Raw genomic sequence first — 138,734 nt, 5'->3', positions numbered from 1 at the left:
CATCATTTTATATATAGCTCAGTAAGTAAATTAATCATTACTGCTTACATTCTAATTCTAATTTATAAAAACTGATTAACATGAATCGAGTTTAAGACTTGTGTAAACTCTTAATATAGTACAAGTGTTCTTATGTCGCGTCCTTCTGTACTTGGTCTTTCTTCTCTTAACCCACCCATATCTGGGACTCTACTTTCAGCACATTTGTATGTTCTCTTGACCTGTAGGTTCTGTATTCTTCTGATTTTGCTTTGCTTTATTTACTCTCTTAACCCATTAAGATTGTCACGCGGTACTATATTGACCGTAGCATTGCTTTTGTGCGGGTGTAGGATTTAGAGCAGCTTTTGAATTACATTGGCGTTAAGAGCTTAGGGCCGCGCCATGTCCTTGCCAATTTGAAGGAGCTTGTAAGGACTATTCAATCTGTAGATTATATAGATACGTGAGATCTCAAGTAACAGTTTTGGCTGTAAGTTTTTTTCTTTACTGTGTAAATGAAGTACTTGTATTCTTACCCTGGTGCAAGTTTTTAGTGGAGCACCCTTTATTTATACCAATCCAGATTTTAATATGGATAGGAACTACAAATTTCTGACCAAAAATGCAGATCACGAGGACTTGTGTACCAAATTTCTCCCAATTTCGGTAGATTGGTGACACCGCGTCGTGATCTGGTATTAGTAAACGTACATGTCATAATTTGAGGGGATTTGGGTGGTGTTACATTCATAACTATAATGTAAACAAACATAGAGATGTAAAGGGCAATCAATATGTAACGTTTGGTCTTTCCAGACGCGTTTTCAATGTTTTCATCTCGTGATGTTTTACCATTATAACTATGCTTTTGAATTTGTTTCTTAATCGTGTATAACCAGCTTAATCGTACATGAGTCCGCACAAGTTCAAAAGCAAAGGTTTTGAACGAGTCCAATACCTAAACTACTCACCCACACATTTTTTCTCACGAGTAAAAGGTTGAGATTTAACTTAATTATTCTTGATGGGTGTTAAGGGGAGGGGACATTCAAACACTTGGCACCAGCTACGAGGATAAATGCTTTTAATCACTTAAGCGACAAACTCAAATTTAACATTCTACGTCAAACACATTAAAAACGAATCTAAATTAGTTCCTGCCATATACATTAATACAAAGACGAATGGAAAACTAGATTAAGCTAACAAGTTTCTGCAAGGTGAACGAAACTAGCTATTGACAAAACTGTTCAAAAGTCAGCTTTCACTCCTAAGCGACCAATTCATCTGCTCCTTCTCACAGTGCTCCAGGAAAGCATCAAACTCGTTCATAAGATCTTGATCCGCTCGAAGTACATCATCGACCAGATTCAGAAACTCGGTCAGATCTATACCTCCGCTGCTATACAAGTGCAGTTGCTTTAGGAACGCGATGAACTTGTCTGAACTACCAAGTTTTTCCCGAACTTTTCTGCAGAGGAAAAACCCTCTGTTGTATATGCTCTTCTGTAACTTCTCTTGAGCATCCTTGAAATGCTGCACTCCTTGTAACTGTTTGAGTACGTACACCAAGGCTTTCTCTCTTGGATTGTTTTCCATCTTGATTTTCTTTCGCGTTTCCTGGAAAATTTTCCGAGAAACGAACTCAATCGGTTGTGAGAAAGCTTTTCCTTCCGGTCAAGCAACCTACGAGAGAAACTCAGTGTCTTGCTTCCTCACTAATGCCTTGTTTCATCAATAGACTAATGCCAATTGCCAACTGCAATGCAAAGTAGTAATGACTTTTAGGGTAAGGAAAAAAAAATAACAAAAACATATAGTTAACTCCATATGTGTAAGTTTATCTGACATGGCTGGTCTCAAGTTTGGATAAAAGAGAAGAGGGAGGGTGTCAGGTAGTTGGCAGTCGGCACTCCATTTTTTCATGTTGAATCCCTATGACAGTTAAGTAACACATTTTTTGTCTTTTTTGTAAGGTACTATTGTTGACATTCCAAAATGGTCATCTTGCACTCATTCAAGTGCAAATTCATCCTTGTAAAAGTAAAAAGGGAGAAGTGCAAGATGACTTTTTTGGAGTGTCAATAACTCACATTTCAAAATGGGATTATTTTCACCTAACTTATGATATTGAATTGTAAATATGAACGGGCACATTCTAGCAAAAAATCTGCATGATCGATAATTCAGAATCACAATCTAAGAATATTAACATCTTATCCCGTTATTTTACTGCCCGCCCTCACTACTTGAGCTAGCCTCAAGGGATTAACATCAGCATCTTAAAGCATCTCCAAGTGAGTAGGCATACGAGGCGGCCAAAATTTTACTATAGCAACTATGTGACATGTTGCCTACCACTTCCAACTCATGAAAAAAGTTGGTCACTTCAAGGAACTAGACAAATCAAATAGACATTAATATATAATTTGGGGCCCAATGCACCCATGGTTTTGAAGTACGCAATATTGCCTACTTGGATAGAGAGGAGGAAATTGGCTAAGTGGCTAGGCAAACCTTGCTTGCATACCTTCATAGAGATAAGTTTTCTTGTAACCAAAGACACTGAAGGAGAACACTTATGGGACGGGTGGTGCATTTAAACACATGACAAAAATTTATTGAAGAAGTAATGCCGTTGAAATTATGTCTTTGGTTGTAAGAGAGAATCTTTCCGAGACGTACATTGCGACACAATCTAAGTAAGAAAATGTTGTCCCTCTATTTACACAAATACGTGGGGCATGATGTCCCTATATTGTAAAAAGGCTTAAAATTGAAGAAACCTCCACCACCGTCCGATGAGATTTTGAAGCCCAAGACCCCACTGCGGTGATTGAAGGCCCCACTCAGCCTCCCACTCATCCTAAACCCTTGAAACTGAAAAGACCCGCATCCCAACAGCCCCTAGTATTTTTCAAATTAAAAATTTAGCAGCAGCACCCAAAACTCCATTAAAAATATTTAAAAAATAAAATAAAATACCCTAAAACAGGCAAATTTGTGAAAAACATCAGTAGGCCGCAAATATCAAGAAAATCAAATAATCTCATTCCGTATAAATAAATTAATTATATAAAATTAAGAGGTAGAGAAAGTTCACCTGCTAAGAGAGAAAGTTTGAGAGAGAGAAGGAGCTCTGTAGAGAGAGAGAGAGAGAGACAGCCAAGAGAGAAGGGTTTTTCCAGTTCAGTTCTGATCAACTATTTAAGAGACTTGGAGAGAGGGAGAAGAGACGAACGGGGGGCAGGCAGGGCAGGGGGCAGTGGGGAAGTGGGAGCGTGGGAATTAAGTGGGTACTTTTATAGCCGTTAACTCCTTACTTTGGGAGTAGTGGGCTTTTTCACTTTCTTTGTGTTTTTGGCCCAAATTAATAGTATTGGGCAACGCTTAGAAATGAAAGGAGACTTCTGAATACGAATCATCGCCGGATCTTCTTTGTGAAAATTACAAAAATATATGAATCATGTCTGTTTATCGTATATCGTGCGGTTAAAAATCATTTTAAATATTTTTATGCAAAATTAAACACAAACAGTACCTAACAAAAACTGACTATAAAATGTACAATTAATGTATACGATTCATGAATTCTCAAGATCCTTACCAAAAGGATTCAAAGAGGATTCTGTTGGCTCTTTTTATAGGAGAACAAGATAGGGATATCATTGAGAATTTGTGAGGGGGTTTGTTAGAGAATAGGGTCATATAACAAAACTAAGAACTCGAAAAGTATTTATAGGAAAACAAGATGGGAGGCTAACGAAGAATAGGAATTAAGTTGATACACTACTCTAGGGGTTGTTGGAAATAGGAAAGTACTGACCATTGCATCTTCATTCTTAATACGTGAATCTTTAGAACAGTTCCTAAAGAGGACACTTCTGGTGGTGGCGGGCATGGCGGCTCATTGGAAGTTCTTGTGTTGCATCTCCTTTTTTGGTTCCTCAACAAAGGAAAAAAGGAAATATGGGCGCAACATTGCATGCTTGAAATTTCGACAATGATCCTACATCACTCTCCTTTAGTTTTTGAAGAAAGAGTTGCAGTGCTCAAGCCTTCTGTTTTTTGTACCTCCACAACTTACCTGTCCGCTTGTGTTCTCCCAGTACTTCAAATTGTATCGTTTTCTTTACGTCACGGATGTTCAAGAGCATGGGATCGATGGATTGGAGAATGAAAAAGTGCAAGAACAACTAAGTGTAATCGTATTAAATGAAAAATAAAATTTTAAGTGAAGAAAGGAAAACTACGTACATGTTGGACATACCATTATAGTGTGACATGTTCTAAAATGCGCCTCACAAAATGTTTATATTTTGTTTATGTTATGTGAAGATACATTTGTGAGGGTACGTGTTAGAAAATAGGATCTCACGTCAAACATATAACAAAATTAAGAACTCGAAAAGAAAGTATTTATATTACCTATCATGAAGGATGAGACTAAAATCGAATGTGAGTGGAATTTCGTGTGTACGGTTCAGATATAAATATCTATTACTTATTATGAAGGATCGGGCTCAAATTGAGTGAGTGGAATTTCATGTGTACGCATCAAATCTGAATAACTATTACCCTCTCAAGGGATCCACGCGTATTAATTTCAGGAACAGATTAGTTAGATAACCTCCTATGGAAATCTTCATATGTGTAGGTTGGAAAAGTTTGGAGGAGTTGTCCCAAGGAAATACAGGAACAGATCCACATTATTCACTACAAAAGGGTGTTTTAAGTCGGCTTGAGAATCACGGGACATGTTAATTAGATAACCGCTAGACCCCAAAAGCTGTCGAAGAATGAGCAACATCAGTATATATCAAGCTAAAAGGTGCAATAAGGGTATAAAAAAATCGCGCCAAGTTGGATATCATAGTGCTAATCTATCGAGCTTTAACTTGGCTTGACTTGTTTCTTTTACGAGCTCAAACGAGATGTGGATCCTGAAAATTTATGTAAGCCACAAAGTAAGTAAATTATTTTCAATTAAATGGAACTAAAACTCTGGCCTCTAGGTATTGCTTCTCTAAGAAAAGATCAACATCACCAACACAATCGCACAGACAACATAAACCAAACACATATCTTCACATACGAGCCGAATAAGTTGACTGCTAACAACCACAGATGTTTTCTGATGAGATACGTCAACTCTAATTCAGTTCATCATGACAAGCTTGAATGTCACTGAACCTCCATCAGTGAGAAGAAAGACATCAATTTCATCACCATCTTCCATATGATGCTGCACGAAGTCAAGTAACTCCATCACTCAGAAGGGACACACACACACACACACATACATATGTATATTATATAGATAAATATCAACTGACTTTATTAAATTCCAGGGGAAGCATGATTTAAAGATATTAATTCCTGCTTAATTCGCTTTAGTGCTATCATAATTATAGACTCTTTTTAATCTCCACACTTTTAAACTCACAGGTGCAAGTTCTAATCCTTTCTTTGGTTCTCCCCCATTGATTTTAAATTTTTTAAAGACTAGCTTAAGTGAATTTTTACCTCCGCAGCAGTCTTCTTGCCATTAATGTGATCACCATCGAAGATGAACACTAAGGAATTGCGATCCAGGGAACGTTTTGTGCACAATGCATCAATGACTTTGTTTAGCTTTGTAGTTGGTTTAATCCTGAAAAACACTTCACTTCCATCCTGCAAGGGGATGTCATTGTATCACAAAGCAAGAATAGTCAAAATCGTAGGCGTACAATAATAGTTGAACTGATTACAATCCAAAATATTTATATGCCCTCCTCCCTAGTGTAAATATAAAGAAGAGAAATGCTAAAGAGATTTTCAAAGTGAAACTCGACTCTCCGCAACCTTATGTTTTGAGCACAATTCTTGTGCTAACAATATAAAATACTGTGCCAAAATCATAAAGTGACGGAGAGCATGTAGAATCTCACTTTGAGAGAATCTCGTTGGGAGGAATGCGAAGCAACTTTTTGAAGTGCTAATAGAAATTCATTTTGGAGATAATCAAAACTCAATCATCCAAGCTAAAAACAGCAATTTCCTTGACAAATAAATTAGGTAAAGCAAAATAGAGTACACAAATAAGAACCATGCTTCGGTACTCAGATACCACTAGGGTTTGGAGTTACGGAGTTGAAGGGTGTTTGAATCCATATATATCCAATCCAAACTTCCGTTAACTATTGAAATTTTTCGTTACAAATGATTGCAAACGATTCCTATCATACGAACTAATTTACAAAAAAAGCTAACGTTTTCAGTAAGTTAATGCACCTGAGAGAGAGAGAGAGAGAGAGAGAGAGAGAGAGATCAAACCTTGTTAATCTTAACCTTCAGATTAATGGTGGGTTTTTGCTCTTTGGTTTCATCAGGAGTAATCCCAGAGGGGTCAGACATCTTCAGAGCTAGCTAGGGTTTCTTTTTATCTCGCTCTTTCTTTCTTCTGTTCTGTCGTTTGGACTTGATGGATGACGCAGATAATGAAAAGAAAGGACACTAACTTTATTAAGTCGCCTGAAAACCCTCGAGACTTTTGGATTTTGAAAAAAAAAAAAAAAAAAATCCCGCTTCTTTTGCACTACTACTTGCTAGTCTACTACAAACACGTCAATGACATCATGCCTCAACTCTCAATGTGGACTTTGGAGAGCACGCTCGACTATATATTTGATTCAATTCTGTAGCACTTCTAATTTAACTTTTTGGTGAGGTTACAATCTGGTATGGACAGGGCCACAGAAAAACCTTGTAGAGAAAGAATCGTGGTCCAAAGGAAAATCACGGACAACTACCGTGGTTGAGAATCAACTTTAGGTTCGTATTTTTTATATATTTTAAATTTAATTTTTGACGTTAATAAATTACACGATGATAAAAAAAGAAATTGAAATACCTTTTTATAAATCTTTCCGATTTTTAAAATGATGGAACGCCGTGAAGAAGCCACGATCCTTTGATTCCTATCTAAAAAATGGAAAGTCACGGGTGAAGAAAGCTCACCAGTATACCGCATCAGCGATAATTGATTTCATTTTCTACAAAGTAGGTGAATCCCTTTAAAGGTACTTGTACCTTTCAACCAATCAAAACTCAGCCTCTGCACTACTACAGTACTATTGCTGGTATTACTCTCTTTACCAGTTTCAGTTTGCGCGTGATCGATCAAAGACACAGAGAGCTCTCAAACAACAAAAACAACGAGAAACGCAAGAACAAAAGCTGGAAAAAAAAAAAGAAAAAAAAATCCAAGTTTGATTAAGATGTCCAAAGCTTCTGATCAAGAAAACAGAATCAATATCAAGTGCCAGTACAACGAGGTAAGGTCAAGATTTACAGAAGCAAATGTGTTTCAATCTTTGCTTTGATCACTTCATTTATTGGGTTATATATCACCAAATTCTTGTGTAGGATGGTCAAAGAACTTTCTTTAGGATGCGGCGTAATGCAAAGCTGCAAAAACTCATCGATGTATTTTGCACCAAGCGTGACATCGATCCCAAAGCAGTAGATTTCATCTTCGATGGCCAGAGAGTGAACAAAAAGAAAACTCTTCAGCAGGTAAAGCTTCATAAAAGTTGCCCTATGTATGTTGTTTGTTTAGGTTAATTTTAATTTTTGTGAAATTATAGTTGCTTTGGTATCTATGCGATTTTGAATGACAATAACGCAGGTGAAGATTAAAAAGGTGGTGGCAAGCATGAATCTCTTTAGATCAAGCTTTCAATGGAATTTTAAAAGAAAACTAATGAAAATGATTTGAAAATTTTGAATTTTAACGATAAGTACCAAATAAAGGATAAAGTAAATAGTACTTGAATTGACTTTTTAGTGTAAAAATGTGATTTTTCGTTAAAGTAAACAGTAACGTGAGCTTTTTGTTAAAGTTCCAAATTTTAAAATCTATTACCTTATACATTTATGATCTGAATGCATGTCTCCGTTCTTAGTCGTTGCTTCACTTAATTTGTGCAGCATGGAATCGAAGATAACGATGAGATTGAAGTCTTTTTGCGCGTCGGTGGAGGTGCAGCGATGTTGGAAAGTTAGAAGTCGAGTCTACTTCTGTAGGAAGGAGTGTCGCGGTTTAAGTACGGAAAACTTTATGCTAAATATATGTGACTGACTACTAACAACTTAATGACTCTTTGTAGACTAAACTTTAACTTTGTGGCGCATCAAGATTAAATTTAGAGTTGACTTGTTTCATCACAAAGCATTTTGTGTGGTTTTATCTGGTTTTAAGTGATTGATTGAAAACATGACCTCAGATTTTGAGGCAATGTAAGTTAGGGAATTGGATCCTTTCTGAGGCAATACTTCGAGATCTTACTGACCGGACAACATAAACCGTTGGATTTTGATCTAACGGCTACAATTATTATAACTTTAGAGAGATTCCCCTATTTGTAGCCGGCCCATGTTGTTCGGTCAGTAGGATCCCGAAGCATTGCCTCGGAGAGGATCCAATTCCGTAAGTTAGAAGGATGGATTACAACTACCTTTCATTAGGCAGTAAATAAGCTCACTTTCAGTGCCTCAATATCTGAGATGACGATTACAAAAGTTATAACAAACCATGATGAAAGTAACGATGTCATAAGTTAACCATATTAACGATGCCAAAAGTACCACATTCACATTCCGCTACAACTTCAGTAGGATGTTGAGAGGATGAATCCTACATCGGGGTATTAAACCCATGCAAGAGAGTTCAAAATGATTGTATACCCTCAACTCTTTGTCTGCTCACATTCTGCTACAAATGCATTAATATACACAAGTTCTCCATGCTCGAAATGCAAACTACACCCTTCATTAAGTGAGGGCGAAAAACATTAGAAGGACGAACAGAAACTGAGGGCGAACAAAATTGCCTTTGATTAAGTGAACAAAACATCAATTCGGTTGTTTTTCTTTAAGACCTACCACAAATCTCAGTTTTGGCACAATAACAGAAAAGAAAGGAGCCATTTGATAGTAAATTCTAGGGTTTTAACCTCTCCATCCAACACGTCTACTATAGTTGGGTGCTCTACACCACAGTGACTTCAATCTCAACTTCTTGAGTCATCATGCTCACCGGCATTTTCTCTACCGCTACAACAATAAAAGTGCGGTAGCTTGACACGACCACAACCCCTGTAACCAAATATTGTTATATGTCAAAATTAAGATTTTATTGCTATATGCTAGATTTCATTGCAAATATAGGCTAAAATCACAAACAATTAAACTAGATACTGAGTTCATATCAGGAAACCGGGTTCCGGGTTTACTCAACAACAAGAGAAACATAAGAACACACAACTGCTCATATTTTTCTGACATACAATGATATTATATCTTCTTTTAATAATTAAAAGAATAGCTGAAGCATTATGATACATCTCCAATAAAAACATAAACATCTAATTTTGTTCGTTTCATGCTTTTTCCGAATTCACCAAATCATTTTCCATGTTGTTTGCAGGTAATACAATGGACACTATCTTGATAACCAAAAATTATTTCATCGACTCAACACATGGATTCTAAATAAACCATAAACTTCAATTGTCAAAGTCACAGAAAGAATACCATAAACTTCCACTGTCAAAGTAGTCGACACAGTTGTTTCTCTCCGATAATCCGCAACCAAATTATCAATAACAATTCAAACCTCCAGCTAACTATTCAACTATATTTCATTATAGAACAGAAGAAATATTTGCAGAAGTACTTTACTTCCACATTGAAGGAAAAGCTTACAACAGTCACAAAGCACTTACCTGCATCGAACTATCACCGGAACAGGTTTCAGAGCCTTCGGGCCATTTCTTATGCCTCTCTTGTGGGGAGAAGTCTGCACGATATACATCCTTATATATCAAATCTCCATATCTTCTAAACGTGTATTACAATAACACAATGACAACAAAAAAGCAAATGAAACATCAAAGTTATAGTATGTATGACATGCTGCCTTCGATTGTAAAACTTCAACAAGTGATGAAAAGCATACGTGAAAGATTACCACAATGAATCAGACAGCGGACATTGCGTTCAAGAATGATAATCACAGTGGGTAATAATAATAATAATAATAAAAAATTTAAAAAAAAGACAAACCTCCATACCATGAATCCAAAAGTTGAACTCGAATTTCTACTGGTGTATGCGCTAAATATTAATTACACAAACAGAAACAAAAACAAAAACAAATGCAGAAAAAGCAAGTTCAAATACACAGAACAGGGCAATTCTACCATACACAGAACCAAACAAAATCATCAGAGCAAATAATAACATGGAATTGAAAACCCATTAACCAATTCAAATGAAATTCCATATGAAAACAAAAAGAATTCATTTTTAATCCAAAAATATGATCCAGTAAATAAATTCCAGAACCAAGAACCCTAAAACCCCAATCCCCAGATACATAGAAATACATAATTATACCTTCCTCTTGGGGACAGCCATGAGATCCATGGATCCACCGAACAAGAAGCTCGGGAACCCGAATCCGATGTTGCTGTTCTTCTCTGGGTCCCGATCGGACTCTGGCAGAACCAACAGTGGCGGTGAAATGTTAGGTTGAGGCATGGCCCCACCCAACGGCGGAGGCATGGCAGCGATGTGGGCCCACCTCCTGGTGCTGAAGATGGAAGCGTTCCCTCTGCTGCTTCTTAGCATTGTCATCAAGGACGCCATTTCGGTATGTGTTCAGCTCAGACGGAGCACCAGAGAGTAAAGTGGAGGAGGCGGCTTTGGTTTGTGAAGATACGAAAAGCTTTTACAGCTTTAAACGTTGTCGTTGCAATGGTTATTAAAAGAAATTAGGCTTTTCTTTTTGCTCTTTTTGTTTGGGAGTTTTCAATTTTTTTTCTTCTTTGCTCTCAATTTTGCTTTTTTCTTTTGATTTAATCACAAATTTTCGTACTTTCGGCTTTGAGGTTTTAACTGTCTCAAATGGGGTTTTGCTTCTATGCTCGTAATATTAGTTGCTATGAAGTTTTTTTAATTTAAGAATAATAGATACCCTAAATTCGTGCATCAAATAACATGAAATATTTTATACCATATCAATTTTCATTACAGTTGTATTTACAAAAAGCGATCGAGAGGTTACTTGCTTACCTACCATGTATTTTATAAAGCAATATGTCCTTCGAACCCGATAGTAGCAAAGATGCTTGACCCGCAAGAATGTCCCTTCTCGTTTTATGCTGATAAAGCGTATCTCGTGGAATCAACCAAGGGGGAGCTACTACATGTCCAGAGATTTTAAAAAAATGTTAATGCAAGTTCTTGCGGCGAGGAGTTGGGACTCATATATTAATACTAAGAATAGAGTAAAATATAGAGTAAAATATGGACTCATCAGGAGTGTTGGACTGAGGTATTCGTGGTTTACAAGTTGGTGTTCGATGAGAGGGATGGATCTGTCGTGCAACATGTTGAGCTAAAAAATGTCCGAGATGAGGCTTTGTTCCTGGTTGACAGTTATTCTATTTCTGTTTTGGCTTCGAACTTCCCTTGGTGCTATCCGAAATTCCAATTTCACATATTACATGGATGACGAGACAGAATTTGGACGAGGGCGATTGCCTGATGGTATCAGGCCATGTGATTATAAGTGTTTTCAATTTAGAGGATGAAACCATCACACTACATTACTCTCCTAACGTTCCACCCTCACTTCGATTGTGCTGCGGTTTAATGGACTCTGCTAGCTTCTTCTAGATTTCTTTGAAAGGCTGCCAAGACAACTCTTTGTTTTGCCTTCTTGTACTGCGCAACTTGTAACTAATTTGAGATTGAGTTTGGTGAAGCTTGAAGAGGGACAGAGATGATTATAGTCTGAAGAAGATCGAAGATGCCGAAAAGGGATTGGAATTTGTATGTGCAAACGAGATTGTTGTGCTCCCTAAATACAAGTAAATTATGTATGAGGCCTGAATTTGAATTTTACTATTTCAATTAACTTATATTATATGATCGAACTATTTACTCAGCTTCTGCATCGCAAGAAATTCGTGTCTGATCATGAATATATTACATGATTTGCTTTCCTTGTTATGTTGGCTCTATGTTTTCAACATTAGTAAGTTCATTGTGATTGATGATGGTGATGTATGCACTATCGTATGTCATTTAACTGAGAGGCCGGCGATGCATTGCTCAAGGTAATATGACTATGACTTTGCAGTTTTTCATTATTTGTAGGCCTTCATGTGTTATGTTGTAGGTCATGTATAAGTTTGAGCTTGGTATGCCTGAGTAGCTCGGGTTGGGAAGAAATTATGTGCTCTTATGTAATTAATCAGCACGATCTGATCTAAATTCCGGAAAATCCTCTGCGATGCAGGTCACGTAGCTTCCATTTTGGCGGACAAACGGTAAAACCGGAATTATCATCTGGTTTTCTCTCAGGTCTGAGCACTTTATCAAGTCAGCCTAGAGCATGTGAAGCTTTGTTGTTTTGTTGGTGTGATCAGTTAACAAGCATGCTACTAAGGGCTCGTTTGGGGTTGCTTAAATTTTTTTAAAAGCAGCTTCTTAAAAAAGTTGGAGCATAAACTGATGCAAAAGGTAACAGACTCGAAGCATTCTGGATCGGACAGGTTTCTTGTATGTTCGTGTTTCGTCTGTACAGATGTGCTACTAGATTCTGTTGTAAATTTCATTATACTGTACACAACGTATGTCATTAACCATTCCTGTTGTCTATGAACTTGAGCTGCAAGGAAAATTAGAAAAATGAAATTATATAGGTTACGTAATTCGTTATGATCAATTCTTCTGCTGAGGAGGTAACGACAATCTTAATTCCTACGAAGAAATATAAAACTTAAGCTTGCAGTAGTATTTTTGATTGAATTCACAATGACAAATATCACTGGAAACATAAATTCTCTCTTATAACACCTTATATAGTTATATAGCACACTTGACTTGGATAGCAAGTGTCTTCTTGATATCAGGGCAACCATCGGTTTTGCTGGCGAAAAGATTGCGATCAATCGGGACTGAGCAGATAGTTTTTCCCAAGCAATGTCGTTCAACAACCTCCTTAGATACAGGGGAGTTGCATTTTCCCAAGACAAAGTTGCCACAAGTGCCAGCTGGATCTCCGAAGCTTGCAAACTCAACAGCAACAACCTTCTTGTTCTTTGGACACTTGATGTCTGCAGATGATTTGACAACATCGAACACAGGTTGGAAAACGCTGTCCTTCCTTTCCCATGAATTCACATTCGGAGGATGATATTCAGTAATGAAGCTACAGACAGTATCTCTGTTGACGGTTAGGATCTCGATGGGTTTGGGCTTGGCTGGCTGCTCCTCCAACACAACAAGGAGATTTTGTTTAGGTTTAATGAAGGACCTTGGGATGTGGTACTCGGCTTGAGTTGGTTCTCCGAGAGGAGAGAGGAAGGACGTCCAGTGGCGGCCGATGCTTTTACCATTCACCCAAATCATTCCCTTTCCCATTCCAGCCATTCGTATAGCAATAGGGTCATGGCCTTCTGGAGCATCAAAATAAGTCTTGTACCATGTGAGACCCTCTGGTGCTCCCTTTGTTTTATGCCATTGAACTTGTTTCGATCCCTCCTCAGTGAACACTTGAAGCTTTTCTCCACTCAGACCAAGCTGATGCCCCCATCCGTTTCGCGTAAGATCCAATGTTCCGGTGTTCAGTCCTAGTACTGCTACGAGATTAGGCCCTGCATACCTATGCTCCATGTAGGCTCCGCTATCTGGAAGTCCTATTGTCATCGCAAGCAGAGAAATCTGGTTGATTCCAGCCTTCAAGGGAACTGGTTTCTCGAAAACAAAGCTCTTCTCATCGTGGCTCCCGTGTGCAAAACCAATGTATTCCCCATCGACGAATGCGTGCAATGCGTGACCAAGACTTGCGATTCGAAGAACTGGTCGAATACTTTCCTTCATGGGCAAGTCTTGTGGACTCAGTGCCAACTTAGTGGTGTACCATGCGTAGTCTGTGGTATCTTTTAACAAGCTGTACAACTCCAGCGGGGTCGGGTTATTGACTGGAACTTGAAGGGTGCTAGGAACTGGTTCTACATACTTGGTCCATTTGAGATTATTGGCAACTTTTGATCGAACGAAGTTCCTAGAGTTCAGTTGCGAGACAACTCTCTGAGTGTTGAAGACCACGGTCTTGCAGTCAGGGAGGATGCTAATGGAACGGGGTGGCAGGTGATAATCCATGCCCCTCCAATTAACAGTTGCTTCAGTTTGGAAGTTGTTGTTTGTCAGGAAGGCAGCACAGATGTTGGTTGCGGCTGTCTCATAGAAATGAACCTCTATGTCTTTGCTTATCTTTTGAACTCCCGGAACTCCCCAGAGCAAAGCCTTCCTGGATAACTTCAAAGCCTTGTGCAAGTCCTTGAGGTGGCTCCACTTTGGGTCCCTTGGCAAACCATATTCATCAAGAGGAGCTTCATCATAGTAACGGGTGGTTGTGAAAATAGAACTTGTTCTTCCAAAATTTGTGCCACCATGGTACATATAGTAGTTGGTTAGAGTTCCGTTCTTTGAGAAAAAGCGAGCAACGGAAAATGCAATATCCTCTGCTGATCTTTGTGAAGGAGGGTCACCAAATACTCTGTATTGAGCAGTCCAATTCTCAGTCCATAGAGATGGCTTGTTGGGTTTATTAGGGCCTGTGAATGTATCTCCGCAATGCCTTCCATTGCAAGTATTAATAACTGGATCAGGAGCATCCTTCTGCTTGCACATGATCCATGGCACTCCGATGTTCTGATTCACCGCAATCTCTGCTGCCCACTTCACGTAATTGTTTCCCAACTCTCTATATGCAAGCTGGACCATATTGTACTCATTTTCAATCTGCGCCAAGACAATCGGACCTCCCTGTGGAGCAAACAGCTTCGCATCTCTCAACTTGTTCACAATCATATCCACATAATTCTTCATGTGGTGCTTGTATGCTGTGTTATCAGAACGGAATATGATTCCGGGGACCTCCCTCAGCCAATAAGGAAGTCCTCCGTGGTTCCATTCGGCTTGGATGAATGGACCAAGCCTAATGGTAGCATACATTCCATGCTCCTGAACCAGCTTGATGAACTTCACCAAATCATAGTTTCCTTCAAAGTTGTACTGCGCTTGCACAGGCTCATGAATGTTCCAAAACACATAAGTTTGAATTACATTCAAGCCTCCGCGCTTGGCCTTCTCGAGAATATCAGGCCACATTTCTGGCGTGCTTCGCGTGTAGTGGATTGAACCCGAAAACAGAAGCTCGCGTTTCCCATTGATAATCAGTGACCTGCCATCATATGTCACGGGGCCAACCTGCAATGATTGATTATGATGACGATGATGATGTCCGTGGCCTTTGGCATGGACTAGCGCGGCTGTGATCACTGCGAAAACAAGAGAAATCAAGAGCACTCGACTCATTGGTACCGCCATTGTGTATACGAGCAAGAAACTTCTTTATTTTTGATTCGAGCAAGAAACTTCTTCGTCCTCCTTAGAAGGAGGAGGTGGTCAGATGATTGCTGAGAAACTCCATGAAACCCAATGGTATATAAGGGAAGATTGAGGGATGGTAGTTGTATCAGTTTGGACTTTCTGTTACGACCTTCGACGTGTTCTTACAAGTGCTTGAGCTGTTTGCTTTGATGTTTGTCTGAGCAAAACACACTCATTTGCCGGAATTAAAAATAAGTTATAACTAATTAACAAGAACCTCTTCCCCTTTTTTTAGAAAATAAGCACCAATTGTTAATTGGTGCTCAATTTTTATTTCCATGCAATTGGGGTCACATCATTTTTTTTTTACCTACATATAGAGACAAAAATCCCAACCAGAGTTTATTTTTTTATTTTTTTTTTTTGGAGGAAAAGGAGAGAAATGATCGGAAAAAAAAAAAAAAAAAAAAAAAAAGCGTGCAATAAATTTGTAACTAAGTTGGTTAAGAGTGTTTATTGTTTATACTCGAGGTTCTAAGTTTGATTTAGCCCTCTAAAATATTGCTTGAGTAAAAAATAGAAGAATATACAAACTAACGTTTCAATTCGTGTAAAATAAAAACCTTGTTGGCCCTAAATCAGTAGAGGCCTAATTACCTTTGTTGTAATGTTTTTGTAAGAAATGGCCCAGTTTTGTCGTAATGTCTGTTTCAATTCGTGTATAATATTAATATGCCTATCATATATGTATTTATGTAGTTTTTAAAATAATGTTATTTGCCATACACGTTTTAGTGATTCGTTAAATCAATAAATTATATGTTTTTTAAATCTCCAACATACAATACATGCTTTGAACACGTACGTACATACTATTCACATTAATACACGTTATTTTCACATATTTTTCAGTAATACATATAAAATTCACGTATTCTGCACATATTTTTAATATATTTTTGAAAAATAAAATAAGTAATTGATTTAAATAAATAAATAAATATTAAAATTAAAAAAATTGGCCAAACTTTTCGAAGTAAACTTCTTGCAAAGCTTTGTTTGGAAAAAAAAACTTCTAGCAAAGTTGCCGAATAATACACGTACTATGTTCGGTTTTGTATTTTACTAACTACTTTCAACAATGAATTGATTGATCATAAAAACATAAAAAAGAATCAACACTGAGCCAGAATACAAACTCAACTAATTAAGCATGTTCAATACAAACTTAACACCACAGAATTCAAGGAAGGAATGCTTTCTCGATTTAGGGACCAAACAGGTCATACATACAACAGAGAACTTCGAAGATAAAGCATCAACGAAGCTCTTTGGTCCTTTCCCATCAACATTCTTAAAAATATAGACACCAGTTCTAACAAGTTAACTCAACTGAAGCTCCTTTTTGCAGCACTCCGTCGTGTTGATATATCGTCCTGAAAACAAAATTCACACGGAAATAAGTTACTTCATCGAAGAAAAAGAACGGGGGAGCGCAATCCATGAACATAAAGAACTCATGACGAATTTGAAGATAGGAACGTAAAGAACTGGTCGCCTGTGTTCTGCTGGAAGAAACAGCTAGAGAAGTTCAATCGTGAAAATGATCGAGGGTAATTCACACCATTTTCAAAAACAAACGAGGACAATACAGGCATATTGAAAATTTTATTGAACCTATCCGCTGTTAACTTTGTGTAAAAATTGGATTCCAAAATCCGAAAAAATGAACGAAGATTGTGATGATGAAGGCAAGATGAATGTTCTGTAAACTTGCAGAGAGAGTTCGTCACTCTCAGTGCAGTGTGATGTGTTGGATCATACTCATCTTCACACGAGAAGCATGAAGGCATATAAACAAAAGGAATGTAGCCGTTAGATCTCACACGCTTCACACGAGTCTAGAGCTAACAAATCCCATCTGAGCGGCACATGTTTTCACTTAAACTTCTAATAGAAAAGACAGATCGCACAATACAAGCTATTAAGATGTTTTAATCTCAGTCACACATTGTGACTGAGTGTTCTAGATATAACTAAGAACAACACTTCAACTTTTACAGAAAACTTGAAATCCAAGTAAACTTCAATCCTGCAACAAGCTTAATCTCCAACATCTGCCTCTTCCCAATTCAGTCTGCGAAAAAGCAGAAAAACTGAAATAAAAGCATCAGTTTAGCTGCTTTTGAATTTTAGTATGAATTCAACTTTTTCTCACCAATTCAGTTTGAGGCTTTTAGCAAAAGCAGAAAAGCTGAAATAAAAAAGCATTTTAAAGTGTGAATTCAACTTTTTCTCACCAATGCAATTTGCGCAAAAGCTGAAATGAAAGCAGCATTGTAATTGCTTTTGAATTTTAGTGTTAATTTAACTTTTTTCCCACCAATTCAGTTCGAGCAAAGCAGAAAAGTAAAGTAAAAGCAGCATTGCTGCTTTAGAATTTTACTGTGAATTCAACTTTTCCCCACCATAGTCTTATCAAACACCTCAAGCATTGAAAACATAAAATAAAAAAAAAGGCAGAAGTCGCCCAAATAATCTTTCTTTCACAGAACGACTTTCTCAGATTTCCTACAACGCGACATCACAGCGAGCTTACTCTTTCTCTCTGGGAACGACCTCCTCTGCGCTACTTTCGAAATTGAAGGCTAAGGTAATTAAGATGGGTTGATTTAGTGTTTGAATTTAAATTGTGGGAATTAACGAGCATTCATTTGTTTTCTTATATAATATGTCTTCAAACTAGCACACTTTCTCTCATATAATCCCTCGAGTTGAAAGGTGATTCTTTTCTCAATTTACACCGTTTATTAATTTTCTTAAACTTTTTAAATAAATAAATAAAAATTAGTCGATTGATAACTCTTGATATATGTTTACATTATATCTGGATTTCTATTAATGTAGATGGAAGATGAACGAAGATGGGAGGACTTAAAGATGGACTGCTTGGTGAAAGTAATTGAAAAAGTTGGAGTGGAGTCGCTGCTGTTGGATGTCCCTTTTGTGTGCAAGTCGTGGCACAAAGCAACCCTAAATCCTTCATGCTGGAAAAATCTTGTTTTTCCTGAATTTGAACCCGAACCTTTTGAGTTCGATCCATATCCCTTTTACGATAGATTTCTTACTGAATATCGGGTCGGTGAGGATCGCTTCTCTGTCAATGATTTTATAAAGCTTGTAGTCAATCGTAGCCGCGGAAGTGCTGTTTCTGTCAAGCTACCTGGTTGCTGCACAGCTGAAGCGTTTGAGCATGTTGCTAATGTGTAAGTCGTTTCTTCTTGTCTTTTTTTTTATGTCTTCTGGTATACCTTGAACTATTGTTATTTTCTATCTGGGACCTGCAACATCCATTGCGTCTAATTACAAAAATGACACACCCTCTAGAAAAATAGTATAGTTCTACATATAATGGTAGGGCTCGCCTCTCTGTTAGAGAATGTTTCACTCTTCAATTTCTTCGACATGGATTGCTTATATACTATTACATTTTTGCAGGTGTCCTGACCTTGTGATTCTGGGTTTACCCAGATTTCTGCTGTATGGTAGCATAAATGTAGAATTAATTGGAAAGTTCAAATGCTTGGCGATACTGTCTTTGGGCTGCTGCCACGAATTGGAGAAAATACTTGCCGTGGTTAGCGTCCACTGCAAGTTTCTTCTTCATTTAATCTTGTCGAATGCCAACGTTGGAAAAGATGAGGCAACGGCGATTGTCAACTTGATGCCTAATATCAAGCGGCTTACCCTGCATCGGGCAAACATTGATAGGGACAGTCTCGTCGTTTTACTGCAGGGCTGCAAAGATCTTGATTATTTGGATGCCAGAGATTGTATTGGGTTTAAAGAGGACGACGAGGAGATATCTCGGCTAGCTTCCAACATTAAGATGTTTATGTGCGAAGGATCGAAGGAGCGACTTTCTTTTTCTGTGGAAGATATGCTTTCGGCAATGGAGAACATTGATTTCTCTAAATTCGCTGGAATGTTTGCTGAGGTTGATGGTGATGAAGAAGAGGTTGACGAGGAGGTTAATGAGTGAAGGAAGTTCAACACCAAACATCTGATGATGTTCAAAAATATCGCACGGTAAATTATATAATTTGTTTTAAAAGTGCATGCTTAGCATGTGTAGTTTGTAAAATTATTATCGTCCAAAATCCCTATTTCGTTTAGGGGACTGTAACTTGTGTTCGTACTTACGAAGATATCGCATGTTTGACCTATATTTCCAATTCATTCCATTTAGACACACAATTAATAAAACTAAGAGCATTCCAATCCTGCTGAACAAACGTTTAGCTAAAAAGATAAAGGTTAGTCGAATGATAGACGTTCCCTCCCTGACTCTCACAAAGTTGGGAGCTGTGTTGACTTGGGTCCCACGGCTCTCTAGAAAAGCTCTACTTCATTGGGGCTCTCTTTCTTTCCTTTAGATTTAGGAGTTCCTAAATGACTTTTCACCTTAGGAGGTGTATAGAGAGCGTGATTGGTGTTCATTTTTCACTAGCGGACAAATCCGCAATTGACGAATACATATGAGTTTCATGCACTATTATTATGACCATATTATTAAGAGAATGTGTTAGCAAGTATGTCATTTTTTTTGTGTCTGAATAATATCATTTTTACAATATATAACATGTATGTATGGAATTTTTTGACTTATTATCTCTTTTTTTTTTTTATTACTCTAACAGTAAAAATTACAATGCACAAAATATAAACTGAAAAAAAGAATTGAAGAGACGAACACACCTTCACTGCTCAGGTATTCGATTGTTAGTCTGATTGTGATTTCCATAAAAGATTAGGAAAACAAAATTGAAAGTAGTAAGTTACCCAACTCGCAAGGAACTTAACGGCTAGTATTTCCAATTCCAACTCCAACTCCAATTCCCAGCCGGATTTGGAAATAGCCATTTAAACCTATATATCTACACACCAAACCATCACAATCCTTCTCTCTGAACAATTTTCATCACAACCCTAATTTGCTCAAATCGATCGCGTGCCCCTCTCTCTCTCACACAATACAGAATGAAGAAAATCGGGTCGAAACGCAAGCTACAAGACGAGGGACTTTCACAGAGTGGAAAGCGCAGACTTATGGTCCCAAAAAGTTCCAATACTCCTGAGGAGATGGAGGGGGAGTTGAAAGAAAAGAGACAAAATATGCGACTGGAAAACAAAGAGATTGACGATAAGTCACGTTTTCTGTGCGCAAAAGTTGAAGAAATATTTAATGGTGATGTAGACAAGTACGTCGAATTCCTGGAGCAACTGCACCAATATTCCCAGAAAGTTGTAGACCTGACCGAGTTTCTAAACATTGTCGATGACTCGGTTCGTGCCGACGAACCTCTCATGAACGAGCTCGAAAGTCTCTTGGAGCGCTGCCAGGAGGCCCAGAAGGAGTGGCCGAGCTGTTCCAGGCCGAGCAAACGTCTGAAAATTTGAGGATCATTGAATTTATTTATTTATTTTTTTTGGTAGTTACTTCCACAAACCGAGCACAATAGCGTTTTCGGATACATATAACCGACCCCACTTACCACAAACAATACTTGGATTCTTACATGTAAGAAATCATGCCTTATTAAACGATGACATGCTATCATTACTGCTTATACAGAACCATTCATTCTTTAATCATCATCATCTCTAAATTTCACTCATTTAGGAGACTGCTTAATGATTCACGTGAATTAAACCAATTAATTATTTATTGGACCAAATTCAAACATTGTCTTTCTTGTATTTCAAATACACCTAACTTTTGAGAAAATGGCTATATGTTGAACACAACATGTCATGTGACAACATTTCACGTACGTTACTTGTGAGAAATGATTTTCACCTCCGTCTTTATCCCCTTAATACTCCCCTTGTTTTCAGCCAGAGATTGAACAAATCCACGGTGAATCAAAGGAAAGAAACAAGCAATGGAGTGCTAGAGGAGAAAAAGGGAGCGTGAAAGTCGTTTCTCTTAAAACTTTATACACACGGATTGCCATAAAGTAAACAAGATGTAGGCATGATTAAAAAATTAGGAAAACTAATGAAAAAAACTTGAAAACTTGAAGTTTTAACGATAAGGACAAAATAAAAGATAAAATGAATAGTATCAGTATTGACTTTTTAGTGTAAAAATATGATTTTTCGTTAAAGTGAACAATATCAGTAACTTTTCGTTAAAGTTCCCTAAAAAATTTTGCAGTATGACATTTTCATCTTAAAATACTATCCATACAAACTGTTTGGTGGAGAGTGTAAGTGATGTGCTACAAACTGAGTAATATAGTTTTACAAGTCCAATCCCCGCTTAATGACAACGTTGAATATTTGTCGTGGATCAACAAATACTACCACAGATTCAAAGGGGAAAAAAAAAATTAAAGGAAATGTGAAGCTTCTACAAAATACCACTGATTCAAGTATCCTCTTGCAAACTTTGACAGGCAGTAGACATGTAAGACCCTTTCAAGCTGGTAGCTCGAGCTTTACGCTGTTCTTCCAGCTGCAGAATAATAAAAGGAACTCAGCGTTTTGTACAATTATACCATATGCTACTGATATTAAAAAACTGGCTAAGCTTATACCTCTGGAAGTAATAGTAGAAGAAATCAGCATAGAGCAAAGTCTGGATAATCCCTGCAATCCAAGCTGCAGGAACAGAAAAACGGCATCATTGAGAAGTGCACATTTAGCACAGACAAAAGAAGATACAACAAGAGAGAGAGAGAGATCGTACTTATCCAGTGGACATAGTGTTCCTCAGTAAAGTAGCGATAAATCCAGTTCAATATGTATAATGCTCGATATGCTCTGTAATAAGAGATTCAAATTACGGTCACATACAGCATAAATATGATGCTGGAAAACATGATGAGCATGAGAACACAACAAAGCGTTGTGATATAAGAAAAACGGATAATGTATCAAATACAATCTAATATATAGGGGAACCACAGTTTATTTTTCTGAAGTACCACATGCAAGTCAAAAGTAGTTACTACCCAAGAAGGAAAACATATTGCCCTGTTAAGTTGTCAATGTTTCTTGTCCTTTGCAACAGCACCAGTTGAGGAAGTATGGCAACTGCTTCCAAATATATGGAAAATGTCCACATCACCTGCTCAATCAATTTAGTAAAAGCACACAAGAATGTGAGCAATGTGAAAAGAACGGTATTTGCTCTGTCATAATCTCAATTGATACTTCTACTGTAAACCTGAATGTGGTCAAACAGTTCGACTAGAACATGAACATCGAAGCCACAAAACATAGAAGATAAAAGGATATCATCAAATTATCCAATAAGAATAAAATGGAATTAAATAGTTACCTCTTTAAAAGTGAACTTCTCATTTATAACCAGGGCCAAAACAAGACAAGGGAGCAGAAGGAATAAATGGCGGAATGTGTCTTGGTCCTTATCATATGATCTCCGAACAACCCTGTGGCGCCTTATGTACCAAACAATTGAGAAAGAGCTACCCAAAAATATCAACTTCATCACAGTATTATAAAACGAGACGTAGGTAATAAAAATATCCAAATAGCGGGTTGCAAAGACAAGAGCATAGAGTTCTTGAGTCTTCAAGGAAACACCTGCGTAGAACAAGCGAAGTAGAACTTAAGAGACAATACAAGTTTTAAGCAGGCATTACATACTAGATTAGGAGTGAAAAGAATAGGACATTACAATTAATTATTATCTACTCGACAATCAATTTAGCATATCATGTACTGGATGCAGTCAAATGTTTCAACCTATTCTAAAGAAATTATTTTCCAATTTGGTGGACTTTTAGGATCACGTGATAATTTGCATATACTACTTTAATTCATGCGCCTCCGTATACATCCAAGAACCCCACATATAGGTATACCATTGTCCTTGGTCCTTTCTCCTTAATGAATCGGCCAAGCACCCCTCATACACATATCTCTACGCCATCATCCCAGTCTGATTGTTCAAACTCCTTGTATGAATTTAATAAAATCTTTCACTTACAAACTCATACAGAACCCTAATTGTGAAGAAGCTCTTTATAATCTTGCAACTTGTGTGTCCTTTCAGACTAAATAATATTGTCCACATGACTACAAACATCAACCACAAGACCTCTTCCTTGATATGCCTAGTCAGTTGCACTGCAGAATTTCTAAATCTTTTATTTTTGCATCAAAAGTTCACTTCGAAGCACCAAGGGGAAGCTACCCATGTGTGAAAAAAGTAAACAAGAAAAGCAAAGAAAATGAAAGTAAGACCATAAGACACTTAAGATACAAGGGCATAAGAATCTATAAACCATCTCTAGCGGCATTGTTTGATAGCTCTGGGGACACATTTTTCCCTATCTCAGTTCTATTTGGTGCTTCCAAGACCAACTGTGCCTTACTTGAGGATGACATGGCATATTTTTGAAAAGAAGAAGCCAACGGGTTTAGAGGATCAGTACCGGCTTGCATGAACAAAAGGGAAATAGAAGTATTTTGAAGGGGTAGGACATTCTTTGATGGAGATGAAAGCTTAATCTTTGATGTGCCTGTTTGAAAGCTCCCCTTTACTTGGGTAACTCCAATGATTCTGTCAGCAAACTCTTAACTCTTTAACCTACCCAAATGAAAAAAGAGAGTCCTGAATCCGTTTATTACCATGGGATGAGTGTCTTCAAAGAACAACGTTTTAACTAGTAGTTATGACTCTATAAACCTACCCCTTTACCCATATTGGGATCGTATTACCAATAACACATAGAAGACCATCTACCGGTGCATTAGTATCCTTTCCCTCCTCGGAAACATACAGCAACCAATCAAACTAGCATCAATAGAGGTAAAGGGGAAATTGACAAACACATCTGCCTCATCAATACATCTCACCATCACCTCCATTAAATTCAGAGGTGACATTTAACTACCCCGGAAACACCACAACCCAGCTATCTTTTACCAAAAAGGAGGCCACGACATTTCCAAATAATCCTTACAACCGAAGTACATAAGCAACAAGTAATGTAATCTTAGATCTTACACACAACAAATAATCCTATATGAAACTGTCATACCGCAATCATTTCTACACTCGTATCTTCAACCTAAACCTTCAAAACCTCCAATTCCAAAACACTATTTAATTACTAAGAGAGAGAGTAAATCCAATTTTGCGAAAACATTAAACCCTAGTGTTTAGCTTAAACTAATAGACTCTATAATGGATTTTTTAATGAATTTTTTAAAGTGATAGATTTCAAAGGATTTTAATAGACTCTATAATCCTATATGGATTTTGGCGGATTTATATGGATTTCTATCATAGATTTCTATGTATTTATATGGATTTCTTTCATGGATTTCTATGCACTTCTTTCATAGATTTCTCATTTGAATTGAGATATAGTTTTGTGTTCATGTGGGTTCATTTCAACCGAGTGAGGGCTTAACTTGAATGATACAGCCTTGGTCCATTAATATTTAGTTCATCAGTGAGGAGAGGAGCTTGTTTTGTGAGATTAACCATACCCATATGAAGCATTTTGGTTTGGGTGCAGTTAGGACAATTAGGATCAGAAAAGAACAGACCATAAGAATATGTCAGAGAAAAAATGGCTGATGAAAACATTGGAGAAAATGATAATAGAGAAAAAATTTATTGGCTCAAAATTACTTCAAAATATACGTTTCATGACAACAAATTTTCTTTGCACGATTTAAAATTTTTCATTAGTTGGGCAGGATTGACAGGAAACCTATGACACTGCATAATCTTCCATTAGTTGGTCCACGAGCACAAGGACTATTGCAGCTTCATCCATCGACATAACTGCACCATTCCACCAAGTAAAACGTATGTTATCTGGGAAGAAAGGTGAGAGTATGAACACGAAGATGGGGATTTTGATTAATACAAAATTTTCTATTAAAGACAATAGACAACCAAATCACATTCCACAAGGATCTGTCTCTTCTTTTAGATGAAATATATCTAATAGCAAAAAAGCAAGGAAAACAAGTTCAAATTCACTATGATTTGGTCAGTTATAATTTGCAAATGCAAGGACCGGGAAGTTGAGATTGCTCCAGTGGAAACACCAGCAAGCTGCTGGTGTAAATCACAGAAAGCTAACAATTGACTGACTATTTTCTAAGTTTTTATTTTGTGTATTCAATATAATTTCAATTGCTTAGTCACCTCCCCGAATTTCTCAATCTTCACATGTATATGTCACTGTCTAGATTTATCCTTGATGTCACATTTATAAAATTCAAAATTGTATTCTCTAGATTATTTACAGCTTAGTAAGAGATGTTTGAACGGTAAAAATGCTTATTAAGATAACTCTTAGTTTGCTGGTGTCAGATAACAATAGCATTTGCCTAGTAAAACCATTACAATTAGTCTTCCTCTTGGTTATATAGTCCTTTATGCTCCTGTTTTATCTTGCACAAAGATCATTTCCTGAATTTACATTCTTGGAAGTAATTTATTTGATCAAAACTTTGTTTGTGAATAAAAGACACCTTAATTTTTGTGAAAAAAAAACCTCTGATGTGAAAGAATATGGAGGGCACGGCGAATGGCAGCCATGGCTGCTATGCATAGCATAGAAAGGAAAGGAAAAAGTAGGGCGTGGTGAAAGAGAGAAGTCAAGTTGTGAGAAAGCTTGAATAGAAATCCTAGGGGTGGAGATGAGATTCTTTATAGCCTTTGTTATGCATAAAATTCACTCTCAAATCCTACAAAATCTCTCGCTTATAGGAATCCTTCAAAATCTATGACATTTTGAATACCAACAGATTTGTATGCACACTTTTAAAATGTTAATTGAATACACCTAGATTTGGATGTATTCTTTTAAATCCTGTCAAATCCTACCTCGACTACACCATGATTTCAAAGTCTTTTAAAATCCTTCTTTAAAATCTTAATTGACTACACTCTGATTTCAAATTCGTTTAAAATCCTTCAAAATCTTAGTTTGACTGCACCCCTAAATCTCATAATGGTTAGCTTAAACTAAGTAAATTCATCCTCCAGAAATCTAGAAAACTCAGCCATGTAACCCAAAACAGCGAAAACAAAACGAAAATGCTTCAAATTTTTCCTTTTATTCCGCCATTTCTCAGCAACCAAACAAAACCCAGAAAATGAAATCACAAAAGACGACTAATTGGGAGCTAAATTCACAGAAATTGAAAAGAGGAAGAGGAAGCTAACCAGAACAGGATTTGATAGTGTGGATCTTGAGAAGCAAAACCAGAACGCTGGCCAAATGGGTCATATCCCCTGCTAATCTGAATATATTCATCTTCTCTCTTCGATGGAGGAAACTTGAAAGTGTGGGGGTGTTTGGATCAACTGGATAATATTTTTATCCGATGCGTTTCCAGATCTCTCCTCCTATTTGATCCACCTCCCACAAAGAATGGGTTGCTTCTTCGACTATATTATTGATTTCGATGCTTTCCTAATTTGCGCTTTCCTGGATTTTAGGACAGCAAGAAGCTAGATAGATGAGCAAATAGTAACTGTTAGGAAATTACCAAAAGTAAAAAGGAAAAAAAAAGAAGGACAACCTATGGATTTGTCCAGTATCTCTCATACTATTGGAAGGGAAACGATAAGGCCAACTCTAATTGAGAGGGCTAAAGCTTAACGGGTGCGTATGTTGCACCGAATTATTTTGAATTATACTAGTTTTATAGACTAAGCTGGATTGATTTAGACTAAATTAAACTGGATTGACTTAATGAAGTATTTGGTGCAAAATCGGACTAAGAAGCATAATAAGGACAAAAAGGAAAAAATGGTTTTTGTTAACAAAACTTTCTCCTCAATTTTCTAATGCAAAAAAATTGAACCCAACATCAAAAATTTCTGCAGAATCCAACTATACCTAGCAACCAAATTTTATATTCTCTCATAATCGGGATTTGAACCCTCAAATTTTACATTCTCTATACCCAAAAACAAAACTTTCCGATAAATCAATGAAACCCAAAAGCCCAGCCGAAAAACCTTGGAATTTTTCAATTGGGAACTCAACTTTCTGTTGAATTACCACTCATATAAATTAGAAGAACCCAGATAAAAGTCACATTGATTTTTTGAACTTTCAAACTCATCTTTCCATTGATGTTCAATCTTTCCTGATTTTCCAAAGGGAACTTTAACGAAAAGTTCCCGGTACTGTTCATTTTAACGAAAAACCACATTTTTACACTAAAAAATCAATCATGGTACTATTCATTTTACCCTTTATTTTGTCATTATTGTTAAAACTTAAAGTTTTCAAACCCTTTTCATTTTTCCAAATTACCCCTTCATTCCTCTCTTTCCCCCTCCCCCCATCAAATTGTCAAATATTCCCCAAAAACTCAACCCTTTTTTCGTTTTCCCCAATTTTACTTTTAATAAGGAAAACTAATGAAAATGCTTGAAAACTTTGAGTTTTAACGATAATAACAAAATAAAGGGTAAAGTGAATAGTACTAGAATTGACTTTTTAGTTTAAAAATGTGATTTTTCGTTAAAGTGAACAGTACCGGGAGCTTTTCGTTAAAGTTCTCATTTTAATATCCAACCCAACTTGCAAATTTCTTAGGCAGCAGGAAGCCAAACATCCGTTTTCTAGAAAAGAGAGAAAAAGCATTGAAATTTCCACAGAGCTCAAAGACTTGTCGCTTATTTGAGTTCTTCAAATTCAATGCGATTTTTCAACTGGGGACTTGAAATTCAACCTAGAAGTGGGCGTCCGCCATGGCCAACCTCTTTATCCGCTTCTCGGCTCGCAATGTCGACAGGTTCTTCACCGACACGCCGATTTTGGCCGTAATGTCCACCTTCGGTAGTGAGCTGCAATTCCCGACTTAGGCCACAAAAGAGCAAGCACCACGACGCCCTGGTGACGGCGCTGCAGAAGAAGCGAGGACTAGATGTCAGTGAGCAAAACTTGGGGATTAGATGTCGGCCTTCCTTTCTAGTCCCCCTTAATACCAAGCGAAAGCTTGGGATTAGATGTCTTGCTTTAGCGAACCCGAAGGGCCTCGTAGTCAAGGCGAGTCCCACTTATTTTAGTCCGAGGACATACCAAACACAATATTATAGTCATACTTAAGTCAGTCCAAGCCAATCCCTCCTAAGGAGTTAAAACAAACGCACCCAACGTGTTCTGATTTAGACAAAACCCAACTCTAATCGAAGGCTCAATTGAAAATTGGTGAAGCTCACCAAGCCAAAATATGACCAATGGGGCATTGGGCTAGCCAAGCTTAGGCCATCTCCAACCGAATGTGTTATGTTTAGCCCCTATGTAGATTATATACGATCTCTAATTGAAAGGGGCCATTTTTTAGCCCCATCAATAATTTATTATTTTAAATTTGTTCTTTAATTTTATCGGTTAATTGAATTAAACTACCATATTAAAATAAGGTTTCTGGACATATTTTAAGGGCCACTTGTCACTAAATGTTGTTTTAAGTTTCATGTTTCTAAGCTTCATGTTATTAATTATTTTAATTTTACTTGCATGTTAACAACTTAGACATTAAAATAAGGTAAGATATAGTATGAAATGGTGTAGAAATGTCTTAGGTATTTTATAGGAAAAAATTAGAATTTTTTTTTTAATTTTGTCTTAAAAAATAAAAAATAAAAAAAGGCTACAATGACATCAGCTAGCAGCATAGCTGGGCCCAACTTTCAAGCCTAGCTGGTTGGCTATGTTTGCCTAGCCTTCTGGCCATTTAGCTATATTTTGGCTCAGTGGGTCCCAAATTTTTTTGGCTCAGCTTGTCATTGGAGATGGGTTTTGTGTTAAAACGGACTATGTTTTGGCCTATAACCCTTTGGCCGGCTCGGTTGGAGATGACCTTAGCCTGATAGCTAACTTATTTGTTGGGACCCAGCAACAGATGCGTCAATTTGCCATTTGATCGAACGACCATATTTATCCCAAGGCTCCAACGGCTTTCTCACATCTTCTTCACCTTTTTTATACTATTTTCAATCCAAATTTTTGCATTCTATTCACCTCAGACACTCTTTTATTCAAGGAGTTATGTTTAGCCCCTTTGCTTGGAGATGGTCTATGAATGTGGCCTAACATTGTTCATTAAAAAAAAAAATTTCTTGCACGACTATAATTCTGAACCAGACTATGTTCATTCGGTTGGAAATGTCCTAAACAATTACAGACATCCTAAACACTTACTAACACAACTATACGTGTATTGTACATGTATTCTTTTACACATTTTCAATAAGACAAGCAAAATTCACGTATTGCATACATATTTCTCATTGCAATCCCTATTTTGAATTGTGACAGATTGAATCATAGAGCTAGCGTTTGAAGTTGGCGTAAGACGAGATGCTACAAATGAATACAAGTTGCGTCGGGCGATGAAGGATTCAAAATGGAAGCAATTACAGATTGGCAGAGAAAAATTGAGAAGAAAATCGCACAAGAACAGTGTTTGGTGAGCGAGAAAATGAGAAAAAATGAGAGAAAAAGATCACAGTAAGTCGTTAAACTCCGGCGATTAATATCATGTGAAGACGTGTAAAATAATCTTTGTATTTCATAAAATCAAAACTGAATATGTTCAATTGGTATTTATGCATAAACTTAAAGTTTTAGTATCAATTCGTACATTAAAAACTCAAATATTTCAACTTCTAGTTCACCATTATTAGAATTAGAAAAAAAAAAAAAAAAAAAAAACTAATAGGAGAGAGAGTGAGTGAAGAAAGTGCGGGACGAAGAGGTCCAGTCATATATGAGTTAAGGGAGAGATACTCTCTTGAAACCAATACATGTTATCTTAATAACACTACCGATGATATAGATGTTGTCATGAATCTAAATAAAACAGCATATGTTCGTTAGATAATTGTCACGTGATGTCACTGGTTACAACAAAGAATCTCTCAAGTTATATTTCATCTTTTTAGTTTTAAATTATTTAATGGCAAAACAAGATTTCCAAAGTTTGTTGGGTGAGGACAGCGAAAAAAGTGATGGGTGCTACTAGGAGCTCTCAATCCCATACCTAAAGACTAAAGCAAGAAACCCACTGTAACAAACTATAACAAACTGATACCAGAAAGAGAAACATAGCACCTCAGCACTCACATTCAAGTTTGGTAGGGAAAGAATCGACGCGCGTTTTGTGTTTGATAATTCTCAAAGAGCTTGAACTAGCAACATGAAAAGCTGAGTATTTTGTGTATGGTTTGCCAAAGAGGTTATCTAATTTCAAGGGCTCGAACTTGCTTCTTTTCTGAATGTTCTCTTTGCTTGAATGCGAGTCTTATATTGACAAGAAGGAATTGAGCTAATTGAACACATCTTGAGGAGCTTGAATAATTTGTGATGATTTTACATTAGTGATGTTGGGCTTTTGAGATTTTTTTTGGTTGAATTTGGATTTTCTTCCGTTTTGGGCTTTTGGCATTCATGATTCATGAGTAAATCTTGGGGTCATTTTGTCAGTTTCACCGCACCTATTAAAGGTTAAAAAGTAAATAAAATTAAACATAAATATTTTGAAATGTCATATGAACTTTTACACTTTTTTTTAATTAGTCATATGTACTAAAAATTTTACCGACTTGTCATATCAAAATTTTCAAAATCGTTGATTTGTTATCTCACGCTAACTCAGCTAAATTTTCCATCCAAAATAATCACGTGCATTGCACATAACTTGTGCTCATGATTATTTAGGACTTTTGACCATTTTTACATTTTTTTTTAATTTTTATACAATAATATATTTACACTATGAGGTGGATGAATAATTTGGCATCAGACATTTGACATCCTTTTTACAAGTTCTCTACTTCTCTTTGGTACAAACCTAAAATTTGGCTAAAGAAAAAAAAACATCATGTTCGTTTCAAAAACTTTATACCTAACTACTAAAAAAGTACATTAGCTTACTAACATAGAGTTTAACTAATTGCAAGCTTTGAGAATTCAATGCGGTCCATCGCGTTTTTTAATAACAGAGTTGAAATGTCCAAAATAATCTCGAAGGGGCATGGTGCGAGTTAACAGGTTTGAAATAACCTTGAAACCAAGTCATGTGCATTTGCACATTACTTATTTTTGATGAAATACTTAATAGACTTTTTTTAAGTGACATATTTCAAAGGATTTTACAATTCTATATGGATTTTGACATATTTATATGGATTTCTATGGATTTCTTTCATGGATTTCTTAGGATTTGTTAGTTGAATCTGATAACATAAAATGGATCCTTAGGATTTATTATGTGTTTCCCTTTCTCATTTGAATTGTAAATTTTTAAAAGAAAATTAACTAACCAAAACAAAGATAGATGATTTCAATTACATATCTTATAGTCAAAGCTAATACAAGTACATAAAACACATATAAATCAAAATTTAAGAAGATAATAGATGGTTTCAAAATAAACAAGATAATAATGTTGCTTTTAACATGCATTTTGCTCCCTGGCCTTCATATGGTGCTCCTAAAAATCAAAACACTAGCATTATTAACGACTCATTATCCTCCATTCACATTGTTATCATTCTGGATATCTCTCCACATGTCCAAATCTATGTTATATCTCCATTCATTAGCAATATTTCGTTGTTGTTCTTGTGTTTGAAAATCTTGGTCAAGATCCCCTTTTGAAACTGACAATGGTTGAGACTAAGAAGATTCATCATCTGGTTCAACAAGAAATTCGTCCGATCTACACTCCTCTTCCACCATTTGCTCCACTTCCATTTCTTCCTCCTCTTCATCCATTTCCATTTCTTCCTCATCTTCTTCCGATTCCATGCTTGATTGAGACATTATATATAAACTAACCAACCAAATAAACAAAATCATAAAGAAGTTTGTACTTCGTGCAGAAGAACAAGAACAGGAAATAATATAGAGTGAAAACGAAATGAAGCCAAAATCAAGTGAAAGAAGAGCAAGTACAGAGAAAGCTTGAATCTTAATAAAATTCAAATAGCAGAAAGTTTACTTCGCGGTCTAAGGTTCACACATTCAGTTAATGAATTAGAGGAATATAATTCACCAGTGAAGCTAGTGACAATGGAGAACTAAATACAGATTAAGAACTAAACACAATGAGGGAAGTAAGGGAGCAATCGGTGGAGCTCGGGAATTGCTCCACGTCCGATTCAATTCATCTTTATTCCAAAAAATATTGTAATAAATAAAATAATAACAAAAAAAAAAAAAAAAGCAAAAAAACAAAATAGCAACAAAGAAATAGAGAGCAGACCTTATGGGTTGGTGGGGGAAGTTTGGAGATTGGAATCACATCCAGTCGGCCTGATAAAACAAAATTATAACAACAAAACTAAACACATGAAAGGGAAAGATGGGGGTTTTTTTTGAGATTACTGGCAAGACTGAGTACAAATACGTACCGTGCCTATATGTTAAGACCAACTATATATAAACATCATGAAAATAATAAAGAGTCCTTATACAAATTCGGAAGAGAAAAAAAATACCTTGAGGAATGGAGGAAGACTGTTCTTCATCTGTCTGAGAGAGGAAGAATGTTCCTCTTCTATAACGTGAAAAGAAATCAGAGGGGTTAGAGTTGGATTCTTGATGGCATATAATATTTATACCACCCATCCTCAAATCCATCCAAATCTATCATTCATTAAAATCCTAATAAATCTTTGGTATTCTCACTACACCTAGAATTTGATGCATTTTTTTAAAACGTAATTGACTACTCATGGATTTAGATGTATTCTTTAAAATCCTTTAAAATCCTAATTTGACTACCCTATGATTTCAAACTCCTTTAAAAATCCTCTTTTAAAATACTGATCGACAACATTTGGATTTTAAAATCTATTAAAATCATATCAAATCCTAATTTAACTACACCCCTTAGTATGAAATGACAAATTAATAATTTTAAAAATTTGATGTGACAAATATCTTAAAATTTTAGTTTATATGATAATAAAAGTGTATAAGTTCATATGAAATTTAAAAAAAATTAAAAACATAAATGTAAATGGAAAGTATTCTCAATCCAATGCATACATAACAATTCGGATTTGATATCCCGTGACTAATTAGTTACCATAAATCAAGCAAGCATTAACAACTATATAGCACATGTGTTCATAGAGAAACAAAAGAAGCCTCGGCTTGAAACTGACAAAATTGTTAAATATAAATTAACTGCTTGCGACAAAATTATTAGTTTCTTGAAAAGAAACTCCAAACCCGTCATCATCTTCATTTCATTGAATCTGATCGCAAATGTTTGATTGTTCTGTTGAATAAAACGTTTATTTTCATCCGTAGTAACTAAGAATTTGAAGGCTCTCTCTCCCTCCTTAGAGTTTAGAATTAGATACATCGTTTGATTTCAAAAAACAAATCAAAACCGGCCATATTTTCTTTGTCCTTGTCTGTTTGACTTTTAGCTTCAACAGAGGATTTTACAACGAGCCTTCAATAATTTTGTTGGGTTTCTTTTTTTGTTTTTTTTGGAAGGCGTGTTGGATTTCTATTTCTATTTAAGATAGAACTTCGTTGCTTAACAGATCAGCAGCTTCTGCTTACGACCAATCACGATTGAACACATGTTAAAGTTTTGATCAGCCTAACTCCAGTTCTTCTATTTATATTTGAGTTTCGTTTCTGTTTAATTCAAACAATAATAATAGTAAAAATAGATGGGTTTGTTTTTGTTTCCACCGCCCAAAGTTGCAACCTTTAATCTGCTGCTTGTGCTGACTGTGAGTCCCGTGAGCTTCACGTTTGTCAATGGAGGAATACCGACAACCCTCGAAGGACCCTTTAAGCCTGTCACTGTTCCTCTCGACGACAGCTTTAGAGGCAATGCCGTTGACTTGCCGGACACTGATCCTCGAGTTCGAAGAATCGTCAAGGGTTTCGAGCCTGAACAAATCTCTGTCTCTCTCTCTACAACCCATGACTCTGTCTGGATATCTTGGATTACAGGTCTCTCTCTCTCTCTCTCTCTCTCTCTCTCAAGTTTATGTTCTTTTGCTTTCTTTGCTTGTACTTTCGGTTGGATATGTTGTTTCCAAGTTCTTATGCAGATTGAGAGTTTTTAATCTAACAAATGAGTTTTATATTTGGTTTTCACATTTTAGTGAGATTGTTACGAGGATATGTTAATTTCGTGTCGTTGTCATGTTGGTCAGAGTGAATGTACTTCCACCCATGCATGCGAGTTTGAACACCTCTTTTCGTAGTTTATGTTAGATTATAAGAAGAATATCGTCCTTTCAAGAAAAATAAAATCTTTTAACTGTCTCCTATTTGGGGCATTGATAAATGTTTGGTTGCACAGAAATCATAATTACTGTTAGAATTCAATTGACTGATGCCAGTTTATGCATGGAAATGTTACTTCTTTTGGTCTTTGGATGGGCATGTTTTGGGGTGGACTTGAGCATTTTATTGTTGTAAACCAAAACTATTGAGTTATGTAGTAACGGAAGACTTGGCGGAAAACTAAGTGCATGATGAATTGAAGACTCTCAGTCTATCTCATGATCGAATTTGCAGGGGAATTTCAAATTGGAGACAATATAAAACCGTTGGATCCGAATAATGTTTCAAGTATTGTTACATATGGAAGGTACGGATTCCCTATGGATAACCAATCAACGGGGTATTCCCTTATTTACAATCAGCTGTATCCGTTTGAAGGTCTCCAAAACTACACTTCCGGAATTATACACCATGTTCGTCTCACAGGTACGTATCAGTCTTGAATCCCTTTATGAATAATTTGTATCCTAAAATATGAAATTGTTTCATGATCTGCTCCTTAACATATAGTTGTATCCATTGTTTATCGTTTAACTTTATTCCGTATGAATTAAGATTCATGATTTCGAAATCAAATTAACAAAATCATCAAATGATACGCGTGCATTTATGTTCACGAACGCTCGTCTGAATTTGCTTTTGTTTGGACTTACGGATGTATGATTTTGTATGCAATTCTCTAAATTTTAACGGGTTTGTGCAGGATTGAGACCCAACACTTTGTATCAGTATCAATGTGGAGATCCTAGCATTGCAGATATGAGCAAAGTATCTTATTTCAAGACTATGCCAGTATCCGGTCCCAAGAGTTACCCCAGAAGAATAGCTGTGGTTGGGGACCTTGGCCTTACACACAATACTACATCAACGGTCGATCACTTGTTGGCTAACGGACCTGATCTTATGTTATTGGTTGGGGACGTTAGTTATGCTAACTTGTACCTTACAAATGGAACTGTGTCTGATTGCTACTCTTGCTCATTCTCGCAAACTTTTATTCAAGAAACTTATCAGCCTCGTTGGGATTACTGGGGAAGGTGAGTTTTTCTGTGCTTTATTTTGATGAGGAAGCACCTGGTCATTTTTCGCACAACGTACCTAATTACAAAATTATGGTATGTTTGTTATCAGGTTTATGCAGTCGCTAGTGTCTAAAGTTCCAATGATGGTGGTAGAAGGGAACCATGAGATCGAAGAACAGGCTGGGAATCAAACATTTGCTTCTTATAGTTCGCGATTTGCATTCCCCTCCAACGAGAGTGGATCATCATCTACATTGTTTTATTCATTCAACGCAGGCGGGATACACTTTATAATGCTCGGTGCTTACACAGCCTATCACAAATCAGGTTATTGCATCTGCTTTCCTCAAAAGAAAATTTTCACTTCTTTCGCATGGTTACGAGTTAGGGACATACTAAGATGACTAGGTTTTCTCTTGCAGACGATCAATACAAGTGGTTGGAGAAAGACTTGGCTAAAGTTGACAGAAATGTGACTCCTTGGTTAGTAGCAGCATGGCACCCGCCATGGTACAGCACCTACAAGGCACATTACAGAGAAGAAGAATGTATGAAAGTTGAGATGGAAGACATACTGTATAAGTATGGTGTTGACATCGTCTTCAACGGCCATGTAAGTGTTTAGTTTGAGCAAAGGAACTTGTTTTTGAAGTCCCCAAATACGTTCTGGAATTCTTATTGGTATTAACAGTTTCCATTTTATGTGTTCAATACTTTATCAAGCTGTTGAAAAAATATGAGAGCTACTTCTGACTGTTTGGAAACAATTAATAAACAGGTTCACGCCTACGAGAGGTCAAATCGAGTGTATAACTACACATTGGATCCCTGCGGCCCTGTTTACATCACAGTTGGTGATGGTGGTAACCGGGAGAAGATGGCAATTGCGCATGCTGATGAACCCGGAAACTGCCCAGAACCATCTACAACTGCGGATAAGTTTATGGGCGGCTTCTGCGCATTTAATTTCACGAAAGGCCCAGCAGCAGGAAAGTTCTGTTGGGACAAGCAGCCTGAATACAGTGCGTATCGAGAGAGTAGCTTTGGCCATGGGATTCTAGAGGTGCTTCCCTTTTCTCTTTGCTATGAAATCACAAACTCTTGACAGTATTACGGATAAATTATTTTCATATTTAAGTCTTTCTTCAACAAATTGCATTCAGTTTTTAGTACTATGAACGTTCACTTTCACATGCATGGAAACTAATATTCCGAATCCACGTTGAGCTGCAAAACTAGAACTTCATAAAACTGTGAAATCGTAATTCTGTGACCGCATCAACTGCCAAGGTCTCGACTCCTAATGAGTGCTGTTTAGAAAAACTCTACTCGAAGCCGACTTGAAAAATGTCTGCATTTGTGTAGAAAAATAGATCCAACCAACGCAATTTGTATAAAATTACGCGGTTACAAGATTAAGAAGTATTTCTGTGCGACTTGCAGGTGAAAAACGAGACTTATGCTTTATGGACTTGGCACCGGAATCAGGACATGTACAGCACCTCTGCAGACGTAATTTACATTGTAAGGCAGCCCGATAGGTGTCCGGTTACAGACAACGGTGCATAAACAATGGCGAGCGGGAAACCGAAGGACGTTATTGAATAATATCATAATTAACAACAGATCGGTTCATCCCTACATTTTTGTAATACTTCTGCCGATTTCTAGTTGTGAGCCCTCTGTCTTCAACTTGTGGACGACAGGGTTAAATTATCTTCCACATAATCTAATACAATTTCTTCCAATAAAATTTCTTATCTTCTGTAATCTTCCAGCGGTTCACGTGCATAGCAAACCACAATTAATAGGTGCGTAGCAAACCACCATTGCAGCTTAGATTAAAAACTGATAGGTGCGTAGCAACTTAGATTAAAAACCGAACTGGCTTGTACTGACCGATTTTTTCATTGAACAATGCTTGGCCACTCAAGAATGAGTAAGAACTCCTACTCAAAACTCTTCGTGTTATTATAGAGCTTTATGCATAAACTTAAAGTTTCAGTATCAATTCGTACATTAAAAACTCAAATATTTCAACTTCTAGTTCACAATTATTAGAATTAGAAAAGAAAAAAAAAACTAATAGGAGAGAGAGTGAGTAAAGAAAGTGCGGGACGAAGAGGTCCAGTCATATACGAGTTAAGGGAGAGATACTCTCTTGAAACCAATACATGTTATCTTATTAACACTACCGATGATATAGATGTTGTCATGAATCTAAATAAAACAGCATATGTTCGTTAGATAATTGTCACGTGATGTCACTGGTTACAACAAAGAATCTCTCAAGTTAGATTTCATCTTTTTAGTTTTAAATTATTTAATGGCAAACAAGATTTCCAAAGTTTGTTGGGTGAGGACAGCGAAAAAAGTGATGGGTGCTACTAGGAGCTCTCAATCCCATACCTAAAGACTAAAGCAAGAAACCCACTGTAACAAACTATAACAAACTGATACCAGAAAGAGAAACATAGCACCTCAGAACTCACATTCAAGTTTGGTAGGGAAAGAATCGACGCGCGTTTTGTGTTTGATAATTCTCAACGAGCTTGAACTAGCAACATGAAAATCTGAGTATTTTGTGTATGGTTTGCCAAAGAGGTTATCTAATTTCAAGGGCTCGAACTTGCTTCTTTTCTGAATGTTCTCTTTGCTTGAATGCGAGTCTTATATTTACAAGAAGGAATTGAGCTAATTGAACACATCTTGAGGAGCTTGAATAATTTGTGATGGTTTTACATTAGTGATGTTGGCCTTTTGAAATTTTTTTTGGTTGAATTTGGATTTTCTTCCGTTTTGGGCTTTTGGCATTCATGATTCATGAGTAAATCTTGGGGTCATTTAGTCAGTTTTACCGCACCTATTAAAGGTTAAAAAGTAAATTTTGTTGACCAGGTTAAAAAGTAAATAAAATTAAACATAAATATTTGAAATGTCATATGAACTTTTACACTTTTTTTTAATTAGTCATATGTACTAAAAATTTTACCGACTTGTCATATCAAAATTTTCAAAATCGTTGATTTGTTATCTCACGCTAACTCAGCTAAGTTTTCCATCCAAAATAATCACGTGCATTGCACATAACTTGTGCTCATGATTATTTCTGACTTTTGACCCTTTTTACATTTTTTTTAAATTTTTATACAATAATATATTTACACTATGAGGTGGATGAATAATTTGGCATCAGACATTTGACATCCTTTTCACAAGTTGTCTACTTCTCTTTGGTACAAACCCAAAATTTGGCTAAAGAAAAAAAACATCATGTTCGTTTCAAAAACTTTATACCTAACTACTAAAAAAGTACATTAGCTTACTAACATAGAGTTTAACTAATTGCAAGCTTTGAGAATTCAATGCGGTCCATCGCGTTTTTTAAAAATAGAGTTGAAATGTCTAAAATAATCTCGAAGGGGCATGGTGCAAGTTAACAGGTTCGAAATAACCTTGAAACCAAGTCATGTGCATTTGCACATTACTTATTTTGGATGAAAAACTTATTAGACTTTTTTTAAGTGACATATTTCAAAGGATTTTAATGGATTTTACAATTTTATATGGATTTTGACATATTTATATGGATTTCTATGGATTTCTTTCGTGGATTTGTTAGTTGAATCTGATAACATAAAATGGATCCTTCGGATTTATTATGTGTTTCCCTTTCTCATTTGAATTGTAAATTTTTAAAAGAAAATTAACTAACCAAAACAAAGATAGATGATTTCAATTACATATCTTATAGTCAAAGCTAATACAAGTACATAAAACACATATAAATCAAAATTTAAGAAGATAATAGATGGTTTCAAGATAAACAAGATAATAATGTTGCTTTTAACATGCATTTTGCTCCCTGGCCTTCATATGGTGCTCCTAAAAATCAAAACACTAGCATTATTAACGACTCATTATCCTCCATTCACATTGTTATCATTCTGGACATCTCTCCACATGTCCAAATCTATGTTATATCTCCATTCATTAGCAATATTTCGTTGTTGTTCTTGTGTTTGAAAATCTTGGTCAAGATCCCCTTCTGAAACTGACAATGGTTGAGACTAAGAAGATTCATCATCTGGTTCAACAAGAAATTCGTCCGATCTACACTCCTCTTCCACCATTTGCTCCACTTCCATTTCTTCCTCCTCTTCATCCATTTCCATTTCTTCCTCCACTGATTGAGACATTATATATAAACTAACCAACCAAATAAACAAAATCATAAAGAAGTTTGTACTTCGTGCAAAAGAACAAGAACAGGAAATAATATAGAGTGAAAACGAAATGAAGCCAAAATCAAGTGAAAGAAGAGCAAGTACAGAGAAAGCTTGAATCTTAATAAAATTCAAATAGCAGAAAGTTTACTTCGCGGTCTAAGGTTCACACATTCAGTTAATGAATTAGAGGAATATAATTCACCAGTGAAGCTAGTGACAATAGAGAACTAAATACAGATTAAGAACTAAATGTTGAGAGAACTTGCCCCACTAACCTGGACAGAAGGAATACTACACGTGGGTACAATATTCCTTGTCAGCACACTACCACATGGTTTCAGCTCATGTGCTTTGATGTGTTGCAGCATGGGCAGCAAGCACGCCACCTTTACAACATTTGTTTATTGCATGCGTGTGTGTAAGATGTATATAAAACAACCAACTGCCATTGCAGCATAAGAAGAATAATACAACCAAAATATTAAACTTATTATGGTATCAGAGCACAGGCAATCCTTTGCTCTGCTCTGCCTTCACTCTTCCGCTGCTATACTGTGAACAGCGACATCTGTTACTGCAGCAACCAGTGCACTGCAAGCTGCACACTCGCTGCCTTGCCGTCGCAAAGCTGCTACACAGCCATCGTCGCTGCTCTACCTGTCACAGCCATTAAGCACAGCCGCAGAGCACAGCCAAGCACAGCCACTGCACACTGCCTGCCGACATGGCAACTGACTCTTCCAGCAAACACACCAAATACGAAGATCCCAACGATCCTCTTTATCTTCATCACTCTGATCAGCCTGGAGCGATCCTCGTCACACACCTTTTGAATGACGAAAATTACTCCACTTGGAGCCGAGCCATGGCCATGGCCCTCAATGCCAAGAACAAGGAAGGATTCATCAATGGATCCATTAAAAGGCCCGAGTCTGCATCCACAAGTGAATTCCAACAGTGGACTCGTTGCAACAACCTTGTGAAATCCTGGCTGCTCAACTCTGTCTCAAAAGATATCGGAGCAAGTGTCATCTACAACAATGTTGCAGCTGATATTTGGAATGAGTTGAAGGAACGTTTCTTTCACACAAACAGTGTACATCTCTTCCATATTAAACAAGAGATACATGGAAGTGTTCAAGGAAATTTGAACATTGGTGCATATTATACCAAACTGAAAAGTTTTTGGGATGAACGTGATGCCATGTGCACTCTCCCAACCTGTACATGTGGAGCTGCAAAAGAATTAATGCAGTTTCAGCAAAGTCAGAAAACCATGAAGTTTCTCATGGGCCTCAATGAATCATACGCTGCGGTTCGTGGGCAACTTTTACTTATGGATCCCCTCCCTGTTGTCAACAAAGCTTTCTCACTTATTATTCAAGATGAGAAGCAAAGAACAGTTTCAATGCATGCTCCTGAAAGGTCCTCAGTCACCGATACCGCAGCTTTCGCCGTGCAGGATAACATGCGAAACTCTGGTAGGAATTTTTCTCCAAGAAATTCCCATCTAAAATGTGGTCGTTGTGATGCAACTGGACACACTTCAGATACCTGTCGTGCACACCTCAAGTGCGACTACTGTAATTGGAGAGGTCACACCATTGATCAATGCCGCAAACTGAAAAAAGGGAAAGACAACAGCAATAGGGGAGATTATCAGGATCGCAGGGGTTCCAATTACAAGGCTAATCATGTTGATACCCAGCCAACGCCTTACAAGGCTAATCATGTTGATACCCATCCAACGCCTCCAGCAACATCTCCTTCGTCCTACAGCCTCACTTCCGAGCAATATCACAATCTGCTTGCACTCCTTGATAAGAGTCAATCCAACTCCACATCTAATCATGTCGGTACCACCTCTACTATGAATAACTTGTCAGGTAGAGTTTTTTGTGCTTCTGCTCTCAATAAGGGAAGAGACTGGATTTTCGATATAGGCGCCACAGACCACATGGTCTGCTCACCAAGCTTAATGACCACAAGTGTTCCGGTATACAATCGACAAGTGCACTTACCCAATCATGCACTTGCCGATGTCACACATATTGGCACAGTTCATCTCTCGAATGATCTCACCCTTCACAACGTGCTTTGTGTTCCATCATTTAAACTGAATTTAATTTCTGTCAGCAAACTCACTAATACCTCATCTTGCTTTGTCATCTTCACTGATAAAATGTGTCTACTTCAGGGCCAACGATCGGGGAAGATGATTGGGACGGGAACTGAATGAGAAAGACTCTACTACCTTGATAATGTGATGAAAACCAGGTGCAATTCAGCGTCAATTGTTGCCTCTTCTTCTTCTCAGCTTTGGCATCAACGCCTTGGCCATCTTTCCAACAAGACCTTACGGCATCTCTCTACTTGCGTTAAAAATTTGAATTTTTGTAGCATTGATGATTGTTTGATCTGTCCATTAGCCAAACAAACACGTGCTCCTTTTCCTTTGAGTTCTATCACCACAAAGGCTCATTTTGAGTTAATTCATGTTGACATTTGGGGAGGTTACCATGTTTCCACTATCACAGGGGCACAATATTTCTTAACTATTGTAGATGATTTCTCAAGATGCACATGGGTTTATTTAATGAATCACAAATCAGATGCACGATCTTATCTCATCACTTTCATCCACCTTGTTGAAACACAATTTTCCAGACGAGTCAAGGTTCTTCGTAGTGATAACGGTCCAGAATTTTCTATGACCCAATTTTTTTCAGATAAGGGGATTCTCCATCAAACAAGTTGTGTCTCTACTCCCCAACAAAACGGGGTAGCAGAGCGCAAACACCGCCACTTACTCAATGTTGCTAGAGCCTTACTTTTTCAATCTCATCTTCCTAAGAAATTTTGGGGTGATGCAATCCTCACTGCCACTTATCTCATAAATCGGACTCCCACTCCTCTTCTTCAAGGCAAATCACCCTATGAAATACTTCACCACAAACAGCCAGCGTATGCACATTTGCGAGTGTTTGGTTGCTTATGTTTTTCTTCCACCCACCACCATCGTCCCACAAAATTTGATGCAAGAGCCACACGGTGTCTTTTTCTTGGGTATCCATATAGCACAAAGGGATATTGAGTTTACGACCTTCACACGGGTAAAATCTTTATCTCCCGTGATGTTATTTTCCATGAACATGTGTTCCCTTTTTCATCTTCTGCTGCAGTTTCACCACTTGTGTTTCCACATACTCAAGATACTGCCTATGATGATCCCATCATTCATCCGTCCATTCTACTGGAGCAGGATTCCGTCGATCCATCCTCTTCTTCGCCGGTGAATCCTGTTTCGGTTTCATCTCCTTTTCTTTCCACCTCACCACCTCGTCTTAAACGACCCACTCATGCACCTGGTTATCTTCAACAATATCACATCGACATCAACCTCCCTTCTCGGTTCGTCCCTTCATCTCACTCGGCGTTGACCAAAGTACCAGGTACCCCTTACCCTTTGTCTGATGTCCTCACATACGATCGTTTATCTGCTCGACATCGTGCTTTCACCACTTCCATTTCAGCTGCCATAGAACCCAGCTCATTCTCACAGGCTATACGCGACCCTCACTGGCGTTTCGCTATGGAAGAAGAACTGGCAGCCCTTGTTGCGAATAGGACATGGTCTCTACAACCATTGCCCCCTGGCAAGAAGCCGGTTGGATGTAAATGGGTTTACAAAATCAAATTTCGATCCGATGGATCCATTGAGAGATATAAAGCACGCTTGGTTGCCAAAGGTTATAGCCAAATTGAAGGCTTAGACTATCGAGAAACCTTTGCTCCGGTTGCAAAATTGACTACAGTTCGTCTACTCCTTGCTGTTGCCTCGGTCCAACAATGGCACCTCCACCAGCTTGATGTTAATAACGCTTTCCTCCATGGTGATCTTGAAGAAGATGTCTACATGTCCTTGCCTCCTGGTTTCGGACGAAAGGGGGAGACACGAGTTTGTAAACTTCATAAATCTTTGTATGGGCTTAAGCAAGCCTCTCGTCAATGGTTTATCAAACTCTCTTGTGCTCTTAGAAAGGCCGGTTATCAACAATCCAAGGCAGATTATTCATTGTTCGTCCAAAACCATGATGGTAAATTCACTGCCCTCCTTGTCTATGTTGATGATATTATCTTGGCAGGAAATAACATACAAGCAATTGAAGATACCAAGTCTTTTCTTATGAAGCAATTCAAGTTGAAAGACCTTGGCCAATTAAGATATTTCTTGGGCATTGAAATTGCTCGCTCTAGCAAGGGGATCACCCTCTCACAGCGAAAATATGCCCTTGAAATACTTGAGGATGCAGGTCATCTTGGCGCAAAACCAGCCACCTCTCCTATGGAGCAAAACTTATCACTCAGAAAGGACGAAGGACAATGGGTTACTGATCCTTCCTCTTATCGACGACTTGTTGGGAGACTAATCTACCTGACAATCATGCGCCCTGATTTGGTGTATGCTGTCCATATTCTTAGTCAATTTATGGAGAAGCCTCGAACTCCACACTTGGAGGCAGCCCAGCGAGTCTTACGATACGTTAAGCACACACCAAGGCAAGGTATTTGTCTTTCTGCAAGAAGTCCAATTCAATTGAATGCTTTTTGTGATGCGGATTGGGCCAGATGTCGAGACACACGATGTTCTACCACCGGATACTGTGTATTTCTTGGAGAATCCTTGATCTCCTGGAAAAGCAAGAAACAAAATATTGTGTCACGTTCTAGTGCAGAGGCGGAGTATCGTTCAATGGCAGCAACTTGTTGTGAAGTCACTTGGTTGAAATCTGTTCTACAAGACTTGGGTATCAAACATAAACGTCCAGTCAAGTTATATTGTGATAATCAAGCGGCACTTCACATCGCTTCGAATCCGGTCTTTCACGAAAGAACCAAACACATATAAATTGACTGCCATCTTGTACGATAAAGGGTTCAAAGTGGAATGATCGAGACATCTCACATCTCAACCATGAAACAACCAGCCGACATCTTCACAAAGCCACTGAGCTTATACCAGTTTACGACTTTGCTTTGCAAGTTAGGAATAATCAACATTCATTCCAAACTTGAGGGGGAGTGTTGAGAGAACTTGCCCCACTAACCTGGACAGAAGGAATACTGCACGTGGGTACAATATTCCTTGTCAGCGGACTACCACATGGTTTCAGCTCATGTGCTCTGATGTGTTGCAGCATGGGCAGCAAGCACGTCACCTTTACAACATTTGTTTATTGCTTGCGTGTGTGTAAGATGTATATAAAACAACCAACTGCCATTGCAGCATAAGAAGAATAATACAACCAAAATATTAAACTTATTACTAAACACAATGAGGGAAGTAAGGGAGCAATCGGTGGAGCTCGGGAATTGCTCCACGTCCGATTCAATTCATCTTTATTCCAAAAAATATTGTAATAAATAAAATAATAACCAAAAAAAAAAAAAAAAAAGCAAAAAAAACAAAATAGCAACAAAGAAATAGAGAGCAGACCTTATGGGTTGGTGGGGGAAGTTTGGAGATTGGAATCACATCCAGTCGGCCTGATAAAACAAAATTATAACAACAAAACTAGACACATGAAAGGGAAAGATTGGGTTTTTTTTTGAGATTACTGGCAAGACTGAGTACAAATACGTACTGTGCCTATATGTTAATAACAACTATATATAAACATCATGAAAATAATAAAGAGTCCTTATACAAATTCGGAAGAGAAAAAAAATACCTTGAGGAATGGAGGAAGACTGTTCTTCTTCTGTCTGAGAGAGGAAGAATGTTCCTCTTCTATAACGTGAAAAGAAATCAGAGGGGTTAGAGTTGGATTCTTGATGGCGTATAATATTTATACCACCCATCCTCAAATCCATCCAAATCTATCATTCATTAAAATCCTAATAAATTTTTGGTATTCTCACTACATCTAGAATTTGGTGCATTTTTTTTAAAACGTAATTGATTACCCATGGATTTGGATGTATTCTTTAAAATCCTTTAAAATCCTAATTTGACTACTCTATGATTTCAAACTCCTTTAAAAATCCTCTTTTAAAATACTGATTGACTACATTCGGATTTTAAAGTCTATTAAAATCATATCAAATCCTAATTTAACTACACCCCTTAGTATGAAATGACAAATTAATAATTTTAAAAATTTGATGTGACAGATCCCTTAAAATTTTAGTTTATATGATAATAAAAGTGTATAAGTCCATATGAAATTTAAAAAAAATTAAAAACCTAAATGTTAATGGAAAGTATTCTCAATCCAATGCATACATAACAATTCGGATTTGATATCCCGTGACTAATTAGTTACCATAAATCAAGCAAGCATTAACAACTATATAGCACATGTGTTCATAGAGAAACAAAAGAAGCCTCGGCTTGAAACTGACAAAATTGTTAAATATAAATTAACTGCTTGCGACAAAATTATTAGTTTCTTGAAAAGAAACTCCAAACCCGTCATCATCTTCATTTCATTGAATCTGATCGCAAATGTTTGATTGTTCTGTTGAATAAAACGTTTATTTTCATCCGTAGTATCTAAGAATTTGAAGGCTCTCTCTCCCTCCTTAGAGTTTAGAATTAGATACATCGTTTGTATTCAAAAAACAAATCAAAACCGGCCATATTTTCTTTGTCCTTGTCTGTTTGACTTTTAGCTTCAACAGAGGATTTTACAACGAGCCTTCAATAATTTTGTTGGGTTTCTTTTTTTGTTTTTTTTGGAAGGCGTGTTGGGTTTCTATTTCTATTTAAGATAGAACTTCGTTGCTTAACAGATCAGCAGCAGCTACTGAATACGATTGGATATGTGTTCAAGTTTTGAAACTACTGATTACAACTGAACACGTGTTCAAATTTTGAACGAAGTCGAGTTCTTCTATTTATATTTGAGTTTCGTTTTTGTTTAATTCAAACAATAATAATAGTAAAAATAGATGGGTTTGTTTTTGTTTCCACCGCCCAAAGTTGCAACCTTTAATCTGCTGCTTGTGCTGACTGTGAGTCCCGTGAGCTTCACGTTTGTCAATGGAGGAATACCGACAACCCTCGAAGGACCCTTTAAGCCTGTCACTGTTCCTCTCGACGACAGCTTTCGAGGCAATGCCGTTGACTTGCCGGCCACTGATCCTCGAGTTCGAAGAATCGTCAAGGGTTTCGAGCCTGAACAAATCTCTGTCTCTCTCTCTACAACCCATGACTCTGTCTGGATATCTTGGATTACAGGTCTCTCTCTCTCTCTCTCTCTCTCTCTCTCTCTCAAGTTTTTGTTCTTTTGTTCCTTTGCTTTCTTTGCTTGTACTTTCGGTTGGATATGTTGTTTCCAACTTCTTATGCAGATTGAGAGTTTTTAATCTAACAAATGAGTTTTATATTTGGTTTTCACATTTTAGTGAGATTGTTACGAGGATATGTTAATTTCTTGTTGTAGTCACGTTGGCCAGAGTGAATGTACTTCCATCCATGCATGCATGCGAGTTTGAACACCTCTTTTCGTAGTTTATGTTAGATTATAAGAAGAATATCTTCCTTTTGAGAAAAATAAAATCTTTTAACTGTTTCCTATTTGGGGCATTGATAAATGTTTGGTTGCACAGAAATCATAATTACTGTTAGAATTCAATTGACTGATGCCAGTGTATGGATGGAAATGTTACTTCTTTTGGTCTTTGGATGGGCACGTTTTGGGGTGGACTTGAGCATTTTAATGTTGTAAACCAAAACTATTGAGTTATGTAGTAACGGAAGACTTGGCGGAAAATCGAGCGCACTGGTATTCTAAGATTCATATAACCAACCCTACATAGTGAGATAAGACTTGGTTGTTGTTGTAAACAAAAACTCTTGAGTTATGTAGTTGCATGATGAATTGAAGACTCTCAGTCTATCTCATGATCGAATTTGCAGGGGACTTTCAAATTGGAGACAATATAAAACCGTTGGATCCGAATAATGTTTCAAGTATTGTTACATATGGAAGGTACAGATTCCCTATGGATAGCCAATCAACGGGGCATTCCCTTATTTACAATCAGCTGTATCCTTTTGAAGGCCTCCAAAACTACACTTCCGGAATTATACACCATGTTCGCCTCACAGGTACGTATCAGTCTTGAATCCCTTTATGAATAATTTGTATCCAAAAATATGAAATTGTTTTATGATCTGCTCCTTAACATATAGTTGTATCCATTGTTTAATCATTTATGTTCGTCTCACAAACGCTCGTCTGAATTTGCTTTTGTTTGGACATACGGATGTATGATTTTGTGTGCAATTCTCTAAATTTTAATGGGTTTGTGCAGGATTGAGACCCAACAGTTTGTATCAGTATCAATGTGGAGATCCTAGCATTGCAGATATGAGCAAAGTATCTTATTTCAAGACTATGCCAGTATCCGGTCCCAAGAGTTACCCCAGAAGAATAGCTGTGGTTGGGGACCTTGGCCTTACATACAATACTACATCAACGGTCGATCACTTGTTGGCTAACGGACCTGATCTTATGTTATTGGTTGGGGACGTTAGTTATGCTAACTTGTACCTCACAAATGGCACTGGGTCTGATTGCTACTCTTGCTCATTCTCGCAAACTCCTATTCACGAAACTTATCAGCCTCGTTGGGATTACTGGGGAAGGTGAGTTTTTCTGTGCTTTATTTTGATGAGGAGGCACCTGGTCATTTTTCGCACAACGTACCTAATTGCAAAATTATGGTATGTTTTTTATCAGGTTTATGCAGCCGCTAGTGTCTAAAGTTCCAATGATGGTGGTAGAAGGGAACCATGAGATAGAAGAACAGGCTGGGAATCGAACATTTGCTTCTTATAGTTCGCGATTTGCATTCCCCTCCAACGAGAGTGGATCATCATCTGCATTGTTTTATTCATTCAACGCAGGCGGGATACACTTTATAATGCTCGGTGCTTACACAGCCTATCACAAATCAGGTTATTGCATCTGCTTTCCTAAAAAGAAAATTTTCACTTCTTTCGCATGGTTATGAGTTAGGGACATACTAAGATGACTAGGTTTTCTCTCGCAGACGATCAATACAAGTGGTTGGAGAAAGACTTGGCCAAAGTTGACAGAAATGTGAATCCTTGGTTGGTAGCAGCATGGCACCCGCCATGGTACAGCACCTACAAGGCACATTACAGAGAAGCGGAATGTATGAAAGTTGAGATGGAAGACATACTTTATAAGTATGGTGTTGACATCGTCTTCAACGGCCATGTAAGTGTAGTATGTACGGTAACACATATCCTATGATCAAATACGACGCTCAATCTGATGCCCTCTGTGCAAGCAGGCCTTCTAGGATACTTGTTTTTGAAGTCCCAAATACGATCCAGAATTCTTAGTAGCATTAACAATTTCCATTATATGTGTTCAATTCTTTGTCAAGCTGTTGAAAAAATAAGACGACCTGCTTCTGACTGTTTGGAAACAATTAATAAACAGGTTCATGCCTACGAGAGGTCAAATCGAGTGTATAACTACACATTGGATCCCTGCGGCCCTGTTTACATCACAGTTGGTGATGGTGGTAACCGGGAGAAGATGGCAATTGCGCATGCTGATGAACCCGGAAACTGCCCAGAACCATCTACAACTCCAGATAAGTTTATGGGCGGCTTCTGCGCATTTAATTTCATAGAAGGGCCAGCAGCAGGAAAGTTCTGTTGGGACAAGCAGCCTGAATACAGTGCGTATCGAGAGAGTAGCTTTGGCCATGGGATTCTAGAGGTACTTCCCTTTTCTCTTTGCTATGAAATCACAAACTCTTGACAGTATTACGGATAAATTATTTTCATATTTAAGTCTTTCTTCAACAAATTGCATTCAGTTTTTATTACTATGAACGTTCACTTTCACATGCATGGAAACTAATATTCCGAATCCACGTTGAGCTGCAAAACTAGAACTTCATTAAACTGTGAAATCATAATTCTGTGACCGCATCAACTGCCAAGGTCTCGACTCCTGATCAGTGCTGTTTAGAAAAACACTACTCGAAGCCGACTTGAAAAATGTCTGCATTTGTGTAGAAAAATAGATCCAACCAACGCAATTTGTATAAAATTACGCGGTTACAAGATTAAGAAGTATTTCTGTGCTACTTGCAGGTGAAAAACGAGACTTATGCTTTATGGACTTGGCACCGGAATCAGGACATGTACAGCACCTCTGCAGACGTAATTTACATTGTAAGGCAGCCCGATAGGTGTCCGGTTACAGACAACGGTGTATAAACAATAGCGAGCGGGAAACCGAAGGACGTTATTGAATAATATCATAATTAACAACAGATCGGTTCATCCCTACATTTTTGTAATACTTCTCCCGATTTCTAGTTGTGAGCCCTCTGTCTTCAACTTGTGGACGACAGGGTTAAATTATCTTCCACATAATCTAATACAATTTCTTCCAATAAAGTTTCATATCTCCTGTAATCTTCCAGCGGTTCACGTGCATAGCAAACCACAATTAATAGGTGCGTAGCAAACCACCATTGCAGCTTAGATTAAAAACTGATAGGAACTGATAGGTGCGTAGCAAACCACAATTGTAGCTTAGATTAAAAACTGAACTGGCTTGTACTGACCGATTTTTCCATTAAACAATGCTTGGGCACTCAAGAATGAGTAAGAACTCCTACTCAAAACTCTTCGTGTTATCATAGAGCTTTGTGCTTAAAATTTTTAACTACATTGAAATGTTTGGGAATTGAAGAGAAAATCAAGAAGAAAAGATAAACATAAGGATGAACACAGAGATCTTAGAGAGAGAGTGAGAGAAATATGATTTGTATTAACTGAAAGAATGAAGATTACACACTTTATTTTTATACTAGTAAGCCTAGCAACTCTAACTAACCAAATATTAACAAACTTGCTAACTCTATTTCTAACTGTATTGCTGACTTGTACCCTTAATAAAGATTAAAACCGTTCATATTATGAAACACATTGTAAAGATCATTTGTGCAAAAAATGAAATAAAATTAAGATTGTTTAATCAATCTATAATAGCGAATACATAAACGGTTTTTAATGCTTTTACCAATTTTGTTTGTTCATCTGTTTTTATACAGTTCGATAACTCAACCAATCCTAGTTTTAATTGATTTTTTACGAAAACAATTATTATATAGTGGTTTATAATATAACGTTTTTAAACATAAATACGAAGTTCTCTAAGTTAGTAAGAAACAATTTTGAAGAGAACAAATTTGATTTCGGTTCAGATTTTGGTCTTACCGAACCTGCGGGACTAAGTTTCGGTTTGGCCCACCGAACCGATTCCAGCCTACGAATAAGAGGTAAAAAGAGCTTTCTGGAAACACGGGGAGTGTGCAGTGATCTATACGTATTCATTCATATATAAAATTTCCATTTCCTGAAGAAAACGCAATCGACGGCGACGCGGTCGAAATCCCTAAAACCTTCTCAACCAACAGAGATGCTGATAAAGGAAGAAGAAGAAGGGAACGGATGCCGTAGCGATATGAATTCCCCAAAGCCCTCCTCCTCCTCTTCCACCGCCACCAACAGAGATGCCTCCGACGGCTTCGAAACCGCCAGCGACGGCGAACTCAACGACGACGAAATCCCTCAACAAATCCATCTCCAAGACGAGCCACAACAAACTCCCTCCCAGAACGACGACGTTGAATCGAATCAGGTATCTCCCAATCGAAGCGACTCTTCATTTCTTCTTCTGGTTAATTTCATTGGTTATATATGGGGTTTTACGAATCAATTACTTACTTGATGCTTGAGGAGTTCAATTTTGTTCTGAAATCTGAAAACTCAATGTGTTCATATCTGATCGGAGAACTGATTTTGTGTTGAAATATATTTTTTTCGATTTGTTCGTATTTCATGGGAAGCAGAAAGCGTTTGAAGAAGCAAGTGATGTGAAAATTGAAGGCAATAGACTGTTTGGCAGTGGGCAGTACCAAGAGGCATTATCCCAGTATGAGCTTGCTTTACATCTTGCACCTGACATGCCATCGTCTGTCGAATTACGTTCCATTTGTCATTTAAACAGTGCAGTATGCTTCTCGAAATTGGTACGTTATGCGGTTCACATGTTTGGAAACTCTTGTGGACTCTGATTCCCCCTTGATTCTCACATATTAGACAATCTGTGATTCCGAATTTCTTAATATGTAACAGGAAAAGTATGAGGACGCAATCAAGGAATGCACGAAAGCGCTTGAACTAAATCCTTCGTATATGAAAGCTCTGCTTCGAAGAGCAGAAGCTCATGAAAAGCTCGAGCATTTTGAAGAGGCTATTGTTGGTAAGTTCGAATTTAATACCACAATTTAACCACCAGAAGCAACTTGTCTTCTCATTTGTATGGGTTGTAGATTAATGCTATATGTAATGCTCAATTCTTGTTTATATTCTGCAGATATGAAAAGTGTCTTGGAACTTGATCCTTCAAATGACCAAGCCAAAAAGGCCATTCGCCGGTTGGGGCCGCTAGCTGAAGAAAAGAGAGAAAAGATGAAAGAGGAGATGATAGGTGAGTTTCTCTCTTTTTTTGGTATATAAGTGATTGGTGGTTTGATTTAATTATTTCCTCGACCGCTTCATGTTTCGTGGTTTTATATTCTCTTTCTTGTGCCCACTCAATCAAATTATTCCCAAATGCTATCTGTACCATGATTATATAATTTTCCAGTAAAGTACAGAAAAGAATCCCAATCCATCTCATAGGTGGACCATTCTGCAAGCCTTCACATTAACACGACTTATCTCTTTATCTTGAGAAACGAAGACCAAAGGATAGGCGAATTGGACTTGGACTGTATTACAGGACAATAAGCAATGTGGTTTTGTGAAGTCGAATAATTACTTGCTGAAAGACCAAAGTAACTATTTTGCCTTATTTTGTGAAAGTGTGGAAAAACTAATAGTGGAAATAAGAAAGTACTAAGATGCAGCCTACTAATCAATTTCTTTAATGACATGATCTTTGCTTATCACTCGCTAGCTTTTCATTGAAACTTGTTCGTGATTTCCATAGGAGTTGCTAGGGAGCGGTAGGGCAATATTTTATCCTTCTTGACGCTGTCAACTAAATGAATGTTTAACACATTGGTTCTCTTTTAGAAAGTAATTATGTTATTAAGGATAAGTGATTATGTTAATAAAGATGTTTGTTTCAATTCTTCTACCTCATGACTGGTGGTTATTTGCATATTCAGTACTTTCTGGTGACATCAGACGTCATGTCCAAAATTGCTATGCCTATGAGTGATATGTTTTGCATGTATGTGGCATAAGTCTTAGCCTAGGCTGTTAGTGGGACGCATTGATCTCTGCAATCTACGTTTCTGTACTTTTCACTTGCTAACATTAAATTTTCTCATAAGAAGGATAAAAGTAAAAGAAATCTTTGAAGTACTAAGGGTTTGAAATTGTTTTGTGTGTGAGCAGGGAAGCTGAAAGAAATGGGCAATTCTCTCTTGGGCCGTTTTGGAATGAGCGTCGACAACTTTAAAGCTGTCAAAGATCCAAACACCGGCTCATATTCTCTTTCATTCCAACGTTAGCACGACTGTGGTCAAATCCTATAACAACGTGGGAGGAATCGGTGTGGTAAATGTGTTTCGGTAGGCAGGATCTTAAGACCTTATAGTTTCTATATATGAATTGAATTGTCACCATTGCAGTTTGTTCAGACTCTTGCTCCTTTTCATTCTCTTTTTCGTTGTTGGTTTCTCCATTGCAGTTTGTTTATGATTTCTTTACATTATTGCCATGCAAATGAGAAAAATAATTCCTTACTTGGAAAGAGTCAATCCTATTTTTCTTTTCATGAGTTTTCATTAAGTTATTTTTACGTACGTGTCAAATGCAATTTGTTCTTGCGCCCGATGTTGAGCTCAAGCCCAGGGTCAGCCAATTTGTTCCGCAGGTTCTTGCTGGTAGCAGTTGTGTCACTGCTTGTACATATTAATATTGATGCCATTCTTGCATATATAGGAAGTGATATCGAACATTGTTGCCATCGAAATTGACGCTGGAACTAGTAATACTCAAAGCCTCAAAGAGGCGGTTCAATGTGTTTTTTTTTTAAGGTACATTTTGTTTTACTTAGTACGTGTAACCTGGCTGTAAAAAATTGAAATCGACGAAATATTTGGCAATGAATTAATTGAACTACTGGTTCGAAATTATGAGATTGAGACCCAAATTAGTTTGGAAAAATACTAATGGGGAGGCTTAGCAAGATAGAAGCAGACAAAGAAGGTTCCAACTTCTAACAAAAAAATGTATATAGCCTCTTTTCCGCATTCGGGCAATGTTAAAAAAAATAAACGACCTACATTGGGGGTTTAATTTTGGGCGAATAAAAGAATGAGCACAAGGGAGATGGGCATCAAGATTGTTGGGGACATGGAATCGAGGGACGCTTTTGAGTTATCGTCGGGGATCATCGGGGTCGATCCGGGAGTGAATCCGCTGGTGAAGGGTGGTGCGAACGTCGATGGTGGCGTTTGTGGATTCAGAACTGTTGGTGGCGTGGAAGGTGAAGTTGTCCCTCCGGCCGCGCTGCAAATTTGCAATAGCCATAGCGCAATGTGATTAAAAATAAATTGAAGTGGCAAACAAAATACCTTAAATTAGTACATAATGTTACGTAATTGTGTACTGGTGTCATGTAAATTAAACTCAAGGTGTTCTCAAACTAGAGAGAGAGCAACTCTCTTCTCACACAATCAAAACCACCATAAATTATAAGGCACAATAATAAATAAACAGAAAAAATTAAAAAGAAAACAGAAGATGACCAGTCAAAATACTTAATACAGAATAAGAACATTCACATGTGACATATAGATACTGTCCCAAACTGGACAATGGCCCACATGCCCAAGCCTCCTTTTCCATCTTTGAATTTTTGACAGTTAATTAATCTTGGGCCCACATTCAAAATTAGGAGGGTAAATGAGAAGACTAATCCTCTATAATCTACCATTATGTACTACTTAAGCAAGGGATCAAGAAAATGTAATTACATTAAATGTTTTAATAAGAAGATAAATAGAATTCATAACATACCCAAAAAAAAAAAACCTAACGGAAAATTTAAACAAAATCAAACCTAATGACGTTTTAAAATTCGGACAGCCGAGCTGACTCTACTTAATAGAATAAAGTTGGGTTTTTGTTGTACCCAAAAAAAGAAAATCTTAGTTCAATCAAATAAAATAAAATAAATTTAATATGCTTTAGTGTATCTTGTACATTTAAATTTTTGACCGTAAAATCCTTTATTAATTAAAATCTAAAGGTTAAAAATCTTGATACTCTAAAAAATATTAAAAATCAAAAGAAGTCCAAAATGGTCAAAGTATGGTGAAGAAAGCAGATGGATTGCAGAATGATCAGAAGAGTGCATAATTACATGACACCAGAATAGGTGCCATATCATATGCCAGTCACTGACTCTGCCCACTAAAAAAGCAACCAAGTGAACCATCAGATGTGATCTTGACCATTGGTTTGGTTGCAACTAAGGACTAATCCGACGGTAAGAAATTAAGGTCAAGTCTGATTTCAGAACCAAAAACCGAGTACAATTTCCAAGCCAAGCATACACCCAGAAAAATAATTATAAAAAAAAAAAAATCAAATAAATAGTCTTTTTTTTTCTTTCCAAAAAATAAATAGAGTTAAAATACACAAGTACAAAAACAGTGAGCAACCCAAGATTTAGAAGAGAGAGACAGCAATAACTTAGAAACGGACGGTTTGATTTAAGTGTCAGTAACAGCATCTCATGCAGAAAGACACGTGTCAAACATCCATAAGAAGTTTCACTCGAGAGACACAATCCTCTCTCTACAAACCAAAGTGTTTTGTTCTTCTGTTGGGCACAGAGAATTACAGCAACCAAAGAGAATGGTTTTCTACAAAGTGTTCTTCTTTTCAATATCCATCATATAAAAATAAACTCTTTATTTCTAATCTCTTAAAAAGTTCGAAAGAAGAAAAAGAGAAAGATCTAATTGCGTGAACAGGAGGAAACTTAATTTCAATCACCAAGAAATGTACAAACTATATGTGATTCAATCGCTTTATATACTGCTAAAATGTAACGTTGAATTAAAACACGTAAATCCAGTCATCAACTGAAACAGTGCATCCTAGGAGTAAAATATAAGACTAGTTTATTTTTTGGTAAAAGAAATTAAAAGAAGAACAACGTACCTTGTGGAAGATGGGTAATCACAAGATCCATAACCTACACAAAAGGAAATTAACAACAATAAACAAATTAGTCCCCCTCTATAAAATAAAGAAAATATTATAAAATATCAAAAAATATTTTGTGTTCGTTTTTTTGGAGGATTGGAAAAGGAAGAGAGAAATGAACGACGTACTGGGGTCTGTTTGGGCAATGGTGGCAGTGCCGGAGAAGCCGCAAGAACCAGGGGCCTTAGCCTGGCGCTGGTAGTAACTGTTGAAGGCATAAGAGGCATGAGCTTGGATGGTGTTTGGGAGATAACATAGTCCGTCGGGTTGGATTGGAGAACAGTCCGCACCAGCAGCGCATGCATAGTCCAAGGCTGTCTGAAGAGCCTGTGCGCTCGCATCACTCCTAGCCACACACCAGGTTGTGCTGGAAGACGTCGGAGAATTTGCTCCGTCCACCCCCAGAACTCCAAGCATGCCCACCACCATCACAACGGGTGTGAGGAAGAAGAGAAAGGAGATTAATGGGTGCTGGTTGGAGAGTGAGAGTGGAGCCATGGAAAGAAAGAAAAGTTATGAACTTAACGGCTGCTACTAAACTAAGTTGGTAAAGGAAGAGAGAGAGAGAGAGAGAGAGCTTTAGCTCTTTTTTATGTTTCTTTGGCCTTGGTGCCTAGTGGTGCTTTTTCTTTTGCTCTGTATTTATACTGATAATCTGAAATCTGAATTGAATGAATGTTTTCATTTTTTATTTTTGTAAGGTAATGAATGTTTTCATTGGCCAAGAGGATAATAAATAATGGATAGCGTTATTCACACACTTTTTATTCCTTCTCACATATCCTTACTAATTTTTTGTTATTGATTTTCTTCAACTCATTCGATCCGACAGTCGAAAATTAAGAAGAATGTGTGAGAAGTAAAAATGAATATGTGGATAGCACTACGCTAAATAATAGTAAATAGAAAATTAATTTTTACGTACTATTTTTTCATTCTACGCACTATTACCCATTCATGTTGTTTGATTTTTCTTTTGATTTACATTTTATTATGATTATAAACGTCACTTACCATTGCAATTTAATATATGTTCGTAAGAGATATTATGACCGTAAAGAAACACGAGTGTGCAGAGAAGAAAATAAGTAGGAGAATCAAAAAGTTGAATGAATGTTATAGCAAAAGAGAATGCATAGGGTTACTAACTGGCAACTCTTACACTATTGAGGATCGCATGGTGTCAGTGAAACCAAATTACAGGAGAATTGTATACTAAGATTGACAAATTCGTGCTCTTTGTTATATTTGAAACTTGCAACCGAAATGGTTAAGAGCATTTATTTATATATTTAAATTCTATATTCGATTTTACCCTCCCCACTTTTATAAAAGATTTTAAAAAATAAAATTGAGTGATGTTATGGGGTGTAAAATAGTGTTCACCCCACTTTTAAAATAAAATCTTTCATTTTCTCAACGAAATCAAAGCTTTCATTTATATTGGTTTATAAGTAACTTTGCCATGCCTGAAAGTTGCAACGTTAATGCACGCATTATTTTATTTTGTCAAATCGAAAATGTAAGCATTAGTCACACACTCTCCAGTCAGGGTTATATGCCATTTTAGCCAGAATTTATGTTAAACTCGTCTTTAGCTAAGAGCCAAAATGAATATGCTAAAAAGAATTAGGGCTAAATTTGGCCTAGCGTTGCAAATAGCAAGCTCTCAAGTTATCTCTGGTTGTGGAGGGCTAAGCATAACCCTTAGCTATGTATTAGCTGTTCAAAAATTAATATTTGAGAGAATACTATAGGATTAAAATTTTCCATCTTTAGCCATGAAGGACTAAATATTTCCATCTTCACTTGGGATACACATGTCGGGCGTTGAAACGTGCCAAATTTAGGGTGTTAATTTTACGGCCCGTACTATTCACACGCTCCTAAACCCTATACTTCATGGGCCTCCATTGCTTCTGCTGCGTCTTGGGCCTTCCTGAGGGCATGGGTATGGGATGTGACTAGCACTTGAGCTCGCTAGGCTTGGGCTACTGCTGCATCTCCCTGTGCCCAAACCGTCAATTTTATTTGTTTTATGTTTTTGCTTAAAAGAAAAAATTCCTTACCATAATGCCAAACTATCATCTTCATGTTCTAAAAAATGTATTTTTTGCGAAAATTTTCTTATAATCCACATCAAAACACTCGAAAACAATGATATAAATCTAAATCTAAAGGTATTTGAATTTAAATAAAGTACAGTAGGATGAAAAAAAAAATTCAATGGAAAAAGAGAAATATAAAATTAAAAAAATGACATGATCGATATTGTACTACCGATGGACCACTGGAATTGTCGCTAGAATCATAACGACCCCCCCCTTTCAATTTTTTTTCATTTCTAGTTTTTTTTTTCTTTGTTAATTTTTCTTTTATTTCTCTTACCATAACAACAAACTTGTTGCAGTCCTATTAGATTTGGAATGTAATTGTGTAAATACTAGTATATTTTGGAATATCTCTTATATTCCTATTAGGAGTTGATTACCTATTAAGAGTTGTAATTCTAAAAGAGTAAGGAATTAACCTTCCATACTACTATAAATAAAGACACAATGGGGTGGAATAGAACACACCCACAATTACACATCTCTTGGTTCTCTCTACTATTGCCGCACCTTTCTCTCTCTCTTTATGGTCTCCATAATTGTTCAGTAAATTATGTCTACAACACGTTATCACCATGCTCTTGACGCTGCGCTAACAAGAGTTTATTCTTCAATAAGGGGAGTATTACATGTTAATCATTCTTTTTATGATTAATTTAATTATTTTATTGAATTCATCTACATGCTATTGTTTCAATTTAATCTTTTTTGTGTTGAACGTGATACAACGCATTGGAAATGCAATTCTAGCTTTATGAGAATGATCTTCTACAAATTCAAGGGCTTTTATTGTTTTCTGCCAATCAGGTACGCTTAAAATAAAGTAAGATATTTGAAACGACCATGAAGCATCAAAACATTCCCCATGATGCATGAACCCTCTATGTTTATATTTTCATTCTGATATATATATATATATATATATATATATATATATATTGTATATGTTCATATATTTGTCAATATATATATTTGTTTCATGCATCGCACAATTAAATTGTTATGTGGAATATGTGAGTCAATGTATAAAATTAAATTAGAAGCAATTTTAGGGTTTCCTAAACCCTAAGGGATTTTTGAAAGAAAGGGGAATGGGATATGGTGCGGCACACCATCGCACCATCACTATGGATACAACAACTAGGCCACGACCTGGACTTCATCTCTGCAGGGTCTAAAGCCCCGAGCCCAAAACGATGAAACCAGCGCCGTTTAGCTGAGTCCCCTCACCTGCATACCGCAACCTTATGGTTGTTGGGCTTGTGCAACAGCCTGCAACCCTAGCCTTCAGTCCACGCCAGCAAGCCGGATAGCTTACTGGGCCTTGCAGCACCCCGGCCCGCCTTGCATGACAGCCAGTCCATTGCAGCTGGGTTTCCTCGCGCCAAGCCCAAGGCTAGCTCATGCTGGGCCTTGTCTTGTGCCCTCCCTTGGTCCAAAAATTGAAACCTAGTTGTGGCTGGGGTTTCTCCCTCACCCCGTGACTTGAAGTTCACACCTGAGGCCCTTTTGGGCCATGCCTTTTACTCAGGGCACCCAACCCGTGCCCAATTTTTTTTTTTTGGGGGCAATTTTTCAACCCAATGCTATTATTTTAGCATTTACAATCGACCATGTATGACCTGATTTATTGAATTAATTAAAAGTGACATGCAGTCCATTAATTTGATAATGAATCCAAAATTATTGACATGAAGTTCACTTTTGGACATTAACAATTCAATAATTTATTTTTATACTTTGAACCGTTGACACATTTTGGTAGTCCCAAAGCGCTCACACTTGAGTTCCTGAAGAACCTTAAATCCACTACACTTAGTTGTATATTGCATTTTATGTTCTTGCAGAAACCTCTCCTTTATGAACTAAATGTTCATAAACTAAATTGAATTTGTAGTTTCAAATTTAGTGCCTTATGAACTAAACGGTCAAATCCTATAACAACGTGGGAGGAATCGGTGTGGTAAATGTGTTTCGGTAGGCAGGATCTTGAGACCGTATAGTTTCTATATATGAATGAAATTGTCACCATTGCAGTTTGTTCAGCCTCTTGCTCTTTTTCGTTGTTGGTTTCTCCATTGCAGTGTGTTTATGATTTCTTTACATTATTGTCATGCAAATGAGAAAAAATAATTCCTTACTTAGAAAGAGTCGGTCGTATTTTTTTTTTCGCGAGTTTTCATTATGTTATTTTTATGTACGTGTCGAATGCGATTTGTTCTTGCGCCCGATGTCGAGCTCAAGCCCAGGGTCTGCCAATTTGTTCCGCAGGTTCTTGCTGGTAGCAGTTTGTCACTGTTTGCACATATTCATATCGATGGCATTCTTGCATATATATAGGACGTGATATCGACCATTTTTACCATCGAAATTGACGCTGGAACTAGTAATACTCAAAGCCTCAAAGAGGCAGCTCAATGTGTTTTCTTAAGTTAGTAATCAACATTATTTTACTTAATACGTGTAATCTGGCTGTAAGAAAAACTTGTAGCTGAAGTAGTTAAGAGCATTACTTCTGCTGCGCCTTAGGCCTTCCCAAGGTCATGAGTATGGGATGCAGCTAGTGCTTGAGCTCATTGGGCTTGGGCTACTGCTGCATCTCCCTGCGCCTAAACCGTCAATTTTATTTGTTTTATATTTTTTCTTAAAAAAAAAAAAATTCCTTACCATAACGCCAAACTATCATCTTCATGTTTTACAAAATGTATTTTTAGCGAAAATTTTCTTATAATCCATGTCAAAACATTCGAAACAATGATATAAATATAAATCTTAAGGTATTTGAAACTAAATAAAGTAAGGTAGGAAGAAAAAAAAAATCAAAGAAAAAAGAGAAAAATAAAATAAAAAATGATACGATTGGTACTTTGATACCGATCGATCACAAAAACTGTCGCTGTAAAGGTAGCAACGATGTCTCAATTAAGTCGCTAGTGAGATAGCTACCAACTTTTTAGCTGTCGCTAGCATCATAACGATTCCCCCCTTCCCCCTTTTTCAATTTTTTTTAATTTTTTTATAATTTTTATTTTATTTCTCTTACCATAACAACAAACTATCATATTCATTTTCTTCAAAATATATTTTTCCGTATAAAATCTATTCTCATTCATATTTAGACACTTTTAATCAACGATGTAAAACCCAAATATAAAGACATTTGAATTTAATAGTGGTTAGTCAAATAAAGTAAATAAATTGGAATAGGGAAAGATCGGTACCACGCTACCGATCCTTGCCCAATCATACTTAAGTCATCATTCAATCTATTTATTTTCCTCTTCACCTCGCCCAGTCTTCCATTAATTTAAGTCATCGTTCATATTTAAACATGTTGCTCAATAAATTGTAAATCCGCTTTTGAATGCCTTCTAAAGTTTTTCTTAATGCTCACAGAAAATATTTAGCGAAAATAAAAAAATTGCATTTCTAACAAAAAAACGTGGGCTAAACAGTTATTGTTTTTAGTCAGTTTTGCAAATTCGTACATAAATCATCGTTCAATCTATTTATTATCACCTTGCCTCACCGTGAAGTTTTGAAAATTAAAGTAAGACTTTCCATTAATATTCTTAAGGACGGAACCCCATTTGAATAATGTTTTGGACCTCACTACTATATTTTTTTAGTTTTTGGCTTAAATTTACATTTATTACTCAATAAACCGTAAAACTGCTCTTATGAAAGTTTTCTTTAGCCCTTGGCTGGAGACATGTTTTGCACAAATTCCGGCTAAAGGTTGTTGAAATTTGTTAGTAAACATGTGGGTTATGGCCATAATAAAGGATTAAAGATTGCTTCAGCATGCGTATAAATACGCTCTTTTTTATTTTTTTTGTAATAAATACGTTATCATTCAGACTCTATTCGCCCCCACATTCCGACCTTACGCTTATTGTCTGTCTAAATTGTGCACACTCCTAAGACAAACCCTAAACACTCAAAGAGATAGACAAGAACGCTCAAGATTCAACTAGAAACTAATCTGCACACATTAGTACTAGAGCTTTTGTATAAGAAGATAATATAAATTGAAGGAGGCTTTGATTCATTCAATTAGATGGCCATAAATAACGAAGAGCCTGAGAAACTAAAGAGCGAGAATCGTCGAACTTCTAGCATGAGGAAAATTTCAGCTGACAAGATTGTCTACCAGTTGCAATAGATTTCAGTACATACAGTGCATGCGCCAACCCTCTTTCAAGCCACAAGTCGTGCTCATATTCAAGCCTGGATCATGTAATGTAATGTAGGGAGTATTAAGTTGCCGAAACAATTCTCAATCAAAGGGATGAAAAGAAATTCTCATTGAAGGTCGAATGAGCAATGCTTCTTGACTAAAATGTAATCGAAGTAAACAACAAACATTACTTAGAAATCTTGAGTAATTGATGCAGCTAAGGCCCCTGGGGCGATGGGGCTGTAAAACAAAGAAAACGCCGTTTTCTGATTATACAACTAGCGGTATACATCTAAAAGATGATTACATCTTCAAAGAATGGGTATCAAAAACATATGGTTATTGGAGTTGCACACTCATCTTCAAAAAATAAAAAGAATTACTTACCATAACGCCAAACTATTATCTTCATGTTTTACAAAATGTATTTTCAGCAAAAAAATTCTTATAATCCATGTCAAAATACTCGAAAACAATGATATAAATATAAATCTAAAGATATTTGAATCTAAATAAAGTAAGGTAGGAAGAAAAATAAAATCAAAGAAAAAAAAGAAAAATAAAATAAAAAATGATACGATTGGTACGTTTCTACCGATCGACCTCAAAAACTGTCGCTGTAAAGGTAGCAACTGTATCCCGATTTAGTCGCTAGTAAGGTAGCTAATAACTTTAAGTTGTCGCTAGCATCATAACGATTCCCCCCTTCCCCCTTTTTCAATTTTTTTTCTTTTTTAGTTGTTTTATTTTTTTATATTTTTTATTTTTTTACTTTTTATAATTTTTCTTTTATTTCTCTTACCATAACAACAAACTATTATATTCATTTTCTTCAAAATATATTTTTCCAAACAAAATCTATTATCATTCATATTTAGACACTTTTAATCAACGATGTAAAACCTAAATATAAAGACATTTGAATTTAATAGTGGTTAGTCAAATAGAGTAAATAAATTGGAATAGGGAAAGATCGGTACCACTCTACCGATCATCGCCCAATCGTACTTAAGTCATCGTTCAATCTATTTATTTTCCTCTTTGCCTCGCCCAGTCTTACATTAATTTAAATCATCATTCATATTTAAAAATGTTGCTCAATAAATTGTAAATCCGCTTTTGAATGCCTTAAAAGTTTTTCTCAATGCTCACGGAAAATATTTAGCAAAAATAAAAAAAATTGCATTTCTGACAAAAAAATGTGGGCTAAACAGTTATTGTTTTTAGTCGGTTTTGCAAATTCGTATATAAATCATCGTTTAATCTATTTATTAAAATCTCACCTCATCGTGAAGTTTTGAAAATTAAAGTAAGACTTTCCGTTGATATTCTTAAGGACGGAACCCCATTTGAATAATGTTTTGGGCCTCACTACTATATTTTTTAAGTTTTTGACTTAAATTTACATTTATTGCTTAATAAACCGTAAAACTGCTCTTATAAAGTTTTCCTTAGCCCTTGGCTAGAGACATGTATTGCTCAAATTCCGGCTAAAAGTTGTTGAAATTTGTTGGTAAACATGTGGGTTATGGCCATAATAAAGGATTAAAGATTGCTTCAGCATGCGTATAAATACGCTCTTTTTTATTTTATTTTTAATAAATATGCTATCGCTCAGACTCTATTCGCCCCCACATTTAACGTGCAAAGTGGATATGCGAATAAGCCTTGTGAATACAATAAAGTCCGACCTTACGCCTATTGTTTGTCAAAATTGTGCACTCCTAAGACAAACCCTAAATACTCAAAGAGATAGACAAGAATGCTCAAGATTCAACTAGAAACTAATCTGCATACATTAGTAATAGAGCTTTTGTATAAGAAGATAATATAACAATGAAGGAGGCTTTGATTCATTCAATCAGATGGCCATAAATAACAAAGAGCCTGAGAAACTAAAGAGCGAGAATCGTCGAACTTCTAGCATGAGGAAAATTGCAGCTGACAAGATTGTCTACCAGTTGCAATAGATTTCAGTACATACAGTGCATGCGCCAACCCTCTTTCAAGCCACAAGTCGTGCTCATATTCAAGCCTGGATCATGTAATGTAATGTAGGGAGCATTAAATTGCCGAAACAATTCTTAATCAAAAGGATGAAAAGAAATTCTCATTGAAGGTCAAATGAGCAATGCTTCTTGCCTAAAATGTAATCGTAGTAAACAACAAACATTACTTAGAAATCTTGAGTAATTGATGCAGCTAAGGCCCCTGGGGCAATGGGGCTGTAAAGCAAAGAAAACCCCGTTTTCTGATGATACAAGTAGCGGTATACATCTAAAAGATCATTACATCTTCAAAGAATGGGTATAAAAAACATATTGTTATCGGAGTTGTACACTCACCTCTGGTTTTCCTCTCTCTCTCTCTCTCTCTCTCTCCCATGTGGAAGCTCAGGTGGCTTTTAGGCCGAGAACTGGAACTTTAGAAACGCCAGCAACATCCTATTGAAAGTTGGATTCACCTCAAGTTTTTTCATAGAATAAGATATAGGCCTCAGAGCGAAGAACGTCATCTAGGGAAACCTGACGCACATGTGCATCGCTAGCATAATACCACGCATGAAGAATATTTTCTCTCTCAGTTTTTCCTCTGCTCCTTTCACCCCCTCTCACGTATGCAACATAGTGGCCCCCTCTCATGGTTCCAGAATGCTCCACAACCCCAAGTAGCTGGTATTCATACTTTTCCCCATCTATGCACCTGTAAAGCTCAAAAGAACACCATGGCCACACTATTAATACACTTGGCAATCGGAAATTTAACTTGCAATCTGTATAACCAATTAATGCAGTCTAAACCACACTAAGGAAACTAGGAACAAAACGAGCAAGCAAGTACAATGTGAAGCACATGTAACTACATTATGAGTCAATGTACGCATCGGCAATATCTTCTACATTATGATAATTTCACAAAGACAAGCTCAACCATGTATTGGCATTAGGAGTCAATCAGATGAAGCAAATTGTAATTGTCTTTAGAACTGAAACATTTCAACCACGTGAAAAAAATTAAAAATTATGCATAGATGACTTCTTGATTCCGTTTCCAAAAGACATCAAAACAAGCTCTAGTATGTAACAACACATGGACCAACAGAACAGAAAGGCTTAAACAAGTCTGGAAACCTATGAAAAAAAGTTCTAAATGTTGAAAGCATAATGTAGCTTAATTTCTCCTTGGTGTTATTGACATATTAACTATCATTTAATATGCTTCCTCCTTTATGTGTAATAATTTCACTACTGTTTTCTCCGACAGGAAAAAAAGGACTAAATACCTTGTTTCTTCCTATTTCCAAAAAAAAAGTTACCAGTGCCAATGACCTTAGAGCATCCCCAACGCGGGCTTTATCCTCCTTGAGGCTACCACATTTATAGCTCTAATGAAAATTTTCATCCCCAATGGGCCGGAAAATGGGGCTACATCCACCACATGGGCTAGCAACTTCAATCCTTGGGTAGCAAAGAGTTAGGCTACATCTAGCCCCAAAAAGTACGGGGACCCACACCAAATTGAGGTAATAATTCCAAAACAAACACACAAATTATAGTCCATTATTTAATGATAATTCCAAAACAAACACACAAACTAGAGTGCATTATTTAAAGGAAACAAGGTATAAAGATAATATTAACAGTATGGTCGCCATTCAGCTCTATGCAGGAACATCCCATGGAGTCATAGAATAATTCTATTTCAGAGTAGTATATTAAGAGTTCAAGTTCTTGAGGTGACAAATGATCGGCCAACCACGTGCCACAACCCACTCGCAAGCTGCTGTTGTCTACCTACTAGTGCTAACCCTGCTCTCCCCCTCCCATTAAGATGGTATAAAATGGTTTTCCTAACAATTTGAATGTTTCTTCCAAGAAAGGGCCAAAACAGAATCATGAGTCCATGACAAGCAGTAATGTTTCTGTGGCATTTTGAAATGTAAAATAAACTTTAATAAAAAGTAAGATAGATACCTGGAATCCATATATGGCCTAAGATCAATTTTTTCTCCGAAACTGATATGGCCATTCGATTTACTCAAGCGACCACGAGTATCTTGGCTGAACCTCTTAAGATGAATAGTCAAAATAGGTGGGGCCCTGTTGATGAGGTACCTTTTAGTCGCATTCCTCTTCACATTCACAAGTTTGGAATTTACTTCCTCATCCTCACTTTCTTCTGATTCACGATGTCCATCCAATATCCCATAATTAGTCTGTGGTACAATGTCACAGGTGAAACTAGCACTTCTAGACTCATCAGCCCTAGAATCAATGACTTGATCACTGAAACTTTCTAGACTGCAAGTGTTAGTGCAATCTGAAGTATTTGACTGCACTGGAGGAGCATCTTCCATCTCATCTTGTTGTTGACAAACAACAGAATTCGACTTATCTGATCGACCATTCTCAATTGCTGAGCAATTTTGGTTCAAGCAATTTATTTTTCCATCGTGCAAAACGAAGTTTTCACCAAACTGATTACAACCAGTATTGCTTTTGACATTCCCATTACCAAGCCTTCTGACATCAGCAGGACCCATATTTAAACTCAGTGAGTCACCTTGTGTTCTAGCCTCACATCCATTTAACAAAACTTTAGCAGCAGATCTTACCTGCTTCTTTTCTTCCAACCTTTGGCGTTGAAGAATTTTGGAACAGTTCTCACAATGCCAAGCATTTTCATTGGCAAGAAGCTCAGGCTTTATGAAATGAGACAAACAACTCTCTACAGACACTGGAGAATCAGTATCATCAACTTCATCAGGATCAGACTCACTAGCTATGATACTAGTGTCTGTGCCTCCCTCACCTACAGAGGGTCTTGTAGGGGGCCCATAAACTTCAGGTTCGTTGAATAAGTCCCCAAAGCCAAAGTCATCTTGTCCACAACCCACAACCGATGAGGAGGCCTCACCTTCGCCTCCCATGATTTCCTCAGTGGTAGAACACTCTGCTTTATATGGAAGCAACAAAACTTCAGAATCCTGAACCTGTAATGGGAGCTCTTCCTCCCAAGAATTCACTGAAGAACGGTCAGGTTCTACATTGGGTTCCTTATTAAGCGTAAAAACCTGATTACTAGATTCAGAGCCACTCTGTAGAAAGACATCATTAAGATGTGAACTCTTGTTTTCGGAATCTTGAACAATTGAGACATCATTATTTTGTGAAGAGAAATCATTGTCATCTAACATATTTCCCGAATCAAGATAATCCAACCATGAACAGTCATCCAACAAAGTTAATCTTTGCTCTGCTGCATCCTCACAGACTTCATTGTCATCTAACATATTTCCTGAATCAAGATAATCCAACCCTGAACAATCATCCAACAAAGTTGATGTTTGCTCTGCTGCATCCTCACAGACTTGTTCATTTGGAGATTCTTGGACAGCAGATAGACTATTTGCAACTAATTCCTTTTGTTCAGCCACATTTGGGTCGGTTGACCTAGACTGTGGCTGGTCAGAATGGTCAGAAACCTCACCGCTGCTTGATGGCGTTGGAACACTTGGTGATGGTACAGAATTCTTCTCTTTGTTATTTTTAGGCCGCAGCTTTCCACTCCTCTTAGGCGGCAACTTCGTCTTCTTTGCTCGAGAGGTGGGTTGGGCAGCCTTAGATGGGGATTTTCTGGTTGGAACTGACAATGACAGATCTAAAAATGACTCGTACACAGTTGAGGAGTGACCGCATTCAACACAGCAAACAGTACTTGATGTTTGGCCCCCAAATGTAGCATCCACAAAAGTAGGACCTGAGTTTGATGGATTCCCATTTTCCTGAGAAGAATTTATACGTTTCCTCATACTCAACTCCTCAGTGCACAATCCATCCAGTAAGCAACGAAGCAATTCATGACTGTCTTGCTGCTGATATCCCCTAAATTGGGGAGCCTTGGAACAAACACAACCAAAAAGTGACCTTGGGTTTATCACATTCTTAAGTCCTGCCTCTGGTTTTGCTTCAGTAAAGAGTTTCTTCAATGAAACAGTAAGAGCTCCAGTAGATGCATCTAAATTTAAGAAGTAACCCCGCAACCTATCTATGGCTAGAAGGTTCTGTAAGACAGAATTAAAGAAACAAGTGTTACCAAGATTAACCAAGCCTCTAACCATATAACCACCTCTTCCATCCAAACCACATGATATGTTGCTAGCTGATTTGATTTCGCTTGTCACACTGCCACTTGCAAACCACATATCCTCAGCATTAACCGATGATCCCTCTGATGAATGACCCCTTATCAATTTCACAACATCCGCAAACACATCTTTTTGTTCACCATCCTCTTCTGTCTTTTCAATTGTAACAAGCATGTTGCACGGGAAGCACCACCACATCTGTGGCTTTTCAAAGTGGATCACAATTGGGTGACGAGTCTGCCTGGCATGCCGAACTGCATGACACTGAGGGGTTGTAGGAAGCCCAATCCCGCCACAAGAATAATGACCACACTCCAAACAAACCCAAATGGCTTTGGACTCCGATTTTGAATCCACTGAGGAACTTCCTTTCTTCTTCCCATGTTTTCCCTTTCCCTTACCACCCCTCCTATCAAGCGCTCCTTCCCTGCAATCTTCACACCTAACAGGTCCTGAAGACCCAATTTTAGCTGACAATTTATCCAAATCAACACCTTTTTCAACATGAGGACAAGGCCTTCTCTCTTTCGCAACTGAAACCCCATCATCACCGTCCTTAACACTTGGGTTGCTTGGTTGGGGGACTTTTTTGGGGGAATCGACTGCAACCAACTTCTCCCTTGGAGGAGCTCTAGCCTTCTTCTTAACTTTCTTCCCCATAAATTCCTAAAACAAATCAAAACACGCCAACTATAACAACAACAATAATGATAACAATATGAGCAAAAGATCAATAACCATTAGCAACTACTGCAAACAACCAAATACCCAAATGTAAACCGACTCCCATTATCTACTCAAATAAATACATTCTGCTCAAAATTACATGAGAAAAAATAAAAGAAGCAAAACCCATAACAGATTCTAAATTTGAAGAGAAACCCTTTTGCAATAATTGAAAAAAAAATCGAAGAAACGAGGAGAACAATCAAAACCCACTATCTGCTACACAATAAACTAACCACGGAAGGGCAAGAGACGCCTATGAAGATTTAGTTTTTACAGAGAACCCAACAAAGATTTGGATTGTAAAGTGCAAATAACAGGTTACGGGCAATCGATAAGGTGAAGCCGAAGCACAAATCAATCGAAAATTAATTGAACTAAAACATTAAAATATTTAAAAATATTCATTGTTTTACCTCAAAATCTGGAGAAGAAGACCAGTAACGCCCGGAGAGCTTTTCAGGGAAATCGTCGCATAGGATGAAAGGAGAGATTGGTGTTCGAGGTTTAGGATCTATCCAGGTCGGAGAGGCGGAGAGAGGGTGGAGTGTTGTAAATTTAAGGGCTTTTGGCGCACCCCCTAATCTTTCTGCTTACTAGTTACCCCTCCCCAATGAATGGCAGAGATGGTAAAGAGTAACAGTGGGTAACTGGTAAATAGAGAGAGAGCAGAGAGACGAAGGATTTTGTTGTTGGTGGAATTTGAAAAGGGTTACAATTACAGTACTGCCTGCCTTTTCTTTTTATCTTTTTAAGAGTGAGTTTTTAACATCTCCATTGTCGATGCTGTTAGAGCATCATAATTGCCTTTTTTTTTTAAAGGAAGACAATATATTATCGACTTGAAATCGAAGGTTACATCATATCTTTGAGGAGGAGATTCTGAATAAGGTTAAGGGATTCTAAAACCAAACTATTACATTGCCAATGGAAGTAGCAAACTAAGCCAATCTATGGGCTATTCCATTACAAGTTCTAGAGGCGTGCAGAAACTTAGAAGGGTGTAGAGTTTCCATAATCTGAAAAGTATCTCTGGTAGAGTTTTCGTAATCTGAAAAGTCTCTGCTAATAATCTCAATGCAGACAAGTCTCGTGAGTGATCTCTGAAAGCGGCAAGAGCTTGAGTTGAATTGCTCTCCATCTCGACTTGGGCCTATAGTTACGTTAACTATTATAAAATAATTAAAATTAATTTTAGTTTTTATTCTATTGGTTCAATGAGACCCTTACTTTAAATTTTAATTAAATATATTTGATTTCTTCTTTGTTTATTGTAAGAAAAACTAAAAGTAAAAAGTCAAATAACTTAGCTGTTACATCATATATTATATATCCATTGAAGAATATTTGAATATTTTTTAATCTTTTTTGATATCTTCTTTGAAGAAGCGTTACCAATTTATTTCACGTTGCAAAACTTGATCATGAAGGAGGCTTCAAAATTTAATACGAGAAATCAAGAAGGAGATATTGACTTTGCGGCAGCGGGTTATTTGTTCCACGATATTTTAGAAAAGCAACGTGCCGTTTTGATAATTTGGCACATAATTACATCACTTTTGTGTTTGGGTTGGTAATTTTCTTCCCGTAATAATTATAGTTACTCTTTGACCGGTTTGGCAATGCAGTTTATGTAAAGCAAAATTTGTAAACTCAGATTTTGCGTTGCAGTTTTAAATTTATTATAATCAAAATACTTAAATTTCATATTTGAATAAATTTTTTTTTTATTAAACTTTAAATTTCATATTTGAATAAATTTTTTTTTTATTAAACGATAGATTTTGTTATATTAAATATTAGATTAATTACTTACGAGATTTGAACTCACGCCGTCATGCAATAACTCAATTCATTTGTACCACTATGGTAAAATGTCATTTGTTAATATTCGAATATTGAATGTGACTAATTTGACTATTATAAAAAATAAATTGCAATACAAAGTCGGAAAATATAAAACTGCAATGCAGTGCCTGATGTGGATCAAAGTCCAAATGGAGACGATGGTCTACAAAAAAATGACTTCATTAAGTGACATGGCTAAAGAGATAACCATTAGATTACTTTTTTAATCGCTATAGAAAAGTAATTTTCTAACTATTTATATGAGCCTAAACTCGTGTGGTATTCTTCAGGATAACGATCAAATGAGGAGTGAGGAGTTGACCGAGTGTGGTAGTGGAAGGTAAGTTACTTAGGTGGACAAATGTGAGCATGGCAAGAAAAGTTGAAATGGTGTCAATAATGTGATGATGCTTGCTTTCAACGAATTTATTTTGTTGTGGAGTATGAAGACACGAAAAACATTTTTGAATACTTGAGACTCAGAACTCAAAAAAATGAGTGATTTAACACCGTCACTTTGAAGATACATTAAAAAAGGTATGAAATAATTAAATTGCTAGCCATAGCCACACAAGTTTGAAAAAGCGTAAAAATTTCATGTTTCTTTTCGTTGGATAGATCCACAAGTAACATGAATAATCATATGTAAATAGTACGTAACAACGAAACAATAGGCTTCCACCCACCAAAGTGTGTTGTAAAGAAAGGGAATACTAGCACGTTCATGATTCAAGACAAAAGGAAGCTGTGTGGAGTTACAAAATTTTTGAAAATTAATAGAACTTGAACCTAAGCTAGAACTTAAATTAGACAAAAGAGACGTAGATGGATAACCAAGACGTTGATGCCAAACAATGAATGACACATCATGAGTTTGAGGAGACGAAAACAACAACAAATAGAGTCCATCTTTACATGGGACCTGAAAAAAGAAACAAATCAATACGTAAATCATAGATATGATAAAAAGCAAAGAAACGTTTTCATATGTAAAACGTGCAATGGAAAAAAGATTTTTGCATAAAAATAGGAAGAGAAAAAGACTTTCAAAGGTGAAACGCTATACTTGTTTCATTTCAAGTACTGCATCTACTAGCTTCTTTGTCTCACAACATGCGATATTCCTACTCTAAACTACACTAAAAAGGAGTGGGAGAGTTTGAACTCATAATGGGGCCTAACCATCACTTGCTTATAACCAATTTCCATCATAATACAATTATTATGACTTTATTACCAAATTGTATTCGTGTATGATTATGCAATGTGTAAATATGGCACTTGTGGTGTCACTCAATACTACGGTTTAGTGATATTTCTTTTTACTTGTAGGTTCGATTCTCGCTAAAAGCAAATTTGAACCACATTATTGCTAACTCATTGCAAAGTTCAACCCACTCTCTCATCTCTTAATGCAGATAATATCGTTTATTAAAAAAAAAATTGATGACACTTGTGGTAAAGACTCATTCAATTTCTTTTAGTGACATTATTTATAGTGCACAATTAGTCACTTTATCATAAATAATACTAGTTTTGCAATTCAAGGTAATATAGTGCTTACAATCCACTATTTTTTTTTCGGTAAACAACTACACTCCTCTTTTGACTCCTAAGTTTCTCCCTCACCCTTGTAATACTGAGAAAAATAACTTCCTTTGACACATGCAGAGCATGCATGTATGACTCTTTCTAGTAAACCCAAAATTTTCTCAGATTTGGCCTTAATTAATTAATGGCATTAAACTTGACACGACGTATCTCCTTGATTCAAAGGAAATTATATATGCCGTGCAATGCATCCAAATTTCCTATATCTTAGCATCACTAAAACTACCACAACACAAATTCAAAATATAAATACCGACCACTGGACAAGTCTCAATACATACTCATTACTCAAACTACATCTCAGACTCAGAGGGAAGATAGCTTGGAGAATATATTTGTTCATCGAACAAGAAAAATGGCCAGACTCTCGTGGATTCTAACTGCTCTTTTTGTCATCCTAGCCTTGATGACCTTTGCCATTGATATTTCTTTGGTACTTGTAGCCCTCTATATCTCATCTGTTGATTAATTTGTGCTATGCTGGGTGCTGAGTGGATTTTTCTGAGTTATTTATCACTCTCACTGCAGGCTCAAGAGAATCAGAATGCTGGTGCAACCGTCCACCCTCTAACTGTAAGGCTTCTTCGTTCTTCTTTTTTGTCTTTTGAGAAACCTAGTCAGTATAAGGGGATTTTACATGGTTAAAGATTACAATGGGAGGCACTACTGTTTGACCCTGAAACAAATAAATCCTCAACTAGGGCGTCCTACACTCATACTAATCTATTCTCTATACCCAGCTCATACTTCACAAACGATGAACATTCTTCATTCTTCTTCTTTTTACATGTAGTTCATACAACAACAACAACAACAAAGCCTTAATTATTCCACTAAGTGGGGTCGGTTGTATGATTTCTTTATGTAATTATTATGAAAACTAGAAAGAAATCAACTGATGAGAGTATTTCATTTTATTGAGATCAGTTCAATTACTTTGCTGATAAAGTGGTTTCAAAATTTTCAGACTGGAGGACACGGATCACCTCCTAGTAAAGGTACGTACTGATTAATTACTGCACATGTTTTCTCTTACAATCCCCCAAAACTTCCTTACAGCCAGTTGAGTTCTGTACGTGGATTTGTTTTTATTTGTTTTTATTTTTTTGAGCAGCGATAGATTGCCCAAAGGCATGCAAGCTTCGATGTTCACCAACGTTACATAAGAAGCCATGCATGTTCTTTTGCAATAAATGGTGCGCTAAGTGTCTTTGTGTTCCATCGGGCACACATGGACACAAGGAAAACTGTCCCTGCTACAACTACTGGAAGGCGAAAGAAGCCGGTCGTCCCAAGTGCAAGTGCCCATGAATTATGCCAAACCATTGATTTAATTTGCGAAGAAGTATGTTTCTTTTTAATTTTTTTTTCTTCTTCTGTTTTTGTGTTTTTGTTTCGCTAGGCATCACTTGTAGACGGCTTTTTTTCTAGAGCAATATGATGGAGATCTTTTTGTTAGAATTATAATAACTAGCAATCAGCACACATTTTGTGTGTGGAAGTGGAACCAAGTTTGTCTTTTATTTTACTATGACTTATTAAGGATGATAACTGAACAAAAGCAAAATAAAAATGAAAAAAAAAAGAAAAAGAAAAAGAAAGAAAAGGAGAGTGTGAGAGAACGAGGAGTATCCAACAGAGAAAGACGAGGAGAGAGAAGTGAAGTTTTCTTATTTAATTTTTAATTTTTAAATGGGGCATGCTATGTCTAGATTGTTGTAAGGTTAGTATAAAAACAGTAAAATTATGTGAGATGTAATTATTAGGTTGTCCACGTCTTATATTTTTTGTTCAATTTTGGTGAGAGGGTTAAAATAGTAATTTTATGAAGTTTTGATTAACAAACAAGGTATATTAACATGTAGTTTAGATAATAATTTAAACTTTTATTGAGTTATGACATTTTTTTATTATAACTATTCCACACAGTGTGTGAGAGCAGACTATTCAAGAACCTTATATCCATATCCAAAAATTCTCAAAACCCCAAATCCAAAATCAATTCATCCAGTGCGATTTAAAAAGATGTTGTGCTTAGATTATTCACATTCACCAATAACAATTTGCGCTACAGTGTCTTTGCATAGTATATATCAAATTTTCTTCGTGCACATATGTTGGAAAAATTGGATCTAATTGCTATAATAAATCACATAGAAAATTAAAAAATAATTCATGCAATTATATATCATAATAATGTATGTACATGAGTAACTAATGTTAAATGAACATGATATAATGAATTAGAAAAACCTAGAAAATACAGTCGAGGCAAGTGTTAGACACTTTGTCCTTAAGACAAGTTTATGCCCCACTACACTGCTCATGGTTGATCGGCGCACGTTTTCCAAGATACAACGACCACGTCCTTGTAATAGTATCACTTCAAATCACAAGGCTCCATGAACCATGATTGTATTGAAAACTCTATCATATAAACTCAATGAGACTCTTTAATATTTAGTGCATCCTATATATGTTTATGTAAACAATGAAAAGTTCTCTCTATGTAATTATAGGGGGCTTCCCTATTTATAGAATGTGAAATACCTTTTTGGAAAACATGTAACTATTCATGAAGAATCAAAAGTTGAAACACTTCCTTTAAGTAGACATATCTTTCTACCAAAAGGCTCCACTTCTAATTTTCATTCAATTAATAAATTTAATATAATATTATTATTATTAAATTTTCCAACAATCCCCCACATGAATGAAAATTGGATCAATACCACTCTCAACACCAATCTTAAGACAAATTATGGTTTGGTTGCTATGTTTGTTTAAGATCAATATTCTATCATGTATGTTTATGCGTGGATTTTCCTTTTCGTGGTAGAATGGTTTGGTTTCTAGTTTTGCATAAAACAGTACATATGTTAACTGTTTCCAAATGTATTGCAAGTTAATTTGATTCAAAAGATTCCAACTCGTAACCTTTCATCATTATTTTGTTCGTTTGTTTATAGTTAATTGTGCCAAATATTCTTTACAAGTTTATTGGTTTATTGCTATTATAATTTGGCTTGTGGGTTTTAATTTTCTCGACAACATTGGTCATGCACTGCTTTGAAATCGATTGTGATTTTCTCCGGTTGTGCGAGTAATGATGGCGCAGAAAAGTTATACTAATATATATACCTGCATATATGCATTTTATTTCTGACATTACATTAATTAAATTCATGTATTTGTTGACAATGAGTTTATTAATTTCAATTCTCTGAAATATGCATGCAAAAGAATAAAGGTGTTGTTTCACAACTTTTGTTCTAGTAGTCTCAAGTGTGTAACGGTTTTAAGATTGGTATTTAGGGAAAACCTATCTTCTGAAAGGATGCGTTTTTTAGACTGGGTAGATTTACCTTGCATTTCGCATAAGATACTTATCTTTGGCACTGAATATTATGTTAAACGTTATGTGCTACTGTTGGTATGACTGCATTTACAGTAAAGGCCTTTTATTCATGTCTGTTGTTCGATCTCGGATATTGCTTTGAGATTTATTCATATGTTGTTATTACATTTGGCTGTTTGAATGCTTGTGCTATGTACATCAGTTGCATTGCACTGAAAGGTTGGCTGCCAACCCAATGTGTAATCACTGAATGTTGTCATTTCCTCATGAACCGGTATAAAGATAGTGTGGCGATGAGGATGTGATCCTTCGGGTTTTCATTGCCTTACAAATTATTGTGATTTAAGAACACAACCTTTCTTGTTTTAAACAAATGAACAGACATGACCATCCAAAGGTTAGTGTGACATATGATATGTCACTGCGAAGTGAGTTTTACCCGACTCATGATTATTCATAAAGAAATCAATTTGACATTCTGTTGGGACAATAAAACTGACGTTTTAAGTCAAAACATTTGGTCTTTGGAAAGGAAAAGACTAGACATTAAAACATGGGATATTTGGAAAGAAAAAAAAATGTATTAGACATGATAATGCTTGTTAAGTAAGCATATGAATGGTCATGCATGTTAGTCATAAGAAGGGAAAGGATAAAAGCCAAGAAGTGTTTTTCCCATAATGGCTAGTGAGGCATGAAGGCCTAAGAAGATAGATATATACGGTCTATCTTAGTTGTTTCCTACTTCTTAAACAGAGAGAGAAAAAAAAAAAAGGGTGATCGATTTAACGATGACGTTAAAATTAACCACAATTATCAAAGAATTATGGGGGTAGCTTATCTATTTTTGGGATATAAAATTTGTAATGGCCATATATTGAGTAATCAACCTAGTGGTACCAATTTTTAAAGGTTTGACTAGAGAGTAAGTTGTATTATCGAGGGGAATGGGTTAAAAGCCTACATCTTTAAGAATTGCCATAATGGCAACCCAACCTAGCTGACTGGAGATCCCAAGATCGAGGTTCAAAGGGACAACCGAATTGTGGATGATTCAATGGGAGCAATGCGGAGATAATCTCCTACCCATGTCCTATGATGAAATAGTGTTATCTGCAGCGTATTTAGGATCAGCTTTTCTTTTAATGATTCCTATACTTGGAAATAACAAGTGAGGTATTGTGCAGGATGCTCTTAATGAGATATCACCTACATGAGTGTGAAAAGTGGTCGTTTCTATAAGAATTATAAGGCTAAATTCTCTAAAGCACTCAGGATTACCGGAAATTGTTTAGGGCCAAAATGAACACAACCGTAGAATCATATGTGTTCGGAGGAAAACCGTGTGAATATTATTGTCTTGGTTTACATCAACGACTGAGTAGTTCAAGACATTGCATTCACTGATTAGTTAGTAAATCTGATAATATTTCACTAAGGAAGGTTTAAAGCCAAAAGCTACCTCTCCCCATACAATATTTGTCCAATTAAACTCTCTCTAAGTGTTTGCATCTTCATTTGCATTAAATTTTACTAATTTTCATTCATGTGGGGATTGTTAGAAATTTAATAATTTAAATATTGGTATTATTAATATTTAAATGTTAAATATTCAAGAGAAGGAAAATTAAAGTGGAAAAGGGGGTTAGTCTTGAACTGCCTATATATTGCAGTATGCAATTGTTCCTTATACTTTATTTTGTTATGAAAGTGGTCATAGGATGGGTTTTGACCGGCAGCTTTTCACAAGGTTATGTATGTTTGAACAAAGGTTGCAGTTTTTTGGAAACAGATGCAACTTTGAACAAAGGTTGCATCCTTTGTCTTTTGTAAAAACGGAAGAAACCTTTGTCTTTCAGGAGCAGACATAACTTTGAACAAAAGTTGCATTTTTTGTCTTTTGGAAACAGACGTAACCTTTGGAAAGGAGGCACGTCCATACCTATAAGTAGACTACCAAGTCAAGCATTTTAGACGTAGTTTTGCATCCAGAAATCAATTAGAAATTAAAGTAGTTTAGTGTTTCATAAAAGAGAGTTTTACACACTTTTGGTTCGTTGTTCTTTGTGGATTGGAGTGCTACTTCCGCAAAGAGAAAAATCGTTGTATCCTGGGAGACATTTGCCAACGCAAAGCTTGAGGCACCACTGAGGGGCAATCTTGTCTTAAGGCTATAGAATCAAATTCTAGCCTCGATCTCTTAAGATTCTTCTATTCCTTGTTTTTCTTGCATTTGTAGATATTTTATTGTGTATTATTAATAGTTTATAATAAAATATATAGCAGTTTTTTCCAAAGCTTTTTCCAACAACACACTAGTCTGAAACTTGAGGATGATGGTGATGATATGAGCATAAGATTATGTCTCTATTGAAGTCGATTTGCAAAGTGCTATAATTAGTGGCTCACTCGAAGTTGAGTGATTTCTGACATAAGATGTAACTCGATTTCACAATAAAAATTACATACAACAGTAATTTTGAGTTACGCACAATTGACAAATTTGCATGTGGAGTCCTTAATATCCATCATTCTTTATGAAACCATCATATCTATGTTTAAAAGCAAGTCCACACATGCCCAAATTACCAAGGTAAAAGGGAAAGAGTTACCTAAAGACCCTAAAAACAAGCTCCACCAGTAAAAAATTGTTAAGGCAATTGTCAGGTCTTACCACGCTCGACTTAGAGCCCAATCAATTCTAGCATGAGCTGGCCTTTTTGAGCAAGACTGACTTCAACCACGTTATATATTTTTATGCCAAACACATAAGTTTCACGCATTTACAGTATGAGTTGGCCCGACAACTTCTGATGTTGTCGGCCCACTGCTGTCAAAGTGTTAGTCTTCCCTGATGCTTGTACATGTGGTACGATCTAGAACATTTGAGTGTACAACGGTCCCAAGATCGAATGGTCCACATGTATCAAGAGTTTGAGGAGACGAAAACAATAACAAATAGAGTCCATCTTTACATGGACCTGAAAAAATAAACAAATCGATACGTAAATCATAGATATGATAAAAAAGAAAGAAATGAATAGCCAAATAATTTTCATATGTAAAACGTGCAATAGAAAGAAGATTTTTGCATAAAAATAGGACAAGAAAAAGAATTTCAAAGGTGAAACACTATACTTGCTTCATTTCGAGTAATGCATCTACTAGCTTCTTTGTCTCACAGCGTGCGATATTCCTACTATAAACTACACTACAAGGGAGTGGGAGAGTTTGAACTCAGAATGGGGCCTAACCATCACTTGCTTATAACCAATTTCCATCATAATATAGTTATTACGAATTTATTACCAAATTGTATTCGTGTGTGATTATGCAATGTGTAAATATGACACTTGTGGTGTCACTAAGTACTACGGTTTAGTGATATTTCTTTTTACCCGTAGGTTCGATTCTCGCCAAAAGTAAATTTGAACTACATTATTGCTAACTCATTGTAAGGTTTAGCCCACTTCCCCATCTCTTAGTGTAGATAATATCGTTTTTTTTTTTTTTTTTTTTTTTTTAAAAATTATAACACTTGTGGTAGAAGAATCATTCGATTTCTTTTAGTGACATTATTTATAGTACATAATTAGTCACTTTATCATAAATAATACTAGTTTTGCAATTCAGTGTAATATACTGATTACACTCCACGATTTTTTTTTGGTAAACAACTACACTCCTCTTTTGACTCCTAAGTTTCTCCCTCACCCTTGTAATACTGAGAAAAATAACTTCCTTTGACACATGCAGAGCATGCATGTATGACTCTTTCTAGTAAACTCAAAATTTTCTCAGATTTGGCCTTAATTAATTAATGGCAGTAAACTTGACACCACATATCTCCTTGATTCAAAGGAAATTATATATGGCGTGCAACACATCCAAATTTCCTATATCTTAGCATCACTAAAACTACCACAACACAAATTCTAAATATAAATACCGACCACTGGACAAGTCTTAATACATGCTCATTACTCAAACTACATCTCAGACTCAGAGGGAAGATAGCTTGGAGAATATATTTGTTCATCAAACAAGAAAAATGGCCAGACTCTCGTGGATATTAACTGCTCTTTTTGTCATCCTAGCCTTGATGACCTTTGCCATTGATATTTCTTTGGTACTTGTAGCCCTCTATATCTCATCTGTTGATTAATTTGTGCTATGCTGGGTGCTGAGTGGATTTTTCTGAGTTATTTATCACTCTCACTGCAGGCTCAAGAGGATCTGAATGCTGGTGCAACCGTCCCTCTAACTGTAAGGCTTCTTCGTTCTTCTTTTTTGTCTTTTGAGAAACCTAGTCAGTATAAGGGGATTTTACATGGTTAAAGATTACAATGGGAGGCACTACTGTTTGACCCCGAAACAAATAAATCCTCAACTAGGGCGTCCTACACTCATACTGATCTATTCTCTATACCCAGCTCATACTTCACAAACGATGAACATTCTTCGTTCTTCATTCTTTTTACATGTAGTTCATACAACAATAATAACAAAGCCTTAATTATTCCACTAATTGGGGCCGGCTGTATAATTTCTAGAACGCCATTGTACTTGGTTTTGCACAAAGTCTTTCAAAACATGATGAAGATTTCTGATCCCCTTTTTGTTTGAGTCCATATCTACTGAATTAATTATGTAATTATTATGCAAACTAGAAAGAAATCAACTGATGAGAGTATTGAATATTATTGAGATCAGTTCGATTTCATCGCTGATCATGTGGTTTCAAAATTTTCAGACTGGAGGACACGGATCACCTCCTAGTAATGGTACGTACTAATTAATTACTGCACATGTTTTCTCTTACAATCCCCCAAAACTTCCTTACAACCAGTGTTTTGTACGTGGATTTGTTTTTACTTTTTTGAGCAGCGATAGATTGCCCAAAGGCATGCAAGAATCGATGTTCAGCAACTTTACATAAGAAGCCATGCATGTTCTTTTGCAATAAATGGTGCGCTAAGTGTCTTTGTGTTCCATCGGGCACACATGGACACAAGGAAAACTGTCCCTGCTACAACTACTGGAAGGCGAAAGAAGCCGGGCGTCCCAAGTGCAAGTGCCCATGAATTATGCCAAACCATTGATTTAATTTGCGAAGAAATGTGTTTCTTTTTAATTTTTTTTTCTTCTTCTGTTTTTGTGTTTTTGTTTCGCTAGGCATCACTTGTAGACGGCTTTTTTTCTAGAGCAATATGATGGAGAGCTTTTTGTTAGAATAGTAATAACTAGCAATCAGCACACATTTTGTGTGTGGAAGTGGAACCAAGTTTGTCTTTTATTTTACTATGACTTATTAAGGATGATAACTGAACAAAAGCAAAATAAAAATGAAAAAAAAAAAAAAGAAAGAAAAAGAGAGTGAGAGAACGGGGAGAATCTGGTAGAGAAAGACGAGGAGAGAGGAGTGAAGTTTTCTTATTTAATTTTTAATTTTTAAATGGGGCATGCTATGCCTAGATTGTTGTAAGGTTAGTATAAAAACAGTAAAATTATGTGAGGTGTAATTATTAGGTTGTCCACCTTTTACATTTTTTGGTCAATTTTGGCGAGAAGGTTAAAATAGTAATTTTATGAAGTTTTGATTCACAAACAGAATCTATTAAAATGTTGTTTAGATAATAATTTAAACTTTTCTTGAGTAATGACATTTTTTATTATAACTATTCCACACACTGTGTGAGAGCAGACTATTCAACAACCTTATATCCATATCCAAAAATTCTCAAAACCCCAAATCCAAAAGCAATTCATCCAATGCGATTTAAAAAGATGTTCAAACAATAATCCAGCCTACACTAGGTGGTGCATCTGTTTCACGACACGCAAGTGCTTAGATTATTCATACTCACCAATAACAATTTGTGCTATAGTGTCTTTGCATGGTATCTTGTCATAGTTCAATACTAGGTTGATGCTTAAGGTCATCTTTAACCGAATGCTGACCAAAAGGTTCGTTTTAGCCATCTGGTCCTCTAATAAATTAATATTTTAATGAACAGTGTAGGATCATATTTCTTATCATCTCCAACCGAGAGCCAAAGAACCATATGACACGTTTTAGCCCTGTCACAAAAAAACATCTCCAACCGAAGGCCAAAGGGCCAAACATAATTTATTATTTAAATTTAAAAGTTACAACAACTTAAATTTAAAAAATACAACTTAAATTTAACTACAAGTAAAATTTAAAAAATACAACTTATATATTTCAAGTCAAATGTGTGAGATTTTATTTAGAGTTACAAAAAAAAAAAGAAAAAAAAAAGAAAAAAGAAAAAGGGGAGTGGGTGGGAGAGTCCCACATCAGCTGTGGGAGAGATTTGAATACCCAAACATGCTTATAAAAGCCACTTCGCAACGCCCAGCTTTGAATAAATCACCTTTGGACCTACAATTAAATATTTAAAAAAAAATGGCCAAAAAAAAAATCAAATAAAGCGGTTAGCTGACGTCAAACTGTTACATTCAAATAAAGCGGTTACCCTTATTTTCTGTATGTGCAAATATCAAATTTTCTTCGTGCACACACTAGAGTCTAAAACCTGAGGATGATGGTGATGCTATGAGCATAAGATTATTTCTTTATTGAAGTCAATTTGCAAAGTGCTATAACTAGTGGCTCACTCGAATTTGAGTGATTTCTGACATAAGATGCAACTCGATTTCACAATAAAAATTACATACAACAGTAATTTTGAGTTACGCACAATTGACAGATTTGCATGTGAAGCCTTTAATATCCATCATTCCTTATGAAACCATCATATCTATGTCTAAAAGCAAGTCCACACATGCCCAAATTACCAAGGTAAAAGGGAAAGAGTTGCCCACAAACCCTAAAAACAAGCTCCACCGATCAAATATTGTTAGGGCAATTGTCAGGTCTTACCATGCCCGACTTAGATCCCAATCAATTCTAGCATAAGCTGGTTTTTTTAAGCAAAACTGACTTCAATTACATTATTTATTTTTATGCAAACACATAGGTTTGATGTTGTCGGCCCACTGATGTCAAAGTGTTAACCTTCCTTGATGTTTGTACATGTGGTACGATCTAGAACGTTTAAGTGTACAATGGTCGCAAGATCGAATGGTCCACATTTATCAAACGAGCCATAGATGCTTCTAAATTAACGTAATAGTTGGAGTCCAAGCCCAACCAGATGATGAATAGTTCATGACTTATTTATGGTAAAGATTTGCTGCCACCACCCTACAACTTTGCATTGCAACCCTAAAAAAATAAAAAAATAAAAAACCAAAAATCCTTTAACTTGGAACCCCAGATCTCTCTTTCCCAATTGACTTGCTGTCTTCCTCTCCGCTCCTCGGCTATTCCTTTGCTTTGGCACTCTGCAATCTGCATCATGACTCATATCCTTTCTTCTTTTAATTCCATTTATTTATTTATCAATCTTCTGTCATTTGATTTTTGATTCATTCATTATCTTCTTCAATTTTTATGATTGATCTCGTAATCATGGTTTTTTCAACGTTTCGAATCTTTTTTGCCAGGTTTCCATTGCCTTCGAGTCCATGTATTTTTTTTCTTTGTTATTGTGGATTGAAACAAAAACGAAATTGTGTGTTTTCTTTGATTTTTGAGATTTAGTCACGCGGCAACCAGAGAGAGCGTGACCGGGAGAGAGCCGCCGCCCGGGCCAAGGCTGGGAAGAACAAAGACGACGGCTTGACGCCGGAGCAGCGCCGAGAGAGGTCCAATTTCCCTTCTTTTATTGAATATTATACTTTGCTTTAAGCTTTTGATAAAACCCAATATGTAAATTTATCTGTTTCTTTGAAAAATCGATTGCAGGGATGCGAAAGCGCTGCAAGAAAAGCAGGCGAAGAAGGCCGCGGGGGCAGCGGGAGGGAATTCCGCCGGAGGTAATAAAACGAAATAAGAGAATGCAGTTGTCTAATTTGGAGCTCTTGGCTTAACTTTGGCTTGATTTATAGCTGTTGAGATCTAATAGTTTGTGGCTTCCAACTTTATTTTTATTTTTCAAGTGCCGAATGATTGATGTTGGAGATGTCGTTGTGAGTTATGTTATACTTGAATTTGAAACAATTGAAGTTCGCTAATGTGATGTGTACTCTGTATTTGTTGAATGCTGTTTCTCTTTTATGAATAAGTCATGATTTAGAATTGTTTGATTGGAATTTCAGAAAACTGAGTTTGTTTTATACGAAAGCTAATAGCTTTGATGTTTTGATGAACCATCGCCTGATCTGGGTATGTAAGCTCGTTCTGATTTGTTTCCGAATCAGATGTTACCATAGAGATGGTTGCTGGTTTATTTCTTTTAAGTAAGGGTACAAATATATTTGATGTAGGAGAATGTAAACCTAAATAATTTAGGAGTCCATTACAAATTCATAACTAATTTAGGACCTTTGATTCTATTTGCGACTTTACAATTGGAGGCTTTGAAAGAACGACACTTTGATGCCCATGTAATGGTTCGAAGTAGGAAGCATAGATTTTATAACAGTACCAATAAGCTTATTTGTACCTTCATGCCCATGTGTGTGTTCTTGTGCATGGTCTCTTGCCCTTGGCTCGGGGGTTGACTTACCACTGACTAAAACATGTCAATTTCTCTAGTTTGTTTTTCTATTTACTATGCTACTGTCATTTGGATCTGTAATTTATTACTGTAAGAGAGGCTTGTCGGCTAGGGAATAATTGTTGTGCATAGGTTCACGTATATGAAACATGCTCAAAAGTGTTAATATCGTTCTCTAATTGTTTGAGTGAGTTAATACTCTCTGAAGTTGAAAGAGGACTCAAAGGATACTATATGTTGCTTGTCCATGTATTGCATGTGCTCTGAATGACAAAAAGGTAGGAAATTGAGCTCTACATCTCTTTGTAAGTCTTGAAAAGGGAAATAGGAAAAGCGATACACACCGTCACTGCTGGTGCTTGTTCAATATATAGAAGCATGCCTAGTTGCACATTCCACCACAAGCCTAGGACATCAAAGTTATACCATCGTGCTTAGGTACATCTTTCTCATGGTAATTGTGCTGCATCACCCCTGCTCAAAGAATCTACTTCCTTCTTCACTTAAGCCGAGATGGTCTTCATTCTTTAGTTCGGGCGGGCATGGCACGTTTTCTAATGCGAAGACCAACTAGGCGTGCAATCCTCGCCTACAACCAATTAGAATGTTAGTTAAGATGATAGCGACTTAGAATGAATTAGAATTGTTTAGTTGATGTAAGTTTTCAAAATGTGAGTCCTGGACTTCAGGCTTCATTGGTCTGAGTGAGTATATTACATGGTATGTAGACATGAGATACAACCTTTTTATAACATGCATGTCAGATTTACGTAGCACTGGATCTGTAGGGTGTGAGCCGTATGCGATTACTTTTAAATTATGATGTAGGCGGGATTGGGGCTGGGTTTGACGGAGTAGGGATTGGGCTGGGTCGACAGACGCGGGATGGACGACGGTGGCTGATGGTGGTGGAAGAGGACGGTGGCTGGTGGTTATGGGTGAAAATGTATATTTGTGCCTGCTTGTGTCCTTGATGTGGGTGAAGAAGTATGGTTGGTTAAGGTTGAAAGGAGAAAATTGCTGTTTGGGTAGCAAGATAACTATGAGTTTGGGAGAGAGTTTCATATGACAGTGTAATCATTTGATTGGGCCACATAAGAGGGTTTGGGTACTGATTTGTGAGTACCCAATTGTCCGTTAAGCACATTAATCATTCCCCAACAGGATCCTCTCTGGATCCTCTCTATGAGGATTCTGGAGGTTTATGAATCATGTCTGTTAAGAGTACAGCGTACGGTCTTTTTTTGTTAAATATTATTTTTGTTTAATTTTAAATAAAATAATTTCTGACTGCACAATGTACAATAAATGAATATGATTTATGGATTTTATGAGGATCCTGCGAGGATCTGAATTCAATCATTCCTACGTTCACAAATCATATCAAGAGTAGGAGACTAGATCTCCTTTATAAACTGTATTAAAAAAAAATAATTATAAAAAAGAAAAAAGAAAAAAAAAAAAAAGAAGAAAGAAAGATCTTTCATTTTGATTTTGGACAGTTTTTATAAGAAGCACTTTGGCAAAATTATTTTTATATAACAGAATTTTAACGAAAAGTTTATAATACTGTTTATTTTAATAGGACTTTATTGTTATAAATTAGGTGAGCTTCCTGAAAAGTACCTACAACTAACTATTTATTAGCAAACAATTTCAAAAGTGTTTTTGACTGGAAACGTTTTTAGAGCATTTTTAATGGTTTAGGCAAACAAAATAAGTAAAACTGTACTATAACCGCGAATGTGTCAAGTTGCATGCTCAATGGTCTTATGAAAAAGTGTCACTCAAATGGAATAGCCAAACCAAATGGGTGATGCTAGACCAATTTTTAAACCATTGTTTGTAAACCACAAGATGTGGCAATTAATGGTAGGACTCCTTAAATGATTAAAAAATAGTCCAACTATCAACGTTACGTCATGTGATCTACAAAATATGGTTTAAAATGTTGGTCTCCCTAGTATTTTGTAAACTAAGTAGGTAAAATTTCATTTTATTATTGTCCTTCACCTTTAAGATTTGTTTTTATCTTTTATTTTTGTCTTCTTTCCCTCCTACAAAATAATTTATTCTAGATAGATAGATATGTAGGTTCAGTTTTGCCTACACATGTAGAAGTAGGCAATGCTGTATACTTTGGGGGAGTAGGCAAAGTTTACTTACTCAATTGCCTACTCTATTGGAGCTTGATTTTGCCAATGTGGCTCATCAAAAGAACATTTGGCTAATCATTTTCCTACTATATTGGAGATGCTCTTAGCCGTTGTGAAAGTAAAAGGAGGTTATTCAATATATACTTAGGCCTCCAATCATAGATGGCAAATATAAGCTCTTGGGCACAAATTTAGCCCTTAAACTATTTTCTTTTTTAAGGAATGGTAGCGGGCTAATGTTCCCATCTCCAATTATGGAGGGTTTAATATTAACTCCTCTATAATTTTTAATACATTTTAGGATGTTCACCATGTTATCAAGTGATGAGCTTGACCAAAAAGAAGTGTCCAAGTACCTAGAGGTTGACATTTTTTTAAGGGAGTTTTAACGAAAAGCCCACGATACTGTTCATTTTAACGAAAAACCATATTTTTACACTAAAAAGTCAATCCTGGTACTATTCACTTTACCCTTTATTTTGTCCTTACATTAAAACTCAACGTTTTCAAACATTTTTCATTATTATTATTTTTTTTTTAAACCTTCATGGAGGCTTATTCGATTTTCTAAAATACGTCGTTTTCAAAATACTTTTTGGTTGGAGATGACCTTAATTTTTTATTTGCTAGATATAAACTGCTCTGAGCAGGATTTGGATCCTCTCCGGATCCCCTCCCTAGGGATCCTGGGGATCAAGGCACAAGGACCGTTCATCAAAGATTGTACGGCCACAATTAAATACTTTTTATATTTTTAAAAGTAAAGCAATCTCATTTTGCGTAAAAAAACATTTAATTATGATCATACGATATTTGATGAACGGTCCTTGTGTCTTGATCCCCGAGATCCCCAGGGAGGGGATCCGGAGAGGATCCAAATCCCTCTGAGCATGCACATTGATTTTCCTGCCCCCACACACTTGTCATGTAATATAGCTGTTGCCATTGTATTCGATGCTCTATTCATCGGTGACTTTGTGTTATTTGGAGACTTAAAACATGGGTGAATTTAAAACCTTATCTTAAGACTTTAACATGTCAACGGGGAATCAATTTGGGCACATTTTCAGACACATTTTTCTTTGAATTTTGTACTATTTTGTTAAATAAAGTATAGGTGGAAAACGAATTGCTTTGATTTGAGAAACTCTCTGACTTGATTGTTGATGTGTTATTTGAGGATAACCATAATTTGTAAAACTGATATGTAACACTATTTTTTCTTTTGATCGAGTTGAAATTTCTAACAAAGTTTCTATTAAAGTTCAGATAAGTGCATCTTGGTGTGATGGTTACTATTTAATTTTGTATGATGTTTAATAGTTTTGAAATTCTAACAAACAAACAATTCATTTTGCAAGAAAGCAGGTTTCTGAAAGCGGAATCAATAAATTACTGCATACAACTCTGATCATGTTGGGAGGAAGAGTCGATGCATTACTATATTAAATTAAAAATCATATTGAAAAGTATAACTGGAATTAAGAAATTTGTATAAAAACGCCCTCGCCTTGTGTTCATTTCCTCTACCTGCCCATATGCGTGCAATAGTACATTATAAGGAATGTTACTACAGTTTAGTAATATTTTTCTTCATTCATAAGTAACAATGTTAAGTTCTAATCTTATGGATATATCATTGTATTAACAGATAATTTTGATATCCCTAATGGAACTTCACCTATGTAAATTTATCTTACATTGTCGGTCCCAAGCCTGAATAAAGGAGGAGGAGAAGAGCGTCAGGTAATCGATAGTCGGCACTTCGTTTTTCACGTCGAATTGGTCTAATAATGGATCATAAACGAAATTGCGCTAAAACTAGGTCATTGCCTAGAAATGACGCCTGTGTGGCCTGGACGCAAAGCAATGATCGTTGTATCTCCATCAGCGGACTACACTTCACTTAATGAGATAAGAATTAGTTTTTGTTGTTTTAATATCCCTAATGGCCCACATATTCTCTAAACAAGATTAAGTTTGCCTACCTTAGTTATCCATGATTAGATTAACTAATGACAATGATAAGTTGATAAGCATAACGGCATTGATGATCATGCTTTGTCAAAACAAAGATAAAGCGCACTCCATGCTACTTTTTTATTTTCATTAAAATATATATTAGTTTAGTTTGATCGATTGGTGGAGGTCATGATGTTACTCATCAACAGATAAGCAAACTACAACTTAATTTGGAATTAAAGAAAAACAAAGTGCAACAAAATTTTCACCAACAGGATAAGGGTTTTAAGGTCATCTTCCAAGAGGTTTTGCTGCCTACCTACGAATTGAAAATTTTGTAACATAGCTAAGCATAGAATATACAATTCATGCATGTATTTACATCCATGATTTTTTTTTTTTTTCAATCAGTATACATCCATGATTAAGTGTTAAGTTGGGTTTATAATTTATGGAGAGTTTCACTAGTGTGCTGAGAATACAGTCTGGTTTACCAAGTATCAAAACACAAGTGGTTGAAATTTTTTTTCCTCAATTATCCAACCACTTGTATTATAGAACTTATTGTATCGGACTTTGTACAGCACATTGAAAAATTTCTCATAATTTATGACATGATCAATAGGTGCTCAAAATTATATTAAATTAGTAATGTCATTGTTCATAGCTTGCATTATAATCTCCTTGTTAATATGTCTCAAGTATGAACTCTGTTGATGCACAAAATCGGCGAGAACTTTGGTACAACAGAAAGTGTCAAGTTTGTGACCTTCGCTAGATTGCTCTGGTTATTAGTGTGGATAAGTATGTAATTAAATGAATAGAGACAGGGAAACAAACAACACAAGATGTACGTGGTTCACTCAGATTGGCTACGTCCACGGAGTAGAGAAGTTCTCATTAGTTGTGAAGGGTTTACACAAATACATAGATTCAAGCTCTCTTTTAGTGAGTTCTAATGAATAGTTTAGTACAAATGACATTAGGGATTATTATGGGAGAATGATCCCCTTTTATAGAAGAGAGTTTCTAGCTTTGTTCTGACATTGACACGTGTCGTATTGTGATTGGTCTCTGATATCGACACGTGTTACGCTGTGATTGGCCTCTGATACCGACATGTGTTGCGTTGTGATTGGCCTCCTAGTTGGAGGAAAAGTCTTGTGGGTCCTTGATGGTATACTGTTGATCGGTGCTTAGTAGTTTCGGGATTGGTCAAGTATGTACAAACATACTCTATCACATGTAGTTTGAGTTATGTGATAGTGCGAAATATGTGATGCGCATGTCTAATATATAGGCTGCCAGAAGTCTCGATTCTCTTGGTAAGACATTTTTTTGGTTGATTTTCTATTTTATTAGGTTTCTAGTGCCATAACATTTTCTATGCCTTAGATATAATAACTTCGCAGCTTAAAATTCCTTCTATTCATTACTAAATGAAATAGCATTTTCTTTCTCTACTGTATTCAAAATTTCTTTGTATTACATATATATGCAAAGTCAACAAAACCATTTAGAAAACTTTCGCTCTTGACATTCTAATTTGGATATTATCCGAGGCGTAATCCTTGTGATTTCGTGTCGACAACGCCCTGCATTAGTATAAAAAAAAATCATGATAAAAACTTGTTGATTTTTAATAACTCCTAATTGTGAGCTAGAAAATATGGAAAGAGTAAGCGATGTAAAACAAAACAAAAAAATATTGGAATATATCATTCGAACAAGAAAGGTTTCTCTTTCATATATATGCAGTCGTTTTCATCTTTTACACTCTTATCATGTTTTTCATCTATCTTATCTAACTTTATATAGATATGGTGATCTTGCAATAGAAACATGTGGTGTTTGTGTGTGCTGTTACAAATTAAAGATCGAATTACTGAAGGGGAAGCGTGGAGGGGATGAACTTCCTTGCAAAAAGATAGCTAGGGTTGATCAAAACCCTAAAAAAAGAAGTCGATCGATGTGATGAGAAGAATAAAGTAAAAGGAAAGTCATGCGTACATATATAATAGTCGAATTCTTGGAGTAGTTGCACCAGAAACGAACCTGTTCGTTTTTTTCTGTTTTTTTCTTTGAGTGTCAGCTTAATTAAGCCCCAATGAGTGATTAATAAATTGATTATCTGTGATGCCATTATACTTTAAACAAATTGATTAGACTTTGAGGGTACGTAGTTGTTGTGAGGGAAGTTTATAAACTGTTGACAAGGGACAAATTCTCTGTCCCCCACATATACTTAAATATATGCAGACACACACACCCCGGACCAAAAATGTGGAATATTCAACATGTTTTTCTCTAGAAAATGATAATGATAATTAATAAAAGTGGCTAGAGATCTATTGTTTATGCATGTATATGCCTGTTAATTAATTATATATATATATATATGTTATAATATATATATATATATATATATATATATATATGATTAATTTATCATAGTCCCTAGCTACCTTGATCAAACCAAAAACTAATGCTTTGAGTTGGCAACTGTTAGAACATGAGCAGCCCACACCTTTGAATTAATGACATGCATCAATAACATAAAATAGCTGCACATTTCATGCAAATTCTTCTCTTGTTGTATTGTGTATCTGAATCATAAATTAGTTTGATATTCAATTTTCTAAATGTTTATAACACAATTTGTTGGTAACATAAGTATTATCTGACAACATAAGTATGACAAAACAACATTACTCCAAAACCTACAAGATAAGTATAACTATTAATAGAGAATGGTAAAAAGGACAACCAAACACAATGAACGTTGAGAATGAATCTTATATTGATGAGAGGAGGGACTTTGCAAGAGCTTATAAGTAGTTAAGCTACTCTTCATATTGCCAATTGGTTTTATGGTGGAAACTCAACTTTCTTCATGGTAAGCAGGTTGTCCCACGTGCAAAGCCTAACGGCCACACATGCTCTATGTTACTTGATTTGCGTTGTCCATGTGTTAAGCTTAAAAATTCGGCACACGTGAGATGGCGTGTTGAGAATGAATCTCATATTGATGAGAAGAGGAACATTGCATGTACTTATAAATAGTTGAACTATTCTCTATATTGCCAATTGATTTTATATTACTAGCTGTAATGGGACAGACGGGATGAAGCCAATAAAAAAAGACTATAAAAGAAGATAACTTAAATAAAAAAGAATATGATTCGGGCATAGGTTGAATCTCAACTTTCTTCGTAATGTATATTTTCCTTTGATATACAGGCTGCAAAATTCTTATCTTCAAGACTGAGAAACAGATAAGTTTGTAATAAAATTAAGCAAAGACCTGTCACAATATATTTTATATTTACAGGGCACTGAGTCCCCATTCATGACTTGTCATCCACTCCTTGATCATGTTCAAGCTCCTCCTACTAAATCTCTAATTTAAACTAAAAGCTAGCTATTGCTGATGTGTGTTCAGAAATGAAGGCAAGCAGTTTCTCTATTTATATATTTGCTTATGCTTTAGGGTTTTGAGGTCCAAAACACAGGAAGGAATAAAGATATAAAGAGAAAAGGCAAAAAAGCTTACATATGAAAACATAGCCTGGTGCCTCTGCCTACTAATACTCCTCAATTAAACAAGTAAAAACATAATGTAGGTACCTTAGCTTCAGCCTTACCCATGTGCTTGTTTTCCAAGATAACATTTACAAAGTACTTAACCTAATTAATTAGAATAATATTTGTAAAACAAACTTGCCAAAAAAGTGAAATTATTAAGGTTTTTTTCTTTCAAGATTCGCTCTCCTTTCCCTCTAGAACATATTGTTATTGTATGTTCCTCCCTTGCGTGGTTCCTCCAAGTGGCGTTGACCCAATTAGGTAGCTTAAAATGGCTGCAAACTTACTAACACCACACAATTTGGAAATTATATACTTATATATAGGCTCTTTAAATAAAATGGCCTATGAGATTAGTATAACTTCTCATTTTGGTATCTGAGATTTAAAATTGATAGAAATGATCCCTGAATTTGTCCACAACCAATCGTTTTAGTCATTTTGTAAAAAATCTTCATTAAATAAGACCAAAATGACAAAAATACCCTTAGATTTTGTTAAATAATTTTGGTCCATAGTTTACTAAATTGAGGGTAGTTTTGTTATTTTAGTCATTATTTAACAGAGTTTTTTCAGGGAAGAACCAAAAAGATTGATAGTAGACAAACTTAGAGATCACTTTTATCGATTTCAAATCTTAAGAATCAAAGTGACAAGTTATGCCGTTTCAAAACACATTTTGGCTAAAATAAAAAATATATATATCATACGTAGCTTTTACCTTTGATGAGGTGCTTATTGAGTGTCTGTAAACCCTCCTCAGAAGACACATGCTCATGTTGCCCCAAGAAAAAGCCAAACAAGGTATACCTGTGCCGATAACTTTCATCACCATTTGTTTAATGCAACTAGATCCAGAAAAGACAGTCATCATTTCCTAACACTTAAATAATCAAACATTACATTCCGGCCGAAACGAAATTCAATTAACTAACATAATAGCTGGTTTAAATTGGGTTTAAGGCCGGTTCAACGCTAATGATTATGTCGATGATAATATTGATAAATGAAGGCTTACCAACAATAGTACGTATGAGCCTTCCACTAATTTGCGTGCAATGTATAGGACCGCTGATCATGAGGTTGGCCATCTCAGTTGGTTTAAAATTTAAGACTGATTAACCAATTATTATAGCAGATGGGCACGCTGTTTATCTTGCTATTTATATTGCTATTACATTAGTTAAATTTTAATAAAAATAGGGCTTAAAATGTTTAACCTTGCTATATATTCTACTGAAGTTTGCTAATAGTGATGATGAGTAGAGCAATGGGTAAGTGCTAGAGATTTAGAATTCGAAACCTTCATTTGTAACAAAAAAAAAAAAAAAAAAGGTCTTAACTTTATATATAAATTAAATAGAAAGTATAAAGAGGGGGAACGAGGGCATGTGAATTTTGGAGAAGCCACATGATGAATGACATAGAAAATCCATGATCAAATACATAAAGAGGCATGAAACGAAAGTAAAAGGTTGAAATTGCATGCAGTCACCATCACTGGGGAAGATTCACTGCATGTAACACCCTCCCATATGGCAGGTAAGCCAAGAAGCGCCTGAGCTGGCGGGTTCTGATTGGTTGCATTGAGACATCAAAGAATATTGGCAAGCACGAATTTGCGTGGGGGAGGAAAATGGAAGGTGGTGAGCTTATTCCTTTTGTCAATTACTCAGAGGGGAGAGAGAGATCTGACTAGGACAATAGCTTTTTGCTTTATCGATATAAAGTAGGTTCCCTAATATTCTATTAGGGCAGCAAAATACTTGTCACATGAGGAGGTGAGAACTTTAGGCTTTAGAGGCAGCAAATATATATATATATATATATAAAGCAACACAGTGCCTTGATGATCTCCCATCATTTCTGTGCCATTATTTTCTTTGTTTGTTGTGTTTTCACTCAAAGTTGTATTAGAATTTAGCATGGAGGAAAAGTTTCCCAAGATGGAAACCTTCATAGAAAAGCAATTGCCATACTCTTATTTTCCAAGAATGGCAACTAGTAACAATATTGGATCAAATTTGTTTGGTGATCATCCAGCCAGCTGGGGTGGCAGTGGATCAAAATCGCCACTGTCATCGGAGTCTAGTAGCTCTTCCGCAGAGGATGTTTCTCTTTCGGGTTCCAATTTGATCAACAACACAAGCAGTCCTTTTGTTCCTCTAAATTTCTTGGAAACATTTCCACAGCTGACTAGAGCTCAAGTTTCTGATCAACCACCTACTTCTCCACCTTCCTTGTCATCAAAACCATCGAGATTTCCGAAATTAACTTTGTTTTTGCAGCAACCAAGTCTGTTAGATCCATCATCATCATCATCATCCCCATCGTCATCGTCGTCCATGCAAGTTGAAGTTGTAAACTCACTTGGCAAGACCAAAAGGTGTAATGAGTTATCCTCTTTATTAACCCCTTCATTTCCTGCTCCTCAAGCAATTGATCAAATTCAGCATCAGCCGGGCATGATTGAGTGGCTTAAAATTAATCAAACTTTAGCAAACCACTCATCCAAAGGCTTCAATGATTACTGGCTAAGCACGACGAAGACGCAGCCAATGAAGCACACTGGAAGATCATCATCAAGATTGCATCAGCAGCAGATCAATCAACAACAAAAGCAGCCTAATAACAATTTGTCCTCCACCTCCTCATCATCACAAGGAAAGCTATTTAGAGGAGTTAGGCAGAGGCATTGGGGGAAATGGGTGGCTGAGATTCGATTACCAAGAAACCGAACAAGGGTTTGGTTGGGGACTTTTGACACCGCTGAGGAGGCTGCCATTGCATATGACACCGCAGCTTATATATTGCGCGGCGAACATGCACAGTTGAATCTCCCAGATTTGAAGCATCAACTTAAGGCCAGTGCTTTGAAAGGAACCATAGCTGCTCTTCTTGAAGCAAAGTTGCAAGCAATATCATCATCACAAGCACATAAGAAGGCCATCAAGGAGTCCTCTTCGTCCGAATCAGCGTCATCAAACAAGCACTCAGCGGGTGATGGCGGCGATCACAATAATCTCATGATCAATAGTAATTTGAGCCAAAACCCTACAACAAAAGAGTGGCATTTTGAGTTGGAGAGCAAAGTTGGATCTCATCACCATCACCACCAGCAGGATTTAGTATCAGCAGCAGATGTGGATGCTGTTCAATTAAGTAGAATGCCCTCCTTGGACATGGACATGATATGGGATGCTCTTCTGGTCTCTGATTCCTAACTTTCGAATTTCCTTTTTGGAATCTCATTTTTCATTTCCAAAATTGATATCTGATACCAAAATATGATCATATAGGCAAATAACTCTTATTTCGTTTCCCAATTTTTGCAGTAAATTGTTTGATTATCAGATTTGTACTTTCTCCCGGTTGTGTTTTTTTAATTTTTTTAATTTATAGTTTTCTTAAAAGTTGATCTTTATGCAGTTATACATTTTTCATTTCCTTTTGCTTAAGTATTGATTCAATTTCTACAAATTCTGTATTCTGTAATGATGATTTTTCCCTTTGAACAAGCAGGATGCACATTGTTCCAACTTTATATTACAAAGAATAATTTTTTATTCAATACATTAGATCATTTAGTAGTACAAAAAATAAACTGTCATAATTAAATTTAAAAAATACTATTTTTTTTTTCTTATTTGTCAATATAGTAAATAAAAAGTCAAACTACTTCTCATTAGGGCTGGAAAAAATTTCCAAAAATTCCGAACCAAACCAAAAAAATTTCGATCCCAAACCAAAAAAGTTCCAAACTAAAGTTCCAAAATTTTCAGGATGAAATACCGAACCGATCTTGAAATTTCGGTACGAGATTCAGTATTGTTTACTCAATTTTTTGGTAATCTCATATCGAACTGAAAGTAAATATTATATATATTATTATACATTTGAACTATTGCTAACTACTAGTAGCAATATAATTGGTATGGTCTACAAGTAGTATATAACCATAGCCTTTTATCGCTACAGCAGCCAGTATGAACCTCTTATAAATGTGTCTATTTCTTCAACACAAAATCAAAAAATTGTACTGTTAGTTTTCGAAAATATTAGGTTTGTAACTTATTTTTTTTGCTTTTGGGTTTGTTAGTTATTTTATTTTGGTTGCATGTTAATTTAACTTGATATGAATGATTGCTATTTCAATTTGTATGAAATTTGGGAATACCGAAAATATTTCGAGAATCTCGAAAATTGAGAATACTGAAATTTTGGTTTAGGGATTGGTCTTCAAATTCTCGTCCCAAACATTTTCGGTTTGAAATTCGGGATCCCATTTTCGGTTTGGGATCCCATGCCAAATCACCCCTACTACTCATTAGTCTGGACTAGGGGTGGGCAAACGGGTCTTGGACCCACGGGTAAGGGCAGGTACAGGGCGGGTCTAGTGTTTTAAAATCTGAAACGGGGCGGGGTGGATAGGGTTTATGTTAGTTGCGGGGCAAGGCGAGTATAAATTGCTAAGAAAACGGGCCCCCGGCCCGAACCGTATACCCCATCCAATATCTGGAGATTTGATCTCTAGTCATCTGCAAATGTCTTCTCAGTTTCTCGAAGACTCAACTCTCATCCATCTCGATCTCTCTTTCCCGGACTGACTCTCCGTCTCGTCTCCGTTAGGGGATCCAGATCCTTATATAAACGAGGGATAAAAGTGGCGGCTCAGGTCGTGTCTCTTTGCGCCTTCCTTCGTCCCTGTTTTCGCATTCCCAAGCCCTCATCGCATCTTTCTCTTCGGTAATCTCCGTACGATGCGTTTCAATCAATGGCTGCGAATCGTTGGCTGAGGCCTGAGGTAAGGGCAAATCTACCTCTGATACTTGATCCTTTCCTTTCGTTTTGTGCCAAATCGGCTTTGATTCTGTTGGCTCAGCTTTCAATCCGGCGTCGTATTGTATGCATGTAGGTTTATCCACTGTTCGCTGCCACAAGGGTCACCGTAGGGATCTGCGGGATGAGTTTGTACCGCTATATCACCATCAACCCTGAACGAGGTCCCTCCCACCCACCACCTGATCACCATCACCGTATATCGAGGTCCTTGCCACACACCATCTGACCACCATCTTCGTCAAACGAGTTCATCAACGCCAAGAACTTGAGGTTGGTGATCCCCCCGCTGCGATTATGCTTCCAATTTTCAAAAAACCCAAATTGGTTTTGATTTGGGTTCCCCGATGGTTTTGTAGAGGAATTTAATTTGGGTTTTTCTGGGTTTTTGAGGGGTTTGGGAAAATTTTGTGATAAGGGTTTTGCAGGTATTTTTTCTTTCCTAAGTAGTTCATCGACCATGCATTAGAAATCATGTAATTTACTGGTTTTTGTTGAATTTGTAACAGAAAATTTTCATGATAGACATAACCTGCTCTTTGGTTCTACAAGCCTTTTCCTTTTCGATCGGCACCGGAACCACACCTCATTCTGCTTCAATCGTAGTATACCCATAACCGAAAAAAATTAAAATACAATAAAATAAAATAAAAAGTTATTGGACTCGTGGACCCGTCCCGAACCGGCCTGTTTGATACGGGCCGAGTTAGGTCCAGTTCCCAAACTTAAAATCCCTATACCCGGCCTGGCGCAGCCCGTTACATTTTAAAATGGGTAGGTTCGGTTCTTTCAAATTTGGGTCTAGCCCGGCCCGTGCTCAGCCCTAGTCCGGACTACAAACAAAATGGAAAGAGAAGTAATTATGTTTTTGAATAGTATTGTTGCCAAAATTAGAATTGTGGAAGGGGCTTGATGGGCCCTCACCTAAGGTCAGAGGAAACTGCCTAATAGAAGGATGTTCAGTACTTGGGCCACTCCAATCCCGATTTGGGGTAACCCATTTTCGACTTGGCTAAATTTTTTCATGGATGATCTCGGCAGAGACACTTTAATTAACAGTTCGGATCATTACATTACATTATTTTTTTTAGCATCACACCAGAGCTCATTACCTCATCGGATCTTGTTTCTATTTTGCAAGTTTTTATCAGAACTCCTAGGTCCGGCAAATCGTCTTTCCAGTACAAACAACTACGATGCAATTGATTATTGTGCCCCCTCGATTCGAGACCAAGAGCAGAACCCTTTAGCTCTTCTTCCACACGTACAGTAGTTGAAGTAGTGACAAAAGCTAGAGAGTGAAGATTTGGCAAGGACCATTGTGTGCATCTAATTATTATGTTGAGTTTAGTCTCTTTTACATTGCAGATCTGAACTTAGCCAAGTTAGTTAGAACAGTGTATTTTCACACACTATACACAAGTTTAAATCTCTCTTCCGATGTTTAGATGAAGTTAGTGTCGAACATTTCATTTGTCAACAAAAACAAAAAAAAAAAAAAAAAAAAAAACCCTATCAATTTGTTGCGTGAGTAAAGCAATACATACATTATTTTTTATTTGGTGAATAAATTAAGATTTTATTTTTCTTGCTCTATCATTCTTTATTGGCAAAAAATATATCAAAAGTGGGTCCATACTCTTCCTTCCCAAGGAAATAGAGAAGGAAATTGCGCAAAAATTTCTCTTGCATTACATCGTTAGTTCCAGTCATGGATAGAGAAAGAACTTGACGCGGTTGAGTTAATTTACAAGAAAAGACTACCCCTTTTCTGGGAACGTAGGAAAAAGTATATAATTATAAATTAAAAAAAACATATAAAAATTCCTTTATTCTATAAATGTTTTCCACTTTCTGATTCTCCATTCCTTCTCAAAGCTTCAACATAATTCCTCAGATTCTCTTTCCCAGGCGTTGTTGATCTTCAAACATGGCAGACTTGTCTTTCGGTATATAGCTTATCATCCTCCTTTTTCTGTTTTCTCAAACATAACTTCTCTTATGATTTGCAGATTTTGTAGTTTCTAGGGAGAATTATCTCGTGTAACTGGTTGTATATCATGTCTTTCTATTTTTTACATCATGTAAGTGAGAAAAACAACCGTCGCATGATGTGAGATATTGAAAGAGGAGATATATAATCGATTGCTCAAAAAATTTAGCGTTTCTATGAGCTATGATTGATTGATTGATTAATCTAGTATAAATTGTCTTAGAAGACATGAAACCTAAAAAACACTGGATGTACGAAAGAGAAGGGTTGAGGAAAGTAGACTTCCCAAGTCACTGCAGTTATGGACCAGTGAACGAAGATGACCCTTACAAATGGCAAGGTATGATCATGGGGCCACCAGATTCTCCTTATGAGCAAGGTGTCTTCTTTCTCTCCATTGATTTGCCACCAGAATATCCTAATAAACCTCCCACCATCAAATTCCTAACCAAGGTACGTATACACATCTTATCTGTCTAGTTTCCAAATCAATTACTTAAAGTTGTAGGTGTCACTAAATATTACTGTCTAGTAATGTTTTTCTTCATTTAAAGGTGAATGATTTTATATTCAACTCTTATGAATGATCAGTTCGACACCAGCAACCCATTGTGCAATTCAACTATTCCTTATTCCTTAAAATTAAAGTTGTAAGTTTGTTTAACTTGAAGATGCATGTGATTAAGTGAAATTAAACATGATCATCTAGTTGTTTATGAGTAATGAAAAACATCACCAATGAGAAAATTAGACTCTTTCTTCTCCTTATTAGGTGTTTTATGGGTCAGGTGTAGTAAATGTTTCGATACAAGCGATATTCTCTTAATTAAGTTTAAACATGAGTTTGAATTCACATACGTATGGAAAATGCATTTTCTCTAATCAAAGTGGTTACTATTAAATGGCATAATATTTATTCATACATTTTGCTTGAATTACAACCATGTTATCTAAATGACAAAAACTTGTTAATATGGCTACAGAATAATCAACCTTGATTATGAAAGTATTATAATTAAAGTTCATCATTCAACCTTGATTATGAAGGCTATGACATATTGGTTTTTAGGTATAAAGATTAATCACGCATGTTATGTGATTCGGTAATGAACCCTAGCTCCATGAGTCTCAACACGGTGGAACCACTTACTGGAATCAACTACAAAAAGTGGAAGCAGGACTTGAAGAATGTGTTCTCAACTCCAACACAATCTCCAAGTCTTGCTTCCACTTTTTGTAGTTCATTCCAGTAGTGAATCCATCGTGGTGAGACTCATGAAGCTAGGGTTCACCACCGAATCACATAACATGTGTGATTAATCTTTATACCCAAAAACCATACAATATATCTCAGCCTTCAACTCTTTAGATTGAAGAAGGCTGTGAACGATGAACTTTAATCATAACACTTTCATGATCAAAGTTGAATATTATGTAGCCATATTAACAAGTCTTTGTGATTTAGATAACATGGTTGTTATTCAAGCAAAATGTATGAATATTATGCCATCAGAACGCGAGGAACAATTTCTTTAGATAATCATCAATCAGTTATCAATATTAAATGCAAGTTTTGACGGCAGGATTAAGGCACGATGTCAGTGCGTGAAAAGCTTTGATTCATACACACCAAACCATTCTTGTTAATCCATAGCCAGTCTGTAATCTGCATAAAAATTTTGTTCCTCAACGTAGAGTTAAAGACATATGTGAAAGGCACTCATGCCAAATGTAAGTTTAAATATATAGCGGAAACAAATAGCTCAACGTATTAGTTTAACCACTAACCTTGCAAAGCCATTGCTGCAGAAATCTTAGGTTCTTCTCCTCCAACGCATCCATATCAGAATGGTTAACACCAATAGCAACGGGACTTCTTTAGGCTTATACTTCAGTCTTTATACATTCCTTAATAACCTAAAATTATTGTCAAACATAAACTCTTATGATCTCAATCCCTCATGCACATGCTAAACAAGTGTGCAGCTCTCATTAAGCTTACAGTTACGTATGTGTATTGTCGTGACGAAGCCACCAGCTAGTTCTTTAAAAATAAAATAAAAATACTCATTATTACTTGTGCATGTCCAAATTCTTGTATTTCAACCTCTTAGCAAACTAAATACAAGATTTACTTCCAATACTGTATTATTATTTGGACGGGTTTTACATTTTTTCTTTGTTATGCAAACACATCAACACCTCAACGCTTGAAGAATTACAACCTTTCCTGTCATTCTCTCTTTAAACCAAATCTTCCTTGTCTCCATGTAATCTTATACATGCTGAGCTCATATGATTTACATACAGAACTTGTTCTTATGCAGGTTTATCATCCAAATATTAACGGCGAGGACGGGACTATTTACGTCGACATTTTAGAAGAGGATAAATGGAATCCAGTGCAGAACATTGAGAGCCTCCTGCTCTCCATTTGCTCACTTCTTGATGATCCAAACCCAGTGGATCCCCTCAATCCATCCTGCCTGCTCTTCCGGAAAGACAAAAAGAAGTTTGTCGAAACGGCCAAGGAGTGGACTAGGAAGTATGCAATGTTTTGAGAATTTTAATTATCTTGCTTCCAAAGTGTACTGGAAAATATGGAATGTGGTCGGATAAGAATTAAACTGATAAGAATTTTTTGAGCATTGTATTGTATGTGGACATGTGAACCAAAGACCTATAGGTGCTCTGATTAGGAAGCTATCTCGTTTTACATGATTCAAGTAAAATATAACAGCTTCATGCAATTTCAAATCACCTGCATTAAACAAATAAAACGTCCACAAAGTCTCTGTCAATCCAAAACCATCACACAAAAAAACAGATATAAACCATCAGGAGTAAAATCTTGAAATTGAGGGATAAAGTAAAGGCCAAAGAGTTCAATTGCCGGCCTGTTGCACAACGAACCCTCTCAATTTCTTATGGTCCAGAATATAAGTCAAAGATCGCAATTAACCTGCAGCCCTAAGCTTTGCATGTGATCCTAAATATACAAGCATAGATCCCAAAGCTTTAGAGCTGGAGTCAAATTGATAAGTTTCATTACCTAATACTAATAGGTGTCATGGCTTATGGAGTTTCAATGCCAATACTGTCAGGTTAATGTCTGTTTGCTTCTCAGTGTATGCAAAATAATCTGTCCGCCGGAGGTACCTCGAACAATGCTACTACACTCATCCAATATATTTTTGAAGCACTAACAGAACGAAACTCTCACTACTGTAATTGTATACAAATGATAATACAACGTAAAAAATGTTCGGTGTCCTATTTCAGAAAGGGCACTGGGGAACATAGTCATAAAGGATTAACAGAGAGATTAACATTTTCAAGTATGGATGCACGCTCACTTCGATCAATGGCTGGCCCAAACAAGCAAATAGACAATTGACAGAGCAAAATGGGGGTAGTAGAGACCCAATCTTTTAACTACGTACTTATCACATTACCTACAACGGCCAATTGAGAAATTGATCAAGTTGATTTCTTTTCATCGCTTCCCTCTTTAGTTCATAGCGATTGAAATCAAAACTTAGATTGTTTTCTTTTCCAAAGTTTCTCGGAAAACACGCAAATGCAGTATACGAAAAGTTGAGTAAAGCTCAAAAATCCTAAATCAAGTGAAAGACAAAGGATAAACTTGAAGTACAAATCTAGTACCAAAATTAAAAGATCATATGTGTAATAAATCACTGGACTTGAATGTACTCACAACATTTAACACCATGAACCGACAAGCGATGGTTAACAGGGTTCCACACAAGCAACTCCATGAAGTTCTTTAATATCTGCAACCAAACAACTGCATGGTAAATCTTAGGCCTATTAGCATCAACTGCCTCCAGTGTAATATGGTACAATATGCTAGAAACCGTAGTGTGGCTTGCCCCCACCACCCTCACATATCGAAGATGCTTACTCTACAGAAACAAACGCAACAACAAAAACAAAAAAACATACCCCATAAACAACATTATGCAGAATATAAAAGAAACGGACAGAAACTATAGAATTTCCATATCAAATGAGATTTATGAATTACCAACCATACACCAAATTTTACATTTAGCACCACCACCAATAACCAATAAAACCATCCAAACAAAAAGAAGAAAATAGTGGGATACATTGTTTAACACAGAAAAGTACAGAAATCATGAAGCAACCAAGTTTTTTCCTTTGAAATTTTATAATTCTGGGGAGTTTATGATATATTATGAGGTTGGTTTTGAACAAAATACATTAAACTGCCATACAAATGGTGAATTTTAAGTGGGAAAAGGATAAAAGGAACCTCTTTGTGATTGTGCTGGTCTACTGCAAACTGGGCGAGTGTGATGATCCAGTCATCCTTGTGGGCACCCATGTAAATGCTAGTGCCACCACATGGCGGTGGTGCAGAAGAAGATGGAGATCCATGAAGGAGCGAGCAAGTGCGGAGCAGAGTATTGTGATCGAATGGTGCCCAGAAGCCGTTGTTGGGCTTCAGCATCAGGTGAGTATGGTTGGTTAACGGTCGTGAAGATGTTGCCGTGCAGATTTGGAGGTTGCCGATGTTGAAGGACAATACTTAAGAAAGGACAATACTTTGTCCCAACTCCAAGTCACACGCAATGTCTGCCAATATCAAACTTGTCAGTTAAGATCGAACTTGTTATTAACATAGATCTGCTAATATCGAACTTGACATCAACGTGATTTGATCATAGAACATATCGAAAAATACAATTAGGTCGGAGAAGCTTTGGTATATTTATTAAAGATTATAAACTAAATATTTGATTTTGACAAATAAAATAAACAATATTTTATTGAAAGAAAATTTAGAGAGTGAAAATAGAAAAGTGGAAGCTTTGAAGCTTGAAGACAACAAGTGGCTAACACTCATATGAAGCTATGACCAATCTATGATAAGTGCCTTGTAAAAATCTTGTCAGCTTAGCAAAACCCCAATCGGATAAGCAACTTTTGAACTAAGGGAAAAAAAATTACATTAAGGTTAACTAGGTATCTACCAGACACTTACTCTGAGTTCAACAAAACTTCTTAATTAGACTGCAAGCAGCATAATTCCAATTCGTTGAACAAGCTTTAGAAAACTGGACTTCGGTAATGGCTTGGTGAAGAGATCGGCAAGGTCGTCATGGGAATGAATTCGCTTTATTTAGATCTTTTAATGCTCTTGTTAATGAAAGAATAAGAACTTCGATGCAATGTACTTGATATGGTCTCCTTTGATGTATCCTTTCCGAATATGGTCTATACATGTGAATTTATCCTCAAATATCGTTGTTGGAAACGTTCGAGTTATACCCTAAAAGCCAATTTATGTAATATTAAAAAACATATAATAACTTTACATTAGTTAATTAACAAAAGGGCAACCCTTGTTCATTTATGCTCTCCACTTGTACAAAAAAAGGGATTATATTGTGCTATATAACAGCATGGATCTCAATTGAGTCAAAGAATCTGTAACCACTTACTAGAATAGTATGATTCTCTCTTAACAAAGAGCTAATACCGGATCCACATAACCCACCCATATGGGTTTAAAACGTGGGCCGGGTTTGATTGGATTCAAGTTCAACCTTTGAAGAATTTCCTTGGGAACGAATTTATGACATGTTTATTTAACAAAAGTGAGAAAATTAAGAAATCGGAGAAACATAGGATTACTAGTTGATTTGGTTTTTTATTTTTAGATATTAGATTATGGATTTTAGAAAAATAAAACAAATTTTTATTTTTCATATGGATATTAAAATCATTTGAATACTCATATTTTAATAAAATAATTCAAATGATTCTACTTCTTACTCTTGGTGACTTGAGAGGAGTAACCAAATCTTGAAAACTAATGAATAAAGATACATAGGTAATCTCTTTCTTAATATACAAAAGTAAATCCTCCTTTCCAACCTTCGTTCATAGTTTTCTACCTCAATGCAATGTTAATCATACTAGTAGCTCGTTTGGAAAATCCTTTTAAATGACTGAAAGCACCAATTATATGTTTTTTGCATGAAGCACTTCAAATGTTTTTTCATGATTACCTTGCATTTTATTAATGATTGGTTTTAAAAACATTTTCTCCAAAAGCATTTTAAGTCATTTAAAAGTACTTCTCAAATAAACCCTAGATCTAAGAAGTTATAACAAACTTCCCCATGCCCAAAAATAAACCATATAGATCGTTCTTCCATTCTAAACAAATTGAAAAAGTCCATATCCTAATACTAGAAATAGTACTAACCATATTCAAGTGCCCTACCATTTTGGCCACCCTAAAGAAAATTATGCAAACCCTAACCCTAGGCTATGTTAACTTCCACCACACACAATCTTCGACTTCAAATACCCATTTAATTTGTGACAAGGTTTTGGTAATATATGGTTGGTGATAGTATTCAAATGCGCATTAAACATGCTAAAAATAAGGAGTAAATATATTGAAGAAAAAGAAAAGAGGATGGTGGGAATTGTTCTAAACTGATTAAATGCCAAATTAAATACCAAGAAGCTGGTGTTACGGCACCCATATCTCTTTATCTATCTCCTCCCCAACCCCTTATTATTTTTTAAAATGTGATTTTTTATATACTCTTTGTCACGTCACAATTTAATATTAATTTATATGTTCACATTATCAAATATTGTATTAAAAAAAAAGTATCATATATCCTATACGCTTAGACATAAATTATGAGATAAAAAAGAGACCCACTTTAATAAAGTCTCTTTAGCATTTCTCTTGTTGTATATTTTCCTTAGGCTTTTTATATTAGCACCCCACATTAAAATTTAATATTAAATAACTTATTTGTCCTACTATGCAATGACAATTTTGACCTTATTAGGTTAAAAAAAATCTAAATAAACCCTAAATCACTTTTAATGTATTATTTATCTTCTTTAACTATCAAAACCCCTCCGATCCTCAATTGTTTAACAAACCAATGAAACTACAACATGTTGATTGAGAAAAATTAATTTTGACGAATGAAACACAAAATCGATGTTTCGAAAAATTCACATGAGGTAAAACTTCATTTTTTTTTATTGTTTTAGTGATTTTGACGACATTGATACTTATTTAATCTTGCTTTTGCTACGCTATTCAAGCTTTTATGTTCGTATTCATCTTTTAGGGATCATATTGATTACATGAAGAATTAAGCACCTAAAATTACCACCGACTATTAAAAACAGACGACATGAATTTTAATGATAGAATTGAAAACAACCCACATATGTTAAATCCCATGCGGCATCTTTTGTCAAAATTCCAGTCGATATTTTTATTCCAAATTAAAAGCTTTAAAAGATTTGAGACATGTGAGGTGTACAGAAAATATAGGGTGCATGTAGAAAATATAAGGTGTATATTGGAAACGTGGGTTGTGAGGGTATTATGGGAAAGTATGTAGGGTGTATTAAAATAATTTTATTAAAAAAACAAATATAGAGTATATTAAGTATGTGAAGTTCATTCAACAATTTGTGAGATGTTAATATAACAAGGCTTTTCCTTATTCTTATCCTTTGGTTTTTTTTATTTAACACATTATAGATTGTGCCGTTTCAACCGGAAAGTCAATAGGACACGTTTTGCCAATCCCATGACACCTTCTTTCACCCGCTTCTTAATTAACAACATTTTATATTTTATATTTATTTTATTTATTAATTAACATGCTAACTTTTCATTTTTCTTCTTTTTTTTATATGGTTTATTGATTTGAGCACTCATGATCCACCCTTTATTTTGGAGAAAAGAGAAGACTCCTTCCTAATAAAGTCTAGCATAATACCAACACTACCCTTCAAATTTTGGAATGTGTCAAAGCTACATGGGGATACAGTTGTCACTTAGCAGGTTTTATAGTTTACTATTAGAGGGTTGTTTGAATTTGTCACCACCCAAATGAAAGAAAATACCAAAAAAAAAGAATTTTGAAAGGGAAAAATAATAATAACCTCCCTTTGGTTGGTTATAAATTATAATACCCAAATAAGCTTTTCATCCTTAATGTCAGTCATTTCATTTTGCATGCTCAAATTCTCCCCCTTCTCCTTCAACTGTTGGTAAGTTTTTATTTTATATGTTTTTGCTTGTATTTATTTATGTGAAAAAATGGTGTATGTTTTTAATGTCTGTCATTTCTTCATCTGGGTTGTTGGCATTGTATATTCCTCAAACATATATTATTCTGATCCCCTATTAATCCTCCAAAGGATTATAAATCATAGACTACACAGAAAAAATAATAATAATAATAATAATAATAATAGGTAATTAATGGTTTTCATATTTATCTTACTGTGTCCTCCATGAAAGTGGAACAAGGATTTGAATTGGGTTATTGGAGACTGGAGATTGGCGATGGTCATGTTTTTTAATTGATGGGGCACATTTGGGCACTTCTCAAATCCAAAACCCGACATGGTATTGGTATTGGTATTGGGGTATTTTCTAAATCTTCCATTTTTCTTTTGAAATGCGTGAGAAATTGCAGAAAGGTGATGGAAAAATACATCGGGCATTGTAAATACAGATAGCCATTTGATGTGGATATTATGCAAATCTTTGGAATGTCAGGCAAGGCAATATAGGCTGTAACAGCCTAATAGGCTTGTCAGCCTGGTTTTAGAGAGAGAGAGAGGGAGAGAGAGTTTTGTTTGTTTCATCTGAGTCTTTATTGCCATAGCCTAAAAAGGGTTTTTGCTTTTTAGCCTGTGTATGTTTGAAAGGTCTGCGCTTTTTTTATGTTGTTTACATCTTCCTTCCTCCTTGGTACTCTCATGCTGGAATTTATGGCTGTGACAGCTTTGTTTATGTCTTGGGCTTTGAATCATCTCTCCATTTCTATTCTACATACCGACTAGACTATACTGTTACAATAACGTCTTAATTTAATATTATAATATATTTTGTTAATCTCATTACATATGCGTTTGAGTGATTGACTTAAAAAATTACCGTCAAAGGATTCATTAAGTTTTTTGTTTGCTTAAGTCATATTATAAGTAAACCAATTTATTAGATCAAGTTTACAAATTGTATATTGTATAAAAAAATAAACATGTTAATTAATATTTTAGTAATAATTCAATCGGATAAGACTTCAAAGGTTCTCTGTCTGTCATTTCAGTTTCTCTGCTGCAATCAGGACATGCATATTTTTTTTTCTCTTTGGTTTCTTTTGTTTTTAACTTTTAATAAAAGAAAAAGAAGAACTGCTTTTTCACATTTCCCTTCGGTTTTGTCTCATTCCTGTGCACTTTTGGCATTTCACTCAGGCATCTGGGATTGTCTAGTTCCATGATTTCCTTCCTGCATTTTTCATGCAGATAGTTTCACCTACAACTATTGCTCATTGGTTCATCTTCAACTCACTCTTCTTTTCTCATTTAACTTTTTCAAAATACATCAACTTTTCATTAAAAATTATAATTAGCATTTCAAAATAATTATTTTGCATTTGTTTTTATGTTATTTTTTTGCTAAATAATAGTGTATGTTTTTGGTCAATAACAGCTCCCTTGTATTTTTGGTTTTACTCACTTGTGTTTATGATGCTATAATATGCAGTGAAGAACAAATAAAGAGTGGTGTGGGTGGTTAATGGTCGAACAAGGAAGGGAGATTTGGATGTGGAAATGGCATCACCATCTTGTGCCACTTCAAGCAAGAGCCCACTTCCCATGAAAGACACAACTTCCTCCTCTCAGTCTCACTTGATTAAGTACCCGGCACCTCTTGCTAAACTTGAGGAAGTTGCAGCCAACCCTAACCTCTTCATGTCTACTTTGGAAAAGCTCCATGCTTCCATGGGAACCAAGTTTATGTATGTTTGATTTTATCTTTTGAATTTTTTATCCTCTCCCTTCAACTTGTCATTTTTTTTTTGTTTTGCTAATACCAATTAATATGTAAAGTTTAAGGTTCAAGATCTCATCTTTTCCCAAAATCTCTATTGATTAAGTAATTGGATTTTTTGGTAATGTGATCATGCTTCCATCTTGCAAACTTGAAAGTTAAACGAAAAGTTTTCCTAACCGCTCACTGAAAAGTAACTTTATCCAACTCTTAGATATGGTACTACTCGTCTTTCAGAAATTCTCTACATGCATATTCATGGTGACAATGGTTTTAGGGCATAATTTTGTTTATCATGATTCCTTGAAATAATTCATTCTTCATGTACTAGCCAATTTTATGATTACTCGGGTGGTATAGGATGTCGGATATGGCACACATCTGCGCCAATTTTGTGGTTTGTCATCGATGTTTTCTATATACAGCGCTTTTCTTAGCCAAGAATTGTGCTGCATGAGCATAATGTGAAGATGACTGTATGGATGTGGTTCAGAAAACATTCTATTCCACTGGACAGTTCAAGCTCTTTCGCAATTTTATGATGTAACAGTTAAAAACTTAATAGTCATCCGCTCAGGTGTTTATTTTTGGCAAGCATCAATTCAGTTTCGGCATGGAAAAACCTCGGTTTTCTTATTTGCATTTAGAACTCTGGAGGCTCATCACTACCCTTTAGTGTGGTTTTCATGGAGAGGATGAGTAGGGTTTAGTTTTAGGCAAGGCTGACTTGCATTGGACTCTGTTTGTTTTGTAGATTTGCAGTAGCTTCGTGTTGTCGATTTTCTACTGTAACTGCCTTATAATTCTGTAGTACCTGTCCTGGTGTTGACATTTTCTGTGTTCTGATTGTAGGATCCCTATTATAGGAGGAAAAGAGCTAGACTTGCATAAGCTCTTTGTGGAGGTGACGTCCCGTGGCGGTCTTGAGAAGGTAAGAAAAAACTATGTTTAACTAATCTGATAAAACATTGAAGGATCAAGGTTCTGTTTTATGATTTATCAGGTGCTTTTGTGAATTTTAAGCTTGTTTTCGTTTTCAACTATTTTTCTTATAAAATAATTTGGCCGTAGTCAAATAGTGTGCATTTAGGGCCTCTTTGGAAGTGATTTTGGAAGGGCTAGAAGCACATGAGAAGTGCTTTCCTATACCTGTCACGTGAAATCATTTAAGTGATTTATTCAGTAGTTGTATGGAGAAGCAGCTCTCATTTGCTTTTTCGAAGAAATTCTGGCCCTCCCAAATCACTTCCATACGAGGCCCTTAATATATGTTTATCTGTATGCGGTTGTGTGTTGATCTTTTTCTGTATCCGACTCGGTCATATTAGTCAATCCGTAAAAATATGCTCATACAGAGTAAGCGTGCAACGTTGTGTTTACAGAAACACACAAACACACGCACGAACGCATGTAACAATTATTCGTCCTGTTCGCTGAAAATGCGTACTATATCATCTACTGATTTTCTAATCAAATTGGATTTTGCAGATTATTAGAGATAGAAGATGGAAGGAAGTTACTGCGGTATTCAACTTTCCATCTACAGCTACAAATGCTTCATTTGTGCTGCGGAAATATTATCATTCGTTGCTTCTCCACTACGAACAAATTTACTATTTTAAAGCTCTAGCATGGGATCCTCTCGCTTCTGGTGTGCTCGTAGAACATTTAGACCTCGTACGAGTAAAAGAATTTGGTACTGTGAATTTTCCTAATGCAACAATTATTTTGCAGAAAGTTCGCGCAGCCCTTCTGTGACGGCCCTTCCATCTCCAAGGGGAGGAGCTAAACGGAAGTCAGCTGAATCTCCTTCTGTGCATCAACAAACACCGATAAATTCACAAATGCCTGGAGGTTTCTTCTTTTTTCACATTTCGAGCTTAGTTGCTCCTTTTCATTGCTATTTTTTTCTAACGAACTTAGTAGAGAACGAAATTACAGTTCTTCTATATCATTTCCTGTTGCAGCCAGGACAACAGCATCATCAGAAGATTCTGTGACAGGGGTTATTGATGGGAAATTCGAAAACGGATATCTTGTTACTGTCATCAGAGGCTCAACGAAGCTTAGAGGTGTACTTTATCAGTCTCCACGGAATCCAGCACAGGAAGTTCCACCAGTCCCACAGATCTTTGGCGCATTGGTTAACAGAAATGAGAGTGTTTCAGCTACACCTGGCATCCAGCAGCGTCGGCGCAGAAGAAAGAAGTCTGAGATAAAAAGGAGGGATCCTGCTCATCCGAAACCTAACAGAAGTGGCTACAACTTTTTCTTTGCGGAGCAGCATGCAAGGCTGAAACCACTCCATCCGGGGAAGGATAGAGAGATAAGTAGAATGATTGGTGAGCTCTGGAATAAATTGAAGGAGGCGGAAAAATCAGTAAGGATTATTCATTTAGTATAAGAATTCAAATCATCCAGTTTGAGTTATAAATAACTTCAGTTTTGCAATGTGCAGGTGTATCAGGAGAAAGCCGTTAAAGATAAGGAGCGATACAGAATAGAAATGGAGGATTACCGGGAGAGGTTGAAGACTGGTCTAGTGGTTAGTGATGCAGTGCCACTACAACAGCGGTTGCCTGAAGCAGATGCGAGCAACGTGGAATCAGATGCAAAGATTGAAGAAACTGAGGCCGGAGGCTCAGCACAAACTTCGGATGAGAGTAACGAGAGTAGTTCTAGCAAAACAGAAAAGTGATTCTGATGGTGGATTGATATGACTGCAAAAGGATGGATCTGGATTTCGTGCCTTGCGGGTGAAGGCATTCATCTGAGCAAGCCTGAAGAGAGAGTATTGAGTATCGATGGATGACGAATCAGGTGGCGAAAAAGAAAGCTTAGTTAGTAATCTAACTTAGACAGAAATGATCGATAGCTAATGAAGAAAACTGAGTCTCTATGACCAACTAGGACTGACTTTCTATGTTTTAGGTTTAAATTATCCCTTGAATTAGTAGCTTAAGTTGGCATGCTTTTCCAAACTGCATTACTTGTTTCATGTTAAGTGGAGCATAAAATTGCATTTACTTGTTTGTTCAATGAAGGTTTTCATCTGACTTTTTTTTTATTGATTAGACTCCATAAATTCGAAATATATTGGACCAAAATTATATTCTTTAATTCTCAAAGTAAAGAGATTTACTTAAAACCTAATTGGACATTGGTAGTACTATGATTTAGTCACCCAGACCAGTAAAGATTTGAGATCGACCTATGTTAGTGCTATGATTGGTTGTCCACACCTGTAAATTTTACAAACCAATTCATGTTAGTGCTATGATTGGTCGCCCATGCTAGTAAAGATTTGCAACCAGCCCGTGTCCTGTGGGCAAAAATGAAAAAAAGAATCGACGGCCCAAGCGACGAGACCACATCGAAACGATTTGTAAACGTTTAAATTTGACGTTGCATCACGACCAAGGTGCATGAACCATTGGTTGGACACTTGGGGTTCTTTTTGCCTGTTCTTTTGGAGGAAAGAAAAAGTTGTGAAGGGAGAAAAAGAGAAAATTGGTACCAACTGAAAAACCGAAAGTAAGGAAACTAGCATGATAAAAATTTTGCTTCTCGTTATATGCTGACAAGAGAAAATTTTGCTTCCCAAGTGACAGTGAAATGCGATAAACGAAAATTCACTTCTCAAGTGGAACCTACCGTGCTAAAACACAGTCAAAACCATAATACTATACCATTAAAATGAAACTAGTATATACCTCCTAGCAGTCACTAACCAGCCATCTCCGGCATTACACGGTTCCCATGAAAAAGGATCCTGCATTACTTATTCGGTCTTCTCTATCTATGCGTCAAACGAAAACTAGGCAACTGAAAAGAGTTGAGACTAGGTACCCAGCCAGAACAAACACTTGAACAGGTGTTAACTACGCTGAATGAGCTTCCTTGCAATGCCCGAAATCAACATCACCAGTTTTGCCGCTGTTACTCGTATTTGTAGAACTGCAACATTTTTTAAGAACTTGTATGCACTTGTAGAGGTAAAGTCCGCCAACGTCTTTTCTTGGACATGACCTGAAAATTTAGATTTCAGCAGTCAGCAAAAAAGAGAAGGGAGGAGAAATGATGGTCACGGAAATCAATGCAATGACAGTCAGGTGGCCTTAGCATAGTCAACACGATAACACCAAGGATTGCATAGAAGGCTCTATTGATCTGATAGTACGAAAATGATCAACTTTTCACATACGTGCAAATGAGCGCACACATAATACACATTGTTATGATATGAAGGTCAATAAAAAAAACCTCCCATGGCCCACACCCTTGCCTCATTCTAACTTTCAGCACAAATCAACATTACGGAAAGCCCACACTGCTCCAGCTTCTCATTCTAATTTCCCACAAAAGCACTTTTGGGAAGACCAACACTGCTAAACCTTAAGGAAGAGCTAATCACAACCTAGCAACTGGACAAAAGCCACCAAAAGTTTGCAGCCAACAGAATAATTATGCCACGGACGAACATCAATTAAGATATTACTAGATACTAATCAACAGAAGAAACAAGGGTAAAACAAAATAAAATAAAAGATAATATTGTATGCACATATTTATTGATAATGATATAATCAATGCAGAGAGTAAAGAATGGAAGTTTTGACAATACACCTTAGATAATGGAGGCAGCATTGCGACCTGGCCCTCAGCTTTTCCAGGTTCTGTTAACTGCCGTATCTCTCTAAGATGGCTTGCAATATCCTCCAAAAGTTGCAGCTGAATCCTTTCCCTGTCTCTGTGCCCCACCGAGAAGTTGAGCTTCTCTCTTCCCTCTTGCACAATCCTTAACCTTTCTCCAAGCCGCTCGACTTCATTATCAATTTTATATCTTTCATAATCAATTGCAGACATTGAGTATCTCCGCATATCAGAAGGTAAAGATCTGCCTCGTGGGCAATCCATTGTGATAAATACATTAGATGTGTCTGAACTAACTCTCTGGATTTTGCGCTGATTTTTCAACCCAATTGTGGTTGGCAAATCGCGTTCACTTTTCTCTGCATTGGACAGATGACACTTATCATCAATAACATGAACATCAAGAACACTACTCTCTGTATTCAGCACTGTGCTACATGGATCTCTGCTGCCCTCATCCTGGTCGTTCCCTTGCTTATCTCTTTTATCATTATTGGATGGAATAGGATTCCTATTTTCATTGCCAGTCCCAGATGTCTTTGAAGCCAACCCTTCCCGTATGCTAGTGCTAGCATCTAAATTCAGTTCCTGCTTATACGGAGGGCTAGTACTTTTACGGAAACTGAGTCCCCCGGGACTAGGTGACAGGCTGCGTTGTTGATATACCTCTAGCTTCTGGAGCTCTTTTCCTTGAGAAGAAGGTTTCTCATCCATAGACACTATTTCCTTTTCTTGAAACTCGTGACTGAACTTATCGGAACTACTTGAGAAATGTGAATGACTCTCTATGCTTGGATGCAAATGCATGTCCACCTGCTTCAAAGAGTCAGAATCTTCATCCAAATCCAGAATTGGTAGTTCTTTACCAAAAGTAGGACTATAATCTTTTATCTCGGTTGATGGGACCGCATAATATGGAGAACTATGTTCCAATTCCAGCTTTGGCTTGTCAGTGATGGATTCACTTGCCCGCTTCAGTACCTGGTCCTCACTTGAATCCACTTGATCATCTCCAAAAACCATTTGCCTGTATTGCTCAACTTCGTTCTCCAAGAAATGCTTTTCCCTCTCCCTCCTAATTAAGATCTCTGTAAGAATGTTCATTTCCTCAGCATCGTAAGCAAATTTTTCCTCTATCATCCTTTGGTACTGCATTGCTTCCATTTCTATTGATGCCTTCTCCTCTTGCAGGCGCATTATCATGGCCATGGCCTCATCTGCAGCGGTGGCAGCAGCACTTCTCTCCTTCTCCAGTTCAAGATACAGAGCAGCACGAGCAGCATGCTCTTCTTCGAGTGCCTGTTCCAGCACTCTAAATGTAGTTGTCTCATTACTGTCAAAACCTAGTTTCTCTCCTGCATTGGATCCAGAATCTTCAACAAGTGATCCATCCTTCTCCACTGATTTAGTTTCATCAACATGTTCATTAAACCCAACACGTGAAACGCTTTCAGGCGAACTCATATCTGTATGAGCTTCAATGCCATCTAAAATTACAAGAGCATCCACAAAAATGAAGAAAGCAGTATTAGCATAAGATGACCAGAAATGAAACAATGATGAGTCTACAAGATCTTATAGTGCATCTTCAAAACATGTGTGAACTTTGGCTGCAGGGAAGCACCTCTAAACTCAAACTTCAAAGGTAATACCTTAAAATAAATAACATTGTACAACTCAGATCCACAGCAATATTTCCGAATCTCCTAGGACAATTTAAATGTCTCTCCCATCTTTTTCTTATCTTTAAGAAGAAAAAAAAAAGGAAGAGATATTGTTTTACAAAAATAAATGTATCAAAAATATCTTTTTTGGTTGAAAAACGGGGTTAAGAGACCAAACAAAACTGTTCAAATATAAATCTATACCAGGACATCCCAAGTCGATCCACACAAACAAAACTAACTGAACTAGAAGGATGATTATCAATGTAAAAATTGCAAAATTTAATGCAAGGCTATAGTTTGCTTAAGCTATCCGCCACAAAATATCTTCAAATGTTTGAAAAAACTGAATTAAAATGGTTTAGTTCACTAGCTGTGCGGCAACCACATGTTACTATAAATTATACAACGTAAAATAGAACTGCTAACCACGTACTCCCCCCTTGTCATATCTCTAAAAGGTACTACTTGTTTAAATAAGAAATTACTGCATTTAACTGGCTCTAAACAGTAAACAGTGAATTAGAATATGGTACGAGAAAGAAATTTGCAAACACTAGCAAACCAAGCATTAAGAAGACTCGATAGTCAAATATAGATTAAATTAAACTCGATATAATGAATCTCACCTGAATTTACAAAAACTTCAGTAACCTCATTTCCCATTTTACTAATGCTGGAAGGAGATGTGGGATTGTCCTCTGCAGCGGACTGGAACATATTATATGATGAAACTGAAGATGAATTTCCATAATCAACAGAACCCCCTCTGCGGCGGCGCCGAAGTCTCGGCCTTCGACCTGCAACCTTCTTTGCCTTAAGATCAAAACTCTGTTCCTTCCCGGCTGCCAAGTTGCCTACACCATACTCAACACTCTGTTCATTCTCAGCCACCGAAAATGAGCTACATGACGCTTCACCTTCAAACGCAAAACTCCCATTTGCCTCATTTAGGGACTTCAACTTTGAATGGAAATTTGGGTCTTCATCCCATATAACATCGAAAGGGAACTTACTCCTAACCGACCATAGAACTGAAGAGATTTTCTCACACGGGCCATCCGCAAATTGCCTCTGAAAGCAGTTACTTTTCCTTGGGGTCCCAAAAAACCCATCACAAGGGCACGGCAGACTAAACCCAAACAGACCAACAAATTTCGAGGTAAAGTAGGCAACTGCCGCGGCACATAGTAGAAGGTAGGCTATTGCAAGATCAAGAAATGCACCGACTAGCTCGTTAAATTTCCACGAATGTATCATTTGGCATGCCATTTTCCTTAAAAATCATTCACCATTCATCCAGCTCACCAAACCAAACCAATTCAAACCTCCGCTCGAATGCTGAAACATTAATTGGAACGAAAATCAAAAGAAAATATTCCCATATTCGTACATTTCTATATCAATCAGAACACAATAAACAATAACGAAGAATAATACATCACAAAGTTTGAATCTTTAACCATTCCATTGCAATTAGCACACTATAAACAGAAAACTAATAAAATTGAACCAGTGCCGCATTCGATTGCTAACCAAAATGCAACTATTAACAATTTGGATCTCTAATCCAACACTAATCACACTCAAATCACCTGATTAAACTCCAAATTTCAGTGATTTCCATCGTTATCCGATAACCCAAATCAGCATGCCAATCAACTCAAACAAACACCAACCCAATAATAAAAACGGAAACAATTGGAGTGAAATCAAGCAATAGAAAGCTACGAAATGAAGAGTTAGTTCTTCACTCACCGAATTAACAATACTGAGTCGACTCGGCGATTTTTCCTCTCTTAGTTTTTTTTTTCTTTTTCCTTTCTAATTTTGGAGAATGGCGGTTTTGTTTTTATTTTGAATGGGAGGAGGAGGAGGAGGCGCTAAGGGATGAAGACGAAGGCGTTGGGGAAATGGACCGGCTCGGCCGCTTCGGGCAGCACCCGAGGGGGATACGTCGTCGTTTTCCGTCACCTACTGCGCTCATCTTATTAAATTTGTTGGATTCGAATTTCGCACGTTATGATTTTGTCAGCGCTGCGTTTGGGGGCTTGGGATTTTACTGATTGATGATCAACTTACTTAAATTTGACGCCTTCTGTAACTGTCGATCTCCTTTTAAGATGGTGATGCTGGTTTTACTTTTACCTCCGGTAAAAAGAAATTTTGTTTAATAAAAAACCCCTCAATTAAAACGAAATTATTTTCAAATTTATCTATTATGTTTTGTCATTAACGATACTATTATTTTAAGTTACACTAAAATATATGTTGATTTTGATACATATTCAAGACGTATCAGAGGAATTCGTAACGTATTGTATCTGATCAAATATCGAATATACTATTAAATTGTTGTATTCATGCTTCGTAGTGCGGCTCTCATTGGGACCATTGTAAGGGTTGGGAGGGAACTAAAATAAAAGAAGTCTCCAATTTTTCATAAGATGCTCTATTGTATGAGTATTTCTATCAAAGTTTTCTCAAAAATTTGTGTTTAAATGAAAGTTTGTTTGAAATTTTACTTATTTATATTGATTTGGAGCTTTAAACTCCAAACCTATTTTAATTTATAGAATTGAGTTAAGTTAATGAATCAAACATGTGTTATAATATTGATAAATTAGGACGTCACACTAAAAAAATTCATACGTCTTAAAGTTGGAAAGACATGGTGAAGAATACAAGCATTGGTGAGTGGTATTATCGAACGAAAAATACGGTGGGAAAGTGTTCGGGAATGAAGCGCTTCCCCCTTGCCCTAGTTACCTATGCTCAATACCATAAGTGGCGTGAGAACATGAGATATTTTTCAGTGTGTCAGGACATAGCCCGATACACTAAATATAATAATAAAATTGGTTGGACACTTGAAAGAAAAAAAAAAAATTTCAATCGATTATTTTATTATACTTGATGTATCAGATCGTGTTTCCGACATACTGAAAATTTTATGTAAGAAGATTAAGGGCATATCCGATTACGAGACGGAGGTCTATAGACACTTCGATGATGATGAGTACGAGAGGCGGAGGCAGGTTCTGAGATTTCAGACAAACTATCCAAAATTCCAAATGAGGTCATCAACACTGCGGTTAGCATATTCACTTTGATCTTTTCAGGAGTTGGTTTTGAATCCTCTTCCAACTTTAGACAGAAAAAAGTGCAGTTGGTGGGTATATTTGTTGGGCTTCCACTGCCACCCCTTTTGGCGGCCTTTGCTACAATCAAATTCAACTTTGCTGTTATGCTTTGTCTCAACTACTCCCTTAGACGGAGGATTCTTAGGTGTAAACGAGGTATTTCTTTTATTACATATTAGAACTTTTTGTTAGATGACGACTAATTTAACAATCATATGTGTCCCTTTTATCATGATTCATGAGTGAAAGATGTCAACTACTATATTTGTAGTAATTGAATTGTTTATTTATCAATAAACATGTAAGAATTTTATCGATTATTCTCTCTCTCTCTCTCTCATATTAAGAAAATATTTGGATGCTAAATCCCTTTTTATTGTAGTAGATATATAATCACATTGGCTAGAACGAGTACATTGCCTATTCCAGATCCAGGAAAAAAATGTACGATGGAATAAATTCTTAGTTATATACGGAGTTATAATCCTCTTCTTCATAATTTAGACTAGTTTAAAATAGAATATCAACAGTTTATATCGAAAAGTCTTTTTCACTCAATAATCCTGACATCCTGTCAAATACTCCCTCTAACATGAGTGTGTTGTCGCGTACGACAGTCGCACCAAACAATTTCTCTTAGATTTTGAGGTAGTTGGTCTCTCAATTTCAAATGGAATAAAAATAAGAAAGAAATAGAGCAAGAGATTGAAAAGTTGGAGATCTATGAATAAACTTGCAAGATTAGGCAACCCGCATCACCAAACTCAATCTGCCATGCGAATTTGGAATATAATTCCAAAACCTAAGTTTAAACTATATGCTCAAATAATTTGACACCATCCATAAAGACTTCCAACGACTCCAACCCATCAAACGGTCCCATCCTCTTGCCGCAATTGTCTTCCACCGCCCACACTAATTGCGCCTTTGGTTATGATTTCAGGTGATTTATACAAGGGATGTGATATTCACACATCTCATTTTATTTCTCACATACTTTTTTAATTTTTGGTTGTCGGATCAGATGAATTGAAGAAGATTAATGGATAGAAATTATCAAGATCAACAGATAGAAATTATCAAGATCAACGGATAGAAATTATCAAGATCAACAGACAGAAATTATCAAGGGGTGTGTGAGAAGTAAAATGAGATGTGTGGATAACAAACCTCTTTATACAAATCGACTTTTCCATGCAGAGTCTACAGCTGACAATATTTTAGCGGTAGTGTTATCTGCACACTCTTTTTTTATTTTTTACATAGTTTTTGTTATTTGCTGTCATTTAATTATCTTCAAAGGTCAAAAATTAAGACGATTTTGTAAAAGATAAAAAAGAATGTACGGTAGCACCAGCCTATCTTAGGCCTTCCACATGTTCGGAAAATTAAATGTGATACTAGTAATATGGAAATCAAAATCCTACACTTCTCAATGCAATGATAGTGGTTCTTGTATTTTAGTTAAACATATTGAATACAGAGGGTGATGCCTATAAGTAAAAGAGTGGCTAATCATCAAATAAGAAGAACAAAAAAAGTAAACGGATATCACATTTAATAAATAAAATTACCTTTGTTAAACTCACATCATTGTCACAATAATGCGTAATATGAATTAAATATATGGTGCCTGATTACATCAAACGTGCGTAAATAACTGTTGAAAGCATTTACTGTTTCTAAATTACAATCAATCACTTCGATTGATAGTCGACATGACCCCAAATTAGATATCTCAGCAAAAGAAAGAAGGGCGGCCCAAAATTTCGGAGGTGAATTGTATGCCCTTTCATTTCCATACTCTTTCTATGTCTTTCTGTGATGTGTGATCACTGTTAAACCACGTCAACATTTTATATTAATTTTTTATAGAAATAATAAAACAAAAAGTAATAGGAATATAAAATGTTAACGTAGTTTAACCGTGATCACACAAACAAAAGAGCATACAGAAAGTATGAAAATGAGAAGGCAGACAATCCACCCCCCTCTGTCTTGGTTGTGGGTACACAAAATTAACATAGTGGTTTAATCTGTACGTAAATTGTCTGCCATCCGACCAAGGTGCGGTTAGACATACTAGATATGCATGTCATGATAGGTCTTGCATAGGATTAATTCTAGTAACTACTAGATGTGATAGGTATTGATAGGTATGGAATCTAAGTAACACGCTTATTCTATTTAATAATACGGTTTAATAGTATTTTTTTTTATTTATATGTGAGAGATCTTAAGTTTGATTCTCGTTAAAAACAAATTTGAACCAAATTATTGCTAATACATTGTGAGGCTAAGCCCACCTCATCCCCCATGGTGTAGAAAAAATTGTTTGTTAAAAAAACGGAGGCCAAAATCGTTTTTGGTGACAATATTTTTGGAACCAATTTTTAATAAATAAATGCAGATGAATCTTAAAAAAACACTTGAAGTGTTTTCTATAAGAAGCAGATAATTGGCGCTTCTTGTAAGAATAACCTTAAATTTTTTTAGAATCCAAAAATATTTTCTTTAAAAGTTTTTTGAGTTATTTTAAAAGCAATTTTAAACGAGCACCAAGCCTAATATAAACTTGAGTGTTTCACAACATTGATCACATTATTGATATATTTTTAGACACCTTTCCACGTTTTCCATACTAATTTTACATAAAAGCCTTGGTAATCTATACTATTATTAAGAGAACCCTTATTGTCAACTTTTTTTCTATTTTACCCTCACTTTTGATACACTATATTGACATAATGAGGGCAAAATAGTAATTTTGTATCTTTTGAGAAAATGATGATCATATCTTTGAATGAACGTAAGCGGTTGCGCTTGAGGAGAATGTGGGAGGAGGTGGACAGTTAAAGAGGCTTCAATTTTATACGTTTTGACAAAATCACACTCCTTAATAAAAAACAAAAAATAAAATGAAATTGTTCACAACACGTGTGCTCATCTTCTAGTTCCTAATTAACTGTTGCTAATTTATCTAGTGTGAACATGTAAGGGTCAACCAAGGCCTGTAAAAAGTTGTCCCCACGCGCTTACAAGGCCAACTGGCCAAAGTGTGAAACCAAATGTTTGGCAACCAAAAGGACCATGAAATTGCAATTGAATTGTATTTTCTCTCTCACGCGAAATAGAATCGTCGTCAATTGTGTCTACACAATCATAAATTCGGAACCTTCGGCTGACGCTATTGCTGCCGTAATTATATTAATTAGAGTTAATTCTCTTTACCATTTAAGTTCGAATTTTTTTTCTCGCAATTTAAATTAATCAAAGTAGAAGATCGTTCCTATGAAAAAATATTCAAAGAACACTTTTCATGAAAAAAATATGGGGTAGGTTCCAATTTGGGCGGTTGATAGGCATTTAATTCAACCATGCAACCTAACCCTTTTGATAAACCAAAGGCATTGAGGGTGACTGTTATATGCTATTTACCTTCAACAATTCATCCAGTTTCTCAACATCTTTCTTGCTCTCCTCCACCGTCGTTCATGTCCAAACCCAACTAGTCCATAATCTCCGCCACCCGCCGCCGTCGCCACCATGGAGCTGAATCGTCTTTGCTTCATACTGCCGGAAGACTATAAAGAAATGGAGCCGGTGGATCGCCAAAACCTCCACAAACCTACCAAGGAAGACATAAAAAAAAATCCACCACATCGTCGCTGCACGAGTCATATTCGTGGTCTTATCAAGGATTCACTATGCAGGGTATATGATTTGATATGGATCAACTTCTGTCGCCATGACGCTGCGCAGTGGAAGCAACACTCGGGCGCGTTTCAAGACATGGACGGGATACAGCTCAAGGACAAGGTCGGAGGAGACAATCCGAGGATCTTTAGCTTTTCCGAGCTTTATATTGGCTCGAACGGGTTCAGCGAGGATCAAGTGATTGGAAGTGGAGGTTTCGGGAAAGTGTACAGAGCGGTTTTACCGAGTGATGGAACTGTGGTTGCTGTGAAATGCTTGGTGGAGAGAGGAGAGCAGTTTGAGAAGACTTTTGCAGCGGAGTTATTGGCCGTGGCTCACCTCCGTCATAGGAACCTTGTCCGGCTGAGAGGATGGTGTGTTCATGAAAACCAACTGTTTTTGGTTTATGACTTCATGCCTAACCTTAGCCTCGATCGCGTGCTTTTCAGGAGACCTGAAAATATGGGGTCGGTCTGTCTCAGTTGGCAGCGTAGAGCGAACATAGTCAGCGGCTTGGCAGCAGCGCTTTTCTATCTTCACGAACAGTTGGAGACTCAGATCATTCATAGGGATGTTAAGACGAGTAACGTGATGCTTGATTCCCATTACAATGCTCGGCTTGGTGACTTTGGCTTGGCACGGTGGCTAGAGCATGAACTTGAGTCCCAAGCACGGACGCCATCGATGAAAAATGTTCAGTTTCGGATGGCAGATACCACGAGAATTGGTGGAACAATTGGGTATTTGCCGCCCGAAAGCTTCCAAAAAAGAAGCGTGGCTACTGCAAAATCTGATGTTTTCAGCTTTGGGATTGTTGTGCTTGAGGTGGTGTCAGGTAGGCGGGCAGTAGACCTCGCTTGCTCAGATGATCAGATCATATTGCTCGACTGGATTCGGAGGCTATCTGATGAAGGGAAGCTTTTACAAGCAGGGGACAATAGGATTCCAGATGATTCTTACCAGCCTTCTGATATGGAGCATTTGTTTCATGTTGCTCTTCTTTGCACACTTCACAGCCCGCAATCGCGACCAAACATGAAATGGGTTGTGGATGCACTTTCCGGCAACATTCATGGCAAGTTGCCGGACCTCCCATCGTTTCAGTGCCACCCTTTGTACATCTCTTTATCCTCTCCCTCGAGTGCTGGCACGAACAATGGCAGCAGCACCTGCACCAGGTACACAATTGGCACCACCAACACAACCACATCTACTTCATCAACTTATGTCACAGCCAATGGAGACACCCTCTTTGCAAGTGCTGAAAACGGAAGCAGTGATGTCAGCTCTTCTCAAAGCTTCCGTCTGAAGAAATCAACGTTTCCCATGGTAGAAACTGCGCAAAAAATATCCTACAAGGAAATTGTATCTGCTACGAATAATTTCGCAGACTCTCAGAGGGTAGCGGAGCTGGACTTTGGAACAGCCTACCAGGGCTTTCTTAACAACCGCCATCATGTCCTTGTGAAGCGGCTTGGCATGAAAACATGCCCAGCACTGCGGGCGCGATTTTCAGATGAACTTCAGAACCTAGGAAGGCTCCGCCACCGAAACTTGGTACAGCTCCGTGGATGGTGCACGGAACAAGGAGAGATGCTTGTTGTCTACGATTACTTGGCAGATCGCCTTCTGAGTAACCTACTTTTCCATCACGACAATCGATTCGTTAATTGTATCCTGCGATGGCGTCACAGATACAACATTATAAAATCGCTTGCTTCTGCCATTCTTTATCTTCACGAGGAATGGGACGAACAAGTGATTCACAGAAATATTACCTCCTCGGCTGTTATTCTTGATCCAGACATGAACCCGAGGCTGACTTCATTTGCCCTTGCTGAATTCTTGACACGAAATGACCACGGGTATCATGCAAGTACTAACGCCACCAAATCAGTTCGTGGAATTTTCGGTTACATGTCACCAGAATATATGTTATCTGGAGAAGCAACACCAATGGCTGATATATATAGCTTCGGGGTGGTAATGCTTGAGGTTGTTACCGGACAGCTGGCAATTGACTTCAGGCGGCCTGAGGTGCTACTGGTGAAGAGGGTCAATGAATTTGAGGCACGCAGAAGACCATTCGAGGAGCTGGCAGACATCAGGTTGAATGGAGCGTACAATCACAAAGAACTGATGAGACTGATTAAGCTAGGAATTGACTGTACACGCTCCAATCCTCGATCAAGACCAACCATACGGCAGATTGTAAGGATACTTGATGGTGATGACAAATGCTTCATGCAAGAAGGGAAAAGGGCGGAAATTGTCGAAGATTGGAGACAAATGAATAGTTGTTCCTTGTCATTAATTAGGAGTATCCAAGCTCTAGGAATACAATGAAAGTCACTCGGGCGGCATAACAGAGTGATAAATAGATAGTGTATAAAGTTCTGTTAATGGAAATTTTGACTCTTGTTTTTACCTCGTACACAGAAATTTAGTTTTTATTCTTTAAGTTAGACTTTGTGTAACAAAAGAAAGAGGATCATGTCTCCGGATGTATTTTTCTCAGAAACCGAGCACTGTAAATATATATATTTATATATGTCTTGCCAAATCGAATGCCATATCAACAGATACAAAGTTTTCTGCAATTTCGTTTACTAAGAGTACAAATAACCAGATACAGATGCACAGGATTCACAAGATGGCTCAAACTTTCAAAGAAATCAGAAGACCTAACAATGACCGAGCAGCGAAACTGTTTTATAGATTAAAGATTCTTTAGTAATACAAGCAGATATATCAATCTGACCTCACTGAACAGCTACTCCACCCATTTCTAAGCTGTACAAGCTACACACTACTTGCTTGAACTTCGTACTGGAGACATTTCTTCGTCTGTGTCAATTCCAACCCAATCGATGAAAGCAAAGAGGAACTCCCTGAAAGTGACCTTCCCATTTTTGTCCCAATCCATTTCTTCTGCAACAATCAACAGTTAAGAAAAAAAAGAATTATGAGAACCTTAGATCCATGTCTAAGAAATAGTTTATTCATAGAAAGCAAAAGAAATTATACTGAATCGAGTCCTGGTGACATGTGCAGGGGATTTCTCCAAAGGAGAAGCCTCGTTCAATGCCTTCACCATGTCTGCCTTGTTCAGTTTCCCATCGCCATTTTTATCCAGAAATGAGAATACTTCAACTACGGTGTCAAAAGTTGCTTCAAGCTGTGGCGAGTTTATCTTGGATATCTGAAACAATCCCCAAGACATTACATATAGGACGCTACGAAATTGATTCCAAACAGAGAAACAAACTAGAGTTTAGGTGAATACCGTATGAGAAGATGAAGGTTCCTTTAATAGATAGATGAGGCATAGAAGAACAATGAATTCATTAAATTGTATCCCCTCACTTCCATCCATGTCACATGAATGGAAAAGATCCTCAATCTCCTCCGCTGTCAGATGGAGTTGCAGTTTCTGCAAGCATTTCTTCAGTTCTTCACGGTCAATAGTTCCATTTGAGTCCTCATCTGTGAGAAAGAGACAGACAGATCAAGAGGGAGAGTAAACCTCCGTAATAACATCTTCAAAAGCTGAAAATCTGGGCAAGGAGTACATCCACTTTGTCCAAACTTACCATACTGTTCAAACACATCTCGAATTTTCTTGAGTTCCTCCCTGAACTGGGGGAACCTCATGATAATGCTGTCAATTGACTTAAAGTTACTACGGCCCAAGTAACCTCTTTTAACTTCAACCATCTTCTTTTCAAGCTTTGCATCCAACCTGCTATACTTATTTGGTGAACTACAACAACACAGCATACCTCCTACTTTGTTTGACATAGACTTGAGCTGAGAGCGGAGATGGGATGTGCCTTTACATAATACATGAAGAAGAATCAAGTTTAGCTCAACAAGAACGATGAAACCTATATCCTGTCAAAATATCTCATGCTTAATTGTTCCAACTGTTAATAATGACAAATTTAATTACATAAAAGCTCAATGGATATGTTTGTAACATTACTCTGCCGAGGTCAAGAATCAATTGCTTAAATGATTTTCGTATTTCCTTCCAATCTCAGTGGTAATCACACAAAACTGAAAATGTATATTCTGTAGGGTTTCAAGACCGCAATCTAACCTCTTCTAAATCCTTACACACACAACACATGTAAGGCATAACAGAAGCCTAAATTAACTAGCATCAAAGGATATAAACCTAGTTTTTATTAACCACTGTAATCAATTTAATCGCTCATTATTTTCTTCTTTGATTAGAGCAGTATTAGGGGAAGGGGAAATCGAACTCAGGTGCATGGGGACGCTCTTAACCAACTAAGCTACGAAAGACCGTCGCCAATTAACACATAAATTACCCCAGAAACTTTCTGGCAATGCCCACCTTCAACTTTTTGAAAAACAATTACTGGGTTTTTTCTTCCAAAAATATAGATAATTAACACCTGACAGCTTAAAGATAATCAGATAACAAATATAAAGAGCAGAGAAAGAAAGAGGGAGTTAGACTAACTCACCAGCTGAAGGAGAAGAAGTCTTCATGTTTAGTTTTTCTTCCGGAGATAAAGCAATGACAGAGAGAAAAATAACAAGAGTAGCAACAAAGCAAGTACCACCCACCAAAGGTCTACCAAGCTATAGAGAGAGAGAGAGAGAGAGAGAGAGAGAGAGAGAGAGAGGGTTTAAATAAGGAATGGGATGCCAAAGTGGAGATGCCAATTATTATGGCTTTTGAATTTTGGTGGCCAAAGTATATTTTTGCTTCCAACGTCTCTCCTTCTCAAATATTTAATCAGTTTTTCCATATAAGATCACATAAATTAATATGTTGGTTTAGAAGGATATACCATTTTCCCTCAATCCCATTGACAATTTTTAGAGCAAAAGAGTAATTTACGTAATCAACAAATATTTTGTCCAGTGACATTCAATCTCTATTCTGTTCGAAGAGTGTAGAGAGTCCTCATTAATTGGTCTTAAACAGAGCACACCATATTTCCGTATTTCACTTCAAAAGCATTTGGTGATATTTCCTTTTCAAATGTTGGAAGAGATTTCAAGGCTGAAACTCCCGTTCGCATTGATAAAAAAGGGAGAATGACTTGTATGGCCCGATAGTAGCTCCCTATCCAGAAGAACTCGAAACCATTCCAGGGCCAGTCGAGCATGTAAAAGGGAGTCTGACTTCTATGGGCCGGGACACCACTGCAGCGGTGTACCGTACAAGCGCCATACAAGTCGCTCTCGGTAAACGGGAGGCAATTCCACATGTATAAAAGTAAAGGTGTCCCCAGAGCCCATATGCAAACAATCTGCTTTAAGAATATACAGACCACTGATGGTACATTTTGCAAAAGACGGTGCATTTTAGATTAGCTAGACAAGAAAAATTAAATGATGAAGGTTTCTTTTCTAAGGGAATGTCTTGCTATTCATCCAATGTTACTCATCATCCATTCGACTTCCTGCCTCATGTTGCTCTCCAAAGGCAACGAGTCTCCATTACCGAAGAAGGGTCTTTGTCTTTTCTTCATAGCAGCAGCGAGTGAACTCATATCCATTGGCGAAAAAGGGCTTCCGGTTGATGTCAAGCAGCTATCAACAGAGCAGTTGCCAAGGCGAGCCATTACATTGGAGACATCTCTGTTCTCTAAAGCGGCAGCAATTTCTGACAATGAAGGGATTTTTGCGGAATCAAGTGGGACTATCCCTTCACAGTCATTGGAAACCCTAATAGCTAGTTCAGAGAGTTCCTCCTTAGCAGCTTCAACCCCAGCGGCTGAGGCAGCCTGGTCGTTCAGAGCCTCACAAGCTTTCTCAAGTATAGACTGAAGATACTTGCTCTGTGCTTCAATTCGAAGTTGAAGACGACGCTGCACCTGCATAAAATTGCCACTTAATAATCACAATGAATTTAGCATAGTGCTTGAGAGGGGGGGGGGGGGGGGTTGGGGCAGGGGGCCGGGGGGGGGGGGGGGTGGTGTGAGGTAAACAAGAATATATAATTATACTGGAGGGTCAAAGAGTGTTTTAGGTCAAGGTTGCAAATGGATTTATCTCGTAAGCATACAGGTAAAACCGTAGAACCATCAAGGCAATCTGAAATATTGTTTTTTTTTTTTTACAAAAAAAGGCGCTTAGTCATTAGTTCATCTATTGTACAGCTTTCTAATTGTATTTTTCTGTTTCATAGTTTAGTTAGGGGTTGTGATTTTCATACACCCTTAACTACTTTTCCCACACCCCTTCCTATTTTTTAATACTTAATTGGTAGCCAATCTTCCATATATACCCTTCCTACTTTTTGATGGTAATTAATGAAAGATTAAATAGGGAGGGGTATATATGGAAGATTAAATAGTAGGATACAAATTAAGTATTAAAAAATATGGAGGGGAGCTCGCAGCATATAAACCACGGTGTAACCATTATTTCATTATTGAGAAATACAGAAACTACATTTTCTCGCCAGGAGCTCCTGAGTTCTGACCTGTGGTTATATTTACAAGTTGATGTGGTCTGTGCATGCCGTAAAAGAACTATACAATTGTTCAAGGTAATGAAAACCCTGTAAGCTACAAATTAGTAGTTAAACAAGACACAAAAGAGACTAACCTCCAGCTGCTCATGCAGTCTCCGTTGGACTTCCATTTGTACTCGCAAAGCCTCAGTAACCTGGTAGCCACTGTTTCAAAAATGAAAAGCAACAATTACATGGACATATATAGATAGTAGAAGTAATTTGTGAAAGAGTAATAAGTGAAAGTTCAAATACTCATTCAAATCTTGCGCAATCACTCTTGATGAGACAGCCGAGGATGAACCAGTGTCCTGGCTTTCAGCAATACAAGAGGCTGCAATCCCTACATATTCTTATGTAACTAATAAGTCCAAATGCAACAGCTTATCACCAAGAACTTTTGCAATCAGAATGTGTAGTACAAACACGTCTTTCACCAGCAGATGTCATGGTTCACAGTTATGAATTTGATTATTCAGAGATTTATAATGATAGCACAGCACTCCAAGCAAATGAAAAAGTGGTGGCCCGCGCAGTTTATAACAAATGATTTATAATTTTCTTGCCTTCAAAAGGTCACAATGCATCAGACCACACAATGGAAAAGAGAAAAGAGATGTGAGATGCCAAGAGAGAAAAAGGAAATGAAAGCGAATGGCCACAACCTGCTGAAAATAGCAAAATCTTTGCACTGAATGTATTGAAACAACTTGCAGAAAATGTACGAAATGAAAATTGAAAATGGGCTCATTATGTTGGATAGTTTCAGGTAGCATTTGTGATTTTCCTGCACTTTAATATGGGATCATAAAAAAGGCACAGAAACAGTATAGGGTACTTAATAATACAATGTTCCAGCTCTTCTATATTTTAAAGTGTTTGAGGTCAATACCATCCTTGGAGTTTTCAGCTGAATCTTTGCACGATAGCTTCCCCAATCGATATTTCTGCAATCATAGATCATCAATACAACAAAGAAAATTTGAAAATGGTATTTATGTAAGATTACAAAAAAAAAAAAAAAAAAAAAAAAAAAAAGTTTGTTAGGGTAAGAAGTACAGCTCTAGCTCCTTATGTCTAAATTACAAGTTCCCTCCCTCCCTCCTCCTTCATCTCCCCTCCCTCTCTCTCTCTCTCTCTCTCTCTCTACAATTTCAGCTCTAGCTCACCACAAATTAGATAATGGGAAAGAAAAACAAACCTGAAGATGAGATTTCAAGTGATAAAGGGTAAGGCCTTTGACTCCCATTGTTCTCATTATGGTCTTAGGTGTTGCTTCTGCAATTGAAAGCGTTTAAAAACAGTATAATAAAAAAGCAAGCAACCCCAGGACACACAGCTTCTGACCAAAAAAATGACGAAACCAATATGAAACATATAATGGATGAAATGGACTCAAGGCTATACAGATTGACCTAACTCAAATTGAGCAACAAGAATGAAAAGCCTGAATATAAGCTGAACTCAGGTATTTAATAAACAGTAAAAGTTTGGTCCATCTATGCCTTAGTCAAAAGAGACATTTGTGACAACCCTCTTAGTTGGGAAAGACGTGTGGACTGTGAATGAGGTGGTAATATCTCTCTTGAAAGCTGATTATAAAAAGCACCATACCAGTTTTCCATATTGAAGTGGTCTTCTGGTGAAGTCAGATTCCAAGTCTAATTGGAGTAGAGGAAGAAGCAGATATACAGGTGGGAGGTTTAGTAGGAATGGTGATCGCCACCATTCAAAATCATAATGCAGCTGAGAGCAAGATATACTAGAAGAAATCCGAGTAGTTTATTCTCAATGTTCTAAACATTGGAATAAAAACACTGCACTTCCATGAATTTTTAAGAATCTCGAGGACCTAATTAATGTTCTTAGAACTCTATACCAAAACACTATCAGAACCTAATTAATTATAAAATTAAGCAATTGGATAATAGACGTGTAGATTAGTAAGTTGCAAGGCAGTTGAGTGAAAAGTTGAACTTCTGCAAACATTATGAATCTATGATGGTGTTATAGAAAATAAGTAAGGTGCTATTGGAAGCAAGAATGAGAAAGCTCCAACCGAGGTGGAGATAAGAAACAACTGAGGATGGTATTACTTCATTGTTCGAGATAGAAGTGGTGGACATGCCCATATAATAAGGGTGCAAGAAAGGTGTGCTAAAGTCATACTCCTGATAGGTGTATGAAGTGGCAGTTGGAGATTTAGTCAAAGTGGAGATTTGTTAGAAACTTAGAATACGACTCAAGGTAATGTTTGGGTTTAGTTTCCTATTAGGATCTCCTAGAGAGACTATATTGACTAAGACACATAAAGGAAGTTTCTTGCTCCTTAAGTAAGTTTTCCTGCACCTAATTAGTTTAAGGTATTTCTCTAAGTCCATATCAAGGCCCTTAAGTGCGCCTAACAGTTTGCAAGATATTAGGAAGCAACGAGGGAGTGGGAGAAAATTGAGAGCTTGGGTGTACTGGGATTTGAGTTCAAGATTTATAGGTTGAGAGTTCCTTGCACTTGTTATCATGAAGAAAGTTTCCCAACCACTTAACTTTTTGTGTACTTTCTCTCTCCTCTCTTTTCTTAAGTGGACATTACCACTGTGGAATCATTAGATAGTGATCAATCTAAGAATGATTTGAATGATACATAACCTCGGTGAATATGAAAAAAAAAATGATTTCCAACAAAGACGGAATCACTCCAACTCAGCAATGACATAAAACTCATCAAAATCATCCCACCAGCGTAACTGAAACATAGTCAATGGAAAGGAAGTAAATTTTCAAGCAAACGTAGAATATTCCAACAAAATCTCTCTCCTTTAACAAAATAAAGACTACACAACCAATGAAACAAATTAAAAGCACCACAAAAACACAATAACCCAACAATCAAATGACAATTCGGACCAACATTAAACACCCAGAATTCACAGTATAAAGCTTCAAGGCTACACAACCAATATTAACACATAAAGCTTTCAACAAACCAATATAATTTATATAAAAAATGATTATGCCCATAAAAAACCAAGAATTTCAATTACAAGAAAGTAAAGAAGCCAATACTCACTGTCAGGGCCACCAAGTTGAGTCACAGCATCCACAAACCTCTCATGGAGCTCCGCCGTCCACCGCAGCCGGGGCTTTGGATCCGTAGTCAGAACCAAGCAAGCATCACCAGGCAGGTTGGTACCATCCAACGACCCACCAAAGTCTCCATGCCCATCCAACGGCAGAGAATGGATAGCAGAGTACATTCTCAATCTTCTCCTGAAAACAAAAACCCACAAAATATTACTTCAAAAAGTAAGCGAATTTGCGACCTGGAACTGCTTTCAGACTCGTTTGCAAAAATGGGTACCTGGGAATCGGGGCTCGGAGCCCCGAAAATGCAGAGAAGGGGAGTGGAGTTTGAGTGGGTTCCGAGGAATGGGGGTTGGAGTATGAGTGTGGGAGAGACGGAACAGGAGTTAACTAAGGCGTGAGAGGCTGAGCTGATGAGCTCAGCTTAGCTTTTGGACAGCGATGTCTTTGTTGTGTCTCTGTCTGTCTCTCTCCTCTCTCTGTCTCTCTCTCTCTCCCCCTTTTTCTGCCGCTTTCTTCTTTCCTTTGTATATTTGACTCTCTCTCTGTTTTGTCTCTGGAAAATGGCTAAAATTGAGAGATGCAACGTGTAGTCCTTGTTTGGCATGTGATTCTTTTTTGCTTTTTATAGTTTTTTCTTATTTTTTATTTTATTTTGTATTTTTTTTATATGAATGCTATGATTTTATAAAAGTATATGGTGGACATATGATGTCCATCTCATGGGTGCACCTCTTTGTTCATCTAATTATGAATAGAGTACTTAAATCTTACAAATCCCAAAACTAGAATCTTGTTGTAGTTAATATTACTTAAAAGTGTGATTGTGTAAAATTGCAAGGAAAAATAAGCAATTACAGGTAACTAAGTTCCCTTTCTCTCTTTTGTCGTCCTTATCCTCAGTTCTAAATTTTCTTTCAATATGTTATCAGCTTGAAGCGTGTCTCGAAGAAAAGTATCACTCTAAAACAGTGTTTAAGCAATCACCATCAAAGTATTTTCTATAGTTTATCTTTGTCAAAGTTGTATCAGCTTTTATGCATGTTAACCATACCATGAAACATGAATCCTATTTTCAATTTCGAATTATATATCTTGTTATGTTTGCGATAGGATTATTGTGATTTGAAATTGGGTTGCTTAAATAAATTGTGTGTGGAAAAGTATGAAAAAGAGGGATTGAAACCCTTATACTGAGTCGCGCTGAGATGCTCATCCAAAATCGAGACTGAACGACATGTCGTTTTGGTCTCCTTCTCAAGTGGGTGTACAATGTGAAGCTCCACCTAACTCTTAAGAACTTGAGAGCTACAATGAAAGCTAATAATACAAACAAAATTGACAAAGCATTTGCCATTATCTTCATTAGGAGCCATATGCATGATGCCCTACAAACGGAGTACCTCGTGAAAGATGACCATTATGCTCTCTCTGACAAGCCATGACCGATTATTTCACCCACTAAGAGTTTATAACTTGCCATAGGTGAAGCACTATTGGCTTAATCTTCGATTAAAGACTTTAAGCCTATGAACGAATATAATTATGGAATTTGTCAAATCTGATCCTCATTTATCTTGAGCCTCTTTTGTATTAAATCGTTCTTATATAGACATGTTGCACATCTTCTATTTATTATACAAGCGTAGGAATAAAAGAGAAATTCCTCTTGTTTAAAATCAAAGTTGCGACATTCGTTAAGGAGCTAATCTCACTTAATTATCTAAGTTGCATTAAAAGACTAAAATTACTATTACATTGGTCCTTGTTGCGATAATGCAAGTCATGTAACATGAAGATGCATATGATTGATGAGTTTGATCAATCACCAATTCCATCTGTCACCCAACCTACAACTTGTTGATGGTTACGGGTCAAGGCAAGTGGATCCGAGGTGTCTTTTCCCTCCTTGTCATCTTATCCTATTCCTACCCACTTCATCGCATACCCATGAATCTCATCGCTTTTTTTGGGTATATTTTTTGACGTGCACCTCCATAAGAAGAAAGATAAACAGTCACACATTTATATTAATGTCATACTACTACATTAATGTGTTTTTTGGGTTCTATTTTTAAAAATCATCCTAAAATAATGTAAAATTAACTATCTTAAAAGCAGCTGACATAGCCAAATATGTCACTAGGATTACCATCTAGTTAGAGATGACAAATCGACTTATTGAGTTATTCATGAGTACCTATTAAAACGTATTTAGTTTGCTTTTACCTTACACCATCTTCACAACTACTAATCTCACCTCTATATCATGGTGATATCAAATTAAACAGGTCTTAATAGGTACCTATTAACAACTTAATGAGTTGATTTGCCACCTCTATGTCTAGTAGTATTCTTTTTCATTTATAAGCTAGATATATCAAATTTGTCTTTCATGAATGACAACTTTCACACCTAAAAACTTGTTTAGAAGTGCTATTAAAATAACTGAAAACGCTTATGGTGAAATTGATTTTGGGTTCCACTTGCATGAAGCACTTAAAGTGCTTTTCCATGATCCACTTGGATTTTTACTAAGAGCAACTCCATCGTTGCTTATTGCCTTGGGGATAGGGAACCTAATCCATTCTCCCCTTCCCCAAAACACTCCAGCCCACTCTCAAGGCAAGCCCGATGGAGAAGTCAGGCAGCAATTGCCTAGCCCAGCGCCCTGCCTGTGTGACGTAAGGATAACATCAACCGCAATTTAAATTATTAAAAAAAATTATGGAAATTATTAAAAATTATAAAAAAAAATAACTGAAAATATTTTTAAAAAAAATTATAATTTTTTCTATAAATACCTAACCATGTTCTTCCACTTTACACTACATTTCAATACTTTCAAATACTTCAACCAATCTTTTATATTATCCGAAATTAAAAATAAAGTTATCTTTTATTATTTTATAAAATAAAAAAATACTAATATTTTAGTACGAATTGTCTGGGCTATTTAGTTGAGGGGTAGAGATGCACTTGGGCAGTTACTGTCCATTGCAAACAATTACTGTTCATTTAAGAGAATTGAGTTGCCTATTGCCCATGGAGCCTTCCTACATTGAAAGTGCTCTAAAGATTAGTTTCAGAAACATTTTCACCAAAATTGTTTTTTGTTATTTTTAAAGCACTTCCAAACAAGCTCTAAGTTAACATATTTCTATTTTGATAAAAGGTAGTCCCCAAAAGAGAAACTACTTCAATAAATAAATCAAAGCAAATAAGCAAACAACCCCCTTTTATATTGTCTAGATTTGGTAAGACAACATGTTCTGGATTCTAAAGGTTTAAGGTAGGGTCTATATCTCCAATACATTACAACATTAATATAATACCATAACATGTTAGTTCTAACCAATTTTTCTTGGCAAGAATTAAATTAATTTTGTAACAAATAATATATAGCTAAACATGTATGAGTACTTAGCTATCATATAAGTTTATGAGGCCAGCAAAACAAGGGCGGCCAGTCTCAATCTGGACCCCTCCATTGTCCATGCACTTGTAGTAAGCTTACCAACCATTGATCGAAAATTTGGGAGATACATACAAACGCCGGACAAGAAGAAGATAACAATAAGCTTTCTAACAAAAATATCTTTTAAGTTTTTGGGGTTCTAAGAAGTTTACAAGTATCCACCGAGTTTTCTTGAGTATCTATATACATTCAATATCAACGTATATATTATTGTTAAAATTGATTTACGGCTTAAACTGAGCAACCATTAATCGTTACATTAAATTCAACTTCGACGTTAAACTCATGTGAGTACTAAAAAAAAGGGCTTTTAGCATCAATAATTTATTTGTGGACAACGGTTGCACTTTGATCCCACTTTTAAAAAATTGTTCATTTTGTCAAATTTGCCTATGAAAAGTCCGTATTCCCTTCATTCCTAACGACACCTAACGACACTCTCAGATCTATTTTCAGATCCATTCTTGCGATTGCTCTGCCTTGACTAATCAAATTTGAGAGCCTAGGACACCATGGAAGTAGCTCGGTATGCTTCCGATTGCTCCACCTCTTAGGTCCATACATCTTCTTCTCCTCTCAATTATTCATTTTGCCAATTTAAAATTTGGTTGTGGTGGTTGTGGGTGAAAAAGGAGAGGGTCCTTGAATGAATTATTGTGGTGTGGTGGTTCGAAATTAGAAAAGTGTACCATTGGAGTCTAGTTCAAAATCATAAAAGGGAGAGTATTGTTGGGACGTCATCCGATTGTTGTTGTGGTTGTGTTGGTTCTAAATCATAAAAGAAGGAGTATCATCGAAATATCGTTGTAGCATCATTAGATTGTTATTGTTCTGGTGGTTCAAAATCCTAGAATTTTGGATTAAATAAAATTGAAATGCAAGTCCTTTTTGGTTAAATGAGGTTCTTTGAAAATGGGCTTTTGGTTGTTTATATAATTGTTGGAGTGTATTTATGGAGTCGTAGTGGTGGTGTTATATCTGAGTGGTGGTTCAACGTCGAAATGGGGAGTGTGGTGGGATTTTTGCCTCCTTTATGATCAATGAAGGACAAAGGAGCTCCATCATCATATGATGCAGACAGCTTAGAGTTGCTGGAACTGGAAAGCACTAAATGTGGACAAGGGAGATAGTGTTTTAGATATGTCATCGTCACCGCCAACATGCATGGCTGGAATTGAAGACTGCGATCGATTCATGGTACAATTCGAGAATATCTTCTTTATGCAAACTTGTCATATATGATGTACGATCTATATGGTTATTCATCTTATGTTTTCTATTATATTAATATGTAATGTTTGAATGTTATGAAAAAATCATGATAATTAAGTACATAATTCGTCGTCCATGTAAGTAAAAACTTGGAAACTTAAAAATTTCAACTTACACGTGAAAAGAAATACAACTAAATTCTAGTGCTAGTGGCATGGATGAACGTAACTCGACCAAAATGATAGTTTCAAAAATGTGAGGCAGCATTTGTCATTTGTGAATTGTCAATAAACCCACACGGTAGCGGTATTGCGTTTGATACCCCCAAGCCCAAACTCCCGCCGCCCTGGAGGTTTAAGGGTTTAAGCGGACTTCCCGAAAAACCATCACCTGGTTATGATGCTGCGTCGCGCCCTTCATGCCCAAAGGCTTCCTCTGCTCTTCCACAATCGTCCCAGAGGTACTCTCTCTCTCTCTCTCTCTCTCTCTCTCTAAACGTTGCGTCTCTCTAAGTAGCAAAGTAAAGTGAATGTCTCTGCAGTGAAGCCATGTGAGCTGTGGGCATCCCCATTTGAAGCCCTTTTCTCCACTCACGTTGTCGGTGACAAACCGATTCTGGTAAGGCAATCATTCACAATCTGCGTCATTTTTTCGATGTGTAATCTCTACATTATGCAATTCAAGTTAATGGGTATGGGTCTGCCGCTGTGATAATAAAAGTTTATGAATTCAATTGGGCAGGTTCGTGATTTCATTCATTCGGCATTATATGATCCGAAACATGGGTATTTCTCTCAAAGATCGAAATCGGTTGGGGTGCTTCAGGGAGCAATTAAGTTCAATCAGCTCGAAGGTATCTAAGCTACCCTTAATTTTGTATCAGACTTTGATTTTGTTTTCTATTTTTTGCCTAGTTTATGTGTTCGATTTGTAGACTCATGTCATAATTCAGAGACTTAAAGCACATCGGTCATTATATCTGAATGAATTTGTAAAATTTTTAGTGGGTTTGAATCTTTGTGATTATGCATGAATTGTGATGGAAGAATGATAATGGGAAGGAACGTGTATTGGGGCTGTATTCGACCTAACGATATTTCGAAATAGGTGCAATTAGAAGAAGCTGTATTTCAATTGAAGAGGATTAGAGTTGGGTGAATTAAACAGGAAACATAATTTTGGAATTTCTAACCATCAAATTACCCAAAGGCCTATTAACTGTTTCTCTAATATTTTGTAAAGCTTTGTATGATATAAGTTCCATCATGAGTGCAACGTTAGATGAACACGTGTGTATGTGAATTGAGTATGTTGAGATGGACGCATGAAAGATAAGATTTCGAGGTTGTAATAGTAGTAGCACAAAGGACAACATGAGGAAAGGCACATTCCACTGAAATATACTTATGAGCTTGTTAGGTATTTTTATTTGGATTTTTAAGGTGCTATTGAAGCATGAGGTCGAAAGACTAATTTCGGTGTAGGTGGTGTAAACATCTTGGCTGCCTGTATCTTTCTTAGCATTTAGTTCTTGACGGACTCAACAGAGATTTATGTGGCCATCCTCAAGCAGTTGAGTTCAGAGCTCTTTGAGTTTTCTAGGTTTAAATAGTTATCAATCTATTCTTTAGTATTGGACATACCTGCTAATCTAAATTGGCTGAAAAGGTGGGCAAGAAATATCATTTGCCCAAATATGACGTGCAATAATATAAATAGAAAGTGCAGATTGGTAAAAAGTATATTACTTGTTTCACCTGTTTGACTAAATTTGTCAAATACTTGGTCTGAAATTGTACCTAAATTGACACTCGAATTCTTGGTAAAAAAATATATTCCTATAAATAATCTTTTATTTTCCGAATTTCTGAAATGAATAGAATTTTTATTATTGGATTGAATGATACTAACATAAATAACACGTGTTTGCAAATAATATAAAGCAATAGTCTTTGGAGGATTAGGACCAATTACATATC

At 36.6% G+C, this 138,734-nt stretch overlaps 22 protein-coding genes and 1 long non-coding RNA gene across 29 annotated transcripts in view; 14 read left to right on the top strand and 9 right to left on the bottom strand.

Annotated features, from left to right (window-relative positions):
- The window catches only part of LOC137723727 (vacuolar protein sorting 38-like), a 5,007-nt gene extending 4,433 nt beyond the window's left edge, over window positions 1-574 (top strand). For both annotated transcript variants that reach the window (XM_068462920.1, XM_068462921.1), the window contains exon 6: window positions 333-574. In XM_068462920.1, the coding sequence (XP_068319021.1) occupies window positions 333-449 (117 nt within the window). In that variant the 3' untranslated portion in view covers window positions 450-574. The remainder of the gene's footprint in view (window positions 1-332) is intronic.
- Window positions 575-4,929: 4,355 nt separating this feature from the next.
- LOC137721903 (small ubiquitin-related modifier 1-like) lies at window positions 4,930-6,438 on the bottom strand. The gene is made up of 3 exons (XM_068460925.1): window positions 6,301-6,438; window positions 5,509-5,658; window positions 4,930-5,227 (listed from the first exon to the last, which is right to left on the bottom strand). The coding sequence occupies exons 1-3, from the start codon at window positions 6,379-6,381 to the stop codon at window positions 5,141-5,143; spliced, it is 318 nt and encodes a 105-aa protein (XP_068317026.1). The 5' UTR covers window positions 6,382-6,438; the 3' UTR covers window positions 4,930-5,140.
- Window positions 6,439-7,134: 696 nt separating this feature from the next.
- On the top strand, window positions 7,135-8,193 carry LOC137721838 (small ubiquitin-related modifier 2-like). The gene is made up of 3 exons (XM_068460860.1): window positions 7,135-7,301; window positions 7,393-7,542; window positions 7,957-8,193. The coding sequence occupies exons 1-3, from the start codon at window positions 7,245-7,247 to the stop codon at window positions 8,029-8,031; spliced, it is 282 nt and encodes a 93-aa protein (XP_068316961.1). The 5' UTR covers window positions 7,135-7,244; the 3' UTR covers window positions 8,032-8,193.
- A 497-nt stretch (window positions 8,194-8,690) lies between these two features.
- Window positions 8,691-10,779, bottom strand: LOC137722949 (uncharacterized). The gene is made up of 3 exons (XM_068462083.1): window positions 10,426-10,779; window positions 9,753-9,826; window positions 8,691-9,123 (listed from the first exon to the last, which is right to left on the bottom strand). Exons 1-3 carry the CDS (start codon window positions 10,675-10,677, stop codon window positions 9,039-9,041), a joined length of 411 nt encoding a protein of 136 aa, XP_068318184.1. The 5' UTR covers window positions 10,678-10,779; the 3' UTR covers window positions 8,691-9,038.
- A 2,124-nt stretch (window positions 10,780-12,903) lies between these two features.
- Window positions 12,904-15,517, bottom strand: LOC137723170 (beta-galactosidase 13-like). The gene has a single exon (XM_068462346.1). It carries the CDS (start codon window positions 15,430-15,432, stop codon window positions 12,904-12,906), a length of 2,529 nt encoding a protein of 842 aa, XP_068318447.1. The 5' UTR covers window positions 15,433-15,517.
- Window positions 15,518-17,954: 2,437 nt separating this feature from the next.
- Window positions 17,955-19,680, top strand: LOC137723657 (F-box protein FBW2-like). 2 transcript variants are annotated; one of them, XM_068462857.1, is made up of 4 exons: window positions 18,011-18,088; window positions 18,182-18,216; window positions 18,343-18,701; window positions 18,934-19,680. In XM_068462857.1, exons 3-4 carry the CDS (start codon window positions 18,343-18,345, stop codon window positions 19,475-19,477), a joined length of 903 nt encoding a protein of 300 aa, XP_068318958.1. In that variant the 5' UTR covers window positions 18,011-18,088; window positions 18,182-18,216; the 3' UTR covers window positions 19,478-19,680. The 2 variants fall into 2 exon arrangements, with proteins under 2 accessions (XP_068318957.1, XP_068318958.1); XM_068462856.1 differs by lacking the exon at window positions 18,182-18,216 and having other exon boundaries at window positions 17,955-18,088.
- Window positions 19,681-21,635: 1,955 nt separating this feature from the next.
- On the bottom strand, window positions 21,636-26,894 carry LOC137722985 (ER lumen protein-retaining receptor-like). Its single transcript, XM_068462127.1, has 6 exons — window positions 26,663-26,894; window positions 22,784-23,049; window positions 22,455-22,570; window positions 22,190-22,263; window positions 22,038-22,101; window positions 21,636-21,955 (listed from the first exon to the last, which is right to left on the bottom strand). Exons 1-6 carry the CDS (start codon window positions 26,751-26,753, stop codon window positions 21,919-21,921), a joined length of 648 nt encoding a protein of 215 aa, XP_068318228.1. The 5' UTR covers window positions 26,754-26,894; the 3' UTR covers window positions 21,636-21,918.
- Window positions 26,895-34,119: 7,225 nt separating this feature from the next.
- Window positions 34,120-37,583, top strand: LOC137722641 (purple acid phosphatase 15-like). 2 transcript variants are annotated; one of them, XM_068461688.1, is made up of 7 exons: window positions 34,120-34,445; window positions 35,019-35,210; window positions 35,488-35,821; window positions 35,916-36,133; window positions 36,229-36,419; window positions 36,585-36,869; window positions 37,250-37,583. In XM_068461688.1, exons 1-7 carry the CDS (start codon window positions 34,157-34,159, stop codon window positions 37,373-37,375), a joined length of 1,635 nt encoding a protein of 544 aa, XP_068317789.1. In that variant the 5' UTR covers window positions 34,120-34,156; the 3' UTR covers window positions 37,376-37,583. The 2 variants fall into 2 exon arrangements, with proteins under 2 accessions (XP_068317789.1, XP_068317790.1); XM_068461689.1 differs by having other exon boundaries at window positions 34,326-34,445; window positions 34,943-35,210.
- A 9,326-nt stretch (window positions 37,584-46,909) lies between these two features.
- On the top strand, window positions 46,910-50,495 carry LOC137722642 (purple acid phosphatase 15-like). The gene is made up of 7 exons (XM_068461691.1): window positions 46,910-47,278; window positions 47,960-48,151; window positions 48,358-48,691; window positions 48,786-49,003; window positions 49,099-49,289; window positions 49,518-49,802; window positions 50,183-50,495. The coding sequence occupies exons 1-7, from the start codon at window positions 46,990-46,992 to the stop codon at window positions 50,306-50,308; spliced, it is 1,635 nt and encodes a 544-aa protein (XP_068317792.1). The 5' UTR covers window positions 46,910-46,989; the 3' UTR covers window positions 50,309-50,495.
- Window positions 50,496-51,400: 905 nt separating this feature from the next.
- LOC137722665 (uncharacterized) lies at window positions 51,401-53,859 on the top strand. The gene is made up of 5 exons (XM_068461718.1): window positions 51,401-51,740; window positions 51,952-52,131; window positions 52,238-52,364; window positions 52,479-52,592; window positions 53,510-53,859. Exons 1-5 carry the CDS (start codon window positions 51,519-51,521, stop codon window positions 53,623-53,625), a joined length of 759 nt encoding a protein of 252 aa, XP_068317819.1. The 5' UTR covers window positions 51,401-51,518; the 3' UTR covers window positions 53,626-53,859.
- Window positions 53,860-54,297: 438 nt separating this feature from the next.
- On the bottom strand, window positions 54,298-56,764 carry LOC137723169 (major pollen allergen Ole e 10-like). Its single transcript, XM_068462345.1, has 3 exons — window positions 56,464-56,764; window positions 56,291-56,324; window positions 54,298-54,628 (listed from the first exon to the last, which is right to left on the bottom strand). The coding sequence occupies exons 1-3, from the start codon at window positions 56,762-56,764 to the stop codon at window positions 54,412-54,414; spliced, it is 552 nt and encodes a 183-aa protein (XP_068318446.1). The 3' UTR covers window positions 54,298-54,411.
- Window positions 56,765-64,717: 7,953 nt separating this feature from the next.
- On the bottom strand, window positions 64,718-70,214 carry LOC137723502 (ubiquitin carboxyl-terminal hydrolase 2-like). Its single transcript, XM_068462695.1, has 3 exons — window positions 69,917-70,214; window positions 66,601-69,440; window positions 64,718-65,329 (listed from the first exon to the last, which is right to left on the bottom strand). Exons 2-3 carry the CDS (start codon window positions 69,432-69,434, stop codon window positions 65,092-65,094), a joined length of 3,072 nt encoding a protein of 1,023 aa, XP_068318796.1. The 5' UTR covers window positions 69,435-69,440; window positions 69,917-70,214; the 3' UTR covers window positions 64,718-65,091.
- A 3,100-nt stretch (window positions 70,215-73,314) lies between these two features.
- Window positions 73,315-74,270, top strand: LOC137721774 (gibberellin-regulated protein 12-like). Its single transcript, XM_068460793.1, has 4 exons — window positions 73,315-73,392; window positions 73,488-73,532; window positions 73,927-73,957; window positions 74,074-74,270. Exons 1-4 carry the CDS (start codon window positions 73,315-73,317, stop codon window positions 74,268-74,270), a joined length of 351 nt encoding a protein of 116 aa, XP_068316894.1.
- Window positions 74,271-80,368: 6,098 nt separating this feature from the next.
- LOC137721775 (gibberellin-regulated protein 12-like) lies at window positions 80,369-81,401 on the top strand. Its single transcript, XM_068460794.1, has 4 exons — window positions 80,369-80,446; window positions 80,542-80,583; window positions 81,071-81,101; window positions 81,205-81,401. The coding sequence occupies exons 1-4, from the start codon at window positions 80,369-80,371 to the stop codon at window positions 81,399-81,401; spliced, it is 348 nt and encodes a 115-aa protein (XP_068316895.1).
- Window positions 81,402-83,945: 2,544 nt separating this feature from the next.
- LOC137723094 (uncharacterized) lies at window positions 83,946-84,447 on the top strand. The gene is made up of 2 exons (XR_011066848.1): window positions 83,946-84,051; window positions 84,152-84,447. It is a non-coding gene; the product is annotated as an uncharacterized lncRNA (long non-coding RNA).
- Window positions 84,448-94,511: 10,064 nt separating this feature from the next.
- On the top strand, window positions 94,512-95,974 carry LOC137721839 (ethylene-responsive transcription factor ERF062). The gene has a single exon (XM_068460861.1). The coding sequence runs from the start codon at window positions 94,534-94,536 to the stop codon at window positions 95,830-95,832; it is 1,299 nt and encodes a 432-aa protein (XP_068316962.1). The 5' UTR covers window positions 94,512-94,533; the 3' UTR covers window positions 95,833-95,974.
- A 3,270-nt stretch (window positions 95,975-99,244) lies between these two features.
- Window positions 99,245-102,868, top strand: LOC137721841 (ubiquitin-conjugating enzyme E2 4-like). 3 transcript variants are annotated; one of them, XM_068460863.1, is made up of 3 exons: window positions 99,245-99,396; window positions 99,667-99,893; window positions 101,768-102,829. In XM_068460863.1, the coding sequence occupies exons 1-3, from the start codon at window positions 99,378-99,380 to the stop codon at window positions 101,999-102,001; spliced, it is 480 nt and encodes a 159-aa protein (XP_068316964.1). In that variant the 5' UTR covers window positions 99,245-99,377; the 3' UTR covers window positions 102,002-102,829. The 3 variants fall into 3 exon arrangements, 2 of the variants coding, with proteins under 2 accessions (XP_068316964.1, XP_068316963.1); XM_068460862.1 differs by having other exon boundaries at window positions 99,271-99,396; window positions 99,664-99,893; window positions 101,768-102,868; XR_011066728.1 differs by lacking the exon at window positions 99,245-99,396 and having other exon boundaries at window positions 99,404-99,893; window positions 101,250-101,901.
- A 964-nt stretch (window positions 102,869-103,832) lies between these two features.
- Window positions 103,833-112,368, top strand: LOC137723168 (high mobility group B protein 15). The gene is given in 9 exon segments (XM_068462344.1): window positions 103,833-103,941; window positions 108,801-108,858; window positions 109,039-109,062; window positions 109,064-109,297; window positions 110,182-110,260; window positions 110,818-110,980; window positions 111,064-111,183; window positions 111,297-111,709; window positions 111,788-112,368. Coding segments are annotated over 9 exon segments (1,440 nt in total). The 3' UTR covers window positions 112,028-112,368.
- A 510-nt stretch (window positions 112,369-112,878) lies between these two features.
- Window positions 112,879-117,678, bottom strand: LOC137723027 (probable myosin-binding protein 5). The gene is made up of 4 exons (XM_068462181.1): window positions 117,405-117,678; window positions 116,276-116,987; window positions 113,956-115,469; window positions 112,879-113,358 (listed from the first exon to the last, which is right to left on the bottom strand). Exons 2-4 carry the CDS (start codon window positions 116,916-116,918, stop codon window positions 113,299-113,301), a joined length of 2,217 nt encoding a protein of 738 aa, XP_068318282.1. The 5' UTR covers window positions 116,919-116,987; window positions 117,405-117,678; the 3' UTR covers window positions 112,879-113,298.
- A 4,383-nt stretch (window positions 117,679-122,061) lies between these two features.
- On the top strand, window positions 122,062-124,912 carry LOC137722646 (receptor like protein kinase S.2). Its single transcript, XM_068461697.1, has one exon. It carries the CDS (start codon window positions 122,336-122,338, stop codon window positions 124,829-124,831), a length of 2,496 nt encoding a protein of 831 aa, XP_068317798.1. The 5' UTR covers window positions 122,062-122,335; the 3' UTR covers window positions 124,832-124,912.
- Window positions 124,913-125,014: 102 nt separating this feature from the next.
- On the bottom strand, window positions 125,015-127,099 carry LOC137722647 (probable calcium-binding protein CML22). The gene is made up of 5 exons (XM_068461698.1): window positions 126,982-127,099; window positions 126,079-126,318; window positions 125,772-125,971; window positions 125,513-125,687; window positions 125,015-125,416 (listed from the first exon to the last, which is right to left on the bottom strand). The coding sequence occupies exons 1-5, from the start codon at window positions 127,004-127,006 to the stop codon at window positions 125,295-125,297; spliced, it is 762 nt and encodes a 253-aa protein (XP_068317799.1). The 5' UTR covers window positions 127,007-127,099; the 3' UTR covers window positions 125,015-125,294.
- A 609-nt stretch (window positions 127,100-127,708) lies between these two features.
- LOC137722801 (protein PHR1-LIKE 3-like) lies at window positions 127,709-132,584 on the bottom strand. The gene is made up of 7 exons (XM_068461896.1): window positions 132,343-132,584; window positions 132,052-132,251; window positions 130,186-130,262; window positions 129,877-129,931; window positions 129,240-129,327; window positions 129,080-129,149; window positions 127,709-128,343 (listed from the first exon to the last, which is right to left on the bottom strand). The coding sequence occupies exons 2-7, from the start codon at window positions 132,236-132,238 to the stop codon at window positions 127,897-127,899; spliced, it is 924 nt and encodes a 307-aa protein (XP_068317997.1). The 5' UTR covers window positions 132,239-132,251; window positions 132,343-132,584; the 3' UTR covers window positions 127,709-127,896.
- Window positions 132,585-136,947: 4,363 nt separating this feature from the next.
- LOC137723055 (protein arginine methyltransferase NDUFAF7 homolog, mitochondrial) overlaps window positions 136,948-138,734 on the top strand; it is an 8,351-nt gene continuing 6,564 nt past the window's right edge. For both annotated transcript variants that reach the window (XM_068462212.1, XM_068462211.1), the window contains exons 1-3: window positions 136,948-137,215; window positions 137,297-137,373; window positions 137,497-137,608. In XM_068462212.1, the coding sequence (XP_068318313.1) occupies window positions 137,152-137,215; window positions 137,297-137,373; window positions 137,497-137,608 (253 nt within the window). In that variant the 5' untranslated portion in view covers window positions 136,948-137,151. The remainder of the gene's footprint in view (window positions 137,216-137,296; window positions 137,374-137,496; window positions 137,609-138,734) is intronic.

The sequence above is a fragment of the Pyrus communis genome, chromosome 17 (assembly GCF_963583255.1).
Source record: "Pyrus communis chromosome 17, drPyrComm1.1, whole genome shotgun sequence".
In the NCBI taxonomy this organism is placed as follows: domain Eukaryota; kingdom Viridiplantae; phylum Streptophyta; class Magnoliopsida; order Rosales; family Rosaceae; genus Pyrus; species Pyrus communis.
The sequence above is the reverse complement of the archived record's forward strand: the minus strand, read 5'-3'. Positions and strand labels throughout refer to the sequence as shown.

Coding starts and splice junctions, on each gene's coding strand:
- LOC137721903 (XM_068460925.1), bottom strand. CDS start 6,381: ATGTCTGACCCCTCTGGGATTACTCCTGATGAAACCAAAGAGCAAAAA. Junction 5,659..6,300: donor TGAAGGTTAAGATTAACAAG/GTTTGATCTCTC, acceptor ATCCCCTTGCAG/GATGGAAGTGAAGTGTTTTT. Junction 5,228..5,508: donor GCAAGAAGACTGCTGCGGAG/GTAAAAATTCAC, acceptor GACTTCGTGCAG/CATCATATGGAAGATGGTGA.
- LOC137721838 (XM_068460860.1), top strand. CDS start 7,245: ATGTCCAAAGCTTCTGATCAAGAAAACAGAATCAATATCAAGTGCCAG. Junction 7,302..7,392: donor TCAAGTGCCAGTACAACGAG/GTAAGGTCAAGA, acceptor ATTCTTGTGTAG/GATGGTCAAAGAACTTTCTT. Junction 7,543..7,956: donor AAAAGAAAACTCTTCAGCAG/GTAAAGCTTCAT, acceptor TAATTTGTGCAG/CATGGAATCGAAGATAACGA.
- LOC137722949 (XM_068462083.1), bottom strand. CDS start 10,677: ATGGCGTCCTTGATGACAATGCTAAGAAGCAGCAGAGGGAACGCTTCC. Junction 9,827..10,425: donor TGGCTGTCCCCAAGAGGAAG/GTATAATTATGT, acceptor TATATCGTGCAG/ACTTCTCCCCACAAGAGAGG. Junction 9,124..9,752: donor CCGGTGATAGTTCGATGCAG/GTAAGTGCTTTG, acceptor ATTTGGTTACAG/GGGTTGTGGTCGTGTCAAGC.
- LOC137723170 (XM_068462346.1), bottom strand. CDS start 15,432: ATGGCGGTACCAATGAGTCGAGTGCTCTTGATTTCTCTTGTTTTCGCA.
- LOC137723657 (XM_068462856.1), top strand. CDS start 18,343: ATGGAAGATGAACGAAGATGGGAGGACTTAAAGATGGACTGCTTGGTG. Junction 18,702..18,933: donor TTTGAGCATGTTGCTAATGT/GTAAGTCGTTTC, acceptor ACATTTTTGCAG/GTGTCCTGACCTTGTGATTC.
- LOC137722985 (XM_068462127.1), bottom strand. CDS start 26,753: ATGAATATATTCAGATTAGCAGGGGATATGACCCATTTGGCCAGCGTT. Junction 23,050..26,662: donor CACTATCAAATCCTGTTCTG/GTTAGCTTCCTC, acceptor TGTTCTACGCAG/GTGTTTCCTTGAAGACTCAA. Junction 21,956..22,037: donor TTCTACTATTACTTCCAGAG/GTATAAGCTTAG, acceptor ATTATTCTGCAG/CTGGAAGAACAGCGTAAAGC.
- LOC137722641 (XM_068461688.1), top strand. CDS start 34,157: ATGGGTTTGTTTTTGTTTCCACCGCCCAAAGTTGCAACCTTTAATCTG. Junction 36,134..36,228: donor CACAGCCTATCACAAATCAG/GTTATTGCATCT, acceptor TTTCTCTTGCAG/ACGATCAATACAAGTGGTTG. Junction 36,870..37,249: donor TTGGCCATGGGATTCTAGAG/GTGCTTCCCTTT, acceptor TGCGACTTGCAG/GTGAAAAACGAGACTTATGC.
- LOC137722642 (XM_068461691.1), top strand. CDS start 46,990: ATGGGTTTGTTTTTGTTTCCACCGCCCAAAGTTGCAACCTTTAATCTG. Junction 48,152..48,357: donor ACACCATGTTCGCCTCACAG/GTACGTATCAGT, acceptor GGGTTTGTGCAG/GATTGAGACCCAACAGTTTG. Junction 49,803..50,182: donor TTGGCCATGGGATTCTAGAG/GTACTTCCCTTT, acceptor TGCTACTTGCAG/GTGAAAAACGAGACTTATGC.
- LOC137722665 (XM_068461718.1), top strand. CDS start 51,519: ATGCTGATAAAGGAAGAAGAAGAAGGGAACGGATGCCGTAGCGATATG. Junction 52,365..52,478: donor TTTTGAAGAGGCTATTGTTG/GTAAGTTCGAAT, acceptor TATATTCTGCAG/ATATGAAAAGTGTCTTGGAA. Junction 52,593..53,509: donor GATGAAAGAGGAGATGATAG/GTGAGTTTCTCT, acceptor GTGTGTGAGCAG/GGAAGCTGAAAGAAATGGGC.
- LOC137723169 (XM_068462345.1), bottom strand. CDS start 56,764: ATGGTGGTGGGCATGCTTGGAGTTCTGGGGGTGGACGGAGCAAATTCT. Junction 56,325..56,463: donor CATTGCCCAAACAGACCCCA/GTACGTCGTTCA, acceptor CCTTTTGTGTAG/GTTATGGATCTTGTGATTAC. Junction 54,629..56,290: donor GATTACCCATCTTCCACAAG/GTACGTTGTTCT, acceptor GCAAATTTGCAG/CGCGGCCGGAGGGACAACTT.
- LOC137723502 (XM_068462695.1), bottom strand. CDS start 69,434: ATGGGGAAGAAAGTTAAGAAGAAGGCTAGAGCTCCTCCAAGGGAGAAG. Junction 65,330..66,600: donor AGGCCATATATGGATTCCAG/GTATCTATCTTA, acceptor TGAGCTTTACAG/GTGCATAGATGGGGAAAAGT.
- LOC137721774 (XM_068460793.1), top strand. CDS start 73,315: ATGGCCAGACTCTCGTGGATTCTAACTGCTCTTTTTGTCATCCTAGCC. Junction 73,393..73,487: donor TTGCCATTGATATTTCTTTG/GTACTTGTAGCC, acceptor CTCTCACTGCAG/GCTCAAGAGAATCAGAATGC. Junction 73,533..73,926: donor CAACCGTCCACCCTCTAACT/GTAAGGCTTCTT, acceptor CAAAATTTTCAG/ACTGGAGGACACGGATCACC.
- LOC137721775 (XM_068460794.1), top strand. CDS start 80,369: ATGGCCAGACTCTCGTGGATATTAACTGCTCTTTTTGTCATCCTAGCC. Junction 80,584..81,070: donor GTGCAACCGTCCCTCTAACT/GTAAGGCTTCTT, acceptor CAAAATTTTCAG/ACTGGAGGACACGGATCACC. Junction 81,102..81,204: donor CGGATCACCTCCTAGTAATG/GTACGTACTAAT, acceptor TTTTTTGAGCAG/CGATAGATTGCCCAAAGGCA.
- LOC137721839 (XM_068460861.1), top strand. CDS start 94,534: ATGGAGGAAAAGTTTCCCAAGATGGAAACCTTCATAGAAAAGCAATTG.
- LOC137721841 (XM_068460862.1), top strand. Junction 99,894..101,767: donor CCATCAAATTCCTAACCAAG/GTACGTATACAC, acceptor GTTCTTATGCAG/GTTTATCATCCAAATATTAA.
- LOC137723027 (XM_068462181.1), bottom strand. CDS start 116,918: ATGGCATGCCAAATGATACATTCGTGGAAATTTAACGAGCTAGTCGGT. Junction 115,470..116,275: donor TGAAGTTTTTGTAAATTCAG/GTGAGATTCATT, acceptor TTGTAATTTTAG/ATGGCATTGAAGCTCATACA. Junction 113,359..113,955: donor TGCTGCCTCCATTATCTAAG/GTGTATTGTCAA, acceptor CTAAATTTTCAG/GTCATGTCCAAGAAAAGACG.
- LOC137722646 (XM_068461697.1), top strand. CDS start 122,336: ATGGAGCTGAATCGTCTTTGCTTCATACTGCCGGAAGACTATAAAGAA.
- LOC137722647 (XM_068461698.1), bottom strand. CDS start 127,006: ATGAAGACTTCTTCTCCTTCAGCTG. Junction 126,319..126,981: donor GACTTCTTCTCCTTCAGCTG/GTGAGTTAGTCT, acceptor TATTATGTAAAG/GCACATCCCATCTCCGCTCT. Junction 125,972..126,078: donor AGATGTGTTTGAACAGTATG/GTAAGTTTGGAC, acceptor TCTTTCTCACAG/ATGAGGACTCAAATGGAACT.
- LOC137722801 (XM_068461896.1), bottom strand. CDS start 132,238: ATGTACTCTGCTATCCATTCTCTGCCGTTGGATGGGCATGGAGACTTT. Junction 130,263..132,051: donor TCAACTTGGTGGCCCTGACA/GTGAGTATTGGC, acceptor TTTCAATTGCAG/AAGCAACACCTAAGACCATA. Junction 129,932..130,185: donor ACTTGAAATCTCATCTTCAG/GTTTGTTTTTCT, acceptor CTATGATTGCAG/AAATATCGATTGGGGAAGCT.